The sequence below is a fragment of the Globicephala melas genome, chromosome 15 (genome assembly GCF_963455315.2).
Source record: "Globicephala melas chromosome 15, mGloMel1.2, whole genome shotgun sequence".
Lineage (NCBI taxonomy): Eukaryota > Metazoa > Chordata > Mammalia > Artiodactyla > Delphinidae > Globicephala > Globicephala melas.
The window spans coordinates 237032-377187 of record NC_083328.1 but is presented as its reverse complement, the minus strand read 5'-3'; the positions used below and the strand labels follow the sequence as shown (position 1 = coordinate 377187).

Sequence of the window (140156 nt, the reverse complement as noted above, 5' to 3'; positions counted from 1 at the left end):
AATAGATCAATGGAACAGAACAGAGAGACCAGAAATAGGCCCACATAAATACTGTCAACTGATCTTTGACAAAGAAATAAAGGCGATACAATGGAGCAAAGACAGTCTTTTCACAAATGGTGATAGAACAAATGGACATCCACATCCAAAGAACAAAAAACAACAAAAAAATCTAGACACAGACCTTACCTCTTTCATGACAATTAACTCAAAATTGATGATAGACATAAATATAAAACTCCTAGAATATAACATAGGAGAAAACCTAGGTGACCTTTGGGTATGGCAATAATTTTTTAGATAAACACCAAAAGTATAATCCATGAAAGAAATAATTGATAAGCTGGACTTCATTAAAATTAAAAACTTTTGCCACAGATTGAGAGAAAATATTTGCAGAAGATACATCTGATATATATGGAAACACAAAAGACCCCGAATAGCCAAAGCAATCCTGAGAAAGAAAAACGGAGCTGGAGGAATCAGATGCCCTGACTTCAGACTATACTACAAAGCTACAGTAATCAAAACAGTATGGTACTGGCACAAAAACAGAAATATAGATCAATGGAACAGGACAGAAAGCCCAGAGATAAACCCACGCACCTATGGTCAACTAATCTATGACAAACGAGGCAAGAGTATACAATGGAGAAAAGACAGTCTCTTCAATAAGTGGTGCTGGGAAAACTGGACAGCTGCATGTAAAAAAATGAAATTAGAACACTTCCTAACACTATACACAAAAATAAACTTGAAATGGATAAAAGACCTAAATGTAAGGCCGGACACTATAAAACTCTTAGAGAAAACATAGGCAAAACACTCTTTGACATAAATCACAGCAAGATCTTTCTTGATCCACTTCTTAGAATAATGAAAATAAAAACAAAAATAGACAAACGAGACCTAATTAAACTTAAAGCTTCTGCACAGCAAAGGAAACCATAAACTAAACGAAAAGACAACCCACATAGTGGGAGAAAATATTTGCAAATGAAGCGACCGACAAGGGACTAATCTCCAAAATATACAAACAGCTCATGCAGCTCTATGTCAAAAGAGAAAACAACCCAATCCAAAAATGGGCAGAAGATCTCAACAGACATTTCTCCAAAGAAGACATACAGATGGCTAACAGGCACATGAAAAGATGCTCAACATTGCTAATTATTAGAGAAATGCATATCAAAACTACAGTGAGGTATCACTTCACACCAGTCAGAATGGCCATCATCAAAAAGTCTACAAACAATAAATGTTGGAGAGGGTGTGGAAAAATGGAACCCTCCTACACTGTTGGTGGGAATGTAAATTGGTACAACCATTATGGAGAACAGAATGGAGGTTCCTCAAAAAACTAAAAGTAGAACTACCATATGATCCAGCAACCCCAATCCTAGGCATATATCTGGAAAAACCTCCAATTTGAAAAGATACATGCACCCCAATATTCATAGCAGCACTATTTACAATAGTCAAGACATGGAAGCAGCCTAAATGTCCATCGACAGATGAGTGGATAAGGAAGATGTGAGAATATTACTCAGCCATAAAAAAAGAATGAAATAATGCCGTTTGAAGTGACATGGATGGACCTAGAGATCGTCATACTAAGTGAAGCAAGTCAAAGAAAGACAAATATCATATGATATTGCTTATATGTGGAATCTAAGAATATTATACAAATGAACTTATTTACAAAACAGAAATAGAGTCAGAGATGTAGAAAACAAACTATGGTTACCAGCGGGGAAAAGAGGGGAGGGATAAATTGGGAGACCGGGATTGACACATACACACTACCATATATAAAATAGATAACTAATAAGGAACTACTGTATAGCAAAGGGAACTCCACTCAATACTCTGTAATGACCTATATGGGAAAAGAATCTAAAAAAGAGTAGATGTATGTATATGTATAACTGATTCACTTTGCTGTACAGCAGAAACTAACACAACATTGTAAATCAACTCTACTCCAATAAAAATTTAAAAAATAAAAAATTAAAGGGAAACAAAAAAATTAACAATGAAGTCTTAAGAAAGACAGATCTGATAAAGGACTATTATCTATAATACACAAATCTTAAAACTCAACAATATGAAAACAAACAACCCAATTTAAAAATGGGCCAGGGACTTCCCTGGTGGCGCAGTGGTTAAGAATCTGCCTGCCAATGCAGGGGACACGGGTTCGATCCGTGATCTGGGAAGATCCCACATGCCACGGAGCAACTAAGGCCGCATGCCTAGAGCCCTGTTCCACAACAAGAGAAGCCACCACAATGAGAAGCCCGCGCACCACAACGAAGAGTAGCCCCCAAACGCAGCCAAAAAAAAAAGGGGGGGCAAAGACCTTAACAGACACCTCATCAAAGAAGATATACAGATGTAAAATAAGCCTATGAAAAGATACTTCACATGATATGTCACCAGAGAAATGCAAATTAAAATGAGATATCGCTACACACCTATCAGAATGGCCAGAATCAGAACACCACATGCTGGCAGAATGGGGAATGACACGGACTCTCATCATTGCTGGTGGGAATGCAAAATAGTGTGTCCACGAAGACAGTTCGGTGATTTCTTACAAAAATAAGTATACTCTTACGATATGATCCAGCAATCACATTCCTTGGTATTTACCCAAAGGAGCTGAAAACTTACGTTGGCAAAAAACCTGCACACAGATGTTTAGAGAAGCTTTATTCATAATCGCCAAAATTTGGAAGCAACCAAGATGCCCCTCAGTAGGTGAATGTATAAATAAACAGGTTCATTCAGACAATGGAATATTAGTGCTAAAAAAAAAAAAAAAAAAGAGCTCTCAAGCCATGAGAAAACATAGAGGAATCTCAAATGCTCATTACTAAGTGAAAGAAGCAATTCGAAAAGGCTACAGACTATATGATTTCAAGTACGTGACGTTCTGGAAAAGGCAAAACTATGGAGACAGTGAAAGATCAGTGGTCGCTAAAGTTGGGAGGGCGGACAGACGGACAGACGGACAGGTGGGGCACAGAGGAATGTTAGGGCAGTGAAACTATTCTGTATGAGACTGTGAATGCAACGATGGATACATGTCATTATTGGGAGGGCGGACAGACGGACAGACGGACAGGTGGAGCACAGAGGAGTGTTAGGGCAGTGAAACTATTCTGTATGAGACTATGAATGCAACGAGGGATACGTGTCATTACATGCTTGTCCAAACCACACAATGTACGGCGCCCAGAGTGACCCCTAACGTAAACCATGGACTTGGGGTGACCGTGGCGTGTCTGTGAGGCTTACTGACTGGACCAGATGCAGCACCCGGGGGGGCTGCTGATCACGCGGGAGGCTGTGCATGGTGGGGCGCAGGTGTGAGGGAGTCTGTGTACCCGCTGCTCACCGTCTGTACGAACCGTGCGGTCTGTACGAACGGGGAGGGCGACGGCTGGCCAGGAACCCCAGTCGGGCACACGTGCCGACCCCTGGTGCAAAGCCAAGGCAGACAACCCGTCTGCTCTCAGCTGTTGCCGTTGTAAGCAGTTTCCATTGGTCTCGAATTCACAGTTTGTTTCCGTTCCCCGGAGAGCAGCGACGTGGTGCCCTACAACGGGGCACCTGAACCTGCGGGTGGCCTGGGCAGGGGCTCTCAAAGGGTGCCCCAGGGTTTTGGGGGGCCCTGAGACCCTTCAGAGGGTGTGAGTCAGAACTCCGTCCACAGTGACACGAAGGGCACGACCCCCGCCTCACGGGGCGCCCTCCGCACTGAGGGCTCAAGGCCAGGGCGGCACGAGCGCTGGCCGGGCTCTGGGGAGTGAGTCACTGCAGGAGTCAGTTATGTCCTCAGAGGAGCATAAAAATCATCTACTTCATGAAATCTCAACCCCTGAGCACCCAACTTTAGTAAACTCATTCCGATGAAGTCTGGATTTTCTAGGGACTGACAGCGTCTGCCCTCCACCGAGCGCCCAGCGCGGGTGGTCACAGATCACGCCGTGGCTGGATCTGCTCTCTGTCTGCTTCCTGGTCGTCCCTCCTCTGCATCCTTCTCGTTCTCCTTTCTTGACTTCTTTTGGGTTATCTGGACAGTTTTTAGAACTCCACTCTAAACTGAAGTCTGTTTATGGCCATCTCAGCCACGTGGCTTCGCTCACACGTCGGTGGTGGTTCAGGGGATACGACACGTGTCCTTCCTTTTTAGCTTTTCAGCACCCTGGGATGGAACGGGAGGCACACGCGTGTGCAATGGGGCCGAGGGCTGGGCAGCTCCCAGACACCACTTTTTACTTGAAAGAATGACCAGTGACAACTGCCTCTTGTTATTCAGACTTGGGGACTCAACAGGATGCTTTCTTGTAAGCGAATGAAGCGACAGTATTTGTGGCTGATGATAAAATTGAAGCTCTCAAGCAGTAATAAGAATTATAGAAACTTGTTTCTGCCACCAAAAGCCTGACAGCCTCCTGAAGCTGTTCTTCCCAAGACTCTTCTGAGCTTGACGCCAACAGTGACTTTTTGACACTGAGAACAGAGCGCGTCCAAGTTAATGAGCACGCGGGGCGGATAGATGGACTTGAGCGGAACGGGTGTGGTTCCACAGTGGCTCCAGGGTCTACACTCCAAGGAACCTTGAGGAGACTACCACCTGTCCAGTCAGGGTGCGGTAAGGGAGAGGACCGCTATCAAGATACTCTTCTCTTCCAACTGCATCTGTGTGGGCCGTTTGTTTTTCACATACTTTAACCAAACGACACGCATCACAACCGACGCAACGCAGAGATGTGCGTCTGGTTGTCTTCTATCAGCTCGACGTTAGAGAGATTCACAAAAATGTAAAATAATGCCACTGCTCTTGTTATTTTGTTTTACAAAACGCATCTTTCAAAACCACGTTATTTATGTTAAAATGTAATGGTTGTTATTTTAAAGAAATTAATCAGTACCTTAACATTTTCTCAAGTTTTAACTTCTACCACGGTGAACACCAGGGGCCGTAACCCACAGGACACAAGCTCGTTGGGACCCGCAGTAACTCGGAGGACACGGGTTGCAAGACTGCGGGCCCAAGGGAGTCCGGGCGCCCGGCCAGCTGCTCCCGTGCGGCTGGCCCGAGTATGGGGATGAAGCTCTTACCGAGAACTGCGTCCTGGATGGCGCTCTCAGGGTCGTCGAGGTACACGAGCAGCTCCCTGTACAGGTGCTGAATGTTGCTCTGGTAATAGCACTTGCCGGCCTCGTTCCCGACACGCTCCAACCAGGTGGCCAAGGAGGTGGTGGCCGCCAGCCTCACCTCATTGGAAACGTCATCCAGGCGTTTTAAGAGTTCTGCAAGGAGGGACCAGACAGGAGTGTGAGGAGAGGTTCCAGGGCAGGCGGCTCCCAGCTAAGCTCTCAGCACTTGTGGAGCACCGGCCCCTGGCCTGGGAAACCCACAGGCGGGTGCTGGGGAGGGGCTGGTGGTAGCGGGTGTTCCGGGACCCTCAGCCACTCTGGCCCAGGGGTGGACTCCGTGGACACGGAGTGAAGGTGTGCTTCACACCCGGCGTGGGCGTCTTCGCCCTCTGACCTGCAAGGCGGCCGGGGTCCCCCCGGCTCCCAGATGCTCAGACTCAGAGTCACACACAGGCCTCACACCCCATCCTCCCCAAGGAGCAGACGGCACAGGAAGGACGTCTGCTGACCCCGCTTTCTGCCCACCGTGGCTCTGGGGACAGAGCTGAGGGCCCGGTGACACGACGGCCACCAGCTACATCAGCTGTGTTTCTGCTGAGCCTCTGGGACCAGATGTCCCACTCCTGAAAGTGGACTAACAGTCCTTCCTGATCCGCAGAAACGCTTCCTGTGAACGGGTGAGACTTCTATCAATGCGTGCTGTTCTCACAGATCTACACGACGCGCCTGCGGGCCTCTCACTGCTGTGGCCTCTCCTGCTGCGGAGCACAGGCTCCGGACGTGCAGGCTCAGCGGCCATGGCTCACGGGCCCAGCCGCTCCGCGGCACGTGGGATCTTCCCAGACCGGGGCACGAACGCGCGTCCCCTGCATCGGCAGGCGGACTCTCAACCACTGCGCCCCCAGGGAAGCCCCAAACGTTTATTCTTACACATGCAATAGGTTCCAAGATAACACTTCATTCTAGCTGGAGGTGGCAACAGATGTTACGGCAGGGAATCCAGATGTTCCCACAGGAGGGGCTAAGGGTCGCCACTGCCTCAGGCGTGAGGAACCGCTTTCTGCCGCGTTTGTTAATCCCGCCTGTGGGCAGGGTCCTTCCCGCGGCCTCAGCTCTCAGCTCCTCCAGTTTCTTCGGCTCCTGTTTCTGCCGGCAAGCCTGGTCTTCCTCGTCTGCCTCCTGGGCTGCTTCAGGGGCTGCTTCTTGCCACCCTTGGGGCCAGACGTGGCCCCTGCCGCAGGAAGTGCTCAACTTGTTTGGAACGGCTGTTACCCTTGCAGATTTCCGCGATCCCAACCACACGTGGAAAAGATGGCACTGAGGGCCTGTACCTTCCACCTCCCCCCGCCACCCCCGGCGTGGGCACACCCACCAGCCCCTGAGCTTCTCGGCTGCAGGCCCACCTCCAGCGACGCTGCTCCGCTCGGGGCCGGGTTTCACTTCTGTGGCCGGGACTCATCGGTGCTCTCCGGCTCCAAGAGGCAATGACACGGGGGACGCGAGGCAGGGCTGCAGCCCTCACACCGGAGGCCACGGGGTGGTACCGCGGCCGCCGTGGGCGTCTATGCTCCCACCCAGCCCGCAATTCCAGTCCACAAGACGTCTGTCCTGTTTCTTGTGCTACGTTACTTATTCAGTGACATTCAGTGACGTCATACCTGTCACATCCACGTTTAGACTCATAGCACCGACCTGACCAGAAGTCAAAGCAGCGTTTTCTATTTTTCCTACCAAACAAACAGAGGCGTATGATTGGGAAAGAAGAATGTCCTACCAGGATAAATCATGATGAATTTGTCTGCATCTATCACACCATCAGAGGTCTTTAAAAACACGTTAATGATTCGGCATGAAATCAATCGAGTCATCTGAGAATCTTCTTCCAGGGTGGTTAGAATTTGAGGCATCAACATTTCCTGCACTTCCTGTATCTGCAATAAAAAAACCACACAAGCTGTGGGTCACGGCTGGTGCCACCCTGGTGACAGAGACTGCTACTCACACACTGTGTACTTTGCCCGTCACTGAAGAGACTTGGTTTTGATGCGAGTATGATTGAGTCTGGAAAGCTACTTTGAAATTTCTATGTAAGAAGCAGACCTGAATCTTGATTTTTAAAATCCAGATAATTTGAACATCGGTCAGTTGGTTTTTAAAAAATCTGTTATTCAGCACCGATCCTACACAGCCCACTACTTACTAGCAGGACTGGGTATCGTGTCCAGTAAAGTTTGGGGGGCATTTCAACTTAAGTAACAGCTGTTCAGGTACCACAATGTTTTCCCTACTTCTACTGTTTCCTCAATTCCTCATCTATCTGGAAATATGAATACAAACAACACTCTTGAGTCAGACTCCTGTGATGAAATTCTTTTCTTGTAAACGGTAACAATCACTTAAGAAAACCCCCAGGTGACCCAAGGAAACAACGGGCTTTCCCCCCAGACCTCTGCTCGCCCTCTGGCCCCATAGTCCCGTCCCCTCGGTCTGTCTGGGAGCATCTGCTGCCGCTATCAGCACAGGAGACTCAGGTGAGCGCTCTTCACCTGCGACAGGTGTGCCAGGCAGGCCCCGGAAGCCAGGGCACAGCCTGTTCCCCTCTTGGGTCCAGGATGCATGAGCCCTACCTGCTCATCTGACAGGACTCCGCTGCTGACAAGCGCCCAGAGGCAGGACACAGCCGTTGTACGGATGGCCGCAGCCGTCCTCCCCGCGTGCCACTGCAGATTGGGGACGAAGATGTCCTTGATCAGGGTGTCCAGGTAGCCATGGAACTGTCTGGAGCGGAAGCAGGAGAGAGTGGGTGAGAGGGGCACCCAGACTCCCCGAAGGAAGCACTTTCATTTGGGAAACGGACTGGGCGGAGGGAAACGGCCAAACAGACAAAACGAGCGGAAATCGAACACTGGACGTTGAACGAGAGCCCCCGCGCCCCGGGGTAGTGGCCAGGGAGGGGACGTGGGGCTCTCTCCCACGGCTATCACGGGGCAGGGCTGCACTCGGGCTCCTGCCGCCTCTCCTGGGACTGGACCCTGGGGCTGGGGGTGTTTTCCAGCCTCCCTCCCACTCTGTGGCCGAGGGGCTTCCCCAACACCCCTCCTGGATCTAAGAAAAGGGTGGCCGCGCCACCCCGAGCACCGATGGGGCGTCAAGTCACTCCCACAGGCGGCGACCTTACAGAGATGGGCCTCAAGGTCCCTGCAACCACGTGAGGTCCCTCTGACCACGCCCGCTACCTTGGCAAGAGGGCACTCTGGGGCTGCACGTATGGTCCCATGTGTCAAGACACGGGAGCGGGCGTTCACGGGAGACACGGATGTTCCCGCCAACACAGTCGGGGACCTTCCTCTCGACACGCCGTCAGGACAAACACAAAGCAAAACAAAATCCCAGCCCTGAGCTCCACTGGCTGGCCTGGCCACCCGGCAGCGGAGCCACACGTGAGGCCCCGTCCAAAAGCCCGGGGAAAAGCCTCAGCCCTCCGTATGACTCCTGTACCCCACGGGCCTCTGCTGATGGAGCAAGACGTATTCTGCTGAACAAAGGACTCATTGACTTGCTTCCCAGGGTCATTCCAGAGCACGCTTCACAGGGGGCTCCCGCCTCCAGCACCAGCTGCTTCGGGACCTGGACCAGCGTGAGGGCCTGTGAGCCCACGGCTGCGCCGTGCCCCCAGCAGGGGGCACTCCTGAGCCACCTGCGCTTCCGACAGTGGACCTGGTGGCAGGGCGACTCACACACATTCAAGGTTTTCTACGTGCTTTAGTTTTTTAGCAAGGAGCTGCTGTTCCCTGCAAAGGGATTCACCAGGGGACTCTGGAAAGCTCAGCCCTGTGTCCTGGCTGAGGCGGCCCAGGCGATGTGGCCACGAGGGCCTGAGGGCCGAGTGCTGACCATGAGGAGGGACGGGCAGTGGGACTCCAGTGATATGCTGGGAGCAGAAAAGGCACTGGACTCCCCAAGAATGAGTACCCTGCTTCCAGAGGACGCACACCTGTTCAAACGCAGCTGGGCCCCGAGACCAGGAAGCCCAGCCCGGGCAGGCCCACGGGCTCCTCCAGAGCCACCAGCGTCCGGGCCTTGCCCTACGGGAGAAGCTCCGTAACATCCTGCACGAGGGGACGGCACTGGGTGGTGTCTGGACGCCCAGAGAGGGGAGCAGGCCTCCTTCACTGGGGGATCGCACTCCAGCCAGGGTGCCCCTGCCCCCGCCGTCCTCTGGCTGGGAGCCCTGCACCACCGGGTGTGCCGGTGCCAGAGGCGCTTTTGGGGGTGGGGTGGGGTGAGGGAGGCCGCATTCCTTTGCTATCTCAGACTCTGCATTCTGTAACCCTGAGGTTCAAAACCAAGCAGGTGTTGCTTTCCAAAATCTTTCCTGCCTGTAAACAGTTAATCCTTGCACTAGACAACTGTAAACTGAACAACCTTCTTCTCCTGATAGCGGTTTCTTTCCACAAGAAGCCTTCAAGGGCAGCTTCTTGAGGGAACTCGGTTCAAGAGCGGGGGCTTCGCTCCCGGGGGCTGGCTGTCCTCAGGGGGACGCAGCGGAGCAGGGCCCCAAGGGGTAGTGACTGATCCGCCGGCTCTCTGCTCACAGGGCAGCTGCCAGGCCCAACTCAGTAACCTTTTTACAGTCTCTTCTAACCCTTGAAGTCTTTGCAGACAAGCAGGAAATAAAGTCTCCTGCAATACAATGGGCTGGCTAGAGGCCCAGGAGCAGAGATCAGAGTAACATCCAGAGAAGTGAAGTCGGAATAATGGCCCGTTATTCCCCTAGGAAAGTCCAGGACAGGCCGACGACCAAGATTTGCTCCCTCTCAGGGGATGGGTCCCGAAAGAGCAAACAGCATCTCACTGCCTGAAGCCCCACAGCCCATCCTGCCAGGACGCTGTGTCGCTTTGCAAAGGGAGAGGGTGGGGCCTGCTGATGGCTCTGCTCCGGGCCGCCTCACGTCCAGCCTGGGCCGCCCGCCTCCTTCCCTTCGGAGCCCCAAGCTGGAGGCCCGGGTGTTTATGCTGCCTCAAGTCCCTCCGGAGGAGAGGAGTTTCCTAAGTTCTAACCTTAACGGTCATTCAATCAATTCTCTGTGAGGCCTGAAAGGTACCAGAAGCCTTTTAAAGCTGAGAACAGCTAATGTATAAACCATTAGTAGTTAATGTTCCCTAAAACTTTTTCATTCAACGGAATTTTAAGGACCACAAGAACGCGACTGATTTAGTGTCTCTCTATGCGGTGCACTCGCTGCGGGGACTACGCCGTTTCCCTGGGGCGCTGGCTGTGTGGGGAGTCACACGACAGCAGGACCCAGAGCTCAGGGTCACCCCAGGTCCCACCTGAGACCTCAGTGCGGGGGCACGTGGGGACCACTCAGCCACAGCACAGCGTGGGGGGCAGCATGGGGGGACTGCGTGGTGGGCAGCATGGGGGACCGCGTGGGGGGCAGCATGGCGGGGACTGCGTGGGGGGCAGAATGGGGGGACCGCATGGGGGCAGAATGGGGGGACCGCGTGGGGGGCAGCATGGGGGACTGCGTGGGGGCAGCATGGGGGGACCGCGTGGGGGGCAGCATGGCAGACCACGTGTGGGTGGAGCCGACCTACCCCTGCGAGTCCACCGTCTCCCGGGCTCCCAGCAGCAGCCCCGACAGGGTGGAGAAGAGCTTCAGGCGCATGGGTGGGTCCCGGGCTGGCTGGAGGCAGCTCCTGAGGATGGGCACCAGCTGGGGCAAGGCTTCTCCGAGGGCAGGGCCTAGAGCACAGACAGGGGCCTCATTCCTATGTGGCAGGAGGATGGGAGGACGGAGCCCCGCAGCCACTCTGGCCGCGAGCGGAGGTGCATGCTGGGCACGGCCAGCAGACATGCACCCTCAGCTCTGGGAAGGATGCTCTCAGCACAGGATGCCAGGTTCCGCCTCTCCCTTTGACCCTCCCCCCACCATGGCTCTAATTGTTTGGTATGTAAGCTTTCTTTTTTTCCCTACATCTTACCAAATTCTTAAAAAAATTTAAAGTCAAGCAAACTTTTTTTTTTAATTTATTTTTAGAATTTATTTATTTTTGGCTGTGCTGGGTCTTTGTTGTGGTGCACGTGTTTCTCATTGTCGTGGCTCCTCTTGTTGTGGAGCACGGGCTCTAGGCGCGTGGGCTTCAGTAGTTGTGGTACGTGGGCTCAGTAGTTGTGGCTCGCGAGCGCAGGCTCACTAGCTATGGCGCACGGGCTTAGTTGCCCGCGGCACGTGGGATCTTCCTGGACCAGGGCTTGAACCTGTATCCCCTGCATCGGTAGGCAGATTCTTAACCACTGCGCCACCAGGTAAGTCCCCAAGCAATCTTTTAAAGGTCAACCAAAACCCAACATTCAGACCATGTAGGCTGCTTGATGTCTGACCCTGGGCTTGGCAGCCAGCATCCTTTCCCATGCCTGTTACTAGATGAACAAATTGTGCCACTGTCCCCGAGCCTGGAAGGATCCCAGATGCAGTGACGGTGCTCAGGACCCGGACCTGCACGTGATGGGGAGAACACAGTCTCTGGGGTCTAGACGTGAGCCGCAGCTCAGAAGAATCGGGTCACCAGTTGCCCTCCCCGCCAGGCCCTGTGCTGACCCGGGACATCGTGTGTCAGAAGTGAAGCCGTCACCCTCAGGCCCTCTGGTTTACTCTCAGTCTGCTACTTCTGTACTCAGTCAGGACTTCAGTCTTTTCAGAGGCATCACCTCAAAGCCCAGGGTCAAAGCAAAACAAGCGTGACTGGAGGGTCCACTGTAGCCCGAAGCTCTGCTGCTGCCAGGGTGCACTGTGGCCAGAAGCATGGCATGCAAGACCGTGAGCTCGGAGTCCTGCTGCCCTGCCGGTCCTACCCTAACCCCCGGGACGGGAGGCCAAGAGGGCACAGAGGGTAGGCAGCACCTGGGGGAAGAGCACGGGGACGCCACTGAAGAGTATGGGCCACACAGGACGCCACGCAAAGTCACGCTTTCAAGGTTTAATTAACATAGGGACTTCCCTGGTTGCTCAGTGGTTAAGAATCTGCCTTCCCGGGCTTCCCTGGTGGCGCAGTGGTTGAGAGTCTGCCTGCCAATGCAGGGCACGCGGGTTCGTGCCCCGGTCCAGGAAGATCCCACATGCCGTGGAACGGCTGGGCCCGTGAGCCATGGCCGCTGAGCCTGCACGTCCGGAGCCTGTGCTCCGCAACGGGAGAGGCCACAACAGTGAGAGGCCCGCGTACCGCAAAAATAACCCAAAAAACAAAAAACAATCTGACTTCCCATGCAGAGGACGCAGGTTCGATCCCTGGTCCAGGAATGAACATGCTTCAGGGCAACTAAGGTCACGCGCCACAACTACTGAGCTCGCGCGCTCTGCAGCCCATATGCCGCAACTACTGAGCCCATGCACCACAACTAGAGAGAAGCCCATGTGCCACAACCAGAGAAGCCTGTGTGCTGCAATGAAGAGCCCACGTGCTGCAACGAAAGATTCCGTGTGCTGCAACTAAGACCCGACACAGCCAAATAAATAAATAAACAAAATTAAAAACGTACATTGGTCCTATGTCACACTCCTGAACTAATTCTTCCAAAAAAAAAAAAAGGTTTAACATAAAAATGTGTGCCTGGGCAGACTTTAAAGACCCACGTTACAGCAAGTCTTCACTATAGAGTTCGCAGCATCTTTTAAATTAAGGTTTTGTTCCTTAAAACAGCTGTTCTCCGCAGGCTGAGAGTGACCGTGAGTGACTCTGAAGAACCAGGCCTTGGTGTGCCGCCTCCTGGGTGGTGCTGAGCAGCTGTGCCCGTCTGTGCCGGGGCTGCTGGGGCCACCACGGGACCAGCGCTCCGAACCCCACCCGGGGCGCCCGTCTGAGGCCCACCTGAGTGAGCAAGCACCACGTCAAACTGCAGGAACCCCGTGGAGTGGCCGGTCCAGTCCCGGTGCGAGGCAGCCAGCCGCTCCAGGAGGGCGCCCACGTGCGCTCGGAAGAGGTCCTGGCTGCCGTCCACGCTCTCCACCGCAGCCAGCTCGGCCAGCGCCTCCTGAACCTGGGGGAGCAAGTGACAGGCTGGGACAATCCGATCTTGGGACTCACAGACCCCACTGGAGACCCGTCCTCACCACCTGAGGGAGGGAGAGCCACTCGGGCACACGCCACGTGGCCCGGGGCTCCCGCGACGCCCCTCCTGTCTGTATGAGAAATAATGAAATGGACAAACAATGGACAGGCAGTTCAGGCACAGTCCCCCCACCCCCCATGAGGCACCACCCGGGGCAGGGCAGTCCCTGCAGGGTGGGAGGCTCACCCTGGAGTCCCAGCCAGGCTCCATCTATGGAGAAGTGGGAGCAGGCGGTTTCAGGGCCGGCACTGAACAGACTTAAACCACGGGTGCCAAAGATGGGCCCACGTCCTCGCTCTCAGAGTGCTTCACCTGACCAGACCTCCGGGGACAGGGTGTCTGCTGCTCTGCGGGCACAGAGGAGACGGAGGACCGGACCCTCCTCCCCCAGGGCTTCAGGAACAGGACGCCCCCAGCACGCTGTGCAGCTGTCCCGGGGCCCCAGTCTGGCCTGCAGACTCACCCGTAATGACAGACTCGGCTTTTCTAGTATTTACAGCCCTACAGTGATGACCTCCCTGATCGGACACGTGCCCTCCGGAAAGGGGTTTTTTTAAGAGAGAAAGAAAACACAGTTTACGAAGGCCGCGGGGAAGGGGAGGGCAGGCGGGGAGCCTCCTGGACACAGTGTGGATGGAGAGGGGGAGACAGAACCAGGGGGAGAAGTGGTCAGACAGCCGGGTCTCTGGATGGTCCTCGCAGCCGCAGGGAGCTGGATGTCAGAAGATTTTAAGTTAAATACAGAGCCCGGGGCGGGGGGCACCTCCCGGGAGGTCCAGTGGTTAAGACTCCGTGTTTCCAATGCAGGGGATGCAGGTTCGATCCCTGTTTGGTGAACTAAGATTCCACATGCCGTGCGGCACGGCCAAAACAATAAAGAAGCAAGGAAGTTCAATGGAGAAAAGAATTTGAAAAAAAAATACAGAGCCAGGGGAATGGAAACAATTGTGTAAAGCTGGGCTGCAACCAACTAGGACAATCATCATATTATTTTCTCTCCTGACCTCCGGTGCATGTGTGTATTCCTAACCTCACTCAAATGCACATTTAAGACGAGGGAGGCCTCGTTTCTTGCCTGTTTCTCCAAGATTAAGCAGCCGGCCTCACTCTGAGATCCTGAAGCCAATGGGCAGTTGGAGGGAATTTAAAATCCCCTGTACCCCTGAGGCCACCTAGAGAACGAATCACCCCGCATGTTCTAGACTCTTTCATCTTAGGTAGCCAGTTCGCTGGGCAAGCCCGAGGCTTGGAGTTTGACAGCAGAGACTGACAGATGGAAGCCTCCCGTCCAGGGGCTGAGGCAAAGCAGGAGGACCCCCTCACCTTGGCACCAAGCCCCGCGGGTCCCCACAGCGCCAGGACAGTCACCAGCACCTCCATGAGCGGCACGCCGGCCCCTCGGCAGTCCTCCCGGCTCACGGACACCATGGCCTGCACGCACTGCAGCAGGCGCTCCCCGTACAGTCGCTGTGGAGAGAGCAGGGCACCGTCAGCGACCCCTGCACCCGCTCGGCCGCCCAGACGAGGCCCTGCCGACCAGGGCCATGGAGCCATGGCGACCCCGCGAGTGGACTGGGCCAGGATTCTGGCACATCAGCCATAAAGAGGGCGTCCCTCTGCACAACAGGGAAACCGAATCCCTGAGAATCAAGGAATTCACGGCAACTCTGTTAAGTGCTTAATGGTATTTGAGTTACATTTTAAAAAAGTTTGCATGTGTTAGTGACACACACTGTAGTAGTGATAAGTGGAAGGACAGGGAATCTGGATTTGCTCTCAGTACCCCAGCTCTTCCCACCACACCCCCAAAGTCAGAGAGAAGCTGGACCGAGGGGGACGTGGCTGGAACCGGGCGGCAGGCACGAGGGGTGCACACTGCTCCCCTCCCCTTCTGTGCACTTCTGAGTGTTTCTATAATACTAAGTTAAGAAAAATAAAATTCTGTGATTCAAAGATGCTTCCAGACTGCCGGGGGTCAAGGTGACACCTCGGTTGGGTCGAGCCCTTCTCTCACCTCCCAGCCTCCAGCCTCATCCACTGTGAAATGGGGGCCAGGAGTGGGCACGGGGTGGGGGCCCCAGAGGAAGAACCGCCTAGAACACCCCTCCCACACGCCTGCTCTGCTATGTTTCATAAAGGACAGAGGGAACCAGGGCAAAATGCTTAAGGTTTTTTTTTTTTTTTTACTATTGGGGGTGTGAGCTCAAAAGTTTGGTGAAGATTTGGCTAGACAATGGATTGGTTCTAAATTCTGAATCAGCTCTAAAATCCTACGACTCATTCACAAATGATATAAATCATAGAAGTTTAAACAAAAAATTCACTGTGGCATGTCCCCAGCCACTCAGGGGTCCTAACTCCCCCGAGAAGCCACAATTGGTGTTTTATTCAAACACTCGCTTTTCCCGCAGCCCCATTTCTCTCAGACCTGGATTGACTGATGGATTGATTTTTCTGAGGGCATGACTTTGGCTAATTTCTAAATGACCTACAGTACATATTTAAGGAGCTACCATTCTTTCAATTAAAATAAACAGGGATTGGGACTTCCCTGGTGGCGCAGTGGTTAAGAATCCACCTGCCAGTGCAGGGTACACGGGTTCGAGCCCTGGTCCGGGAAGATCCCACATGCTAAGGAACAACTAACTCTGTGCGCCACAACTACTGAGCCTGCGCTCTAGAGCCCGTGAGCCACAACTACTGAGCCCGCGTGCCACAACTACTGAAGCCCACGCGCCACAACTACTGAAGCCCACACACCTAGAAACCGTGCTCCGCAACAAGAGAAGCCACCGCAATGAGAAGCTCGCATACCGCAATGAAGAGTAGCCCCTACTCGCTGCCCGTGCACAGCAATGAAGATGCGACGCAGACAACAATAAATAAATTTTAAAAATTAAAAAACAAACAAACAGGGAGTTGCTCTCAGCAGTGGCTGAGCCATCTCACGACACCTCCAGATGCTGGAACTAACCAAAGGTCTGTGTCCTTCACAAGCACTGCCCTCCTGCTGTGAACACGGCACCACCTCTGAGGAAACGGGGCCTAATGTTCACGGATTTCACGATATTTAACCAGAGGATTTTCAACACCTACCTACCTACACACACACACACACACACACACACACACACACACACACACACACACACACACACACACACACACACACACACACACAGAGAGAGAAAGAAAACAAGACACAGAGGGAACTGACACAGAGGGAGATGCCACAACTTCACCGGAGAAGGCGCCAGGCACTCCCATCCCAGACCCCACACCCAATTCCTGAGTAAACAGGAGGAAACGAGTTACTTCTGTTTTATCAACCGTTTCTGCATCTCAGTCCCCTGTCGATAAACAGCCAGATTTCAAAGCAGAGGCTCAGGTCCTGTCAGCTGAGCCCAGGCCCAGGCAGACGAGCAGAGCGTCTCTGGGGCCCTGTTGGCTCAAGCCGGGGCTTTACATTTAGTTTGGTCTTGAAGCATTTGAGGCCTGTCCTCACAGTCCCTGGAGAACGACTGTAGGAAACACTAGGACGACCCCTCCCTGTGCGGAGGCCGTGCATCCTGGCCACAGGCGTGCGAGGATGGGAGTGGGTCGCACGACTGGGGTCGCACGGCTGGTCCCTTGGCCAAAGGCTGGAGCGTGTCTAGAGAAACGTGTGTGCATGGAACTGTCAGGAAGGGGCCCCTCTGTTTGCAGGACCGAGTAAATCTTTCCTGGAAGGACTGGAGGAAGAGGAACCAAGTGTGCGCTCTGAACTAGATGGATCGAGGGACCAAGGTTTCCTGTAACAACACTCAGGTGTGAAAAGACGTTTCCTTTGCTGTACAGCTTGCCACACGTGTACTGAAACACCTACACAAACTTTCAAGCTGCACCTTCTAGAACAGAAATGCTTCTGGAATGAAAATCCTTGTTGGAACCAGTTGAGTAAAAATGTGGAACTTTTTTCCACATTTTTAGATAATCATAGTTTATCTTAAAAACGGGTTTTGGGAAAAGTTGAATTATGGTTGAAAACACCAGGAGCAGGTGAAAAAGCCCACGAACGTCCCCCCTCCAAGACCTCTGTTCCATCCCCCCCATCTGTGTTTCAGAAGCTGCCTTATAGGCTTAAGATGGTTCCCACACGACTGTGAACGTATGTCAGAGTTAAGGCCAGATGCAGGTGTGGAAGTGCATCTCCCGGCAGCTGAGCGGTAGCTGGGCACCCCTGTGGTCCAGCTCTGTGGCCAGGGCAGCCACTGTCAAGTGTCAGCTGTGCGGGGCCAGCTTCCCATGGCCCAGGGGGCCTGCAGTGCATGGGTCAGACGCCTGGCGAGGCAAACCCTCGTTGCTCTACAGAGAGATGGGAGGGTGACTGGCCAATCCAAAGACTCAGGGTTTAAGCCCATCACAGCCACATGAAAACAAGGTCGTTATTTTTCCTTCAACAGCAAACAATTGTAAATTATTCCAAATGACTAAGCCTAACTACCTACATTGTTTCAGCTTCAGATGTAATGGATTTACTGCTCAATTTAAGACAAAACAAATCTGTAACCACCAAGCAGAGCTCCCAATAACGGTTGCCAGATCAGGTTGCCTGTTGGAAGCCCCGTTAGAAGCCAAGTGACCGGGGTAAGAATAAGCTCGCCATGGAGACACCGCGTGCGACATGGACCAAGAGATGCGGCGTGGACTCACAGGTTCTCTGGGGGTGGGTGGGGTGGGGGTGGGGGTCTCCAGCTGAGACCACCCACAGCAGCGCCACCCATAGAGCGAACTGCCCTCGACGATGGACGCGCTCTATCTGACACCGCCCAGTGCTGGCCACACGGGCCACTGTGCACTCGACATGCGGCCAGCGTGACAGAGGAACTGCCTTTGCACTTTGTTTCATTTTACTTTAAACGGCCGCCATGGTGGATGGAGAAGAACGGGCCAGGAGACACGTGGGTCCAAACAGGAGGACATCAGGGCTGCATCCCAGCTACCACGCCGGTCAGATGTCCCCGAGAGGCCTGTGGGACAACTGCTATGTGTGGATGGTCCCACAGGGGACCGAGTCACCATGGAGATGGGTGGACTCTACGATCCCCCCAGCCCCACCCTCTCCCGCGCATGCTTACATTTTCAGACCCCTGGCAGATGTGAGCGTGGGCCAACTCCACGGCGATGACCTTCACGTGCGGCCGGAGGGCCTCCCTCGGGCAGCCTCGGATGATGGAGGCAAAGACCAGGAGGCCGGAGGGGGAGGGAGACTTCCTCAGCATCGACAAGATCAACTTCAGAAACACCTCCGGGCTGACGAAGGTCCCGATCAGCTCTGCAGATCTCGTGCACTGAGGGCAGATGGAGGAGGCCTGAGGCTGCCGCCCCTCTCAGCCCCTCGCTGCTCTGCGTCTGCCGTGCCCGCTTTCACCTGCCAGAAGCAGCCCTGCAGGCCCGTCTCTTCCTAACGTGCTCAAACACCCACGAAAACTGGTGAGTCCCCTCATGAGCTCAGAAGTGCCCGGGGAAGGAGTTCATGCCATTTGGCGTGGGCACGGCTGTCAGAGCGTCCTCTCTGAGGCCCGACTGCCTGAGCTGGACTCATGGGGGCGGCTCTGCACGTCTGTCCGAGCAGTGACCACTGCAGTGGCCTGCGGGTGGAGGATGTGTTTACCTTCAGACACAGGGCCGCTCACCTGCACATGCTTAATTTAAAGAGAACCGTTAAACGCCTTTTTTATGGGCACGAAGGCTGGATGCAGAAGGCTGGGGAGAGCCCGGGGGCCACGGAAACATCTACACCTTCACACAGGGGCGACTGCGTGACTGCTGATACGTGTCCAAGTACACACACTGCAGAACTAGGAAGGGTGCATGCAGCCCCTGAGGACAGTGGAATGCCACTCACACTGCGGACCACGGCCTTCTCCTCGTCGGCACAGGCGTGGAGCAGGGTGCGCAGGACGGGCTCCAGGTGCTGCGTGATGTGGCCTTCCGCGTGCAGCAGCAGTACCGCCAGCAGCTGTGCCGACTTCACCCTGGTCGCCACCACCCAGTCGGTGATGTCGTGACAGATGGCGGGAAGGATCTTGGAGAGGTTTCTGAAGACCAGCTCCCGGCAGCCCAGCCCCGGGCGGCTCCCTGTGGGTCATAAAGATGGATGGGAACCGGTGAAATTTACAAACAAGATCTCAACGATTCATGTACGAAGTCACTTACTACACATTCCTCACTTAAGGCACACCTACGGGTTTTATTTTGAGGTCTTAAAAAACTCAAACCAACTCTGAAGACAGAAATGACGCCACAAAGTGTCATAATTTACTTTAAGTCTTTACAGCGATCCTGAGGTGTGACTCACAGTAAACTACATGCTCGAAGGGCACAACCCTGAAGTTCCGACAGATGGATACCACTGTGAACCATCACGGCCATCAAGGTAACGCGCACCTGCCACCCAGAAGGTCCCCGTGCTCCCGACGATGCCCTCCCCTGCCCCCGGGCAGCCCCGGTCGGCTTCCTGTCGCTATGGGGAGCCGCAATTTCCCGATTTTCTGTGAGTGCAGCTGCGCAGCACACGCTCCTCTCTGCCTGGCTTCCTCCGCTCCGAGGCCCAGCAAGTGGTGGGGGGCGCCGGCCCGTGCTCACTGCTGAGCAGCGTTCCAGCACACGGACAGACCACAGTCTGTCTGTCTACCTGCCGATGGACGTCTGAGCAGTTCTGCCGTGGGCTGTCGCCGACGAGACTTCTCTCGGGTGGGCGCCCTGGAGCGCCACGGCTAAGCACATGGAAGGTGGGCACTATACGGATTAAGAAATGGCCGAGCGGTTTTCCAACGCTGCTGCACTGCTGTCTGCCCTCCCCAGCCGTGCACGAGGCCTGAAGCTCCTCCACACCTGGCACGGGCAGTCCTAGGTCAAGCCTCCAGGCAGGGAGGGGCATCTCCTTGTGGCTTTGATGTGCATTCTCCTCACGAGCAATGCCCTGGAGCACTGACTCATGGGCTTGTTTGACATCTGTGTGTCCTCAGTTAAGTGTCTTTCCAAACTTTTTTTGCCACTAAAAAACTGGATTGTGTTCTTGATATTGAGTTTGAGAGTTCTCTCTGTGCTCTGGACACAAATCCTTATGTAGACAATTTGCAAACGTCTCAGTCTGTGCCCTGTCGTTTCATTCTCTTAATGTCTTTCAAAGAGCAGAAGTTTTCATTTTGATGAAAAGCAATTTATCAGTCATTCTTTTGTGGAGTGTATTTAGGTCGTACTCTTAGATCCACATGGCATTTGGGGTTAATTTTCATTTATCAGGATGGTTGGATCCAAGCCCACTTTTTTTGCACATCCAGTGATTCCAGCACCATTGCTGAGACGTCTTTTCTCCCCTTGTCTTTGCAACTTGCCAAAATTCAGAGTCCACATGCCTGTGTCTGTTTCTGGACTCTGCTCTGTTCCACTGGTCTATCGGTCTGATTTTTTATTTTTTTAATTTATTTTTGGCTGTATTGGGTCTTCGTTGCTGCGCACAGGCTTTCTCTAGTTGTGGTGAGTGGGGGCTACTCTTCATTGCGGTGCATGGGCTTCTCATTGCAGTGGCTTCTCTTGTTGTGGAGCACGGGCTCTAGGCGCGTGGGATTCAGTAGTTGTGGCACACGGGTTCAGTAGCTGTGGCTCGCGGGCTCCAGAGCGCAGGCTCAGTAGTTGTGGCACACGGGCTTAGCTGCTCCGTGGCATGTGGGATCTTCCTGGACCAGGGATCGAACCCGTGCGCCCTGCATTGGCAGGCAGATTCTTAACCACTGCGCCACCACGGAAGTCCATGTCAGTCTGTTTTTATGTTCATAACCTCACCATCTTGATTACTGCGTTTTATGTCTTAAAACCAGACGTACTCATCTTTCAACCTGGGCCTTTGTCTTCAAAGTTTTGGCTGTGCTAGGTCCTTTATGTTTCCTTGTGAATTTCAGGATAAGTTTCTCAATTTCTATAAAAAAGCCTTCGAGGATTTTGATTACAAGATTTTGACCTTAAAGACTCAAAACAACTCTAGAGATAGAAATGAGACCGTGACATGTCAAAGTTTAAAGCGTGTTTTAGTAAAAAGAACAGCTTGTACCATGAGGCCTCACTTTGAATTTTTGTTCCTGTTACTTTTCTCTTTTTATGGTATATGAGAGAATTAGTTCTAAATGTTTCAGATTCTGCTGGCGGTTTAAGTGAGCTTGTTACAATTTTGTAAAAAACAAAAAGGAAAACAATAAATGCCCTTTTCTTCCTGACGACATGTCCCTTGTGGAAAGTTTGTGGGATGAGGGGACAGGTTAGGATCGTCTGGGGAGTGGTCCACTGACAGGCGGGCACACGGCCTGAGAGGCATTTCCAGAGATGCGCGCCTCACTCTGAAGATGGCTCTGAAGCCTCCTTTCCTGTACTTGATACGGCAGACGTGATAATTTAAAAGATGGTGCATTCTCAAACTTTACTAAATCAGAAAAAACCCTGCTGGCAACTAATTTTTGTACCTTTTCCAAAACATGCGTGATTTCCCCTCATAGCAGTTGTGCGGCATGGGAGGTGAAGCTGCATGAATAAACATGTGGACGAAAAAAAAAAAAACACGGGCCTCCCAGGTATGGGGGAGGAGCCGCCTTCTGGGTCTCACAGTGAACAGCAGCGGGTGCACACGAGGCATGAGCAGTTGTCTTCATGCTGCCCTTCGTGCAAGGCGTCCCCTCCAGGGTGGCCGTCCGAGCCTGACTTCACCTGACCAGGGCTGGAGGGGCCTGCGGGCCCAGGTCCCGGTCCCTCCCATGGTGCTGCCTGTCTGACCTGGTGCATGTATGCTAGGCTTTGTCCCTGCCAGCGGCACTCCACCATCACTCCACTGTAAGAAGACACCTGCAGACAGACTGCAGTGATACAGGCGTCCGATCAAGTTCAGTGGAAGGGACTTCGTTCCTAGACAGAAAGTGTTTCCAGAGCAGAAGAAACTAGACACATGTGGGGTTGAGGGGCAAAGAGGGGGGCCGCAGCCCGGCGGGCAGGGGGCTTCCTTGGAAATGCAGCCCGGATCTGACTCAAGAGCTAAGGGAACACATGGCATGCCCGCGCACACACACGCACACGCGGGCGCTCACGGTCTGGCAGAGAACCACGACGAGGGGCCGGACGGGAGGTCCAGCAACGGGAGGCTCTGTTCTGAGGGTAGCATCACGCAGAACGCGAGGACTGCATCTCACCGGCTACCTGTGTGTTTGCTTCTCCAGGTGAAGCTCACAGAGCAGCTTCGTGAGATGACAAAGCACCGCCCATTTCCAACGCTTCCCCATCAGGCTCACGCTCCTCGGATGGCCGCGCCCCTCACGTACCCAGGGAGGCCCGCCCAGGACCCCGAGGGAGGCCCTTCCCGCCGTCCGGCTCTACCTCCGGGACTCGCCCTGCTGCACCGCTGGCCTGGGCTGGCCGCGCTCACCTGGCGAGGGGTGGTGTGCGGGGGGCGGGCCAGCGAAGTCCAGCTTGTCCTTGAGGTCCTCCTCGTTCTCCATCTGCCAGCGCAGCCCGACCTGCTCCCAGAGGCCGGCTGCCTCGCACCTGCCGCACAACACAGACCCGGGTCAGGGGGCGCCCTCGGGGGGGCGGCCGGGTCTCTGCCCGAGGGAGCTCACCAGTGAGTCTGCCACGCCTCCATCACTAACCCAAGCAAAGTGCTAAAGATGCAAAACTGTACTGTCAAAGTCCCATGGCCTCCAAGCACGCGGGATGCGGGGACACGGTGGCTCCCACAAGACTGGACCAAAGGAAACAACCACCGCCGTAAACAACAGCTTAGGAAAAGCCAGCGCCTGGTGAGGCGAGCAGGAGGGAGGCGCGCGGCACGGCGGCTCTGGGGCGGGACGTGTTGCCCTGGCACCCAGAACCTCGGCCTGTCCGCCACGTTGCCACTTACGCGATCTCGGGGATCTCGTCGTCGAGGCTGCTCAGGAGAAGCGGGATGAGCTTGTGCAAGAATGAGTAGCGGTCCCGCAGGTGCAGCAGCCAGCCCCCGACCACACGCGCCACTGCCTGGCGCACCTGCAGGCAGAGGAGGGTGAGCGGCCTGCACGCGCGTGGGGCCCGCGGCAGCCCAGGCCCCCGTGCGGGCACACAGAGGCCCCAGAGCCCGCTCCGGTGCTCTGGCAGCTCTGCATCCCCATCTCGGGCCTGGAACGAGATGCTAGCACCCTAGGTCTCGCTGCTTCAACCCCTGTCCTCCGGGCTCAGGCCGGACCCTCCACTGGCCACGGCAGGTCCTGCAGCCCCGCCTCAGCCCTGTGGCATGTTTGCGGCCTCCTGTGTGGGAACCTCCTGGCTGGGCTGGGCACTGGCCGCCTATGTCCAAGAAGGTGACGTGCGTGCCTCTACCCACCTCACCCACTGCAGGGAAGAGGTGAGCTTCATGTCGCACGTGACCCGGGGAGCAGCAACAGGCCTCTGTTTTTATCATGTTCTGATTGGACCCAAGGATTCCGATGCCCGTTCCAGTTTAGTCGGGCAGGATCCCACCCACGGGGGCTCGGGTTACATCGCACCCCGCGGGCTCCCAAAGTAGCCAGCACTGGACGAGGAGCAGCCGCGCTGCCTCGGCTTCGGGTTCTCCTCTACGTCACTGGAACTCACCTGGGAGGTAAGTTTCATTCTTTCATCCGCCCCTCCCCTCCCCTTCCATCTACCCCCCTCCCCGGGGCCCCCCCTGTCATTCCTGAGCGCCAGTGAGGGGCTGGGGGCCAACCAGACCTGCTCCCTCTCCCTTCCACCAGGGTTCTGGCCCAGGGCAGGTGCGCACAAGCGCCCAGGGCCTGAGCTGATCGCCTGTGGGGCGCCAGCAGCGGGGCAGGTGGGGCTGTTCCCAGGCAGGCTCCTGGGCAAACACCTATACGGTCACATCCTTGGAGCCTCAACAGCAGGGTCAGTGCTTTATCCCAACTACACAAAGCACACAGAACTCCGTCTTCTAGATGAAACACCCACAATCAGAGACGAGCAATGTGCAGAGGGAGCGCCCGACGGTCAGGGCGAGCCTGGGGCAACCGAGGGCACGTGCCTGCTTATGGGCAGTGACTTAACCTGAGCTGGGTGCTCTCACCTGGATGGTGCACTCAGGGGACCGGGGCCTTTCTGGGCCTGGAGGAAGCTGTGACAGCCCTGCTGCACCGGGACACCACCCCTTCCCACCTCCTTGGACATATCCTGCAGACCTCAAGTGACCAGGCTCCCGAGGGAAAAGCAAGGCCATCCCTCTGGGGCCCCTGCTGAGAAAGTAGGGAGGGACGGGCCTCTCATCACTCCCTGGGTAAGTGATCGGAGCCTCTAATCTTCCTGTGTAATAGAACAGGCACCTGGAGCCATTCTGGCTGTCTGCACACACTCTAGCAAAACTGTCCTGACTCGTGCAAGTTCAATGTTTCATTGTATAAAGTAACTGTGACCAGCACAGAGAAAGGTGCTCAGCATCACTAATCACTAATCCTCAGGAAAATGCAAGTCAAAACCACAGGGAGATACCAGCTCACGGATGCAGAGGAACTGGATCCCTTGTACATTGCTGGTAGGAATGCAAAGCAGTGCAGCCACGTGGAACACAGTTTGGTGACTTCAACAAGCTGCACATGTGTTACTGTAGGACGGACACAGCAATTCCACTCCTGAGTGTTTACCTGAAAGAAGTGAAGCAGGACTCAAACGGATCCCTGCACACCATCGTCCTCAGCATCCCTATGCACAACAGCTAGAAGGTGGCAACAACCCAAGAGTCCGTGGACGGATGAATGGAGGAACGCAGTGTGGTCTGTCCACACGGTGGATGCTACTTAGCCTTAAAAGGAGCAAAGCACTGACACCTGCCACAGCTGGGTGGACCTCACCAACACAATGCTGAGTGAGAGAGGCCAGCCACAACAGACCCCATCCTGATTCCACTTACATGAAACAGCTAAATTGTCAGATCCAGAGAGACAGAAAGATTAGAGGTCATCAGGAGGGTGGGGGGGACGGGGAGTAATTGCTTAATGGTCACAGTTTCTGTTCGCGATGATAAAAAAAGTTTTGGATGGTGGTGATGGTTGCACAGCACTGTGAATGTACTTAATGTCACTGAACTGTGCACTTAAAAATGGCTAAAATGGCAAATTTTGTTACAAACATTTTACGAAAAAATTTAAAATTAATGATGTAATATATCAAAAACATTGAACGCTTTAAGTGAGGGAATTGTATGGTATGTAAATTATGGCTTGATAAAGGTGTTTTAAAAAATGAAACAGGGGCTTCCCTGGTGGCGCAGTGGTTGAGAGTCTGCCTGCCGATGCAGGGGACATGGGTTCGTGCCCCGGTCCGGGAAGATCCCACATGCCGCGGAGCGGCTGGGCCCGTGAGCCATGGCCACTGAGCCTGCGCATCCAGAGCCTGTGCTCCGCAACGGGAGAGGCCACAACAGTGAGAGGCCCGTGTGCCGGAAAAAAAAAAAAAAAAAAAAGAAACAAATCAAAATAAAGAGTTAATTATAAGGGAGCCCCCATAAGACGATCAGCTGATTACTCTACAGAAACGCTGCAGGCCTGAAAGGAGTGGCAAGATATATTCAAAGTCCTGAAAGGGAAAAATCTGCAACCCAGGATACTCTATCCAGCAAGATTACCATTTAGAATAGAAGGAGAGAAAAAGAATTTCTCAGACAAGCAAAAACTAGAAGAACACAGCAATACTAAACCTATCCTAAAAGAAATATTGAAAAGTCTTCTCTAGATAGAAAAGAAGCGAGAAGCTATAGGAAAGAGAAAAATCACAATTGGAAAGTAAATCACTTAAATAAGCCAGTATACAGGTTAAAAAAAAATGTAAAAAATTTTTGTGACAGCAACAATAGCCACAATGAATGACAAAAGGATAACTATGAAGATGTAAAAGAGGACATCAAAATCATAAAACGTGGGCGAGATGAAGATGTAAAAGAGGACATCAACATCATAAAACGTGGGCGAGAGGAGTAAGAAAATGTCGATTTTTTTTCTTTTAGAATGTGTTTGAGCCCCTAATGACTATCAGTCTAAAGCAAGCAGATATACCTATGGGTTAACATACTTGAAAAACAGGGTAACCACAAATCGAAAACATACAACAGATTCACAAAACCCAAAAAGAAGAGAACACAAGCATAATATAAAAGGAAATCATCAAATCTCTGGCTAGGCTCACCAAGAAGAAAAGAGAGAGGTCCCAAATAAATAAAATAAGAAATGAAAAAGGAAAAATAACAACTGATACTGCAGAAATACAAAAGACCATAAGAGAATACTATGAACAATTATATGTCAACAAATTTGACAACCTAGAAGAAATGGACAAGTGTCTAGAAACATACAGCTCACCAAAATTGAAACAAGAAGAAATAGAAAACTTAAACAGACCAATTACTAGAAGTTAAGTAGAATCTGTAATAAAAAAGCTCCCTGGGCTTCCCTGGTGGTGCAGTGGCTGAGAATCTGCCTGCCAATGCAGGGGACATGGCTTTGAGCCCTGGTCTGGGAAGATCCCACATGCCGCGGAGCAACTGGGCCCATGAGCCACAATTACTGAGCTTGCACGTCTGGAGCCTCTGCTCCGCAACAAGAGAGGCCGTGATAGTGAGAGGTCTGCACACCGCGATGAAGAGTGGCCCCCGCTTGCCACAACTAGAGAAAGCCCTCGCACAGAAATGAAGACCCAACACAGCCATAAATAAATAAATAAATTAAGTAATTAATTAAAAAAAAGAAAAAGCTCCTTGCAAGGAATTCCCTGGCGGTGCAGTGGTTAGGACTTGGCGCTTTCACTGCCAGGGCCCAGGTTCAATCCCTTCTTGGGGAACTAAGATCCCACAAGCTGCATGGTGTGGCAAAAAACAAACAAACAAAAACAAAAACAAAACAAAAACTCCCTGCAAACAAAAATCCAGGACTGGGTGGCTTCACTGAGGAATTCTACCAAGCATACAAAGAATGTACACCTATCCTCCTCAAACTCTTCCAAAAGACTGAAAAGGAGGTAACACTCCCAAAGACATTCTATGAAGCCACCATCACCCTGATACCAAAATCAGACAAAGACACCACCAAAAAAGAAAATTATAGGCCAATATCTTCCATGAATATAGATGCAAAAATTCTCAACCAAATATTACCAAACCCAATCCAAGAACACATAAAAAAGATCATACACCACGACCACGTTGGACTCATCCCAGGGTCACAAGGATGGTTCAACATACGCAAACCCATCAATGTGAAACACCACATCAACAAAAGACAAAAACCACATGCTCATCTCAAGAGATGCAGAAAAAGCATTTGATAAAATTCAACATCCATTCATGATAAAAACTCTTACCAAAGTGGGTATAGAAATAACATATCTCAACATAATAAAAGCTACTTGTGACAAACCCACAGCCAACACAATACTCAATGGTGAAAAGCTGAAAGTCTTCCTCCACTCTCACCACTTCTATTCAACATATATTGGAAGTCCTAGCCACAGCAATCAGATAAGAAAAAAGAATAAAAGGTATCCAAGTTGGAACAGAAGAGGTAAAATTCTCACTATATGCAGATGACATGATACTATATTTAGAAAACCATGAAGACTCCACACAAAAACTACTAGAACTGATGAACAAATTCAGCAAAGTAGCAGGATACAAGATTAACATAGAGAAATTGGTTGCATTTCTTTACACTAACAATGAAACATCATAAGGAAATTAAAACAAAAAAACTTTTAAAAATTGCAACCAAAAAATTAAAATACTTAGGCATAAATCTGACCAAGGAGGTAAAAGACTTACGTGCTGAAAGCTATAAAACATAAAGAAATCTATAGATTCAATGTGATACCTATCAAATTACCCATGACATTTTTCATAGAGTGAGAACAAATAATCCTAAAATTTACATGGAATCATAAAAGATCCAGAATTGCCAAGGCAAACCTGAGGAAAAAGAAAAAAGCAGAAGGCATAACCCTCCCAGACTTCAGACAATACTATGAAGCTACAGTAATCAAAAGAGCATGGTAGGGGCTTCCTTGGTGCAGTGGTTAAGAATCCGCCTGCCGGGCTTCCCTGGTGGCGCAGTGGTTGAGAGTCTGCCTGCAGATGCAGGGAACACGGGTTTGTGCCCCAGTCCGGGAAGATCCCACATGCCGTGGAGCGGCTGGGCCCGTGAGCCATGGCCGCTGAGCCTGCGCGTCCGGAGCCTGTGCTCCGTAACGGGAGAGGCCACCGCAGTGAGAGGCCTGCGTACCGAAAAAGAATCCGCCTGCCAATGCAGGGGACACGGGTTCAAGCCCTGGTCTGGGAAGATCCCATATGCCACAGAGCAACTAAGCCCATGCGCCACAAGAAGCCACTGCAATGAGAAGTCCGTGCACTGCAACAAAGAGCAGCCCTCGCTCGCCACAACTAGAGAAAGCCCATGTGCAGCAACGAAGACCCAACGCAGCCAAAAATAAATTTATTTAAAAAAAAAAAACCAGCATGGTATTGGCACAAAAACAAACATATGGATCAATGGACTAGAGAGCCCAGAAATAAACCCACACAACTATGGACAATTAATCTTTGACAAAGGAGGCAAGAATACACAATGGGGAAAAGACGGTCTCTTCAGCAAGTGGTGTTGGGACAGTTGGACAGGCGCATGTAAATCAATGAAGTTAGAACACACCCTCTCACCATACACAAAAATAAACTCAAAATGGCTTAAAAACTTAAACATAAGACATGACACCATAAAACTCCTAGAAAAGAACATAAGCAAAACATTCTCTGACATAAATCATACAAAGGGTCAGTCTCCAAAGCAACAGAAATAATAGCAAAAATAAACAAATGGGACCTAATCAAACTCACAATCTTTTGTACAGCCATGGAAACCATAAACAAAACGAAAAGATGACCTATGGACTGGGAGAAAATATTTTCAAATGATGTGACCGAGGGATTAATTCCCAAAATATACAAACAGCTCATACAGCTCAACAACAAAAAACCAAACAACCCAATCGAAAAATGGGCAGAAGACCTAAATAGACATTTCTCTAAAGAAGACATACAGATGGTCAACAGGCACATGAAAAGATGCTCAACATTGGTAATTATTTGAGAAATGCAAATCAAAACTACAGTGAGGTATCACCTCACACAGGTCAGAATGGCCATCATTAAAAAGTCTACAAATAACCAATGCTGGAGAGTGTGGAGAAAAGGGAACCCTCCTACAGTGTTGGTGGGAATGTAAGTTGGTGCAGACACTATGGAGAACAGTATGGAGGGTCCTCAAAAAACTAAAGCTATAGCTAACATATGATCCAGCAATCCCACTCCTGGGCATATATCCAGAGAAAGCCATAATTCGAAAAGATTCATGCACCCCTATGTTCACAGCAGCACTATTCACTATAGCCAAGACATGGAAACAACCTAAATGTCCACGGACAGATGAATGGATAAAGAAGATGTGGTGCATATATACAGTGGAATATTACTCAGCCGTAAAAAAAGAATGAAATAATGCCACTTGCAGCAACACGGATGAACCTAGAGATTGTCATACTAAGTGAAGTAAGTCAGAGAAAGACAAATACCATGTGATATCACTTATATGTGGAATCTAAAATATGACACAAATGAACCTATCTATGAAACAGAAATAGACTCAGACATAGAGAACACACTTGTGGTTGCCAAGGGGGAGGAGGGTGGGAGAGGGATGGAGGGGGAGTTTGGGAGTAGCAGATGCAAACTAGTTCATACAGGATGGGTAAACAACCAGGTCCTACTGTAGAGCAACATCCTGTCATAAACCATAATGGAAAAGCGTCTAAAAGACAACGTACATATACGTCTAACTGAATCACTTTGCTGCACAACAAATTAACACAACGTTGTAAATCAACTATACGCCAATAAAAAAAAAGAAGAAAGAAACAAATCAAGAACGTGTGGTTGGAGGCAGGGTGGGTTGCTGCGAGCGGCCTGGGGCCAGACCCAGGCCTGGAGCGGGAGGCCAGCTCCAGCTGGGGGCCCTGCGTACCTTACAGCAGCCCCAAGCCTCGGACGTGGAGGACTTCCGTGGGAAGGAATGAGATGATCTTTAATGTATGGATGGACAGGACACGAGGAGGCTGGCACTCCTGCTGTCGGGGCCACAGGGGCCACGGGCCGACCACCCTGCAAGTCCCCCACTGGCAACCACCGCTCCTCCCACCCCAAGGGACCGGAGCCCTTCACCCCATCCTCCCTTTGGGAGAGAGCCTGCCCTCACAGCCTTCACTCTGCTCCCCACGGCCTCAAATCCATGACACGCCCTCTGAGCTGGCTTCTGCCAACAAGAGCCGGTTCTCTCACCTCCACCTGCCTGCCTGTCTTGTCTGTCTGTCTCTCCTCAGGCCCCAAAGCCAATGGAAGGAATTACCCCAACACACCAACCCTGGCTCCATCCTCCTCCCAGGCCTCGTTTGCCAACCTCTGCGGCTTTTTGATTAAATCACCTTGATGGAGGAGGATGTTACAGATGCTTCTGCAAACCGTGGAAATACTCAGTTTAGAGTTTCTTCCTAAAAGGAAGCAGTCCTTAACAAATATATTAAGACAACTCAGGTCTCCCCCAGCTTCTCAAAGACGTGAAATAGGAACACCTGTGACCGCGAATGATGGAAGGACACTTAACGTCACATATAGTGGCTTTAAAAAAAGACAAAAGTGAGGGAGTGACAAATAGCACACTGGCACACTTCTGGTGGAGAAAAGCGACTGCCTGGAGGAGAAACTCTGGTTACCTGGGGGACATCATCAAAGAGCCGCTGAGCAAAGTGAGGAAGGACGTCGTCCACTGACTTCCCGCTGCCAAACTGGATCACCGTGCCCGTGGCCTCGATGACGGCCACCCGCACCTTCCAGTGCTGGTGGGAGATGGACTGCATCAGGGGGCCGATCAAGGACTCCGACTGCATGTGGAAGTGGTCTGTGGGACGGGGAGACCATCAGTCACCAGGGGAGCCTGTGAGCGTCAACCCTGGCCTAGTTCCCTTGGGCTGGCCACACACAGCTTTGTACCCCAGCACCAGAAGAGGTGCAGAGTTGGGCGTGTGACCCAAACAACACCTCTCCGACCCAGAGACTTGGGAGGACCAAAGGGAAAAGGCCGGGGCTGGACCCATCTCAGCTGAACACAAGAGCTGGGAGGGGAGAACCTGAAGCTGCAGATGGCTGCGACAGGCACTCCAGAGTACGCTGAGTGGGGAGACACTGTGTGTCCCCACCTCTGGATGAGTCTGCAGCCAGACACCCAGCACGACCGCAGGAAGCTGGATCAGCACCGCCTCAGGCAAAGCCACCCCACTTCCTAAAGGCCTCACAGGAAGTCACGACCAAGGGCTCTTCGTGACAGCCAAGCGAACCCTCAGGTTTAGCAGTTGTGCCGCTGCTTGAGACCTTTCTGTAAGATCGCTATTTCTGTGATACTTGGGGCGAGTTCTTTCAGCGTTCGGGTCCTGAGATCGAGGCAGGCTTCGGTCCACTACTGCCCAGTGTGCGGGGAGCCAGAGGAGAGACCCCGTGCGCACAACTGGGGGGTGGGGGACAGAGGGGACGGCGTTGAGACGGGGAGATGCTTCACTCGGCAACCAGCGAGCATCCACTGCGGGCAGGCACTGCGCTCCGGGCTGCGGGTGCAACAGGGTGCGGACGAGGGCGGGCTTGGGGAGGGGGCGACGTGGGAGGAGACAAGGGCGGGCACCTGGCGTGGCGCGCGCCAGGCCCGCGGCGCACTCGCAGCTCTCTCGGCGCACGGCGGCGAAGGGGTCAAGCAGCGTGCAGCGCAGCACGCGCACCGCGTCGTCCAGGTGGGGCGCGAGCGCAGCGCCGCTCAGGCGTACGGCCAGGTGGAGCAGCTGCACTAGCGCCAGGCGCAGCTCCTCGCAGACCTCGGGCGGTGGGCGGCGCGCGGGCTCGGGGCCGGCCAGGCGCGCGGCGAGAGCGGGCAGCAGGCGCGGGAGGGCGTCACGGGGCCGGGCGGCTCGCCGCAGGCCCAAGTCCAGCAGGTGTACGGCCAGCGCGCGGCAGCCCTCGGCCGGGTCGGCCAGGCAGCGCAGCAGGCGCGGCAGCAGCAAGCGCGCCCACGGGCCCTGAAAGGCGGCGGCTGCGGCGGCGGGGTCGCCGTCGGGCGCCTCGGGCCGCGCCGCCTCCAGGGTGCGCTGCAGCGCCTCCAGCGCGCGCCGCCGGCCCAGCTTGCTGTCGGCCTCCAGACCGGGCAGCATGCGGCTCAGTACGCGGCTTAGCTCCGCCGCCTCGGCCGTCTCGGCGGCTTCCGCCGGGTCCGGGGACGCCGCGGCCTCGGTCGCCACCAGCGCCGCCATCTCCCCCGCGTTGCTAGTCACCAGGGGAGACCGGCGCTTTTACGACGGTCGCGGCGCGGATTACGGCGCGTTTTCCGGTCGGCTCCGAGAGTAACTTTATTGGCAGCTCGGAACACTGACAGGACACGGCCGGGGGGCGGGGCCGGGGCGGGGAGTCGGAGGGCTGAGGGGACGCGGGCCAGGCCGGGGGTCCTGGGCAGGTCTGGAGCCCGATATGATGGCCGCTGCGGACTTGTGTACAGTCAGGCGTGGTGGTCGTGCCCTTTCGTGTCCTCAGGTGGCTACTGTGACCCTCACCTCTCCTGCATGCCCGGGTCGGACCAGTTCCGTCGGATACGGTGACGTGGAGAGGGCACCTGGTCTCTCCGGCTCGGGTCTTCGTCTAGTGGGTGACACGTTAATCAGCGTGCAGTTACCGTGGTCCTGAGGGATGAAGGCCAAGGAACTTGGCGTAGACTGGAAGGCTTCCTGGAGGAGGTGACAGCCCCAGCGTAATATAGTGGGTAATTAAGAGTTAACTAGGTGAAGGGGGGGTGAAAGCGTTGCAGAGGGAGAGGACAGCATGGGCAAAGGCCTATGGTGGGAGTGGGACTGCTCAGTTGTGCCCCCCAAAGTTCACGTAGTGGAGTCCTGACCCCCCCAGGACCTCAAAACATGACCTTACTTAGCAATAGGGCCATTTAGACTCATCAAGTTAAGAAGGATGGGCCGTAATCCATATGACTGTGTCCTTATAGAAAGGGGAAACTGGAGACAGACAAGCACACAGGGAGAACGATCATGAAACACGGATGGCCATCTGCAAGCTTAGGAGAGCGGCCTGGAGCAGACTCACTCCCTCAACGGCTCTGGGGGAAGCAGCCTCTGACACCGTGATCCTGGACTTCTGGATTCCAGAGCAGTGGGGAGATAAATTTGTGTTGTTTAAGCCGCCAGGTTTATTTATGGTACTTGTTTGGGCAGCCCCAGGAACAAATACGGGGAGGGGGCCTGACACTGTTCCGGGAAATGAAGAAAAGTGCCCTGTGGCTAGAGCCCAGGGGCCCAGGGGGAGCAGGGTCCTCTGGGTGGCTCCACTGGGTCCCAGTGGGGGATGCAAGGGAGGATTTAAGGTGGAAGAGTTTCGCGTAAGGTTTGTGTTTTTAGAAAACTGCTTTGGCTGTTGCAGAACAGGTTAGCAGGGAGCCAGGCAGTCGCCACATGAGGCCGTTGCGAAGGCCGTGCTCTGGCTGAGATGAGTGAGTAAACACTTAAATGGGGGTGGTGGACTTCCCGCCCCAGAAGGTGCTGCAGACTCACTTTCCCAGCTGCTCCCCACGAAGTACAACTAAGTACCTTGCAGCTAGTTCAGCAGACAATGGGGAAAGGCTCTGAGCTGGAAAGGAGACGGGCTGACTGGGGACTCCAGCACTGGAGGAACAGCCATGGGATGGGTCCCTGGAGTTTCTCTTTCTTGTTTACAGGTTCCTGGAATAGGCGCTAGAGGGGGCTGCAACCCAGACCTGCCGACAGGCCACTCACTGAGTACACGATCACTGCCTCAGCATCTGTTCTGTGTGGCCCGCTGCCTGCGGGGCCTTGAACTGACAGGAGCCCTCCCGCGAGTGCGTGACCTAGATGACAGCCCGCAGAGTCACCAGTAAACCGAAGTTCCTGATGTGACCCCCCCGCCCAACACCCTTGTGATAACCTCTCTCCCTGTGGGCCCCATAGATTAAACCCCTGTGAAGCTCACCAAAACCCTGCTCCCTCTGGTTTGAACTGACCTATCCAGCCTTAGCCCAGGAACCCCAAAGCACAGCCCTGTGGACCTAATACAGGTGTGCGCCCCGGGTCCCGACTCCTGGGCACTCTGCCTGTACCTCCTCCAGGACCTGTGAGTCGTAAGCTTCCCTGTTCCGCTGTTTCTTGAGGTCTTTGTTGAACCACCAGGCAGCCTGGCCACATGCCTTCTGACACTGCAGGCAGCACCCACAGGGATGGAGTGACAGCCGGGGCAGCACCGGGAGAATGGAGCAGACAGGAAGGGCATTGCAAGGGATGGGGAAATAAAACTATCATTGGAACCACAGGCCATAAAAGTAGGCTGGAATTTATACACTAAACCTAAATTGGATGACTTTCTGCTGAAATAGAAGATTAATTTTTTGTTTGATGTGGACCATTTTTTAAAGTTTTTATTGAATTTGTTACAATATTGCTTCTTCTTTTTTTTTTTTTTTAATATATTTTGGTGTTTTGGCCGCGAGGCATGCGGGATCCTAGATCCCTGGCCAGGGATAGAACCTGCACCCCTTGCATTGGAAGGCGAAGTCTGAACCACTGGACTGCCAGGGAAGTCTCTGAAATAGAAGATTTAAATAAAATCAGGATTCTTCTAACACAATAACCAAAATGTCCAGTATACAGTAAAAAACCACTGGCCATACCAAGAACCAAGGAAAACCATTATTTGAACATGAAAAGAAGTGAACTGACGTGAACACCAAGATAAATCTTGGAATTATCTGAAAAGGATTTTAAAGCAGTCATAAAAATGCTTTTAAAAATGTTTATGGGGCTTCCCGGGTGGCGCAGTGGTTGGGAGTCCGCCTGCCAATGCAGGGGACACGGGTTCGTGCCCCGGTCCGGGAGGATCCCACATGCCGCGGAGCGGCTGGGCCCGTGAGCCGTGGCCGCTGAGCCTGCGCGTCCGGAGCCTGTGCTCCGCAACGGGAGAGGCCACAACAGTGAGAGGCCCGCGTACCGCAAAAACAACAACAACAACAAAAAAGTGCACAGAGCCTCAGATCTGCAGGACAATCGTTTTTATCACCAGAGTCTCAGAACAGGAGGAGGGAGAATGTGGGCTGAAAAAGTGTTTGAAGAAATAATGGCTGAAAACTTCCCAAATTTGGTGAAAGACATAAACCCATAGGTACAAGAAGCTAAGGAACCCCTATGTAGGATAAGCCTTCTGAAAATCCATACTAAGAAACATCATAATTAAATCTGTGAGGACTAAAGACAGAAAAAAAAATGTAAAAACAGCCAGAGAGAAATGATGTGTTCCCTAGAGAGGAACACCAGTGTGAATGACAGATTTCTCATCTGAAATCACAGCAGCCAGAAGGAAGTGGCATATTTTTTTTATATATATTTTTTATATCTGATTGTTGAAGCAAAAACTATAATACTGGGACTTCCCTGGTGGCACAGTGGTTAAGAATCTGCCTGCCAATGCAGGGGACAAGGGTTCGATCTCTGGTCTGGGAAGATCCCACATGCTGCAGAGCAACTAAGCCCGTGCACCATAACTACTGAGCCTGCACTCTAGAGCCCATGTGCCACAACTACTGAATCCCAGGCGCCTAGAGCCTGTGCTCCGCAACAAGAGAAGCCACCGCTATGAGAAGCCCGTGCACCACAACGAAGAGTAGACCCTGCTCTCCGCACCTAGGGAAAAGCCAGCACGCAGCAACAAAGACCCAATGCAGCCAAAAATAAATCAATTTATATATAAAAATTATAATACCGATGAGCTCTGTGCACGTGGGGGAAATATTTACAATAATTATATTTGAAAAGTGAGGGTAAAGGGCGGTTTCTGCACTGCACTAGATGTGAAACATCGGTACCAGTAAACTGATAATTACATACGTGCACAGGAGTGTGTGGAACAGCCACTAAGAAAAGTAAACAGTGATATACTCAATACGTTACAAAGTGGAATTCTAAAGGATGTTCAAGTATCCCATAATATGGCACGAGGAAACAAACACAAATAATAAAATGGCAAACTTAGCCTCTATCAATAGTTCAAAATGTAAAGGGGCCAAACACACCAGTTAGAAGACAAAGATTTGCAGAGGGAATAAAAAACCACGACCCAACTATATGTCATTTACCGTATGCTAAAACTCACTTCAAACGTAATGATGTGGGTAGGTTGAAAGAAAAAGGAAAAAGACATCGTGTAAACATTCACTTATAAAAAGCACAATGACTAATATCAGCTAATTTCCCTTCAGAGCGAGGGAAATTTCTACAGAAAAGGAGGTGCATTGTATAAGAATAAAAGGATCCATCCACCAGGAGGACACATAGCAATCGCAAATGCTTATGACCCAAACAACAAACCTTCAAGATACACGAAGCAAACACTGGCAGAGCTGAAAGGAGAGAGACCAACCCCCAGTTCCAGGTGAGGACCTCAGCGCCCACTCCACAAGTGCTGGAACTACTAGACATTCCACAAGGACACAACACCATCAACCAAAGGGATCGGTGGACATTTTACAGACCCTCCACCCAACAGAGCAGGATGCCCGGTATTCACAGGTGCCCAGGGACATGCCAGGATAGACTATCCATAAAACAGACCTCAGCAAATGTAAAAGAAGTGAAGTCACAGAGAGCATTTTCTCTGACAAAAAATGGAATCAAACTAAAAATCAGTAACAGACAATCTTCAAACGTGGAAATTAACTCGGTTCTACTCAGAAATAAAGAGGAAGGAACTATCGATACATGCAAGAACTTGGATGCATCTCTAGGGGATTATGCTGAGTAAAAGAATACAATCATACCAGATACCAATAGTGTGATTCCGTGTGTATAACATGCATGAGATAATTACAGAGATGGGGGACACGTGAGTGGTCCCCAGCTGTTAGGGGTGGGGCTGGGTGCGACTACACGGGTGGCAGAAGGAGCTTGTATAGTGATGGTGCTTGAGTGTCCTGACTGTGGTGGTGGCTACATGAGTACTTAGGGGGTATCTGGCCTCTTGTCCCGTCCCCATTCTTCCAGACTGAATAGAATAAGCAGGGGCAGTAGAACAGGGGGACCAAGGAGAGAAAAGTCTTTATCTGAGCAACATGAAACAGGAACAAGAAGCTACATAAAAGAAGCTGCGTAAAAGGTGGATGATAGAAGCAGATAATGCTAATTTCTGGTTAGTACACGTCCTAGAAAAAGGGATAATCAAAATGGGGCAGAGAAGGTATTCAAAGGGATAACCGAGACATTTGCCAGAGTTAAAAGTGAAAGACCTTCAGATTGAAGGAACTACACAGCACCAGTGAGGCACACGTATTGACATGTTGTGAAACTTAGGAATACCAAAGAAAAACAGGAGTTTGTGGGAGACTGCCAGAGAGAGAACAGGGTGCCTTCAAAGGGACAAGAGTCAAACTGATGTCAGATGTTTTTCTTTAGTTCCACAAATACTTTTGTAATTGCTTCCAGGGGCCCGTTTAGGGTAAAAAAAAAAAAAATGTTGATTTGTTTTTCCCCAACAGGAAAATATACGGACAAATCTGAACACAGTAAAGGAAAGGAAATGATAAAGGTTAGAACAGAAATTAATGAAACAGTAAAACGAACATACATACAACACAGATTATTAAAACCAAGAGTTTATTCTTTTTAAGGGCTAATAAAATCGATAACCCACCTGTCAGGACTGACAAGGAAAAAAGAAGTTCAAAAGCACGAATACCAACATGAGGGTAAAAGTTTATCATGAAAGGTTCTAAACATTAAAAAGATACTAAAGTAATAATACTTTATGCCAAAAAAATATATGAAATAGAGGAAATCCTAGGAAAACATAATTTACTAAAATCTCCACTAGAAGAAATAGAAACTCAGAATAGTCTACTACCTATTAAAGAAGTTGAATTTATCATTTCAAAGCTTCCCACAATAAAGGCTATAATCACAGATGGCAGCAAACACTTCAGAACACTTAATAAGGAAATAACTCCAACCGCCAAGTTGTCTTCTAAAGTGCCTGTACCATTTTGCATTCCCAGACAGTAATGAATGAGAGCGACCATTGCGTCACATCCTTGCCGCAATTGGTATTGTCAAGTTTTTTTTGAATGTTAGCTATTCTAATGGGTCTGTAGTGGCGTCTTGTTGTTTTATTTGCAATTCCTTATGGCGTATGATGTGAATCTTTTCATATCCTTGTTTTCCATTTTATATCTTATTTAGTGAGATGTACGTTCAGATCTTTTGTCCATTTTTAATTGTATTTATTGTTGAGTTTTAAGATTTATATATTTTGATACGTCTTATCAGATATATGTTTTACTATTTTCTCTCACTCGGTGGCTTTTCATTTTCTTAACAGTAATTGGCAGAGCAGAAGTTTTAAATTTTAATAAAATTCAACTTAGTTTTTTTTTTAAAAAGGAAATAACTCCAATCTGAAAATAGGAAGAGAGAACATCTCCCAACTCATTTTGTGGAGCCGGTGTCACAGCCTTGATCCCAAAAAGTGAGAGGGAAATTACAGAAAGGAATATTAGAGATCAACTTTTTTCAACACAGATGCAAAAATCCTAAACAAAATCTTAACAAATTAAATCTGGAGATAGGCACTTTAGAAAGGATAATACATTGAGACCAGACTGAGTTTATTCCAGGAATGCAAGTTAATTTTTTAACATTAAAAATTAATGTGATTTACCACATTTTTAAAAACATAAATAAATTTATTTATTTATTTTTGGCTGAGTTGGGTCTTTGTTGCTGCACACAGGCTTCTCTAGTTGTGGCGAGCGGGGGCTACTCTTCGTTGTGGTGCACGGGCTTCTTACTGCGGTGGCTTCTCTTGTCGTGGAGCACGGGCTCTAGGCACGCGGGCTTCAGTAGTTGTGGCTCGTGGGCTCAGTAGCTGTGGCTCGTGGGCTCTAGGGCACAGGCTCAGTAGCTGTGGCGCACAGGCTTAGTTGCTCTCTGGCGTGTGGGATCTTCCAAGACCAGGGCTTGAACCCGTGTCCCCTGCATTGGCAGGCAGATTCTTAACCACTGCGCCACCAGGGAAGTCCAACCACATTTTTAAAAAAGGAGAAAAATGGTGTGATCATCTCAGCAGTTGCAGATAAAGCACTTGATGAGATTTGACGCCCATTTGTCATTTAAAATCTTAGCAAGTTACGACTAGAAGGGAGGTTCTCTGCGGCATGTCTGCCAAAATCCCACAGCCAAAAAACATGTTCAGTGCAGCTGCTTCCAAAGTAGCCCATCCCCCGCTCTGCACACATGGCCGGCCCTCTCCCAGTCAAGCGGAGCCCCGGCTGGCCTGGAACTCGCTGTGGCCGCCAGAGTGCGCCAGAGGAGGGCCCAGCTGCTTGTGCCTGTCCTGAAGGTCTGGCCACCACCTCACCTGCTAGGATGGTTCTTATAAAAAACAAGCAGAAACTGACAGACATTTGGGAGGAAGAATGTGGAGGAATTAGGACGCTGAGGCCCGCCGGCGGGAATGAAAAGTAGTGCAGCCACCGTGGAAACTGTGGTGGTTCCTGAAAAAATTCAACAGGATTAGCGAGTGATCCGGCAAGTCCCCATCTGGATGTACGGGTGAAAGAAGGGGAGGCAAGGACTCTCGGGTTTGACACCCTCCTTCGCAGCAGCATATTCACAGCAGCTGAAAGGCGGGAGCACCCCACCCGCCCGCGCTGGGCGGATGGATACACAATACACGAGGCATATAGCTGACTCTCAGCCTTCAACAGGAACGCGGAGCTGACACCTGCTACCGTGTGGATGAACCTCGACCACGTTAAGCACAGTGAGAGAAGCTAGCACGAAAGGCCACGTGTTGTGTGATCCCATGTCCATGAGGCACCTGGCTCAGTGGCCTGGGCTGGGAATTCCAGTTGCTAGAGGCTGTTCCAAGGTCAGGTTTGGGGCAGGTGGATGGTGAGGTAAGAGGGAAAAAGCAAAACTTCTCTGTCCTTTCCCGGCCCGCCTCCCGCCTCAGCCTCACCAGAGGAAGGAAAAGGCTTTAACTTTAAAGTCAGGCTGGAGTTATGATCATTTCATAGCTCTGGACACTTACAATGACCGAGTTGACCCTGGGTTTATATCTTAACATGACAGTAGAACTTTGAAATTCTCTACGTTTGAGCCAAAATGTATAGGCAGGAGCAGAGAAGGAAACTCCTTCTCCGAATACATTTTAAAGACCCGGCCAAGGGCTTCCCTGGTGGCGCAGTGGTTTGAGAGTCCGCCTGCCGATGCAAGGGACGCGGGTTCGTGCCCCGGTCTGGGAAGATCCCACGTGCCGCGGAGCGGCTGGGCCCGTGAGCCATGGCCGCTGAGCCTGCGCGTCCGGAGCCTGTGCTCCGCAACGGGAGAGGCCGCAACAGTGAGAGGCCCGCGTACCTCAAAAAAAAAAAAAAAAAAAAAAAAAAAAGACCCGGCCAAGGTAGGAAAAAGCAGCTTCAGGTCTGTTCCAGGACCCCCTCATTCAGTGTCCTGGTTACAAACGTGGTGAAGTGTGTCGTTTCGCCAGCATAATAAACTGATGTAAGCAGATGCGCTGGGTTGGTCCATTCACTCGCTGTCTCCTCCGGCCGGTTCTCATGAGGCGCTCGGGGTCCCCGGCATCCGCAGCAGCTCCTCCTCCTAGCGGAGCCCGTGCTCGGTGCTCGGCGCTCGGGGCGCGGGGCGGGGACAGTCAATCGAAGGACGTCCTGAGCAGGTGCGGGGAGGAACAGAGGGCAGGATGCCTGAGGACAACACGGATGGGGGAAGACACTCGTCAGGGACAGACGAAAGCATGATGGGGCCCTGGGGACGGGCAGCCCTCGCTGCCTGAGGTTGTCACCAGCTTTGTTTTCTGCAGACGTTGGGGGAGTCACCATAAACTCAGGACCTTACACCCCCTGATCACCTCAGGGTCTGTGGGTCAGGAGTCCAGGCAGGGCTCAGCTGTGTCCCCTGAAGGTGGCCCCGGGTCCACGCAGAGGGCTGGGTCCTCTGCTGGGAGTGCCTTGGGTGCGCCTGGGGCCCACCCGCCACACCCCCAAACCATCCCCGGGAGCAGTGTGTGGATTAGATGCACTGACTGGTTCCTGCTGCCTCTCAGGAGCCTGCGGCCGCGCCCCAAGGCCGTGTCCCTCCCCTTCATCCCCGCTCTGGGCTCCCTGCTCTCCTGACCCCAGCTCCTCTCCCACATCCCCCCAGGTTGGCTCTCTGCTCCCGGGAGGAATTAGCTCGCTCCCCCATGAGGGACGTGGCTGGTCATGGGACTTGACCCTGGGCCTCTTGCTCTGCTCCCACCCGCTGGTCCCTTCAGTCTCTGTCAGCTGGGGTTGAAAGTCACACCCACCTAGACGGGTGGGGAGATTCGATGGCTCTTCCAGGTAAAGCCCCCGGCCCCGCCCCACGGCCCCACGCGGGTCAGGTGGCAGGGCCCACGTCAGCGCTGGGCGGGCGGGTGAGAACCCTCCTTTCCTCACCCCAGCGGATATCTGTCTCCTTGCCCTGCAGGAGGGGGGGATGGGGGGACAGAAGTTCAGTAAATGGCCTCTGGCACACTTAGAATAGAGCTGCAGCTGCAGGGAGCCCTGGGCGGCACCCCAGGGCCCAACCTGGCCCTCAGGTGTGGGAGCCACAGGGAGGGCTCCCCGCAGAAGCAATGTCCCCGTTGAGTCTTGCTGGGTGAACTGGACTTGGCAGAGTCAGGAGTTTGGGGCGGGGGAGAGGGGGGGTTGGAAAATAATGTGGCTTTGAAGTTGGACCTTTGCAAGACTTGGTGATTCGGGTTCCAGGGCTGAGGTGAGGACCTCGGGGCTGGGGCACGTGAAGCCCTTCTGCTGGCTGTGCTGGGGTGGGTCCTTCCCTGTGGGTGGAGGGGACACACAGACCAGCACGACTTGCTGGGACTTCTGAATGATGACATGATCACCATTGCATGTTTTCAGGACACCCAATAAACCGGGACTTGTCACCATCCAGCGGTGGCGACATCGACCTAGCTGTGTGTGGCATCACTGGTCCACACGGTTTCCTGTCCCTGCTCCGTGAGGCGGATGCCTGCCGTCCTCACGTCAGGCCACTGGCTGCCGGTGGTCTGGTCAGTTTCCCTGACGGACCCTGTGCTCGCCGTCCCCCATCACGGAGGGAGGGGCCGGAGGGATCGTGTCGTTCAGGGTGGAGCCACTTGGATCAGCTGCAAACAACCGCTGTGCCGTCAGTGCAGACATTTGCTGGTTAACACAGCCTGGCCCAGACTCAGAGCGAGGCCAGGCTTTCTCGAGGGCCCCTGGCTCCCCTCCTTGAAGCAGTGAGTGCCTGGGTGTGTTGGAAGCATTGCCCTTCCACTCAGGCGACGCAGGGGGCAGGGGCACAGGAGAGATGGGGGGAGCTTGTCTGCAGGCTGGGCCACGGGTGGGGGACCTGGCCGCGCACTACTCCTTGAGGAAGGTGGGGAGGGAGTTCTTCGGGAGAGCCTGCTTGTAGCCCCCGGCTGGCAGGGCCTCTGAAACAGCTACCTGAGCGGCCTGGAAGGGTCTGCAGGGGACAGGCTGGTGGGAGCTGCCACCGTGGTGGTGTGAGGATGGGGCTCGTCCAGCCACAGCTGAGAGGGGTGGAGGAACCAAGTTTCTGGTGGGCTTGGTGCACTGAGCCGACCGCCAGGCCCTGAACCCGGAGAGCTCCTTGTCTTGCAAGACGTGGTCCAGGGGGCTCCCTGCCAGGAGGAGGCTATGTGTGTGGAGGGGGGGCTCGGGGTTAGAAGGCCATCCTCGGAGAGGGTCTCCCCCTCCCACGGAACCGTGCGAGGGGGGGGGAAGGTCCCTGCAGAGATCCCTGGAGCACCCCAGGAGATTCTGAGAACAAAAGCCAGCCCTGGAGCATATGCCCCCCCCCAAGTCCGTCAAGTGAAACCTGGCCCTAATTTTTTGTCATCCTCTTCACCAGGCCACCCTGAGGAGCCAGCAGTAACTGGGGGGCGGGGGGGAGGGGCAGCAAGCGGGGAGAGGAGGTCTGAGCAATCGGGCAGGTGGAGCGGAGACACAGCCAACAGTTTAAATTAGTTGTGGAATAAAGTTTTGATTCAGTTGAGACTGGACTTCAGTTCCTGAAAATGACTCTTGCAATAAGTGTGATGGGACAGGTGTGACTGTACCTGAGGTGGGGATGGGCCAGGAGGCACGCCGAGGGCAGGGGATGAAGAGGCAGGAAGGAGTTCCTAGTCTGACTACCTGAGCACATCCTCTTCCTTTCGCTTCAAGCCGTCAGAAAGAAGCTGGGTCAGCGTCAGCCCTGCTGGGGTGCGTGCGGGGCAGCCGGCCACCCTGCAATGTGTCTTTGTGGACGGGGCAGTATGGGTGGGAGAGCAGAGGTCTTCCCCTTTAAAGGCCTGAGATCCCTACCCCATCTCCTGGTATTCAGACTGCTCCAGGTAAAGCGTTGGGGACCCCCAACTGCCCGAGATGATGTTTCCACCACCACCCTGGCAGAATGGGAGCAAAACATGACTTTAGGCAACAGGAAAATAAGGGTGATTCCCTTTCCTGCAGGCCTGGGCTGGTGGATTAGGGGCTGTGATGGCCTCTGACCTCCTGGAAGCCCATGGGTGGTGGGAAGAATTTAGGATGACCCTGTGATTTCCCCCTGGGGCATCTGGGTGAAGCTGGTGCCCTTAACCAAGAAAAGGAGTAGCCTAGACCTGCCTGGCCACCAATGCAGGCCCTGTGACATGCAGATGTGACACCCCAGGTGTGAAGGTGGGGGAGGCCATCACCCCAAGGCAGCAGGTGGCTGCCACCAGCCAGGGCGGACAATCCGGGCAATCGCAGAGGCTCCAGTGGAGGGGGTGGAGGGGTGAGGAGGGAGCCTGCGGGGCGGTAGTAGTGGTCCTGGTCCAGCTGCGCAGCTTCACATGGATCTGTGGGTCTGTCTGTGCAGCACGAGGCCTGTCAGCCTGAATGCCGTGGGGGCGGGGGAGGGGCGAGGGGAGGGAAGAGGAGGAGAAAGAGAGGGAGGAGGGGGAAAGAGGGAGGGCACGGGGTAGGCTGCCGGTGAGGGGAAATCTAGGGGGGAGGGAGAGGTGGGTCCTGGGGATGTGGGAGATAGACAGGGTGGGGGGCGGGAGTGAGATGGGGCGGGGAGGGGCAAGCGGGGAGTCGGGGAAGGCCTGGAGCGCGGTCGGCGGGAAGGGGGCGGCGGGGCTGGGGGTGGATCGGCGCGGCGCGGGGGCGGGCGGAGGGCGGCGCCGCTGCAGTGCGGGACCCACTCGCCCGCCGTCCCCGCGCCCGCGCGTCCCCGCGCAGCCGCCTCCGGCCTCCGGCGCCGCGCATCCAGGTACGCGGGGCTGGGGAGGGGTCTGTTCCGGAAACCCCCGCCGGCCGGGATGCCCCAGGAAGTTTGGCCTTCGGGGAGCCCCCGCCCCCTTGGCCGGTCCGGGTCTGGAAGCCGTGGTCGGGGGGCTGGGGGGCTGGGGGGCCGGGGTCGCCGGTCTGCGTGCTCGGCGCTGGCGGGCTGGCCGGGTTCCGGGCCGTCACTGTGACCTGGCCGAGCGCGAGCCGAACGTGCGGCCCTGCCATTGTTCTCCGGGTTCATCTTCCCAGGAGGCCCGTCCGCGGAGCTTCGTTTGTTTTTGTTTCCCTTTCTTTTCCGGCGGAGCCTGTAAGAGCTCCCCCTGTCCCCCCGCCATCTCCCCGGGAGCTCGCGGAGGGCGCTCCAGGCACACACTGTCCTCCAAAGGGGGAGGGACGGACGCAAGTGAGACCCCATAACCGCCTGGGCTGCACACGCTGGGCCCCGCTTCTCCGTCGTCAGGTTTCTCAGCCGCGCCCGGAGCCCGCCGGATCCCCCTCCATCCCCGCGAGCATCTGTTTAGAGTTGAGCTTTGCCCCCCAGGGTGAGAGGCCTTTGACAGCAGCAGAATAAAACGCCTGGCGTGTCACCAGGTCACGTCGGTCACCAGATAAACCTTACGGTGCGTGTGAGACGCGTGTTCACAGGCCGCGGGAGTCCTGCCCCTCCGAGGTCGGCAGGACTCGCGTTTTCCTCCGCAGGAAGCGGGCAGCGGGTCGCCATGGCCTCGCCAGCGGCTCAGCAGCTGGAGGAGGACGACGGCCTGAGGGGCTGCGAGCTCTACGTGCAGAAGCACGGCGCCCAGCAGGTGCTCAAGGACTGCATCGTGCAGCTCTGCATCTCCAAGCCCGAGCGCCCCATGAGGTTCCTCCGGGAGCACTTCGAGAAGCTGGAGAAGGTTAGTGGCTCCGGCACCCGGTCCTCCCCCCGCCCACCCCCTAGCCGGTGCAGGGGTGTGTGTGTGGCGCCGAAGCCCCGTCGGGCCTCCCCTCCGCTGCCTGCGTGCTCAGGAGGGGGCGGGGCGCCCGCGGGACGGCCTCCTGCGACTCTTCGCGGGGAGGTGGGCAGGGAGGCCACGGTGGCTTCATTCCCGCCACAGAAATCCTCTCTTCTTCCAGTGGCTCAGGGTCTCAGGAGGCCTCCTGGAAGGTGGTGCGGACGTTTGGGAACTGCAGGCTGTGACTATAGCTTGTGGGGTCGCTGGCGGTTCTCAACTTCGGGGACTGGTTAGAGATGCCATTGGCACTGGGGTAAAAGGAAACAGCCCTGATAGAGAGTGTGGCGGGCCGTTGGAGGTCAGATTCCCTCGCTGGCCTGCCCCTCAGACATGTGGGGGGAGTACGTGCCACACCCACGCCCTCTCTCCTGAGGAGGGAATCGCCCAGCTCACTCCTGCATGGATGACAGCTCTCACCCCCTTCCTGGTTCATCCTGGGGGCTCGGGGCTAGGAAGCAGCAGGCTGGGGCAGGAGCCGCTTGTGGTCCCATCCGGCTTTCCCTCCCCGCCTCACGCCTCCTGCCTTCCTCCCTGGCCACCCAGATCTCTCTCTGGGGTGACCTCAGGTTCCTCCTCGTGGTCTTTGTATCACGACCTACCTGTCCCTGGGGACTGAACGGGACCCCAGCTGGGGCCCAGGTCTGTTTTAAGCACCTCTGTGTCCCCGAGCTCAGCGGTGTTTTACTTCTGATGGGCACTCCTGTGGACAGGTAGCTGTAACGCAAAGGAATGGATTTATTTCTTCCTTTTAGAACAGTCTGTTAAAACACATTTTAAAGTAATACATGCCTTTTAAAGAAAAATTGAAAAGTTCAAAAGTAGAAAGAAGAAGTAGAAATCACCTGGAGTCCTTTCCACCTGTTCCCCCCCAACCGTGCATTGTGGTTTTGAAACATAGTTGGAATCATGTTACGGATGCAATTTTATATTTTATGTTGTTCATTTGTTATACATTCTTCATGGTCCTCAGTGTAAGTGATTGTGTAATGTGTTGAGAAGATCCAGAAAAGTTTTCTCAATGTTTTCCTCATGATTAGACAGTTGAGTTGTTTCCAGTGTTTTAATATTAAAAATAACACCACCCATTTTTAATTGGGTTGTTGGTTTTTTGGATATTGAGCTCCATGAGCTGTTTGTATGTTTTGGAGATTAATCCTTTGTCTATTGTTTCATTTGCAAATACTTTCTCCCATTCTGAGGGTTGTTTTTTTATCTTGTTTATGGTTTCCTTTGCTGCGCAAAACATTTTAAGTTTACTTAGTTCCCATTTGTTTATTTATTTTTAAACTTTTCATTACTCTGGGGGAGGGTCAGAAAAGATCTTGCTGTGGTTTTATGTCAAAGAGTGTTTTTCTCTAAGAGTTTTATAGTGTCTGGTTTTACATTTAGGTCTTTAATCCATTTTGAGTTTATTTTTGTGTATTGTGTTAGGGAGTGTTCTAATTTCATTCTTTTACATGTAGCTGTCCAGTTTTCCCAGCACCATTTATTGAAGAGGCTGTCTTTTCTCCATTGTATGTTCTTGCCTCCTTCATTGTAAATTAGGTGACCATATGTGAGTGGGTTTATCTTTGGGCTTTCTATCCTGTACCACTGATCTATATTTCTGTTTTTGTGCCAGTACCATACTGTTTTGATTACTGTAGCTTTGTAGTATAGTTTGAAGTCAGGGAGCCTGATTACTGCAGCTCCATTTTTCTTTCTCAAGATTGCTTTGGCTATTTGGGATCTTTTGTGTTTCCATACAATTTTTTGTCCTAATTCTGTGAAGAATGCCATTGGTAGTTTAACAGGGATTGCATTGAATCTGTAGATTGCTTTAGGTAGTATAGTGATTTTCACAATATTGATTCTTCCAATCCAAGAACGTGGTATATTTCTCCATCTGTTTAAATAGACATTTCACCAAAGAAGACATACAGATGGCCAAGAGACACATGAAAAGATGCTCAACATCACTAACTATTAGAGAAATGGAAATCAAAACTGCAATGAGGTATCTCCTCACACTGGTCAGAATGGCCATTATCAAAAAATCTAGAAACAATAAATGCTGGAGAGGGTGTGGTGAAAAGGGAACCTTCCTGCACTGTTGGTGGGAATGTAAATTGATACAGCCACTATGGAGAACAGTATGGAGGTTCCTTAAAAAACTAAAAATAGAAGTACCATATGACCCAGCAATCCCACTACTGGGCATATACCCTGAGAAAACCATAATTCAAAAAGAGACATGTACCACAATGTTCATTGCAGCACTATTTACAATAGCCAGGACATGGAAGCAACCTAAATGCCCACTGACAGATGAATGGGTAAAGTAGATGTGGCACATATATGCAATAGAATATAACTCAGCCATAAAAAGAAACGAAATTGAGTTATTTGTAGTGAGGTGGATGGACCTAGAGTCTGTCATACAGAGCGAAGTAAGTTAGGAAGAGAAAAACCAATACTGTATGCTAACACATATACATGGAGTCTAAATAATATGGTACTGATGAACTTGGTGGCAGGGCAGGAATAAAGACGCAGACATAGAGAATGGGCTTGAGGACACAGGGTAGGGGGGAAGGGGAAGCTGGGGCAAAGTGATAGTACCACTGACATATGTACACTACCAAATGTAAAATAGCTAGTGAGAAGCAGCTGCATAGCACAGGGAGATCAGCTCGTGCTCTGTGACCACCTAGAGGGGTGGGATAGGGAGGGTGGGAGGGAGACGCAAGAGGGAGGGGATATGGGGACATATGTATGCATATGGCTGATTCACTTTGTTGTACAACAGAAACTAACACAGCTTTGTGAAGCAGTTATGCTCCAATAAACATGTATTAAAAAAAATAATGCCACAGGGACATATTTGTACACAGATTTTTTTTTCCTGTATGTAGTAGTGTTTAGTACAGCTTCTCGGAGATGGAATTATTGAAATCCCAGGTGGAATTACCAGGTCACAGAAGTCTTGCTGGTGTTGTCAAAGAGCTCTCCAAGCGCAGCGTTGATTCAAGCCCCACCAGACAGTGTGCTTGTAGCCACCCACCCTAGTCAGCTTTGGCTGTTTTAATTTAAAAGCCTGTTTTTCAGGGACTCCCCTGGCGGTCCAGTGGTTAGGACTCCACCCTTCCAACACAGAGGGTGTGGGTTCGATCCCTGGTTGGGGAACTAAGATCTCACGTGCTGTGCAGCCAATAAATAAATAAATAAATGAACCTTAAAAAAATAAATAAAAACCTGTTTCTTAGTTGATAGGTGAACATGGCGACCTGGCTTTAATCTTTGGTTACTTTCGAGGTCGCCATGTATGGGGGGAGTCCAGTCGCTGGCCTGTGCACAGAGGACAGGGGACTGGAGCGGGGGGGCGGGGGGGGGGCGGGTGCTTGTTTCCTGCACGTTTGAAGAGGGAGGGTCAGGTGGGTGACAGTACATCCTCATTTAACTCTACTTGTTCACAGATGACCCCAGCCAGGTGACATGTCTCACAGGACGGGACTTCTCCGCCGGACCAAGGCAGGGAGCCCATTAAGAGGCCAGAGGCAGGGTCCAGGCCAGACCTGAGCTGAGGCTGCAGAGTGAGGCTCTCAGCGGGGGACCTCTTGCCCCCAGGGGACATTTCAGTGGCCAAGATGCTTTTGGTTGTTAGACTTGGCAGGGGTGAGGGTGCTCCTGTCCCCTGGGGGTGGAGTGAGGGTGAGGCGGGCTGTTTTCCTTGGGGGGCCTTTCCGGTCTTGCTGGTGGATTGGGGGTGGGGTGAGGAAAGAGGCATGGGCCGTGACTCCTCGGGTTTGGTCCGAGGCCTGAGTGAAGTCCTGAGCCAAGGAGGGGCCAGTGGGAAGAGACGGAGACAGGGTTGGACAGGAAAAAATGAAGAGTAAGGCTTTGGATGTGCTCAAGTTGTCAAAGAGGCTATGAGTTTGGAGCTTGGGGGAGAGGCTGGGGCGAGCACAGGGGTTTAGGAAGATTCATTGATCATTCTTGCCTGGAGAGGCAGTTTACTACCTGCCTTTGACAGCTGAGGACCGAGGTCTGGAAGAGGTAGGGTGACTTGGAAGGCCTAGGTTCCAGGCTTCGGGGCTGATTTGGTGGATTCTCTGAAATCGTGTGCAGGCTTTTATAGGCGGGTGCATTTTACTGGGGAGAACGTCCCCAGTGTTTGCAGTGGATGTTCAAATGGACCTGGGATCCCCAAATGAAAAGTGCCTTAAGGTGTCCTGAGACCCCACGGGGGTCTCATTTCCTGCTGCGTCTGCTGAGCACGGTGACCAGGGAGCTGCTTCAGCCTGGGAGCAGGAAAGGCTCTGGTTTTGGGGCCGCGGTGTGCTGGGTCCCGGGCCCCTCTCTCTGCAGGAGGCTGGCCAGGCCGGAAGCCTGGGGAGGAGCAGTTTTCTCCACTTGTGTGGAGAGCAGGAAGCGTGTGTGTGAGGCCTTGATAAGCAGAGAGGCTGCAGCTGCCGGCACAGGTTGGTGGGGATGGCCCAGCTCTCGGGGTGCTGCCTGGGCCGGGGTGTGGCACCCAGTGCCCAGGCCTCCGTGAGTGAGCCGGTGAGGAGGTGGCCTTATTCCAGGGTGGAGGCTTGAGGGGGGAAGATAGTCCATACCCGCCGGCCAAACACAGCCTTGGAGCTTCTCCAGGATTCAGTCTTGTGGCGGATCGTGTGATGATAAAAGTCATCCAGCCCTTTAACAGTGGGTTTTAAATTGTGCGGGAAAGATTGCTTTATACGGACGCGCCCGTGACCCTGCACCACGTACCCGCCCTACATCCCGAGGACTTTTCTGGCCCCACAGGACACGCTTACGTACGGATGTGGATAATCGTGTATATGTGCAGTTTTTGTTGGCTTTTTTCTTCTTAGTAGCATTTTTTATTGTGCTAAACATACACGACATGGAATTAGCCATTTTGGCCTTTTCTTAGTGTGCATTTCAGTGGCGTGAAGGGCACTCATGTTGCCTTGCATCTTTAGTAGCATTTCTGTGGCCTCTGTGGCTGTAAAGTTTTCCATGACGTGGATGCGTCATCGTTTCTACTTTATTTCCATCGTTTTGTGTTTGATGGCTTTCAGGGTTTTTTGTTTTTTTCCGCTCCAGAAACCACCTTTATGCCAAGGAAATGATTTAAAAGAAAAAATGGGTAACTCTGCAGGTATTTCAGGAAGGGCTCTGGGGGCCGAGTGTCTGTCTGTGTTTACGGCTGTTGAATCTTGTCGCCCATCTGCTCCCCAAGGACCGGGTGAGCGTGTGGTCTTGCGACCCTGAGCCCCCACCCTTTCCCGAGTCCTCGCCGACGCCACTCTGCTCTCTTTTGTGGCCGTGGACGCGTCATCCAGCAGGCTCTCCTTCCTGGGGCAGCGGTGGCTTCCCTCTGGTCCGTTGGTCCGACAGCTGGTGACCCAGGCTCACTCTGTGCCTTTAATGAAACGAGCAAGTTACGCTGTGTTTCCCTTGGGGAGAACCGGCCCGCGGCTTCCCTGGAAGTGAATTCTGTCAGGGCCCACATGGCCCTTCCTGTGGCCCTTCCTGTGGCTGTGGTCTACACTGGGCATCAGATACGTCCGGTGACTGTACGGAGGACCAGCCTGTGTTTCCTGGTGACCAGCACTGCACGTGACATTCTGGTGGCGGACAGAGGCGTCCATTGGCGGAACTACGTTGAACTCCCGAGGGTCTTGGAGGGGCGGTCCGTCCCCCCGGCACGTTGACTGCCCCGGCCTTCCGGTGCTGGGGGGCCACTGGGGAAGCCAGGGTGGAGGGGGTGAGTCCGCTTTCAGCCTGGGGGCCGACAGGAGGCCGTGCCCTGCGGGTGGCGAGGGTTACCGTGGGGCCGTTTTCGGGGAGCACGCTCTCTGGACGAAGGCTTGTCCTCGGGACGATGGGCTTGGCGGCTAACGCCGGGGGGCAGCTCGTGCCACCCCGGAGCCGTGGAAGGCTGGAGCCGCGGAGGCGTTGCTGGAGCGTTGGGTGGGCCGGAGGCTGGGGTGGGCGGGAGGCCGTCTGGAGGTGGCAGGGCGCGGGGACCGGTGGTCCAGGCTGTAGTCTGGGCGTGTTCTGGTGGCTCCCGTTCTGCAGCGTAGAGAGGCCCCGGGGAGGGTGTGCGAGCGAGGGGACAAGAGGCATGTGGGAAGTCTCTGTGCCTCCCTGTGATGTTTGCTGTGAACCTATAACTACCTAGGGAAACCAAGTCTTTGAAATTAAAAAGGAAAAGAAAGTGGGTGCCCCCATGCCTTTGGGCCCGATGGTTTCTTCCCTGGTCGTCGGATGTCTGCTTCACTGAGGGGCGGGCGTCCGGGAGGCCGAGTGGGTGGGGCACTGGGAAGGTGGAATGAGGAGGGTTTGCAGAGCAGCTGGGGTGCGGGGGCTGGGGTTCCCAGGGTTCTGAGTGCGGGTGGGAGGGTCCTGGGCGCTCTTAGACCGGGCAGCCGGTCCCAAGGTCTGCTGGAGGGTGGTGGAGGCAGCGAGCTTTGCGGGAGGCTGAGGCTGGGGGTGCAGGGGTGGCTGGAGACACTGGTGGCCGGGGTCCTCCCCAGGCTCAGATGGGCCTCAGAGCACCAACCAGCGCTTCGAGGGAATGACAGCCACCACTGATACGCTACTATTGACTGAAGTCCGCGGCGCCCCTGAGGGTTCGCTCTTGTTGTACGTTCTGTGGGTTTGGACAAACCTATGACATGTTCCATCATCATAGCGTCATGCAGAGTAGCCACTGCCCTAAAAATCCCCTTTGCTCCACCTGTTCGCCCCTCCCCCCCGCCCCCCCCAGCCCCCAGCAACCCCTGATCCTTTCACTGTCTCCATAGTTTTCGCCTTTTCTAGCTACAGCGTTTAGCCTTTTCAGACTGGCTTCTTTCAGTTAGTGATACATACTTAAGCTTCCTCCAAGTCTTCTCATGACTTAATAATAGCTCATTTATTTTTATTGCTGAATAATGTTCCATTGTCTGGATGGACCCCAGTTTATTTATCGATCATCTGCTGAACGACGTCTTGGTTGTTGCCAAGTTTTAGCAATTGTGAATAAAGCTGCTATACAGGTCCGTGTGTAGGTTTTTATGTGATGTAAGTTTTAACTCATTTTGATAAATACCAGGAGTGCAATTGCTGGGTTGCATGAAGACAGACACGAGATTGTCTTCCAGAGTGGCTGCACCAGGAGTTCCCCGGTCGTCCAGAGGTCAGGACTCCACGCTGTCCCCGCCGAGGGCCCGGGTTCAATCCTTTGTTGGGGAACTCGGATCCCACGAGCCGTGTGGCACGGCAAAAAAAACAAGACAAAATAAGACAAAAACAAACAAACAAAAAACAAAGTGGCGGTGCCATTGTGCATCCCCACCAGCCACGGATGAGGTTCCTGCCCCTCCACACCCTCGCCAGCCTTTGGTGTCGTCACCGTCTGGATTTTGGCTGTCCCGATAGGTGTGTAGTGGTGCCTCATTGCTGTTTTTTTTGTTTTTTTTTTTTGTTTTTTTTTTGCAGTACGCGGGCCTCTCGCTGTTGTGGCGTCTCCAGCTGCGGAGCACAGGCTCCGGACACGCAGGCTCAGTGGCCATGGCTCACGGGCCCAGCCGCTCCACGGCATGTGGGATCTTCCCGGACCGGGGCACGAACCCGTGTCCCCTGCATCGGCAGGCGGACTCCCAACCACTGCGCCACTGGGGAAGCCCTAAGCAATCTCTTATTGTTGCTTGTTGGATTAAAAAATTTTTTTAAGCACTGCAAGGGCCATTCTGGTACAGATATATTTTTGATGTCTCTCATTGTTTCCTTAGGTTGTATTTTAAGAAATAGGATTATGAAGCTCAGAGCACCCACTGATAGTTATACCAGTTCTCCCAAAAGGTTTCATTCATTCATTCATTCATCTCACCAATACTTACTGAACACTTGCTCTGTGCCGGGCGCTGTTCCAGGTGCTGAGGACGTGGTGGTGAGCTCCCTGGGAAGCACAGCGTTTCCCATCCGAGCTTGTGTGACAGCGGGGCCGTGACTGGGGAGGACACGGCATCTGCCTTGTGTTCATCCGGTCACATCGGAGATCCTGGGAAGGTGTGTGTAAATCAGAACTTTAGAATTTGAGAATGAAGTACCCAGTGCAACATGTTATTTCAAGGGGTCCCAGGATGAGTTTAAGTCTTTTTTTCACTCAGAAACCGAATCCTTTGACTATAACCCAATGAAGTTACAAATTATTAATAAAAAGGTAGCCAGAAAAATCCAGAAAGAGCCAGAAGCCTCTGCATACATTTGGAAATCAATAGTGAGCTTTTGCTCGGCTTATCAGTTAAAGATTGTCACGATAAAAAATGAGGAAATATTTAGGCTGAGTGACAATAAGAGCATTGCATGTCAAAACATGTGGAATGCAGCAAAATTGGTACTTAGGGAAAATTTATAGCTTCATTAGAAAATCAGATGATAAATGAACGAGCCGTGTGTCGTAGTTTCCTCGGGTGCCATACAGTTCTGGAAGCCGGAAGCCCCAGATCAACGCTTTGTCAGGGGTGGTCGCTTCTGGGGGCTCTGACGGGGGGCGGGGTCCGCCGCAGCCCCCCTCCAGCTTCTGGGGGCTGCCCTTTACTGGCAGACGCATCACCAGACTGCCCCTGTGTTCGGCCCTGTGTGTCTGTGTCCAAACTTCCTCTTTTTATAAGGACACCCATCGTTGGATTAGGGCCACTCTAATCCAGGATGACCTTGTCTTAACTTGATTGTATCTGTGAAGAGTTATTTCCAAATAAAACCACTCTCTGAGGTTCTGGGTGGACATGAATTTTTGAGGGACCCCTTTCAACCTACTGCGCAGGTGCCACCTGAGAAGCCAGGAATAGAGGAAGAAAGCAAGACAGAAACGAGGAAAAATTATAAGGGTAAAAGCAGAAGTTAATGAAGCAGAAATCGAAGAAATAGCAGACAATAAAATCAGAGTCTGACTCCGAAGAGATGGATGAAACAAACATTGGAGAGGGCTGCCACGTCCTGAAGAGACACACAAACTGTAATTTGCCACAGGTTGGGGAGGAGGGGGGCAAGGGGTGAGCTCAGAACTGCCCACGTCCCCTGGTTCAGCTCTTCTCATCTGGGTGGACTCAGGAGGCATCTCTTCCAGGAAGCCCTCTTGGACTCCTCCTTGCTGAGGATGGTCTAAGAGCCTGCCACTGCTGGTGCAGCCCCTTGTACCTGGTCCTTTGGTGGTGCTCACCCGTTGTCTTGCTGTGACCACCATCTCTGTCCTGTTTGAGCTCTAACAGTAACCTCCTTCATGAAAGAACTATGCCTTTTTCCCTGTTGCATTTTCTGTCTGAGGCCTGGTATACAGAAGGTGCTCAATAAATGATCGAAGCTCTGTGTTTCTCTTCTTGCCTTGCCGCTGGGTGGCTGGGTGCCCTGGACACGTCCCTTACCCTAGGTATCCCCTACGCGGGACGTCCCTCACCCTAGGAATCCCCTACGAGGGATGGGGCAGCCGGTGTCCTTGCCCAGCCAGACAGGGAGGGGAGCAGAGGGGAGGGATTCCACTGTCCCAGGCTCCCAGGCGTGTGTGCTGTTGTGTGGGGGGGTCAGCTCAGTTCTGGAAAGTCTCCCTAGACCCCCCTCCGTGTTGTCTCTTCTCAGGCTGGAAGCCTGCATTTCACCCCTCGCGTAGTAGAACATGGTCAGAAGGTGATGAAGCACGTCGTTCATGGCCCAGGAGCTCTGGGTCCCGAGGGCAGGACGGGGACGGTCCCTGGAGCTGCCTTACGCGTTTCGGGGCAGATTCTGGCCGCGGAGCTTTCTGGAAACACTGTTCCCACACTCTTGTTATGAAGATTCCTTTGGCCTGATCGCCTGTCCTGACCCCGTGCCCTCTACCATTCACAGCCAAGACAACTCAGCAGCATGAAAACAGGAGGCAGGAAAGGGGAGCTCTGAGAATTAGAGGTTTTCCCGGAATCTCCCGGGGCGGGAGAGGGATGCCATCCAGAAATAACGGTCTGGCGTGGTCGAGGCAGAGCCTGGGGGCGGTCATCCCACTGCGCCCTGGGGGGCCCTGGCTCCCGGCCCCCCCCCCCGTGTCCTCTCAAAATCCCCTGAAGTGGCTTCGTGTTTTGAACCACCTGTATCCTGCCTCATTTGACCCTTTGCTGCCAGAGACGGAAAATCATCTCCGTGCCAGGACAGGGCTGCTTACTGGTCCAAGAAAACAAGGCCTGGGCCGCGGCTTTCTTGAAGACAAATGGCTTCTGGTGGCTGCACAGGGAGCCTGGGGTCCTCACCGTGACTGCGGACCCTGGGTCAGCCACTGTCTGTAGGGTCTGTGGGCCATTCCCAAGGCTAGGTCGCTCCGTTATCTCGAAGTCAGTGTGTCCAGAACCCAATTCAACGTCAGCCAGATCAAAACCAAATCAATACACAGAAAGTGGCAAAGGGTGTTGGGGGATGGCACTGCTGCTGGGAGCGGCTGGTGGAGAGTGCTGGGAGGTTCTTCACTGAGCTGAGCACGAGCCCCCGTGGGACCCAGCATTCCTGCCCCAGGGGTATCCCCAAGAATTGAACACGGCACCGAGACGCACACGTGCACCCTCACGTCCATGGCAGCGCTACTCACAGCAGCCAAAGGATGGAGCCAGCCCATGTCCACCAGCTCACTAATGGAGCATCGAGATGTGACACCGCGGAGTACGATTCAGCCACCAAAAGGAGAGACGTGCTGACACCTGCCACAACGTGGGTGCTCCTTGAAGACAGTGTGCCGAGTGGGAGAAGTCTGACACGGGAGGGCACGTACCGTATGATTCTGTCCATGGCCATGTCCAGAATGGGCGGATCCACGGAGGCAGAAGGTAGGTTAGTGGGTGCTAGGCCTGGGTGGAGGGCATGGAGGGGCTGCCAGTGGGGTACCCGGGTATTTTGGGGTGATGAAACGTTTGGATCTAGCTGTTAGAGAGGTTTGCGTAACATTGTGGATGTACCGAATGCCACAGGCTTGCATGCTTTAAAACGGCTGATTGTTAATTTTATGTTGTGCGAATTTTACCTCAACTTAAGAGAAGTTCCCTCGTTTGCTGAGACAAGCGCCTGTCGGCTCCCTCGCTTCTACGGGAAGCCTGGGGTCGTTTCCTCCCGACCTCACCTTCATCACTGCCCACGTCTCTGCCCCGTGTCACCGTCACCTCCGAGCCTGGGCACTCCCACATGGCCTGACCTTCCGGACGTCCTTTGGTGGCCCGGGGCCTCTGCTGGTTCCTCTCTCCTGCGCGCTGGCAGAGCCCCGGTGTCACTATAAACAGTTTACGCTGCAGTGCAGGGGCCTTTCCCACTCATGTCTCCCAAATCCCGCTTTAAGACCCCACTGACTCATTTTTGTGTATATTACTGTTCTTTTTTTTTTTTTTTCTGGCCACACGGCTTGTGGGATCTTAGTTCCCCCAACCAGGGGTTGAACCCGAGCCCTCGGCAGTGAGAGCTCGGAGTCCTAATCACTGGACCACCAGGGAATTCCCTTACTGTTCTTATTTTTAATAATTTCTAAGAGCAAAGGCCCAGAGTCTCTCACTTGAGATGCAACTGACATTTCTATTGATAGTGAAAATTCGTGGTTTACAAGAACAGTCAGTGACGTTTGTAATGATTTCCATAAAAGTGGGAGTCTTACTGACAGTCTTAACTTTGAGTAGAATTAACGTACAATGTAAATAACACATTTCCGGCGTGTCACCCAGTAATTCACAAAGGGTGGGAAATAACCCAGTGACTCCTGGCTCCAGGAAGATGTTGGCGCTGGTCTCAGAAAGGATGAGATGACTGTTGTCAGGGTAACAGAGGAGTGGCAAGGTGAGTACTTGGAAGGCAGTTCTGGAGCGATCGGTGGTTGCTGGTGTGTCCAGAGCTGACCCTCAGGGAAACCCCTCCTTCCTGCCCACGAGGCACCTGGGGCTGTTCCTCAGCCTTGGAAGCGTTGGGTGTTGGATGAAGACCCTGTGTATGTTGGCGTGAGTCGGAGCTGCTCTCCTGGCTTTGGCTGTTGTGTAGGGTCGTGTGTAGGTGCAAGAGCTCATAGAGCTGGTTCCTCCTGTGACCATCCGGGGCCGTGTGCTGGGAAGCCCGGTCCCATCCAGGGACCAGCTGGTCGCCAGGTTGCTCTGGGGAACTGGAGCTGGAGGGTCGGCTGTGGGAGACCCCGTCACTCCATGTACCTTTGCACTTTTTGGGTTTTGTGCCCTCTGTGTGTAAACAGAGTTTTTAAAAAGCAGTAATGAAAAGCGCGGGAAGAAGACGAGAGGTTTGCTTCCCTGTTCCGCGCCCACCTCCTGTTTCCTGCACGTTGGTGAGCAGAGCGGGGGCACTTCCTGCCCTCGGGTGAACCGCTGGGGCTGGGGGGCCTCAGAGGCTCGCCGGGGCCTTGGACCCTGTGGGCTGAGCTCTGGGGTCTGGTAGCAACTTTGACACGTTGCTCAAAGTGTGAAGGAACAGAAAGCCTTCTGGAGCCAGGGCTCTGTGGCCGGCAGGGCTGTGGGCTGGGAAGAGGTGGGCTTGGAGGTAGCCTTGAAGTCCAGGGAGGCGGGTCGGGCGGGCCCGGCTGGGACGCGCTGGGTCCCCGGCCTTCCTGGGACCCCGTGACCTCCCGGGACAGACTCTGGGGTTCTGCCGAGATGGCCTCTCTTCTCACCCGCTCTGCGTTGTCCCCCCTCCAGGAAGAAAACCGACAGATCCTGGCACAGCAGAAGTCAGCCTCCCAGTCGGACTCGCACGATGAGGAAGTGTCCCCGTCGCCGCCCAACCCGGTGGTGCAAGCCCGGCACCGGCGTGGGGGAGTGAGCGCCGAAGTGTACACAGAGGAGGATGCCGTGTCCTACGTGCGGAAGGTGGGCCTCGACCCCCCCCCCCCCCGCCCTGCATCCCAGCCCGCATCCCAGGCGTCGGGGCCTTGGCCTCCCTTCTTCTTCCAGAAGGTCGTTGTGGTCCCTGCTGGCCTGAGCCCGGTGCGCACCTGCCTGAGGCTCTCTTGGGACCACCCCACCCCCATGGTTCTGTGACCCCAGTAGGCTGGGGACAGGGCGGGATGGCCAGGTCGTGGGGTGTGGGAGGAGGAGCCCCGTGTCCAGGGCCTCGTGGGTCCTGTTCTGGCTTCACCCTCGAGGCTGGACCCCAGCCTCAGAGCCGCCTGGGGGTAGCCCGCCCCCGCCCTGGACGTCACCCTCCCTCTCTCTCCGGCCCTCCTGCTGAGCAGGGCACCCCTTTGTCAGGGGCCTCCCCGACGTGAGAGCACTGGTGGCTGCGTGTGCCCCTGAGCCCTGCCTTGGGCGTGCCTGCCATTCCATCTTACGCATTTCTACAGCCAGCTTTACTCTTTAAAAAGATTCTTTTTATTTTTACTTTTTGACCTATTACAAACATTTATTTTATAATATGGCAAAATGTGCGTAGTAGAATTGACGTCTGTGTCGGCTCAAGCTGCCGTAACAAAAGACTTAAACAACTGACATTTACCCTCTCACAGTCTCTAGGCTGGGAGCCCAAGATCCAGGTGCCGGCAGGGTGGGTTTCTGGTGAGAACCCTCTTCTCTTCCTGGCCCCCAGGCGGCCGCCTTCTCGCCTGTTCTCACGTGGCGGGGGGGTGGGGAGCGCAAGATCTTTAGGTCTCGACTTACGAGGGTGCGGATCCTGTCTTGGGGGCCCACCTAACACCAGTCACCTCCCGAGGCCCCATCACTAAACACCTTACCATGGGGGCTAGGGCTTCGACACGTGAATTTGGGGACAGTTGGGCAACAGCACCTCTTTAACCATGTTTAGCATCCAGGTCACATTCTCACCATTGTGCCACGGTCACCGCCGTCATCTCCAGAATGTTTTCATCTTGCAAATCTGAACCTCTGTCCCCATGAAACAACCATGCCCAGTCCCTCCCTGGTACTGAGTCCTTTTATAATCAGGGAATAAAACCAGTAAGAGTGCAGCTTAAAAGCCCACCGTCCAGCCCGGAGGAGATCCCCAGACAAACCCAGACGAAGGGACGTTCTGCAAAATCACTGCCAGTCGTCCTCTGAGAAACTGTCACAGACCAGAGGGGCTGAAGGGCCACGGCGACTGCATGTGGCCTGGGTGGGATCTGGGTAAAACCAAGGAAACAGGACAGACATGTGGGTTTAGTTGCTAGGATGGCGCCCAGCTGGTTCCCTAAGTGTGACGTGTCACCACAATAACCCAGGGTGTTACAGGAGGGGAGGGGTGCAGCGTGTAGGAAGAGACCTTCCTCTCGAGGCCTGCACGTCCGAGCTGTTACACAGTTGCTGGAGCTGGAGTGTCACCACAGTAACCCAGGGTGTTGCAGGAGGGGAGGGGGTGCAGCGTGTAGGAAGAGACCTTCCTCTCGAGGCCTGCACGTCCGAGCTGTTACACAGTTGCTGGAGCTGGAGTGGCTTTTCAGGGGCTCCATCCTGCCCCTCAGGGATCCCTTTGTAAAGGGTTCCATGGTTTTAGATGCGGCGTAACCACATGCGGGGTCCCGACGTCACCACCCGCCCCCAGCCTGGAAGAGATTTCGGGGCAGCTGAGCACGAGGTGGGGGTCACGTGCCGGTGCAGACAGCCTCCCCTCGGTGTCTTTTGAGGGAGGAATCTTGGCGTTGGAAATACCAGTGCTGGTCGTCAGCTGGGCGTTGATTCACCGGACACACCTCGAGCTTTCCAGGCTGGTCTCAGCGGGCGTGGGGATGACTTTTTACCCACATTTTAGCCAACAAGGTCCAGGCCCTTACCCACCCCTTCCATAACCACCTGAAAGGGTGGAGCCAGCCTTGGGTCAAGGTATCTTTTTTTTTTCCAGTTTTCAAATATTTCAACAAGTATTTGTTACCTAAAAAAAGCCAGTGGAGTAAAGAAATAAAAACAAAAGACATAATAATCCAAGGGCCTGGAGGCCTTGTAGCATCTTTTTTTTTTTTTTTTTTTTTTTGCGGTACGCAGGCCCCTCACTGTTGTGGCCTCTCCCGTTGCGGAGCACAGGCTCCGGACGCGCAGGCTCAGCGGCCATGGCTCACGGGCCCAGCCGCTCTGCGGCATGTGGGATCCTCCCGGACTGGGGCACAAACCCGCGTCCCCTGCATCGGCAGGCGGACTCCCAACCACTGTGCCACCAGGGAAGCCCCCTTGTAGCATCTTTTACAGGCTCTGAAGCCCACCGGCATCTGTCTACCAAGACCCCGAGTTCTGGACGATACGCCAATTCTCAGGTCACTCTGGGCCCCTTGTCTCTTCTTTATTTTTCAGATTTCCAAAAATTGTGACATGCAGCTAGCATTTCAAGATTTCTGTCTACCTTCACTGGTAATAACACCTTGAAGGCTGAGTGGCCCGATTTCTCGGGGTCAAGGAAGGGCCCAAGGGGCTAGCTGGGTCCAGGCCCTGGTCCAGGGTGCCCACAGGTCTGACTCTCCTGGGCTTCCCCGCAGGTCATCCCCAAGGACTACAAGACTATGACGGCACTGGCCAAAGCCATCTCCAAGAACGTGCTCTTTGCTCACCTGGACGACAACGAGAGAAGGTAGGTGTGGGAATGGGGCTGGTGGGATGTCCAACTCCAGGGGACACGGGTCAGTTTTGGAAGCACGGGCTCATGGGGCAGGGGTGGCCTCTAGAAATTTAGCGCTGTGTACACTTGGGCTGCCGCCTCAAATCTGGGTTGGGATCCAAAGTGCCCGCAGGCCAACCTTGTCACGGCAAGACTTCTCTTCTGCTTGCAGAGGGCCTGCCGTGCCCGAGCTGAACTCACTGCCTCGTGGGCTTACGGGTGAAATGCACGTCTGTCCGCGGAGCACGGGGTCCTGAGGGAGGGTGACTGAGCTGGGGTGGCGCGCAGCACGGGCTGGAAGGGCCTCGGGTGGATGTGGGGTGGGGGCGAGAGTTACTCCAGGGAGGGGCCTGGGGGCAGTGAAGGGGCTGGCATGCTCTGCTTGGCGATGGCGAGCATGTAAATAATTGGGAAAACTGGAAAACGTTAAGCCACAAAGCAAAAATAATCACTGGGAATGTTTTGGGGGCAGTCCTTCAGGATTTAATCTATGCACATACCGTAACCCTGTATTCACAAAACGGAATGACGTTCTCCGTAGTTTGTCGCACTTGAGAGGTGGTGAGCGTCTCTCTTTGTCAGTAGAGGCTTTCGTGGTCTGTGGTCCCCATTTCTATAGGGTTGTGTGATGTGGCTGCTCTCCTGCCGTGGCTGTTTGCGTTTTTTATGATAAACAGCATTTTGATGACATGCCCATACTCGTATGCTCGTCGGGAGTATTTGTCTGTTTCTTTAAGATAAACTCCTCGACGTGGATCAAAGGGTAAATGATGTTTGAAAAAAATTTTTTTTTTCCGTTCTTGGCAAACGGTGATTCTTCATTAGAATAACCGAGCACATTTTGAGAACAGTCCATGCGAGATGTGCAGATGACATACAGATACGCGGAGTGAAGGGAGAAGAGGCCACTTTGCGTCCCCCTCCCCACAGTGACCACCAGCCGTGGCCTGGACTGGCCCCTCCAGGCCGTTCTCCGCGTGCGTATCATGTGGAAACAGGTGGGACACACACACCTTCCGTGGCGCGGGCCGGGGGCCTCCCGTGTGGCCACTGTGCGGTGGCTGTGGACGTGCAGCTCCACCAAGGGACGGGTCGGTTTGTCCACCGCTCCCCTTGCCCAAGTCCCTGTGGACGTTTCTAGTTTCCCATGGTGCGGGGTCTCAGTGAAGAGCGAGGAATGGTGCTTCTGCAGGATAGGGTGGCTGGCATGCCAGTGTGGGTTTTTAGGCTTTTGATACGTTGTGTTGGCTGGTCCCAGGAGGGCCGCAGGGACATCCAGAGGACCTGCAATTGGGGGTGGTCCCTCCTCGCCCGCAGCGTACTTCCCAGGCGGGGTGGCTGTGATCCAGGCTGAGGTGGAGATGCCCTGTCTGCAGAAGCCCGTGGCACGGGGCAGGGGCGGGGCTGGCCGGTCCTCCGTCTTGGACCCATCCGTCCGTGCCCGCTCCCTGGGGGAGTCAGCCTCACCACGCCCTCTGCTCTCCAGCACTTGCCGGCTCCTGGTGGATCCACGGAAGGTGGACACGTGTGAGACACCTCGCGGTCGCCCTCCCCCATCTCCCTCTGCTGAGTTGGCTTCCCCTGCCCCGGACACACCGGGTACGATCGCCTTATTTCACGTTTGAGGAGAGAGGGTGTCGTTTCTCTGATTACTGGTGACACTTTGCTCAGTTCATGGCCTTGGAAGCTGCTCAGTGGTTCACTGGCCTGGACTCTTCTGCCCAGAACAAAAGGGTTTGGACTCAGAATCACAATGCTTTTCAGCAGGTCACACCCTTTCATGGCCCCTTCCAGCTCCCAGGTAGCAGCAGGTTCAGAAAGTCTTAGCTTAGGGCCAGCCTGGCCGAGGCAGCTGAGCTGGACTCCCTCTCTGGGCCGTTCCGGGTGTGTGTGTCCAGGAAACGTATGCTGGAGTCCTGCGCCCTCGGCCCTAAGTTCCCAGAGCCACACGGCTCCCTCTGCCTCAGACTTTACTGCATCCGAGAGCCAGGTGGACAAGAAGTGGAGGAAGCAGATGGTTGGATTAAGATTCCTCTTTTCCAGGCTGGATTGGAAAGAAAGCTTTCACACGGGAAGCGTCTGCTTTAGATCTTTTGTTTTGCACAGAGGAAAACTCACTTTCCAGATCGAAGCCCGCACAGGCTCCCGTTTCTGGCTACGGCTTCTAAAGAGACGGGCTGACGGTTCAGGAAGCGGGTTCCAGAGGCCATGGGCAGGGAGACGCTGTCCCCTGACCTTCCACGTGACATCTCCCGGTGCAGCATCCAGGGCCTTTGCTTCTCTCAGTGCGCTGGACGCTGGGCTTCGCAGCTTTGTCTCTGCTCAGTTGCGGTCTGGCGCGTGCCGCCCAGTTCTTTCCAAGTTTGCAGGGCGCCTGGTGAGCCTCGCTGTGGGTGCTGCCTGCTGCTCCCTCTGCTTCCCGGCATGAGTAGGGTACTAGAATATCCATGTGGGTGAATCTGTGCGGGAGAAGCCACGTGCTGCTCTATGATCCCTCCTGCTAAATGCAGGATTGGGACAAAAAGACCCCACGGTCTAGGGCTGGGTGCTTTCGCTCTTGTCAGTGCTTTCAGCTTGCGTGGAGCCGCATCCGCGGGGAGACAAGGCGAAGACTGTGTTCCAGCCCTTTGCTTTAAGAGAAGGTAACGCAGCGTGGCTGAGGGACAGAGCCCCTACCCCAGACTGCCGGGCCTCCTTCTGGGTGGGGCGGCGTTTCTAGTCGGCGTTTCTCGAAGGCTTTCTCTGGGTCTGTGCGGATACTTTGGAGCCTCAGTTTCCACTCCCTAAATAAGAAGAGTGTCTCTTGGCCAAACCACAGCACCTGGCAGAGCCTCAGTTTTCTCAAGTGTCAAATGAGGGTAATAAAACCTACTTTGAGGCTTGCAGTGAGGGTAGAGTGAGATACTGTCCGTGGGCGTATCATTACCATCATTATAATCACCTCCATCATCACCACCATCACCATCATCACCACCATCACCATCATCATCACCACCGTCATTACCATCATCACCATCATCATCACCATCATCACCATCACCACCATCATCACCACCATCACCATCACCACCATCACCTCCATCATCACCACCATCACCATCATCACCATCACGACCATCATCATCACCATCATCACCACCATCACCATCATCACCATCACCACCATCACCACCATCATCACCACCACCACCATCACCATCACCACCATCATCACCATCATCACCACCATCATCACCACCATCATCACCATCACCACCATCATCACCACCACCATCATCACCACCACCATCACCATCATCACCACCATCACCATCACCACCATCACCACCATCACCATCACCACCATCACCATCATCACCATCATCACCACCACCATCACCACCACCATCACCACCATCATCATCACCATCATCATCATCATCATCACCATCACCACCATCGTCACCATCATCACCATTATCACCATCATCATCACCGTCATCATCACCATCATCACTATCATCACCACCATCGTCACCACCACCATCATCACCACCACCATCACCATCATCACCACCATCACCATCACCACCATCACCACCATCATCATCACCACCATCACCATCACCACCATCACCATCATCACCATCATCACCACCACCATCACCACCACCATCACCACCATCATCATCACCATCATCATCATCATCATCACCATCACCACCATCGTCACCATCATCACCATTATCACCATCATCATCACCGTCATCATCACCATCATCACTATCATCACCACCATCGTCACCATCACCACCATCGTCATCACCATCACCATCGTCACCATCATCACCATCATCATCACCATCACCACCATCACCATCATCACATCACCACCATCACCACCATCACCACCACTACCATCACCACCACCATCACCATCACCACCATCATCACCATCATCATCACCACCATCACCGTCAACATCACCATCATCATCACCACCATCATCATCACCACCATCATCACCACCATCATCACCATCATCATCACCATCACCACCATCATCATCACCATCACCACCGTCACCATCATAACCATCACCATCATCATCATCACCATCATCATCCCCATCATCACCATCATCACCACCATCACCACCATCATCACCACCATCATCACCATCACCACCATCATCATCACCATCACCACCGTCACCATCACAACCATCACCATCATCATCATCACCATCATCATCCCCATCATCACCATCATCACCACCATCACCACCATCATCACCACCATCACCATCACCACCATCACCACCATCATCATCACCACCATCACCATCACCATCATCACCATCATCACCACCATCACCACCACCATCACCACCATCATCATCATCACCATCACCATCACCACCACCATCACCATCACCACCATCATCACCATCATCATCACCGTCAACATCACCATCATCATCACCACCATCATCATCACCACCATCATCACCACCATCATCACCATCATCACCATCATCATCACCATCACCACCGTCACCATCATCACCATCACCATCATCATCATCACCATCATCATCCCCATCATCACCATCACCATCATCACCATCATCACCACCGTCACCATCATCACCATCATCACCATCACCATCATCACCATCGTCACCATCATCACCACCGTCACCATCATCACCATCGTCATCACCGTCATCACCATCACCATCTTCATCACCATCACCATCGTCACCATCATCACCATCATCACCATCATCATCACCATCGTCACTATCATCACCATCACCATCGTCGTCATCACCATCACCACCATCTTCATCACCATCACCATCATTACCATCATCATCACCATCACCATCATCATCATCACCATCATCACCATTGTCACCACCATCACCATCATCATCTTTCTGGCCCTTCGACTTGTGGGTAGGGCTAAGTTAGTGGGCATCTCTCTGGATGCAGCTTTGCCCCTCTGAGGTTGGCTTGGCCATCAGATGGAGCCCATAGCCAGACCCCTCCGCCCTTCAGTGCTTAGTCTGAGGAAGGGGCTGGTTTGGCCCTGAGACCACTCCACAGTCATTCTTTGCTCCATCCTGGGCCTGAGGTAGGTAAATGGGCTACTCTGGGCCTCAGGACACAGCAGGAAGGACTCTGGGAGGCTGGCTTGTCGCCCCGTCTCAGTGAACAGTGAGGGGAGGGCCCTTGCCCCTTGCTCCAGGCCAAGCAGCACATGTCCGAGTTGGGGCTGGAGCGGGATGTCCTCGTGCCCTGGGCGGGCCCCTCCAGAGCCCTGCTGAAGAGTTGAGTAGTCCTGGGGAGGGTCCAGGTTGGGGGGCTGGCAGGTGCAGCCTCTTCACTTGGCTTCTGCTCTTGTGAGCAATGGCAGAGACTTTGTCCTTCCTGGGGACGCAGGGGCCCAAGCAGGCTCAGAAGGAAGCCACAGGATGCTCCAGAGCCCTGGCAGGTGCTGTGGATCCCAGCCTGTCCCCCGAGGGTGCACCAGGCCCGGGGGAGGGAGGTGGGGACCCTTGGGTTCCATCAGGTCCCTTCCCGGCTTGCCCGCCCACTCAGGGTGCCTGGAGACGGAGCGCCCATGGAAGCCAGAAACGTGATGATTAGGAGGCCCTGCGTGTGTGCGTCAGGGGCAGGGTCCAGGCAGTCGCACTGCATTTCGGGCCCACGGCCGGGGCCTCGTTCCCGGAGCCGCCAGACGGCCGGGCGGACGGGCGGCAGTGAAGGAATCTCACCCTGGGGCGGCCTTGCTGGCAGCGGTTCGTGCTCCCTGCAGCTCTGATTAAGACAGGCCTCTGGCTGCACCCCTGGCCGCACAGCTGTCTGTCTCCGCCCACCCGCATGTCTCTGCAGTCTGTTATTCCACAAATTGGCTCGGGCCCCCGGGTGATGGGAAAAGCACACCCGTCTGCTGAATTCACAGTCAATTCAGGGAACAGACTCTGTTTCTCTGAGCCACTTCAGCCCCTCTTGCAGCCTGGCTCCAGCTTCGGGGTTTGCTGCCGACCTTTCAGGCAATACTAAAAACCAAGATTAGCATTTTGGAAAATGCAGGGCCTCATCCGAGGAGATGCTTAATGGGTTGGACTGGCAAAAAGTTTGATTTTCGTTTTGCACAAAGCCAGGCTCACTCTGGGCAGAGGAGACCTCCAGGTTCGCATGTCGTGGGCCGTGTGACCCTGCGGGGTCGGAGTCGTGTTCGGTGTGAGGCTGAGACCTGGGACCCTGGAGCCTGCGTCATGGCGAGCTCTGAGCCAGAGCCCGATCGCAGGCCTTGTCTGCATCTCGTTAGAACGGTGCTGGCCTCGTTGTGGCGGCTTTGGGCAGATGAAGCATGGAGGCACACGGAGCTCAAGCGAGCTGCCACGGCCACCCAGCTGGGCCCGGGGGAAGCTGGGATGTGAGCCTCGGCGGGGACGGGGCCGCCCTGGGCTGCCCTGCCTCCTGCCGTGCTTGCATCACCCAGCTCCCTAATCTGTTAACCTCGCCCACGATCTCGCTTATTTGGTACTATAATGTTTTAAAACTTGTAGAGTTCGGTGGTGAGAGGTCTCCAGGGCGCTGCAGACACGTCTTCTCACACCAGCCGGTTCACTGTTGATGTCACCTGACAATCACCCCGTAACGTGATTGGAGACGCCCGCAGGCAGTGGGGTAACTGAGGCCAGGGAGGCGCGAAGAGGGGCCATTTCTCTAGAAAGGTGGGGCCCTCGAGATGGCCTTGCTGGTGAGCTGGCCCCCACCCCTCACAGTGCTGGCCCAGCCCCAGGATGGAGGACACCCGGGGCCCTGGCTTGGGTCCACGCTGGAGCCCTGGTCACTACAAGTAGGAAGTTGCCTGCCAGCCGGGTGTGGGGAATTCACCAGCTGGCCGGGGCCCAGCCAGCCTCTCCGCAGACACAGGTGCCCCCGCATGTATCAGATGGGGAAACTGAGGCTCAGAGAAGGCAGGTAATGGGCCAAGGTCACACAGGTTCTGGGGGGCAGCGACTGGTTTTCCTGAGGCAAAGTCCCGCGCCGCTCATGGCTCCGTTGGGTGAGCGCGCTAGTCACACAGACTTTGCTCTGTACTGCCAGAGCTGGGGTCCCTCCCAGCCCTACAGCAGCCCTGAGAGAGGGACGCGGCCGCCCCTCGTCCTGCAGAACGGGGGCCCTGGTTGAAGCGTCGTGCTGTCTCGTCGCTTCGGGACCCTGGACGCAGCCCCCCTCCCGTCGAGAGTCCTCCCGCGGGGGACCCACGTTTAAAAAGTGAGTCATCCTTTCCTGGGACGTGGGTGGTCCCCGGCATCTGGTGGATGCTGGGGGTCCACAGAGGAGGAAAGGGTCTCGTGTCCCTTGGGGTCGGGGTGCTTGCTTCTTTGAACCAGGTCTTGAAGGACAGGCAGGAGAGGGGTGGGGCAGGCGTTCGAGCGGCGGGGGCAGCACAGGCAAAGGACAGCGGGGCGAGAGGAGGCACAGAAAACAAGCTGGGCTGTGGCTGGTGGAGCGAGAGAGTGAGGCCGGTGAGCTGAATCTGGGTTGGGCCACGAACTCAGTGGAGAGCTGCCGCTTCATTAAACAGAAGTCCAAGAAGAAGCCAGGAAGGTGCGTGGTGTCTTCCCTGTGTGGACAGTTCCTGGGGCGTGTTCCCGGATGTGGTCTCACAGCGGCCCCGCAGCCCGGCCTGTTCCTCCTGGACCTCAGAGGGGCCGGCTTCACGTTCTGGAAGGGGTGGCAGGGAGGTGACCCTGCCTTCTGCTGGAGGGGTGTGTGTGTGTTCGTGGTGTGTGTATGTGGTGTGGTGTGTGTGTGTTCGTGGTATGTGTGTGTGTATGTGGTGTGTGTGTGTGTGTTCGTGGTATGTGTGTGTGTATGTGGTGTGTGTGTGGTGTGTGTGTGTGTGTGTGTTCGTGGTGTGTGTGTAGCGCATGTGTGTATGTGGTATGGGGTGTGTGTGTGTGTGTTTCTTACTACGAAGGAGCTTTTTTTGTCTGGTGTCATGAAAAGCATTTCGGTGATTCTCAGGTTAAAAATGACCATTGTTTAGCGTCTGGTGCCGGGTGGGGGCGGGTATGTCCTTGGCTGCAACAGCAGCGGGAATGGTGTGACGAGCCACGGCTTCGGGACGTCAGTCATGGCCAGTCTGGTTTCTCCCTCCCTCCCGCCCCTGCCCCCGCCCTGGACCACTGGAGAGAAAGTTCAGCCGTCAGCTGGTTCCACCTGTAAATGTTTCAGTGCGAGACGCTCCTTTTTGTCTTGGCTTCCTGCCGTCACGGCCACCTCACATCCTGTAGGCGCGTGGGGGCGGCTTTCTCGCTAGGTCGTGTGCGGGCTGCTGTCTGCGGCTCTGTTTCTGCAATGGGTCCTGCCTGGGGGTCCGCATTCCCATCTGCTGAGGTGGGTCCCCTTCTTGGCACTTGAGGACACGGGTGGGAACAGCCAGGACCCCCCCCCCCGCCCCCTGACGGTCAGTGTTTTCTCGTTTCGCTGAGGATCCAGCCCACCCCACGTTGCATCTTGTGAGATGACAGCTGGTTCACGCGTGTCCTTCAGGAAATGCAACAGTTGCTAAGAGTCGGGCAAACAAAGATGCGCTTTGATTCCGGGAACAGCTGTGGGGAGGACACACCGTCTCTGTCAGCTGCTCCATCCTAATTCTCAGGCCGTCGGAAACGGAGCTCTTTAACCCTTTGGCTCCCTGGGCTCTTCCCACCCTGTAACTTCCTAGGTTTCTTGCCCCTCGACTGTGGACACAAGTCCTGGGATGTGGCGAGGCTGAGCCTGGCCGTCGGGGCCAGTGCTGCGGAGCAGGTGGGGAGATGCATACTGCTCTTCCGTCAGAGGAGACACAGCTCTGGGGACGCTGCTCCTGGGGGCAGGTGGACGTGGCCTCCACGGCCCTCGTGTGCTCGGAGGGGACCCTCGTCTCTCAGAGGCACATGGGCCAGTTCCTGCTGCAGATCCCGCCACTCCTGTCCGCGTGGCCTTTGGCCCTGTGAGCAGCCATTCGCCCCATCTCGTGGCACCCAGTGGACCTGTGAGGTAGGGTTGTCCTCACCCCCAGTGCGAGGAGGAGGGACCCTTGCCCAGGGGGGCTCTCGTATGCCCAGAGGTGTCTCTGGACTCTGCGTCATAGGTGGCCGTTGGAGACGTGCCCCGTGGCGGAGGCCGTGCTTAGCCGTGCATCTCACAGGTGTGGCGTCTCCTTCACGGCACATCCTGCTCCAGGGGCCAGAGGTGTGCTATGAACAGAGGTACCCTCCCCACCGTGGAGCTCCTTTCTCGGGGGAGAGATGAAGAGCCGACAAGTAAACAGCTGGAGGACACGGTGCGTGAGGTGGAGCAGGTTCTAGGGAGGAGTGGGGGATGGGGTGGCCTGGGAGGCCTTGTTCGGAAGGAGGTTCGAGGAGAAACCCGAGGGAAAGAGGAAGTAGACCAGGCAGGCAATTGGGAAAAGAGCATTCATGCAGCAGGGGTGCAGGTGCAAAGGCCCTGTGGTCAGGGGCATGCCTGGAATGTTCAAGAATCAGCAAAGAGGTCAGTGAGGCTAGAGCAGAGCCAGGAAAGAGGCCAGGAGTAGGCAGTGCGGACACAGACACAATGAGGCTGAACACATGGGGCCTTCTGGTTCACTGTGAGGGCTTCAGCTTCTGCTCTGAGATGGGAGCCTCTGGAAGGCTTGAGCGTATACCTAGCCTGTCAGGACTTCCACCTGAGTAGGGTCAGTCTAACCCTGTGTTCAGAGTAGAAGGTGTAGGGGACCAAGGAGAAGTAGAAAAACCAGTTGAGAGGTTGTTTTGCTAACCCAGGTGAGGTGATGGTGTCTTTAACCGGGGTGGTACCATTGGAGGTGGTCAGTGTTAGTAAGTCCTGAATACGTAAAGGAAGGGGCTGCGTCTAGCCTGGGATGGCTCAGTCCTGACGTTTGCCTGCAGTGCTGGGTCCCTGTCTTGGTTATGGGATTCCTTTTAGGCAACAGCAGTGACGATGGTGATGATGGTGATGGTGGTGATGGTGATGATGGTGATGGTGGTGATGGTGACGATGGTGATGGTGATGATGAAGGTGGTGGGGGTGGGCACACCACGTTAGGTGTGTGTAGCTCATCTAACCTTTCAGCTGGCCTTCCTAGGAACCACCTGTGATGGGTGTTGTGGACTCTCCGGCACTCCTGCCCCGCCCCAGCTGTGTCGCACCACATGGTTTGGGCAGGGATGGAGTCCACTGTGGGCCTTAGGAGTGGACCTTGTTTTAACCCAGTCTGACTGAGTCTGTTAAGTCACTGTGGCTGGACCCTGTAACCCAAGTCTAAGCAGGAGGCTGAGGGCAGTCCAGCCCTGCACCACTGACCAAAGAGCCTGGTTTCGACGTGACCCTGGGACCCTCCCCACTTTACAGGTGGGGTCAGGCGGGCGGCTCTGCCTCCTGGCTTGGCGGGGGGTGGGGGGACCAGGGCTGGAACCTCCATGTGGCGGGGAGCTGCCTCCCAAGAGGGCTCTCGTGGGTTCTCCCGTGGGAGCGTTTGTGGGACACGTGAGGCTGCATGACGTGTAGCCTGGGGCCCTGGGAGCCAAGGGCAGTTTTCTTCCGGAAGCGTTTGGTGTCTCAGGTCCTTCCAAGGAGGACGAGGCTGGTGTTGATTCTGCATCTATTGCAGCTTCATCCGCGCCGCCCCACGGGCACCTGACATACCTGATTCCATCCATCTCTCACGGTGACCCCTCAGGTGTCTTAATCTCCGTCCGTTTTATGGGTGAGGAGGTGGGAACTCGGGGGTGAAGCAACCCGTGTATGGTCCCCGCTCAGCCCGTCCTCAGCGCTCTTCCCTGCTCCCCATTTGGGAAAGGTGACTCCCTCTGCGGGCCCCTTACTTGGCTGCGTGCACGTCCAGGCGGGGCACTGTGGGGAGGAGCCCAGGGAAGCTTCTGGAAGGCAGCAGGGCCTACATGGCTGATGGCCCCCGGGCTTCTGAGCTTCTGGCCCTGAGAGGTGGTGATGTTAGGGGCTGCTTTATTATTATTACTTTTTGGTACGCGGGCCTCTCACTGTTGCGGCCTCTCCCATTGCGGAGCACAGGCTCCGGACGCGCAGGCTCAGCGGCCATGGGTCACGGGCCCAGCCGCTCCGCGGCATGTGGGATCTTCCCGGACCGGGGCACGAACCCGTGTCCCCTGCATCGGCAGGCGGACTCTCGACCACTGCGCCACCAGGGAAGCCCTAGGGGCTGCTTTGCTATTAGGAGGAGGCTAAGACCTCCGGAAGCTGGGGTTGGGAGCGTGGCTGGCACTAGACGACCTTGGACTTGTCCTGGCCTTGCTGTTTGCTGGCTGCATGACCTTGGCAAGTGATGTAACCTCTGAGAGCTTCAGGAAAGGCAGGAAAGCCACGGTCCCCAGGCAGGAGCCACTCCCTCTCACCTGTCTGTCCAGCGGGTGTCTGGCGCTATCCTAGGTCAGTGAGCAGGTGGGCAGGGGAGGGGGCGTGCAGGAGATGCACCTGAGCGGGGATGGGCGAGGTCTCTGCTGGGCAGAGCAGCCAGGGAGCTCCTCTTGAAGGAGGGGGTGTTTCAACCTGAAACCTGGCAAGCATGAGGGGCAGGGGAAGCGAGTTTCTGGCAGAGGGACAGTCTGAGGGCTGGAAAGCCCCTGGGGGTCAGAACTGGCCAGGCCGGGAGGGCCAGCAGCAGATCCTGCCGCTGCTGAGGGCCATGGTCCCGGGCTGGCCGTGGAGACCCTGGCGTGAGCTTCCAGGGGCTGCGCAGACAGGCTCCGAGTCCCAGGTCTTGGCCTCTGACTTCGAGCTCTGGACTGACCTGCCAGGGACGGTGTCTGCAGCCGAGGCCAGCCTTTCCCCATCTTTCTCAAGATAAGCCTCCTCCCATTCAAAGGGGACCCCCAGCTCTCACCCTGGGTCTTCCCTGGGTAGACTGCCCCCGGGTGCCTCGGGCCACCAAACATTGGGACAACCATATTGCTTTCTATAAGGCGCTACGAATCAGCATCACATAAGTACTCTAAATGATGTGTTTCCAAAACAGTTTTACTTTTTCAATTTAATATTTATTTATCAAAATTTAATGTATTTACTTTTAGTCAGCTCTGTGCCAATAATTTTTTAAAAAATTTATTTATTTTTGGCTGTGTTGGGTCTTCATTGCTGCACGCAGGCTTTCTCTAGCTGCGGCGAGCGGGGGCTACTCTTCGTTGCGGTGCGCGGGCTTCTCACTGCGGTGGCTTCTCCTGTTGAGGAGCACAGGCTCCAGGCGTGTGGGCTTCAGTAGTTGGGGTTCACGGGGCTTAGTTGCTGCGCGGCATGTGGGATCTTCCCGGACCAGGGCTCGAACCCGTGTCCCCTGCATTGGTAGGCAGATTCTTAACCACTGCGCCACCAGGGAAGTCCCTGCCAATAATTTAAAAAACTCAGTCTTGAAGGAAAATTTTAATACTTATAGTCTTCTAGTCATAGGAAAAAATTGCAAAGATTCACACATCTCTTACAGAGCAGCATGGCAGGGTGATTGATAAAATACTTTTAAGCATAAATGTTTTTACATTAGGATAAGTTCTGTGAGAAAACATTAGAAATATCTGTTCAAGGAGAGAAGGAACAAGGCAAAAATCCCAGCTAAGAGGGTTTTTACACCCCCTGTTTCTTGGTTAAAGAGCTGGTGGGTGTCCAGTCCCCGTGGTGAATCAGGGTTCTCCAGAGAAACAGAACCCAGAGGATAGAGACATGTCTGAGGACGTTTAACGTAGGGCTGGCTCTGGGGGTCGTGGAGGCCGCGAAGCCCCACCAGGTGCCGCCTGTGAGCCGGATGCCCAGGGCCCGGTGGGGCTGTGCAGCGAGTCCAGAGGCTCGAGAACTCGCAGGTGGATGCTCGAGGGTGGGGAGGGTGGGCGTCCAGCTCAGGTGGAGAGCGGATCTCCTGTCATCTGCGTTTCTGTTCTGTTGGGCCCACAAGGGATGGGGTTGTGCCGCCCACCATGGGGAGAGCCGTCTTCACGTGGTCTGAGCTCAAAGGCTGATCTCTTCCCAGACACCAGCCCAGACACACCTAGAAATCACGTCTCACCAGTTAAGTGGGCGTCCCTCGGCCCAGGCGAGATGACACCTAAAGTGAACCGCGACGCTATGGATTTTTATTTCATGGTCTATGTTTAAAAGAGTAATACAAGCAATTTCAGCAGTGAAAACGTCAGCACTTACAGTAGCCCAGAAATTCCTCCCTTTTGCAACTGTGTAAACGTTCAATGAAACGTTTTAGATGTTTAAGGACAGAGCGTGTGACCATATTAAACGACCCTGGTCAGTCGAGGACCAAGTTGGGGACTGGGGATCTAGTTCACATGCATTGGGGCTGCTGGGGTCCCTGATCACGGGGGCCACAGGTGGAGGACGGATGGAGGGCGGGCTGTGGGGCGGGGGGAGCAGTCGACAGACTGGTGACAGTGCCAGGTTGGGCCCTGGCTTTGGCTGGTGGACTGGATGGAGGGTGGAGCCTGCAAGCTCGGGGGTTGATGCGGCCTGGAGGGCGGAGGTGGCAGGTGGAGAGATGGGATCTGGCCACACAAGCCTGAGCAGCCTGGCCTGCTGGGTGTCCAGAGGGAGGTGTCAGGTGGCCGGGGGTGGCCCTTTGGCCCCAAACTCGTTTTCTGCCCTCGTGCCGTGGCCCCTCACCTCTAGTCCTTGTTGGCCTTGTCTCTTGGGGAAGCCTGGCCTCCTGGCCCTGCCAGGCCTCTCTGCTCCTCTCACTGTGGAGCCGTGAGCTCAGCTAATGCACCTTTTGGATTCGAACCTCTTCCTTTTATGATCGGGCTGATGGCCACTTTAAGCATTTAAATCTTGGTGGGGTTTTTTTGCGGTACGTGGGCCTCTCACTGTTGTGGCCTCTCCCATTGTGGAGCACAGGCTCCGGACGCGCAGGCCTAGTGGCCATGGCTCATGGGCCCAGCCGCTCCGCGGCATGTGGGATCTTCCCGGACCAGGGCACGAACCTGTGTCCCCTGCATCGGCAGGCGGACTCTCAACCACTGCGCCACCAGGGAAGCCCTAAATCTCGGTTTTAGTTTAGTTTGTTTAATGTGGCTTCCTGTTAGTTACCTGTGCTGCAGTGTGGAGCTTGGCTCCCGTCCGAGCAGTTTCCTCGTCGTGTGATTTTGTGTGGCTTGTCACGAGTTCAGGGGTCTGGACCCAGAACAGGGCCATTTCCAAGTGATGCTTTCACGGAAGACAAGGCTTAATTGGGTGGAAATAACGATGATTCTGAGAGCAGCTCTGTGAGGAACAGCGTTTTTGCTCTTCTTTTCAGTGGTTTAATAGCTGCCGTTCATTAGCCGGGACCCTGGGAGGAAGAGGCTGCGTCCTCTGTGTCCCCGTCTTGCTACTCGGTGCTCAGAATTGCAGGACCGGGAAAGCTCACGAGTCTAAACTTCCCCACGTCTGTCCAGAAGCGCTGAAATTGTTCCTTAAAAGTCCCTGAGGGCTTCCCTGGTGGCGCAGTGGTTAAGATCTGCCTGCCAATTCAGGCGACAGGGGTTTGAGCCCTGGGCCGGGAAGATCCCACATGCCGCGGAGCAACTAAGCCCATGCGCCACAACTACTGAGCCTGCGCTCTAGAGCCCCTGAGCCACATCTACTGAGCCCACGTGCCACAACTACTGAAGCCTGCGTGCCTAGAGCCCGTGCTCCGCAATAAGAGAAGCCACCGCAATGAGAAGCCCACACACCACAACGAAGAGTAGCCCCTGCTCGCCATAACTAGAGAAAACCCACGCACAGCAACGAAGACCCAACACAGCCAAAAATAAATAAATAAATGAATAAATTAGTTAATTAAAAAGAAAAAAAATCCCCGAGAGGCTGGGCTTGTGGTGCTGAAGCTCCCTAGAGCTGGGCCTCGGGTCCTGGCCTCGTCCACCCAGTGAGAACTGGGACTTCACTGTCCTGCTTCTGTCCTCTCCCAGACGTGCGTCTGCACACAGATGATTTACCTGGCCTGGTTCCCACCCTTGGGGTGGGGGCGTCAGGAGCCTGGAGTGGGTGAGGCAGGCAGGATTTAGATGGGTCTTCCTTGACGGTTCAGGGCTGCTCCGGACACGGGAGCTGTCATCTCCGTCAGGTAGAGCATCTCTGCACCCTGGTCCCCCCTCCTGCCTCCCCCTGCTCGGCCCTGTGCACACCTGAGGCTCAGTGCGCTGGGTGGGGTGATGACAGCTCCAGGCCTGGCAGAGTCGCTCAGGGGCTCGCGGTCCTGTGAACACGCTTGTGCAAGTCTTCGTGTGGACCCACGTTTCCGTTTCTCTTGGGTGGGTTCCTAACGGTGGGATTGCTGGGTTGGAGGCTACCTTTACGTCTAACTTTTTAGGAAACCACCTGTTTTTCAAAGTGGCTGCGCGTTTCCAGGCCCACCTGCAGTGATGAGGTTCCCATCTCTCTGATCCTGCTGAGGTTCCGGGCCGTCTGTCTTCCAAGTCTAGTCACTCTAATGGCTGTGGCGTCTCGTGGTGGGTTTGATTTGCGTTTCCTTGTTGGCTAAGTAGATTGGGTGTCTTCTCCTATACTTTTCCTCTACAACTTCTTTGGCAAAATGTCTCTTCAAATCTTTTGCTCATTTTTTGAGTTCTTGGTCTTCTTACTGTTGAGTTATAAGAGCGCCTCCTATGTTCTGGATACAAGCCCTTAATGAGATACGTGGTTTACAGTTATTTTCTCCCAGTCTGTGTTTCGGTCTTTTCATCTTCTTCACGTCTTTTAAAGTTCAGTTTATCAATTTTTTTCTTTCAAGAATCATGCTTCTGTTGTTTTATCTAAGAACTCTTTGCCTAACCCACGTTAATGAAGCCTTTACCATGTTTGCTTCTAGAAGTTTTATCATTTTAGCTCTCCCATGAGGTCTGTGATCCACTCTGAGTCACTGTGTGTGCTGTGAGGCGGGGGTCTAAGGCCGTGGTGTTCTCAGTGGACGTCTGGGTGCCTGGCACCATTTGTGGAAGAGACTGTTATTTCCTCGTTGACATGTCTCGGCATCTCATCAATAATCAACTGAGGATAAACGTGAGAGTTTATTTCTGGGCGCTTTGTTCTGTCCCGCTGATCTGTGTGCCGTATCATCACACCAACACCACACAGTCTTGTTGGCTGTGGCTTTACAGTGAGTTTGGAAATTAGGTCGTGTAAACCCTGGCACTTGGTTCTTCTTTTTCAGAATCGTCTGGACCGTTTTAGGGCCTTTGCATTTCCATATGAATTTTAGATAACTTTCTATTTAAAAAGCTTGCACTGAATTTATAGATGGATTTGATACAGAACTGGCGTCTTGTCAGTACTGAGGCTTCTAAGTGATGGACAGGAATGTCTTTCCGTTTATCTAGATCTTTAGTTTCTCAGAAATCCTCTGTCGTTTTCAGTGGACAAGTTTTGCACTTTTTTTGGCAAATAAATCCTGCAGTGTTGCGTTCTTTTCAATGCTCTCGTGAAGGAGACAAGGTTCGCAGCAGGGTGGGCTGGCTGTGGAAGCTCTGGGGGGCTCTGGTGGGCAGGAGTGGAGGTGGGTGGGCAGCAGGGCGGGAGTGGCGGAGCCTGGTGAAGAGGGAGCCTCGTCCCTACACCAGGACACCCCCGAGGCAGAGGGTCCGAGCCCAGAGGGCTCTGGGCTTTGGGGCGGGGGCTTCGCTCATCCTGAGCCCCTGGGGGACAACCTGTCAGTCACAGCTAAGTGTGTTATCTCCACGTGGGGAGTAGGGTGAGATCTGCAGATGGGTTTTTGATTATGTGAGGCATGTTCTCCAACTTCTGCTGATGGCTCTGGGACTAGTTAGGGGGAAAGTTACTCTGCGGCCAAGCGTGCACGGCACTGTTTATCTGGGCGTGGGACTGAAATTTAAATGACAGTGTGCCAAATTGAGGAACTCAGGGTTTTCTAGGGATGCTCGTTCCGCGGCACTTATTATGTGCCTGCTGGGTGCCACACGCACTCGGGTGCTGCCAGGGTCGCAAGGCTGGCGGATACAAGGTGTTTGCAGTGACCTTCTCCTCCAGGGAGGGCAGCGTGAGACACGTGGAACGTGGGTTGAAGACAAGCTGAGGACTCACATCTGAACGAGGACTGGTATCTAGAACATATTAAGATCTCTCATGATTCAACAATACAAAACCAAGTAGTCCGGTTAGAAACTGGGCAAAGACATGAAGAGACGCTCGACCAGAGAGGACACTCGGATGGAAAACAGACCCGCGAGGAGGTGTTCAGCTCCTCAGGCAGCGGGAAATGCACATCTCTCTACACCCATCAGGATGGTTGAAGTGCAAACCACTGGCGGGCATGAGGCGGAGATGGAGCTCTCGGCTGTTGCCGGTGGGAACGGCAGCTGTTACAGCCGGGAAGACATTTTAGTAGGTTCTTAGAAAACTAAACACGTAACTGCCATGTGATCCAGAAATTGCACTCTTGGGCGTTTATCCCAGAGCAGTGGAAAATTATGTTCACGTGAAAACCTGTATGTTAATTTTGCTCATAGCAGCTTTATCTGTAATAGTGCCAGACTGGAAACAACCCAGGTGTCCTCCGTGGGTGAGTGGATACCATGGAACGGCAGTCAGCCAAAAAAGGGAACACGTTACTGCCACACACGACAGCCTGGGTGAGTCTCTAGGGGAGTGTGCGAGTGAGGCCGATCCCCAAAGGCTACGTCCTGCGTGACACCGTTTAAATAACATTCTCAGCGTGGCAGAGTTATAGAAACGGAGGACAGATGGGTGGCGAGCAGGGGTTAGGGACTGGGGTGGGGTCCTGGTGCATCTGGATGGCATCAGTGCTGGCACCCTGGGTGCTGTGCTGTGGTCTCCCAAGATGTTACCTCCGGGGAGATGGTGACCGCCACATGGGCTGCCCCCGTGTTATTTCTTACAGCTGGTGGCCATTGGCTGGGAGGTGTCGGCCACCTGGGGTCACTGTGCTCCAGCTGTCAGAGAGGGAGGGGCCGTTCTGGTGGGGCAGGAGGGGCCCTGGGATCAGGCCTCCTTGGCCGGGGCTGGCAGCAGACCCCAAGCCCCTGTTGGAGGAGCCCGGCATCGAGTGAGTGTAGTGCCGCGTGGTGGCAGGGACACAGTGGTCGTAGCCGTTGGTGCACGTGCCACGTGCCGGGCGTGGCACTGATGCTTCTGCGGCTCTGTCAGTCGCTCCACTTTGCAGATGACGGACTGAGGCCCAGCGGTTGGCCTGCCAGGCCCCAGCTGGTCCGGGAGCTGCAATTTGGGCCCTCTTCCTGGCTGCCGAGCCCCTCAGCCTCATGCCTCACCTCGCTGCGCCCCAGAAGACCGAGGGTCCCGTCTATCTGCTTTTCCCTCTGTCCGCCTGTCCACAGGCCCCCCTGCGGCCTTCACAGGGTGGGGGGAGAGGGCGTTTCTCTGAAGCTGTTTGCAGGATAGGGTCCCAGGGGATCTTGGAGGCGGTTGACACGTCCCCAGCCTTCCGGGCTCCAGGCCTGCGTCCCAGTGTCCCAGGGAGCGGCTTGACCGTGTGCACCGCTGGTCAGGTCCTCAGACTCTGTGGCCGGCCCCTCTCGGGTCCCCGTTCTCAGAGGGAAGCGAGGCCTGGGCATCAGCGTGCTTCTGACCCAGAGTCCAGGACACTCGGGGGCCTGCGGGGAAGCTGACCAGGTGGCGGGGCCTACAGCAAGCAGGACCCCAGCGTGGCGGCCTCTGCCCTGGGGAGTGGGCCCGGGTGGCCAGGTACCAGATTTTTCCAGAGGAGCTTGAAAGTCCAGATTTTTGTGAAATCTATTTTTTTGCCTTTTTTTTTTTTCTTGCGGCACGCGGGCCTCTCACTGCCGTGGCCTCTCCCATTGTGGAGCACAGGCTCCGGACGCGCAGGCCCAGCGGCCATGGCTCACGGGCCCAGCCGCTCTGCGGCGTGTGGGATCTTCCCGGACCGGGGCACGAACCCGTGTCCCCTGCATCGGCAGGCGGACTCTCAACCACTGCGCCACCAGGGAAGCCCCTATTTGTCTTTTGATTAAATTTTAAACTTTTATTTTGAAAATATTTCAGAGAAAAGTTTCAAGGAGGGTAGCCCCGCCCCCTGCGCTCGCTGGCTGGCGCTCTGGGACGCGCGCGCGTCTGCTTCATGTCCCCGGCGTCTGAGCGTAGTGAGGACCCTGACGCTGATGCTCGCTCTTACTATCCTTGCCTCGTATGGGAGGACGTGACCCGTCCCTTAGACCCCTCAGCACATCTCAGGGCTGTCGGGACGGTTGTCACACTGGGATCTTGCAGGAACACGACATTCCTAGCTAACCCACAGCCCGGATTCGAAGTCTGTCCTGGTTTCTGGCGTGCCCAGAGCAGTGGCTAGAGAGTTTGGCTATGGGGTTCGCGCCTCATTAAGCTCGACTGTTTCAAAGGTGGGCGAGCGGCTTAAGCATTTGAGGACACGGGGAGACCCCGCCGGGTGGCCTCGTTTGTGCCCTCACCCTGGGCTGACCTCGGGCGGCAGGAGGTCGAGCTGGGCCCGTGACTTGGGCTCCTGCCTGACCCAGTAAGAAAGCCGCAGAGCCTTCTGGGTTGGGTCTGGAGTGCAGCTCCACCGGGGTCTCGCTGGGAACCTTGGCCAGATACACAGTTCCTCTGAGGATCCGCTTCCAGATTTTAGCCTGTCAAGAAGCCCAGTGAAAAGTGAGAAACTACACGCCAGATCTCCTAGGATGGTGCTGGGCCCGGAGAGGGGGACCCAGACTCTTGAGGGAGTGCCGTCCCCCCACCCCACCCCTGCCCCTCTTCCCTCCTTCCTTCATTCCTTCATCCGTCCACCCAGCGTCCTCTGTGCCGAGCCTATCCTGGGGGTGGGATGCAGAGGCTGCTTCTGGTTTGGAGGAGTTCAGGGTTATCGGGGTGGGAGGGAGCGTGGGGAGCTCCCTTGCCCAGGGAGCAGGGCGTCTGGGCGGGGGGCCGTGTGGGGAGAGCCCAGTGCCCTTAGGTACTGCAGCCCCTGTGGTTGGGCGCAAGGACGTCGGGAGGGGGTCTTTGAAATAGAAGACGGACGCCAGAGGCTGGCCTGCCCTGCACACGCCCACGTTTACGGCCTTGGAGGGTGGCCAGGGCATGGGTGGAAACGGCCAGGCTTTGAATGGGGTGACTCTGGTGTGGCCACCCCCGGAGCGGAGGGAGGGAGAGAGCCAGGGGGCCTGGGAGGGGTGGTCCAGGGCTCAGCTTCCGCACTGGCTGGGGTGTCCTGTCCCTGCCCTGGGGTGCCTGCCTCGGGCTCCCCCGTCACCTGCAGCCAGCGGGAGGCCACGTGGACTTGTGAACAAAGCTCACTTAGGAGGACCGGCCCCACAGTGCCAGGGCCCAGCACACCACGCGACGTCCATTGGATTAGGAAAGACCGTGAATTTGGGGCTCACAGCAGCTTAGGAGGTGCCTTGGAACGTGGACCAAGGAACCCAGAGCATCTGCAGACCCAGAGCCACGGCCAAAAGGGCCGATGCAGGGCAGGTGGGCGCGGGAGGGGGAGGGGAGGCGTGCCAGACTGCAGGGCTGGGTAAACGGCACACCTCGACCACCCCCCTTACGGATCTTCATTAGTTGTGGTTTTCCCCAGCCCCCGACTTCAGTCCACTTTGTTGTTTCATCCACTGAGGCTATTATCCGAGTGGCGCCCAGGCTGCCCGTCTCTGGCTGGTGGAGCCTCTTCGTGGGACGCCCGCGCCCTCTGACCCGAGCCTCACCTTTTCTGTCATTTTCCTTGCTTTCTGTCATTTTCCTTGCTTTCTGCTGTTTCAAGAGGCTGCCGGCTCATCTTGTATGTTTTCTGCCCCAGACCTGGAGTCAGTTTTTTCTCTAAAGACTCTAGGTTCCTTTTGGTGGGAAATTGTATTTAGAGACCATGTTCTGGGCACTGGGGGTGCTCACTGCTTCAGTCTGTCATCGTGGCTGGGCTTTTTCTGCACACAGAACTAGGACTTTTTTTTAAGATAAAATATTTCATGAGTTCATATTGGTTCTTCCAGTTCCAATTCAGGGCTACAGGTTGGCTGGCTTGGCTTCCTTCCTTCCTTCCTTGTAATGGAACGTGATTAATTTGATGTCTTTATCTCTTTTCTCCCATGCTGAAGATGCCAGCTCTAAATGACACCAACAAAAGAATTCTTTGCTTTACTGCACCACACTTGCGAGCACACACATGCACACATCCGACCTTAGAATAACAAGACTGTTACTAGTGCCACCGATGTGATCAGCAAAAACTGTTTAAGATTTATTCTGGCTTGTTTTGCCCTGAAGCGTCTGCGTTTTGGGAGGCGACGCTGTCCATTGGATACACATTTCAGTCCATTTGCTGCCTTTTACTTACGATTTGTAAGTATCATTTTTCAAATCGCAGCCTTGTTTTTATAATTGTGTAAAATATTAACATGGTTCTAAAGCCGTGCCCACCAACAAGGTGTGTCCACAGGATCGTTGATTTACCCCGTGTCCCCGCCGGTCACTCAGCTTCCTTCCTAAGGCCTGTGGGGACCCTTTTACTCACAGGATTTGCCTGTGTGTTGAAGTAGCAGATTGGTAAGTAAGCTGGTGAGTCAGCGGATGTGCACGGAGATTCACACCCCCTCCCCTCTTTCTTAGACACATGCCTTTTCCACCTGGCCTGCATCCTGGACCGCACGCCTTGGCAGTTTATAGAGGGTTTTGACAGCACTGGGTCTTTGGGGCTATTCCAGAGCTGGAGCTGTAGGTGATAGGAGTAGGTAAATCCCCACACGTGTCTCCTTGGTCACATCTCTGCCCGTTTCACGGAGGAGGAAGCTGCTCGCCAGGCCCGCTGGCCAGTGAGCATCAGGGTAGGACTGGAACAGGGTGTCGATCCCCTGGCAGCGCCAGGCCCACTGCCGTGCCTTGGGGTGGCGCATGGGGTTGAGTTTGGGGTCTGCCTGTGGCCGTGCTCGGCGGCTCCCAGGCCTGAAAGGGTGGCCATGGGCCCCTCTAGCTGCCTGGGTTCACAAGGCACCGCCAGGCGTGTCAAGCCACGGTGGCTGGGCCCGGAGAGGCAGCAGAAGAATACAGCCCCGGCGCTTTCATGGGAGAACCAGCCGGCGTGAAGCGGCCGTGCCCTTGGTCTTATTGCCTCAAAGGGGAAAAACAAATACAGCCGGCATATAATGAGATCCTTACCAGTGAAGAAAGGCCCCGGCGCGTCCTGAAGCCTGAAGCCTCCATGGACCGAGGCGGCTTCACCTCGTGTGCCCTGTGACCACTGGCCTACCCCGCCCTCGGAGCCCAGTGCCGCCACCCAATGGGGGCCCAGGGCTGCTGGCTGGGGACGGACACGGATGGCTGCGTGGGACCTGAGCCCGGGGCACGGAATGGCCTCCCAAGGCGGGGCTGGGTGCGGGCGTGGGGCAGCTGTCGGGCTGGGCAGCAGCGGGAGGCATTGTCCCCGAGCCAGTGTGTGCTCTCTGTGTGAGCTGTTGCTGTCCACGTGCGTATGGGGGTCTCAAGCAGCCCCTCAAAGGAAAGGAGGGGGGTGGGCTTTCCAGACGTGGTGCTCCGTGCACGTCTAAAATGATGGTTTTGGGGCTTCCCTGGTGGCGCAGTGGTTAAGAATCCGCCTGCCAGTGCAGGGGACACCGGTTTGAGCCCTGGTCCAGGAAGATCCCACATGCCGCGGAGCAACTAAGCCCATGCGCCACAACTATTGAGCCTGCGAGCCACAACTACTGAAGCCCGTGCGCCTAGAGCCCGTGCTCTGCAGCAGGAGAAGCCACCGCAACGAGAAGCCCACGCACCGCAATGAAGAGTAGCCCCCGCTCACAGCAGCTAGAGAAAGGCCGTGTGCAGCGACGAAGACCCAATGCAGCCAAAGATAAATAAATAAATTTATTTAAAAAAATACATAGAATGGTGATTTTTAAAGAAGTCACAGGTGGTGGGGTCCGTGCTGGCCTGGTCGGGGTGGTACAAAGGCTGCTGCCACTTGCAGGCCACTCCGGGGCTCCGTCCTGTCCTGGCACGTGGGCTCCCGTAGTGTCCTGCATGCTCTGTCCCACACATGGCGCTCACTTTGCACTTGTCCTTGAGACTGTCCACGTTGGTGACACAGCCTCCCTGACCTTTTGGTGACTGTGCTGGGCCCAGGGGCATGTGCGGAGGGCACCCCAGCGACGGGCAGGCACGTTGGTTTGTGGCTGCCGCGGGTGGCGCTCTCACGGGCGTCCTCTGGGGTGTGGCCAGCTGCGTTTTCCTCCCTCTCAGCCCTCCAGACCCCCAGCCCCGCAGGCTGCTGGTACTTCTCAGCCGCCCACCTGTGATCGCCAGCATCCCCCTCACCTGACCGGACCCTGTTTGCGCCCTTCCCCCTCCCAGCCTAGGCCAGGTCTCCGGCCCTGGTGGGTGCATCCGCCGCCCCCTCTGCAGGCCTGCGTCCAGCCCTTTGAAGCAGCCTCTGATTGGTTTAGCAGTCGTGGGAAGAACACACATCCCCAGCCCCCCGAGCCCTGGGTGTGGGTGTTTCCAGAGATCTGGCAGACGCGCTGTGGCATCTCCCGCCCACGTACTCAGCGGGTCTGGCAGCCCTGATCGCACCGCTGCCTGGACCTTGTGATTGACCCTTGGGCCCACTGGGTTTAAAATAAGCTAGAAGCCTTTTATCCTGGAAAACGTTTCCTATCCCGGGAAGTGATGAGAAGGAAGGAGGGAGCCAGGCTGGGAAGGCCTCCAGGACCCCGTGTTTTCCACTCCTGACCTTGGCCGTGGCCTGCACGGGGTGGAGGCATTGGGGAAGGGGGCTCCCACGCTGTCAGCTTTCACATGGGGGTCACACCCGCCCAGTGACGATGGCGTCCTGTAGTGCACAGTGGCCTGGGGTTCCCAAGATGTGGCATCCGTGTAGGACTAGTGCTGGTCCCTTAGGGGTCGGCCCGAGCTGGGTCGGGGCATCACCTGCTGTGCAGACGAGCCTGGGGAACAAGGACCCTCATTGGAGGTGATGGACGAGCTGAGGACTTCCTGGAGGTTCGCGCAGGCCGTGCAGCGGGAGAGGTGGGCGGGGACGGGGAGCTCTGGGAGCCCCTGTGCTGGTCGGCGAGGACGCCCCGTTTTACAGCCAGTGAGTCTAGGTCCGCAGAGTGGACATGCTTGCTCCCCTCCAGCCAGCTGGGGGGCCACGCTGACCCAGACCTTGTGGGTCTCAGGACCCAGCTCCCTCCTGCGCTGTTCCCCTTACCCGAGCCTGGGAGCCGCCGCTGGCCTGGCTGCCCAGACACCTCCCGGGTGGCCCCGCTGGACGGCCCGCAGCTGCGTCTCTTCCGCCAGGAATGAAATCCTTGAAGAAGGATCCAGAACCCAAGTGTCGTGATTCCCGACGTGGCAGGGTAGGCTTTGTGGCCGGCGGTGTTGCATGCGGGGGCTTTTCCCCTCAGCTCCCGGGCCCTGTTTCTGAACCATCGATGCAGAGGTGGTGATGAGGTTTCCAGCCCCAAGCTCGGTTACAGCGTGGGATGCGGGGCCTACCTGGGAGCCTTTGCAGCCCATCCATCCGTCAGAACTGTTTGCTCTGACTGCCGGCCTGGGGCCCACAGAAGCCACCATGTCACTGCTGGTGGCTGTCCACCAAGAGGCATAGGCCCCTTCTGCAGGGTCTTTGCAAGGTGTCGAGGGAGGGCAGTGTCTCCCTCTGGCTCTGGCCACAGCAGTTACCCTGTGACAGGGCGAGGTGGGGAGAGCGGGCTGGCCCAGCATGTATTTAGTTTGGAAATTTTGTCCATCACTTTGGTAGTTTTCCTCACACAGATCTTGTGCATACTTTGTTAGGTTTGCACCTAAGTATTTTATTTTGGGGGTGCTAATGTAAATGGTATTGTAGTTTTAATTTTAAATTCCGCTTGTTCATTGCTAACGTATTGGAGAGTGATTGACTTTTGCATGTTACCCTTGTACCCTGCAGCCTTGCTATAATCACTTATTAGTTCCAATGGGTTTTGCTTTTGTTGTTGATTCTTCAGGATTTTTTACATAGACAGTCATGTCATCTGCAAACAGACAGTTTTATTTCTTCCTTGTAGTCTGTATATATGTATATTTTTGGCCACACCGCACGGCTTTCAGGATATTAGTTCCCCAACCAGGGATCAAACCTGGGCCCCTGGCAGTGGAAGCGTGGGGTCCTAACCACTGGCCCACCAGGGAATTCCCTCCAGTCTGTATACCTTTCATTCCCTTTTCTTGTCTTATTGCAGTAGCTAGGGCTTTTCCAGTATGACGTTGAAAAAGAGTGGTGCGGGGGATATATTTGGCTTGAATCCCCATCTTAGGGGGAAAGCATCTAGTTTTTCACCACGAGGTATGATGTTAACTGTAGGGTTTCCAGAGCTCTTCTTTATCAACTTGAGGAAATTCTCCGTATTCTTATTTTTCTGATGAATGGGAATTCAGTTTTGTCAGATGCTTCTTATGCATCTGTTGATACGATCTTTCTTCTTCAGCCCTTCGATGTGATGCATTAATTTTTGAATGTTGAACCAGCCTTGCATACCTGGAATGAATTCCACTTATTTGTGGAATCTTTTAATACAGAGTTGGATTTGATTTGCCTATATTTTGTTGAGGATTTTGACATGCATGTTCATGAGATAGTGGTGTGTAATTTTCCTTTCTTGTAATATCTTGGTCTGGTTTTGGTGTTAGAGTAATTCTGGCCTCAGAGAATGAGTTAGAAAGTGTTCCCTCGGCTTCTAAACCCTTCTGGAAGAGCTTGTAGAGAATTGGTATGATTTCTTACTTCAGTGTTTGGTAGAGTTCGCTAGTGAACCCGTCTGGGCCTGTGCTTTCTGTTTGGTAGTTGAGTGTTTATTGATTCAGTCTCTTTAATAGGTTGTATCATCTGATTCAGTCTCTTTAATAGGTTGTATCATCTGCTTCTTCTTGTGTGTTTTGGCAGATTGCGTCTTTCAAAGAGCTGGTCCCTTTCATCTGCGTTTGCAGATCTGTGGTCACAGAGTTGTTCATGGTCTCCCTTTATTCGTCCCATGTCCATGGCATCTGCAGTGATGTCTTTTCTCTCATTTGGGGCGCTCATTATCTGTGTATTCTCTCTCTCCCTCTCAATCGCTCCTCCCCACCCCACCCCTCCCCTTTTTTTGTTACCGTGGCGAGGGGTTTATAGGTTTTTAGTGATCTTTTCAAAGAACCAGCTTTGGTTTCATTGATTTTTCTCTGTTAATTTCCTGTTTTATTTATTTATTTATTTAAATCTCCTATTTTAAATTCTCTAATTTTTATTCTTTTCTTTTGCCTGCTTTAGGTTTACTTTGCTTTTCTTTTTCTAGTTTCCTTAGGTTATTGATTTTAGATCTTCCTCCTTTTCAAGTGTATGCTTTCAGTGCTGTAAGTTTTCCTCTAAGCATTGCTTTTGCTGCATCCCACAAATTTTGGTAAGTTGCGTTCTCATTTTCATTCAGTTAAACATTTTCAGTTTCTCTGGAGCTTTCTTCTTCCACCCATGTGTTATTTAGAAGCGTGTTGCTTAATCTCCAGATCCTTTGGGATTTTGAGTTACGTTTCTGTTATTGATTTCTAGTTTAACTCCGTTGTGGTCTGAGGGCTGATGCTGTGTGAGTCACGTGTATTAATTTGTTCAGGTGTGACACTCAGCTGGCACACCTGGGACCATGGATGTGCTCCCTGTGGAACCCCAGGCGTTCGTGTGCTTTTCCCCAGGGCCAGGCATCGGGGTTGAGGAACCAGCCACAGAAGAGTTGGCTCCGGGCTGCCTGAGGCAGAGGCTCCTGGGATTTATAAACACTGTGCTTTCAATGCCCCAGCAGGGAGTGGGCCGCCCCACGTCCACTGCAGTGAACAGCTACGCTTGAGTTATTGCTGTTTAGAGAGAACTATTTGGAAACTTGCAGTCAGTTTCACCCAAACACTGGAAAAGCCTAAACATAAGCCAGGCGCCCTGTCGGGGCGCTGGCTCCCAGCAGACGGAAGCCCCCCTGTTACCCGGGCTGTGACTTGCAGCAGAAAACAGGGTGTCCCCGTGGTGCTCAGGCACCAGAGCTTTGCCTGCGGGTCCAGGCTGGTTCCTGGAACGTGAATAACATTGACTGTGAGCCCAGGCCAGCAAAGGAAAGAAGTTCTCCCAGGGCAAAGGCAGCGGGCGTAGGGCTTTGAGAACAGTTTCCAATGTCAGGTGCACTTTTTCCCTTGGTGGCATCATTTTGAAGTCAGAAAACGCACTTGTACGCACTCGAACACGTTCTCTGCATTCAGTGGGGCCTTTTTATTAATGTTGTCCACATCGCTCGTGATTCCCTCCGGGCCCTTGTCACCACACGCGTGCATTCTGCTCAGACCCGCTGCTGGAGCGTCTGCACTGTGTTATGAGCTGGTCTCGCGACATCACCAGCCGGGGGTATAAACACGCATCCTGGCTCTGACATCCCCCACTCCCGTGCTTCTGAAAGTTTGACGTTTTTCAAAATAAAACGTTTAAAGAAATAAAGACACAGAAATACTGGAAATGCTAATGCAGTTTTTTCCTTATGACTGGAGGTGTTCCTGGGGTCATTGTCACAGCGCTTTTGCTTAAAATCACAAGAATTCTACCCCCATTCCCGTATTTACATAATGCAGAGGGGCAGATTGTTGGAGTCGGGAAGGGCGGGGGGAGTCGCAGGTTTTCTGTGCGGCTGGGCTGCAGGGATCCTCACTCCCCCCTTGGAAGGGGGGCAGGGGCTTGGGGCAGGCGCAGCTCTGATTGGCTGTGGGCGCCTCTCTCCCCGTCCTCTGTCCTCTGCTGCACTTGGGTGGCCTCACTCTGAGAACTGGTCCAACTTGTTTGCTTCTGCGGGTTTCTTTGCAGGGCTTGGGGCAGGGGGTGTTTACCTGTCAGGCCACCTGCAGCAGCAGTTCGGCTGTATATTAGAAATGTCAGCCAATAAAAGGGAATAAAAGAGCCGTGACTGGATCACGAGACTGGCTGAGCTCAGGGGCGCCGAGCGCTCCTTTGGCGCCGTTCCCAGGGTTGGGAGACGGGGCTCGGAGCTGCTGTGTGCATAGGGTTTGGAGCCGGCAGAAATGATCATGGTGGCTCCTGATCGGGAGGGTTCCGGGAGCAGGGTCCTCTTGGTTCATCTCCCATCATGCTGTGAGCTGTGCCCATTCTACAGGTGGGTTCACTCCTGGGCGACTCAGCCCCTGGGCCCCTCCAGGCAACTTTTGGGGTGGCACCAGGTCTCTGGGTTGCCATCAAGGGAGCGTTTGTCACGGGGATGACCACACCCCTCGTGATGAAGGCCCACGTGTACATCTGTCCCCCCACTGGACAGTGAGCCGCTTAGGCAGGGGCTGTAAACGGAGGCTGGGGGTCAGGGGTCAGGTGATGCAGGGATTGTGGCAGACAGAGCATGTGCTCCCACCGGGGTGGGAAGGGGGCTGAGTTCTTGCTTCATGAGAGCAAAGGCCCCACGTTGCCAGATCTTCCTTTTTTTCCCCAAAGAAAAGCCAAAAATTTGGATATTTATTACTCTCTCAATTTTTAAATGTTGGGGCTAACTTTGAAAATGGGGCCAAAATTGGCCCGTGAAGAATCAGTAAAGCACTAAAGAAAATTCAGTGGTGACCGAAGACCTTCCCTTCCAAAGAGACCCAGGTCCCAAAGGTTTTAGGGGTGAATTCTGTCAGACGTCAACAAACTGTCCATCCTTTTACGAGTTGCTCCAGAAAATAAAACACAAGAGAAAGCTGCTCAGCATATCGTATGAATTTCATATGAATTTGGAGGGACACACAAATCAGCCCATAACAGACACACAGAGTGTGTGCTGTGTGAGTGTGATACCAGGATGGAGCCATTATGGGTGTTGTTGGGAAAACTGGCTAACCGTCTGGGGAAGAACAAACCAGATCCCCTTCCTCACGGACAAAAGGCCTAAATATGAATCCAAATACTATTTGGCAGAAGGTAATTGCTGTGGACTGAACCATGTCCCCGAGATTTACTTACTGAAGCCCTAAGCCCCAGTGTGATGGCATTTGGAGGCAGGCCTTTGGGAGGTGATTGGGTTCAGGTGAGGTCAGGAGGTTGGGCCCCCAATGGTGGGATTAGTGCCCTTATAAGAAGACATCAGAGAGCCTCGCGTGCTCGCTCTTTGCCACATGAGGGCACAGCGAGAAGGCAGTCTGAGTAAAGCCGAGATGTGCTCCTGAAAAAAGGGAAGAAACAGGGTGGGATCTGTAGCACGATGCCGTTTGGGGGTAAATTTAAAGTACATGCATGTAGCTCAAGATTCCATGTTGTGAGAGAAAGCATACAATGAAAAGGAAATCCCTCAAATTTCAGAACAAGCACCATTGCGAGGGGGACGGGGGAAGCGGGTAGAAGGGGGAGAAATTGTCAACAAGAGCAGATCACCAGTGTCATGAACTCAGGGGCACAAATCTGCATCTGAGGTTTACGATGCTAGTAGGTCCCGCTAAATGCTGGCGTGGCCAGATGCAGTCTGTGGTTCCGTCGGGAACATTGGGGTCTGCTGCTGAGCGGGTGGCCGCGCCGGAGGCTGATGGGGGATGAGGGAGAGGTCCAGGTCTGTCCCCCCGACTGTGCCCACTGTTAGAGAGGGGGGCGGAGGTGGGGTGTCCCAGGAGGAGGACGGGGAGAGTGGGAAGGGCTCTGCTTCCCTAGAACCCGGAGCACAGCGGGCCGCCTGGTCTCTCCCACCAGCCCTGTCGTCCAGAAGGAGGCTGGTGCTCTCTGGCCGGCTGAGCGCCGGGCTGGTCCCAGAACTGGGGTCTACGTCCGTGCGGCCCTGCCGAGTGACCGTGGACAGGCCTGCCCGTGCTATGTGCTGGAAGGGTCTGCGGCGGCCCTGTGAGCTGCAGAGTCGGTATCTGAGGCTCAGCGTGGAGGGTGGGCCGCCAGGGCTTCGCAGCACTTTGGCGAGTGAGTCCTTCCCGGGCGATCTTCTTGGTCGCTTGGGGGCACAGTGGCATTTTGTAAGACACGCCCCCATGGGCAAGCTTCCAGGGCCTTTACCCCAAGACCCTGGGACCCCTGGGGCACCTGCCTCCTGCAGGGGAGAGGGGTATGGCTGGTGAGTGCGGTGGGACATCGGCACAGCCTGGGCTGGTCTGAGCCACCGCAAGGCCAGTCTGCTGGGCTGTGGGCTTTGGGGCCACACGAGGCTGCCCATCCCACACCGTCCCCTGGTCCCCAGCCCCACGCAGTCTAATCTGGGAGGCCACCCGCCCTTAGAGCAGGTTTGAGGTCAGACCACGGAAGCCGGAAGGAGTTGGCTGGTATTTCACCCCAGGAGTGGGTGTTCTCCGACCATCAGAGAACATTCTTCACCCTCATTCTGAAGAGATGGCCTGTGGGAGAAGGCCCGGTTTCCATGGCAATGTGTTCATTGCCCCCTGAGGCCCCGAGGCCTCAGGGCCAGGGTCTGGCTTCTGCTAGGGTGGGGACAGCAGGTGACACCCAGAACTGATCACACCCCGGAAGGTGTTGGGGGCCACGTGGCCCTCCCGGGGGGTGGATGCCACCAGGAGCTGGGAACCAGGCACGCCCAGCGCCCACCCCCAGGGCTCGGATGCATCTCAGGGTCGAGGGAGGCACACCGCCCCCCGCCCCGGCTGGTGGCTTCCCTTCTTGCCTTAGAATTGTTTTCAGAGGCACTTTGCTGCTTAGCTAAGGTCAGCGTGAAGTGAAGGCTTCGGTGGCCTTGGCTGCTGGCTTGACTGTAGCTTCGAAGGTCTTGTTTCCAAGGTCAAAATAAGTAACTTACCAGCAAGATGTGTTCTAAACATTTACTTGCAAGTCAAGAATTAGCTTTATTTTATTTTATTTTTTTAACATCTTTATTGGAGTATAATTGCTTTACAATGGTGTGTTAGTTTCTGCTGTATCACAGAGTGAATCAGCTATACGTATACATACATCCCCACATCTCCCTCTTGCGTCCCCCTCCCACCCTCCCTATCCCACCCCTCTAGGTGGTCACAGAGCACCGAGCTGATCTCCCTGTGCTGTGCGGCTGCTTCCCACTAGCTATCTATTTTACATTTGGTAGTGTATAGATGTCCATGCCACTCTCTCATTTCATCCCAGCTTACCCTTCCCCCCGCCGTGTCCTCAAGTCCATTCTCTACGTCTGCATCTTTATTCCTGTCCTGTCCTGTCCCTAGGTTCATTAGAACCTTTTTTTTTTTAGATTCCACATACGTGGGTTAGCATACGGTATCTGTATGGCAGACTAGGTCCATCCACCTCACTGCAAATAGCTCAATTTCGTTTCTTTTTATTAGCCGTATTTTAAAATGGCGCTTGGGCAGTGGGGTTTGGATTTAAAATAAACAAAGCCCAAAATGTCTGTGTTGTTGGAATTAGCTGTGATGAACATTTAAACTACTTCTGGGCTGAAAATAGCAAGCCCAGAATGGAACAGCTCTGTCTGCATGATTTTTTCAGAAATATATCAAGTTGGGATTCATCAGTGGGTTTTCTTTCTTTTACCGAGGTATTGTTGATTAACAGTATTGCATGTTTCAGGTGTGTGACACAGTGATTCACGATTTTTCATTGTTATGTTCCACTTATAGTTACTACGAAACACTGGCTGTATTCCCTGGAACTTATTTACTTTATACACAGTAGTTTGTACGTCTTACTCCCCGACCCTGTCTTGCCCCTCCCCCCCACTGGTGACCACTGGTTTGTTCTCTACATCTGCGAGTCGGCTGCTTTTTTGTTATAGTCGCTCGTTTGCTGTATTTTTAAGATTTCATATATAAGTGAGATCATATAGTATTTGTCTGTCTGACTTACTTCACTTAGCATAATATCGTCCCACTACATCCGTGTTGCTGCAAATGGCATCTTTCATTCTTTTTTATGGCTGAGTAATATTCCATCGTATATATGTGCCACATCTTCTTTATCCATTCGTCTGTTGATGGGCACTTAGGTTGCTTCCATGTCTTGGCTATCGTAAACAGTGCTGCTGTGAACATTGGGGTGCGCGTATCTTTTCGAATTAGTGTTTTCATTTTTTTCAGGTATGTACTCAGGAGTCGAATTTCTGGATCGTATGGCAACTCTGTTTTTAGTTTTTTTCAGGAACCTCCATACTGTCCTCCACAGTGGCTGCACCAGTTTACATTCCCACCAACAGTGCAGGAGGATTCCCTTTTCTCCACATCCTTCCCAACATTTGTTATTTGTGTTCTTTTTGCTGATGGCCATTCTGACAGGTGTGAGGTGTTATCTCATCGTGATTTTGATTTGCATTTCCCTTCGTCTGTGGTGTTTTGACCTCAAGGGTCAGACCTCATCTTGAATGTAAATTTGAAAACGTCAGTTCCACGTGGACGATCGGAGGCCACACCCTGGTGTGAAGGGGAAAGTTCTAGGCTTGGGAGTGGACCCCCGTCTTCGGGAGGCCAAGGCAGCAGGAGGACTGCCTGTCTGAGGACCCCGGCCCTTGTAGCAAGACGAGGGAGGGTGCTGCTCAAACAGAGGCCTTGGGCCCAGGCCACGCATCTCAGGACAGACAGCGGCTCGTTTTCCCTCCTGATCAGGAGACCAAGGGATCGGGGCAGCAGGCGGGGCTCAGGTGGGGCTCAGGTGTGCCTGGAGGTGGAAGCGTGACTTAGCCATGCACGGAAGGACGGCGTCCACGTGGAACAGGCCTGAGAGCCGAGCTCTGACCTGACGTGCACCTGCACCCTCTCCCCCCGCCTCCCCGAAGCCTCCGGTCACCTGCCAGACCCCTGGGGTGCTGCCCTCCTCCTCCTCCAGAGGGAGAAAGAGATGTTTAAATAGAGGGGAAGGACCTGCCTTAAGACTTACTCCTGTCTTCTGGGCCCTGGGAGCGGGCGAGCACAGGGCTGTGTGGATCTCTGGTCCTGCCTTTGCCTCCCCGGGGCCCGGCACCTGGGGCCCCTCTGAGGCTCCTGCACTGACCGGTTTCCAAAAATCCGCTTTTTAAACAGGCAGGCGGGCAGCCAGCAGGCGTCCTGACTGCCAGGTGCATTTCCTGCCTGAGGGCCCAGCTTCATGCTCCTCTTTTGGGGAAACGTGTGCCTGGGGGTGGGTCACATCCCTGAGCGTGGTCATTGCACTTTGGGTCCAGACCCTGACCTCCGACTCTGCATCCGGTTGCCATCCCGAGGATATAAAGCGTCCTGGACCAACATGCACACGTGCCCTGGGTGATGGGCGTCCCCTCCTGGCCCGCAGCCCACGCCTCCCAGCCTGCCTGTGGGCCTGTCTCACACGAAACTCGGGCGATGGAACGGCCGGGCTGCCTGGCGGGCACAGCCCGAGCCAGCCTCGTCGGCCTCTGTGCCCCTCGAGTGAGCAGTTACGGAGCCTGGTTTCTTCCCATTTCTGCATCTGGTGTCTCAGCACCCTCAGATGCAAAGTGCTCACCTGGGAAGAAGCAGAAAACAGGTCGGGACTGGTTGCCGTGTCCCCGTGGAAACAGTCACGATCTGTTTTACATTTTGCAAGTGGGGTCTGCTGAGTGTGAGCCCATTTTTGTGAAACCCCGATACGTGCAGATCAGGAGGTCATGACCAAAGGACAGCGGGTCCCAGGGGTCGTCGTCTCCCCTGGGCAGGAGCCGTGGGAAGCCCCGTGAGGGGCAGGTCGCCTGGTGCCCCTGCAGCACCCCCATGCTGTGCTTTCTTTTCCAGTGACATATTCGATGCCATGTTCCCCGTCATGCACATCGCTGGGGAGACCGTCATACAGCAAGGTATGCCCCCTTCTGCTCCTCCCCGGGGCCAGAGCCCTCTGGGAAGAATCGGTTATTCACTTAAAAAGCGTATTTAGGGCTTCCCTGGTGGCGCAGTGGTTAAGAATCCGCCTGCCGATGCAGCGGACACGGGTTTGAGCCCTGGTCCGGGAAGATCCCACATGCCGCGGAGCAACTAAGCCTGTGTGCCACGACTACTGAGCCTGCGCTCTAGAGCCCACGAGCCACAACTACTGAGTCCGTGCGCCACAACTGCTGAGCCTGTGCTCTAGGGCCCGTGCACCACAACTACTGAGCCTGCGCCCTAGAGCCCGTGCTCTGCAACAAGTGAAGCCATGACAATGAGAAGCCCGTGCACCAAAACGAAGAGTAGCCCCTGCTTGCCTCAACTAGAGCAAGCCCATACACAGCAACGAGGACCCAACACAGCCAAAACTAAAAACAAATAAATAAGTAAATTCATTTAAAAAAATGTACATTATACAAAACTCTCATTGTCTTGAGAAAAGCCACCAATGACACTTCAGAACAGTCCACTTAACAAGTTAACATGTGTTAATATGTTTCGATAACCTCCTTGTCATTAAAAACATGGTGGAGCTGTGCTGAGTCCTGGCAACATGCTGGGAGTGGATTTCAGATGGTGGTGTCAGGAGAGGACGTGCCTGTCGGCCTGACTGCAGTAACCGTTCCCGTACGTGTGTGAAATAGGCCATCGTGTTCTGCACCTCCCATACATACAGCTTTTATTTAAAGATTTTTTTAAAATTGATGAGACCTGGTACTGCCTAGCAGAGGTCTATGAAGCAATGCCGAAAGGTGGTTTATTACAAGAAAAACAAAACTTCGCATTCTTGCATCACGTGTCCTGTTTCCCTTTTCTTGTAGGGGACGAAGGGGATAACTTCTATGTAATCGACCAAGGGGAAGTGGACGTAAGTATCTTGAACTGTTTTTGGAAAATAACTCCTGTCTCTGCGCACAAGCTCAGGGCTAGAAGACGTCTTTCTGAGTGATGTGTTTCCGGTTTTTCAATCCAGAAGTGATAGAGTTCACTTAAAAGATACTGTAAGCATATCGGAGCACAGAGTGAAATAAGAAGGGCGGCTGCCGTCTGCTTCCTGCACAAGCCGACCGCGGTCCCGGGGCCCCGACTGACCAGCCCTGCCCCAGCCAGGAGCCCACGGCCCAGCAGGCTCACTCGGCCGTGCTGGGTGCTGACGCTTTATAAACGTCTGCAGGCCCTGTGGCTCTGGCTTTACGATGGAACCAGGCTCCGTCCGTCCCAGGGATGTGATGCTCCCTGATTTCGTTCAGCTTCCTCCCCCTACTTCCTGCCTTCAGGAGTGAGGGACCCAGGCTCCGACCTGGAGGGAGGTGCACCTCTGTCAGTCGCCTGCCCCCACAGGCTGAGCCCACCCTGCTTGGATGGCGGTGTCCTTGCCTGGGGCCCCCGCGTGGGCTTCTCCAAATGCGGGGCTGGGCCTGTGCTGCCCTCCCCCCCACCCCTCCCCCTCCTCCCTCGGCCTCCATGAGTGTCATCCTCTCCGCTGGGCGTTAGCAGTGCATCTACCCGCAACGTTTCCTCTGTGGCCCTGATTCGGTCCAGCTTGTGCACCTGTTCCCAGGAGCGTCTGGTCAAGGCCGGCCCCCGCGGCAGACTGGTCCCCACGCCCCGGGCTCGGGACTGAGCCTGTTCTGGGGTTCTGGACTCCACAGTCCCGGCACTATCGGGGCACATCCAAGGAGCCCCCGAGCCAGCTCCGGGCCCAGGATGCCAGTGCTGGGGACGGGGCAGGGATGGGCCACTGACGGTCCACACGCCACCCCCACAATCCGAGCCCCCATGAGGTGGGGTTCCCGCTGCTGTCTGGCAGTGCCGCCCTGGTGCACTGACCCAGCCCAGTTCTCAGGGCTCGGCTTCTGGAACTGCCAGGCCATTGTGGAGGGGCTGGGGGGGCATTCGATCACTTGTTCCGCCAGCAGTACGTCTGCGTCCATGTGGTCGCGTGTTCTGGGAACCGGCGGGCGGCCCTCGGCTTCCGGAGCTGGTGGCACAGGAAGTGACTCACCACCAGGACCTCGGGGCGAGCGGCACACGGAGTCGGAGTTTCTGTCCGTCCTGAGCGGGGGGGCCTGGACCAGGCCTCTGGGGTCGAGGGCTGTTCTGTCTCACACCACAGGCGGAAACTGAGGCAGGAGCCGCGGGCCTGGGGCGGCCACGGCCGCAGAGCGGGTGGCAGATGGAGGGTGAGCGCGGGCTGCGGCTCCAACCCGGGCTCAGGCTGCCAGCAGAGCCACCTCCTGTGGGCTTCGCGTTGTGTTAAAACAACACCAGCCCAGGAAGCAGAGGAGACCGACGAGGCTGCCGCGTCCCGGTGTCTCCAGAGCTGCCCCCTTCAGAGGGGCTGAGGGGTCGGCTGGCTCCAGGCTCAGGTCCGGGTCCTTCCTCGGGCCCTGACCCCTGTGTGGGCTTCTTCTGCACCTCGGTCCCTCTGCTGTCACCACTCTCCATCCTGTCCCCCGTCCTCCGTCCCTTTCTTGTTTTCTTTCCTTTTTTAATAAATTTATTTATTTAGTTTTGGCTGCGTTGCGTCTTCATTGCTCTAGTTGTGGCGAGCAGGGGCTACTCTTTGTTGTGGTGCGCGGGTTTCCCATTGCGGTGGCTTCTCTTATTGCGGAGCATGGGCTTCAGTAGTTGTGGCACGTGGGCTCAGTAGTTGTGGCTCGCGGGCTCTAGAGTGCAGGCTCAGTAGTTGTGGCGCACGGGCTCAGTAGTTGTGGCTCGCGGGCTCTAGAGCGCAGGCTCAGTAGTTGTGGCGCACAGGCTTAGTTGCTCCGTGGCATGTGGGATCTTCCCGGACCAGGGCTGGAACCCGCGTGCCCTGCGTTGGCAGGCGGACTCTCAACCATCTGCGCCAGCAGGGAAGCCCCCCCTTCTTGTTTTCTTGCTCAAATGTCGATTGGGCACTCGTGTGCTGGACGCTTACAAAGCCCTGAGGATACACCTTTGGGGACGCGGCCCCTGCCCTTGGGGTTCATGGTCGTCGGGGAGACACCCTGGAAGGACATTCCCAGTGTGCATCTTGCCTCTGAGCCTCTACCCGTCCTTTCCCTCTGTTCTTATTCCTGCTCTGACTTGCAAACTTCTATGCATCCTTTGAGACCCCACCCAGGCAGAGCCACTGGGCTGACGACCGAGATCGGGGCTCTCGCTCGTGCACAGGGTCCCACAAAGATTGGGTCCTGCTTTCCAGCCCCCGGAATGTCCTCCGTCTTCTGCTTTCCTTGGAGTCACACGACTCCTCTAGTTCAATCCCGAAGATGTTGCCGAAGTGCCGACTCATGTCACCAGAGCATGTGGCTAAGTGAGAGTTGAAACGACCCTGGGGTTGGCACGTCGGAGGCTGGGTTCTCCCCAGTGAGCAGATGCAGGGGCGGCTGACCTTGGGCCCAGAGCCCTGTCCTTGTCTTTCGAGGAGCCTCGAGGGCCCACCGTCGGGGTCCCGTGAGATGCGCCTCCCTGGCTGGTGTGCTCCACGCAGATGCGAGGCCCAAGCCTTGAGGTTACCTGGCTGCTGCCTGGGCCTGGGCCCTCCTGCCCGGAGTGGCAGCATCTCTGTGTTACTCCACACGCGGGGGCGGGTGGAGGCCCTGTGGGTGCCCCCAGTACGTCTGCCCTGCCCTCTGTCCCCATTAATCCACCTGCCACCACCGTCCTCGGCAGACCCCGTGCACAGTGAAGATGCCCTCTCCCTTGCAAGGAGGAATGGCCCCAGGTGCTGGCGGCCACCTCCCCTCTGAAGGTGTGAGCACACAGGAGGGTGTGAGAGGCGGGCGCCCACTGGACCCACCACTGCCCGAGCGGAGATGCTGGAACCGGCCACAGGGCTGAGCACTGGCGGGAACCCTACCTGATGGGTAGTGGGCCCGGGGGGGTGGGGCGGGGGCTGTCCCCCGAGACAGGCCCCTTGGCCCCAACCGCTCAGCCCTGGGTGTCATTGTCCACTCGCCCCATCCGGACTCAGGACCCCTGTCCCAGCAAACTGTAGAGTGCCAGGTGCTCTCACCTGCTGGCCCGCACCTCCATCTGTGAGTGAGGGGAGGGGCTGGCTTGGCCCACTTGTCTGGGCAGGACCCCTCCCGGCCCCCAGGGGTGTCAGTCACCGAGCCAGGTCTCTCCAGGCGGGGGACATGGGGAGGCGACCGTGTGACAGGGAAGTGGGCTCACTTGCTGTAACTGGGGTTACAGGCAGGTCCAGCCCTCCCCGCAGCGGCTCAGGTACGAAGGCAGCTGTGAGATGCCTGAGCCCGGATGCCTGGGCACTGTGGGTGGATGCCACTTTCTGGCTGACTCTCCAATTCGGGACAGTCAGCCTGGATGGGACAAGGCGGTGACTTGGGGGCCGCCCCTCCGTCAGTCTCATCAGAGTTTCCAGCTGCTGGTGGGCGTGGGAGGGCCGGGCGGGGCGAGGGAGCTGCAGAGGGAGCTCCTGTGATGTGGGCGTGAGCGCACGATAAACATGCAGGGCCTGGGCCTTGTGGGTGAGGCCACGTTTAAAGGAATCAGAAGATGCTCAATCAGGAGCCTGGGGTGAGAAAGTGGGCTGCTGGCTGCCAGCACGCATTCTGCTGACTGTTGGCGCCGCTCTGGGCGCGGAGCTGCAGCTTCTCCCAGGCCTGGAGCCGTGTTTTGTTTGCTCCTTTCTGGGGAGCAGGGGAGTGACCCTGACCAGGGACTGGCCGCTTGTGAGGGTTCCGAGGGTGGCTTTGAAGGCTTGAGTGAGGCCCATCCTGTGAGGGTGGCGGGACTGGAGACTGTGTCCGTCACATTGTTGCCCTGAAGCCCCCAGCACGTGGGCTCCCCTCGGAGGCCCCATCCTGGCCTTTAAACAGGCATGGTTTGGGGGTGGTCATCCAGAGCCCCCCTTCTGCCCTCTGACCAACGGCGCCCTGGGGGGGGGGGCGACGGCCAGGTGACCGGATGCCAAAAACACCAGCTTGGTTTAAATTACGGTTTTCCAGAGAGACGCGGAGAGTGCTGGCTGCGGTGTGTGTGTCGCTGAGAGCTATAATCCGTTTTCCTAAGTATAAAAATATCTCCCAATTTGTTTTATTCGTGGAACGTAGCATTTCCCCTTGGAAGGACACTCCTCGGCTGACCTTACAGGCTCAGGAGCATGGTTCCTCCCCGATGCTTCCAGGCCTCTGGTGCTTCAGGGCCTCTTTGGGGGGGTGGTCTACCCCACCCCAGGCTCCAGCACCCCCCGCCCAGGGCTCCCCCCGTTTCACGAGACGTCTGTGAGGAGACGTCTCCAGAGGTGGGAGGGGCACCCAGGCTGTCCGGCTCCGCGGGTCACGGCCCGCCAGTCTGCTTGCCCGGTGGTCTGTGTTTTGTTTTACTTGGTAAAGTACACGTAACGTAACAGTTGCCGTCCTAACCATTTTCAGTGTCTGGTTCGGGGGCATTAAGCACATCACGCTGTTGCAGCGTCACCACCGTCATCTCCAGAACTTCCTCATCTTCCCAAACTGAGACTCTGTCCCCATTGAACACTAACCCCCAGCCCCGGGCCCCCACCCTCTCTTGCCGTCTCTGCGACCCTGACGCCTCCAGGGACCTCAGAAGTGGAAGCGCACAGGGTCTGTCCTCCTGGCCTGGCTCATCTCACTGACCGTCACGTCCTCAGGGTTCATCCATGTTGTAGCAAGTGTCAGTTTCCTCCCTTTTTAAGGCTGAGCCCCATTCCACTGCATGGATGGCCACGTCTCGTTTATCCGTTTACCTGTCGTGCCCGCCTTTGTGGCTGCCACCCTGAGCCGTGCTGCTGTGGACGACGGGCTGTGCAGGGACCTGGGCGTCCTCTCAGGCGCTCTCTGCTGACCGGCCACTCCTGGGCGCTGGGTGGCCATGGCCCCGAGCCGGCTGTGAAGCTTTCCTGCAGCATCTCACCCACAGGGTGTGTCTGGGGGCCCAGCACCCCTCTTGGTTCCCTGCAGAGGTCCTGGCGGCCCTACTGTGGCCAGAGCCTGCTCTGGAATCACGGACAGGTGACCCGCCCCCTGTGTGGTGGTGGTAATGTGATGACAGCTCGGGGAGGGGACCGATCCTCGTGCACACCCCACAGCGGGCCCTTGACGGGGCGCGTGGTCACCCCGGAAGTGGGATCCTGATGGGACCCTGCCTTGTGGGACCTCGGAGAGCGTGATGTCTGTGAGCGGAGGGCGGGAGGAGGCCCAGGTGTGGCGGGTTCCGAGGAGGGAACCTGGCTGGCGGCTGGCCACCCCTGAGGAGTGGCTGCTGACCCCGTGGGGCTGGTCCACGTGACCCGGGCCCCACAGACAGGGAGCTGGGAGGGAGTCTCTGGGAGGAGTTGCCTCTCAAGCAAAACCAGACAGTCGACTTTCCCCAGGTGTTTTGGGCTAAAGAGGGTTGAGGCTCGGAACCGGGTTGACCTGAGAAGCGCCGCCGACATACCTGGACTCACCTGCACAGGCTCACCTGCTTGGACGCCCCATCTCTCTGTGGCCGGAGCCTGGGAGCTGGGCCATTAGCTTTTTCTCACCATCTGTGAAACCAAAAACAACAGCGGCTGCCACGCCCTACTCGCTTCCTTGCCCGGGCGGCTCTGGGTTGCGTGGGAAGTGGCTGCGGGGGGCAGGGGGGCTGAGGCCGCAGGACCCCCCCACCCAGTGTAGTGGATAAGTCAGTGAGTGATTCTGTCTCCGCTCACCCAACAGTTATTTCAATTGAATTTCTGTTTTCTGTGGAGCGAGTGTTGGACCGAAGTGTCCCGGGTTTGGGGGCAGGCGGGGAGGCGGCCCCCCTGGCGTTCCCAGCTGCTCGTCTGCTTTGGCGGGGCCGAGGTCCCCATCTCAGGTCTCCCTTGACGGGAACGCAGTGCTACCTGTGATGCTGCTTCTGGGGTCTCGCTAAGCAGATTCTTGTGCTTTCGACCCAATCAGTCACCGTCTCCACCTCCGTCCAAAGTCGAATCAGAGCTGATCCATCGTGGGCAGGCGTCAGCATCACCTGCTGAGGTCCTGGCCTCTGGGCTGCACCCCTGGGGGTCTGATCCAGTCGGTCGTTGTCGGGGGTTGGGCGGGGAGGGGGGCGTGCACCTGGGTTTCCGCAGGTTCCCAGGTGGTGCTGTGCACCTGGTCCGCACACCACCTGTTGAGTAACGTGGTCGAAGGCTGTGTTTCTGGGACGCCCCTCGCTCCTCCCTGCTCCCCTCCCGCCGCCCTGAGCCGGGCTCCAGCTGCAGCAGGGGGAGCCTCCCAGATGTGAACCTGGCCTCAGCCGTGCTGGAACCTTCTGGTCCTGAGACGAACATCTCCCTGTGTGGCCTTGCTGTACCCAGTGCCCTCCGAGTTCAGTCCTGCCTCAGGGCCTTGGCTCGTCCTGTTCCCCCGCCTCAGAGCTCTTCCCCCTGGTCTCTTCAGGGGGCCCCTCATGCTGGGCTCGAAGTCACCTCTTCAGAAGCCCTCTCTGCACGGTCTGGACTACGGCTCTGCCTTCCCTTCTCTTCAGGGCCTGCGCTTGTTTCCATGACATAACGCTAGTGTGGTGAGCACCAACCGGCCGGCCGGTGAGTCCCGGTGAACAGGAATCCGCACGCTGCAAACCGCTGAACCCAGCAGGTAGAGCGTGCAGGACACCCAGGTTGCTGGGGGTGACACGGGGGTGACAGCGAGTGAGCGAATGAACGAAGATCAGCGGGGCGGGAGCTCTGGGCTCAGCCGGAGGAGCCGAGGCAGCGGCGGGAGCACAGACGTGGCCCAGTAGGGCCTCCCACCACTTCTCTTTAAAAGAAGGAAAAACAAAAAGGAAACAAAGCATGAAGTAGCCCCTTTGCGTGCCAGCTGGGGTGGGGCCGGGCACTGTGCGGCCGTGGTGACAGAGGCCAGTGTCCGAGAAGGATGGCCCTTTGTGCTCCGAGGGGCGGCCCTGCCCGGCCTCGGCTCTGCACAATGCTCTTCTCTGACGCCTCTGAGGACGCTGTCGGGACCTCGGTGAGGAAGGGTCCTCATGGCCCCCGGTGGCGCGCTCCGGCCCAGGTGCCCTCGGTCCCGTGTGCCCTGCAGTGGCAGCTGCCCACGTGCTCTTTGGGGCCACACCCTGGGAAGTGGAGGTGCAGCCGCTGCTGGCGCCTCTCCTAAGCCACCTACCCTGTTCCCTGGGGGACCCTGTGCTATTTGGCGGGCGATGGGGGTGGCCTGCCCCCCGGCAGCCATCCGAGGTGGTGGTCCCTTCTCCCCCTGAGGTGGGAGCCGGGAGGCTGCACCGAGGGAGCAGGCGCGGGCGCCAGGGGAGGGCCGGCTGGTGCAGCCTGGGGAGACGGTGTTCAGCAGATCGCGCGGATACCCCCGTGACGCCACCAGTGCCACCCCCACCCCCTGCATCACCCACGAGAGTGAGCGCGTTTAGTCACACGCGAGAAGGTTCGAGGCCCCCTTCGGAATCAGAGCTGAGACTAGACGGCGTCCGTCACCCACAGCCTGGGGAGTGGCGGTGCGGCAGTGAGAACAGACGGATTGGACCCAGCGCTCAGACTCGCCTGGCACAGAAGGACGTGCTGGGGTTCCTTTCAGCCGCACCGCGGTCATCTGAAGGCACCTGAGCCCTCGAGGGGCCCCGGGAGTTCCTGGCACCCGGAAACGTCCCACGCCCTGACCTGAGTGGTGGGGAGACTCCCTGCGCTGCACGCTTAGGGTCGTACAGGTTAAGGTTTGAGAGTTGTATCCACGCAGAGAGGATTTTACAAACATACAAGCCCCGTGAACGGAGGACCAGCCGCGAGGGGAGCTGGGGCCAGCCCGGCCGAGCCTGGGTCGCCGTGACTGCCCCTCCACAGACTCTGGTCCCCTTTGAGAAAACCACAGGTGGCCTCTCTGGGGGTGCTCTCTGTGGGGGGGAGCATCTCGGGGCACAGCCGGGCAGACACACTCCTGCCTCGTGGGAAGGAAGGGCGTCGCCCTGATTCCTCGAGGGCCTTGCTGCGTGGAAGCTGGCGTCTCTTCTCCCCGACACCCGGCAGGGGCGTCGTGCAGGCTCGCTGGGCGGGCAGGGGCTCGCGGGGACAGAGGCGCAGGTCCCGGGTTGCTCTGTAAACTGTCATCTCCATTCCCCTGACACCTTGTGGGCAGGCTGGCCACTGCTCCCCAGGCTTGCTCACACCGGACTCCGTTATCACCTGCGTGGTGCCCCGCAGGCTGGCAATTCTGTGCCTCGGTTATTATCAGGATAATGAGTCATTGATTCCATAAGAATTGCTCCCATGATTCATCGCAATCCATTCTTTCCCGACATGCATGCTTTCTGCCAATGGGAACCATTCTTTAAGCTCATTGACATCGAGGGAATGAACAGTGGTTGTGTTAATTTATAGTAAGCGAATCTGCATAATGAACAATCCGGGCCATTCTTGCAGGATGCGGACGTGCGGTCCCTGGATAGTAGGGACACTGTGCGGCGGACGCCGCCCTCCCAGGCTGAAAGGGAATCTTGTCCGCCTTCTGGGCTCGGCCCTCGGCGCCAGCCTCCGCTCCCATTGACCGCAGGCCCGGGCATTGGGTGCTGCCCGCGGGGAGCGGAGGCCCTGGGGAGGCCCGGGGAGCCTGGCTTCTTCCCGGCCGTGGGGCCTGCCGGTGGAGGTGGGCCCGGGGCCGGGCTGCTCCCCGGAGCCTCAGGCAGCAGGAACGGCAGGGAGGGCTGCCTGTGAACGAAGTGGAGGGGCCCGCACGGGTGGGGCGAGAGCGCCATGGCAGGGGTGACTCGCTGGTGTGCAGTCAGGGAGCCCGAGGCCCAGGTGCACAGCTCACCTCTAGTCTGTGAGGAGCTGAGTCGCAGGCCGACCTGGGAGGTGGTGGGACTCGCTCTCCTGCGGACCGGGAGCCGCAGCAGTGCGTCCAGCTGGGGCCTGGCCAGTCTCGTCTGCACTGACCGCTGAGGGCCCCCGCCTTTGTGCCCGTCCAGCCTCGGCTCTGGGTGGGGCTGGGCGTGAGGCAGGCGCCTTGGCCGGTCCTGGACCTGGGCAGGGCAGTGCCGATCTCTGCCCGCCTGCAAGGGGTCTGGGGCTGCAGCAGCCTTGTGCCTTCCCGGGGGATGGAACGGAGGGCTCCCTGCGCAGGAAGCAGCAGTGTGACCCCAGGCCCCCGTGACGCTGTCCCTCTGTCCCCCGGAGGTGTATGTGGACGGAGGGGGGGTGGCCCCAGCCCCCGTGACGCTGTCCCCCTGTTCCCCGAAGGTGTATGTGAGCGGAGAGTGGGTGACCAACATCAGTGAAGGCGGCAGCTTCGGGGAGCTGGCCCTCATCTACGGCACCCCCAGGGCGGCGACTGTGAAGGCCAAGACGGACCTCAAGCTCTGGGGCATCGACCGGGACAGCTACCGGCGCATCCTCATGGTGAGCGAGCGGTGCCTGCGTGGAGGCTTCGCCAGGGCTGGGAGGGCAGCCAGCCGAGTCTGATGCCCACCAGGCATCTCGCGGGAACCCTGGTTGTGTCCAGGTGGGGCCATAAGTAGGGATGCGGTGGGTGGCGAGTGTCGGGAGGGGGTTCAGGAAAGTTACCCAAAGGCTGGCAGACAGCTGGGGAAGCCCGTTTCGCTTTCCTCCCCCATTCTCCTTGCAACTGTCTGGAATGTGGTTGTGATGGCTGGAGTTCCAACTGCCATTCTTGACCATGAGGTGACGTTCCCCAAGGTGGTGGAGCGAATCACTGAGAGGAGCCTGGCCTCTGGGGGCACAGTGGGACCGCAGTACCGGGCAGGCTGCTGGCCTCTAGGATTCCTTACTTGGGGACTGTCATTTTAGGTTTTCTCACACGCAGCCAGCTCCTCTCTTAGTTGGCATGGTGTGGGTGTAGGTGCGCACACCTGTGGAGGCTCGCCATGGGGCTCTCGGGAGCAACGGGGCAGGTGTTCACGGAAGGCTCCGGAGATGAGCCTGCGCGCCGAGAAGGCCCCTCCCAGGCAGAAGAGGCGGGATCTTCCCGTGCCCGCTGAGTGTCCGTCCTGCACACGCACTGCCGGGTTCTCGGTGCTGGGACCCGCCAGGGGACTGGGAGGCTGACACGCTGGAGGAGATGACGGAGCAAACATACACCTCCTGTTGACAGTTTCCACGGAGAATGATAGAGCAGAGAGGGGCAGAGGTGGGGGCGGGGGGATGATGTTTTAAAGAAAGCCCTGAGGCCCCCCTCCCTGAGACCCCTTTTGTGACGAGGTGGTGTCGAGCAGAGGCCCGGAGCAGGGAGCCCTTGGCTGTCCAGGGGGAGAGTGTTCGGGCAGTAGAAACAGCCAGTGCAAGGGCCCTGGGGTGCAGGCCTGGCTGGCCTGTTCGTGGACCAGTGGGGAGACAGTGAGGATGCTGGGATCCTGTGGTGGGTGGGGCGGGGGCCTGGACTCGGACTCTGAGTGCACCGGGAGCCCTGGCAGGATTGTGGGCAGAGAAGTGGCAGGAGCCGCCCAGGTGATGCCCTGGCACTTGGGGGCCTTCTGGGTGAGAGTGGAGAGAGTCCCGATTCGGGAGGGGTGGAGGGAGGTCCTGGCTGGCCACTCTGGTCTGGCCGCAGGTCTCCGGGCAGAGGCCCCTGGGAGCTGAGTGCCCCGTCCTCGCGGAAGTCACACTCCTTGGCTGTCTGTGCTCGCCGGTGGTGACTGCTGGGCCAGGTGCTTTTCTGCTGGTTGGGGTGGTGCTGGAGGACCTGCGCGGGGGTGGGCTCAATCCTGAGGGCAGCCCCCAGGGGCTGGCGATGGTGTTTGCTCAAAGGCTGCCCCTGTGGGCCTGGGATCCGAGGAGTTCCGATGGCCTGGAGGGAGGTGACCCAGGTGAGCACATTGCTGGGAGACCCCGGGGCTGGACGTGCCGCTGCCAGGTGCCCTTTGGGCCTTGGTTGTCGCCTGAAGGCCAGCCTGGGCGGTGCAGTTTCTGGGGTGCGGGCTGTGGTTTGGGATGCTCTGGGGGAGGCCTGGGGAAGGTTTGGGATGTTTAGGACAGGCTCTGTGAGCTCAGTTCCAGCTGAGCCTGGAGAGCCGGTCCTGCCCCGGGGGCCTCTCCAAAGGGGAACGAGGGAGAAAGGGTTGCCGGCTGCCGTCCTGGCTCCGCTGTAGCTCCTGGTCCTTCGTGATGCAGGGAGGGGCCAGTTCAGTCCTGGGGGCATCTGTCTCGTGGGGCTCGTCGTCTGCGCCCTCGGGGTCATCCACTGGGGGAGGCGCTGCCCTGCCCTGCGAGGTGAGTCCTCGTGGAATGTGGCTCCCGCTCTTTGGTCTTAAACCTGCCCATTCCTGTTTTCCCGGGAGAGATCACTGTCTGTGGGGGAGGCGCCCCAGGCACCCTCCCCGTCCCTGTCTCCTCCGGATGCACCTGGCCCCTGTCTCCTCCGGATGCACCTGGCCCGTTGCATAAGCCGTTGTTTCTCCGCCATGGTCCGCGCTGAGTCGGAGTCGTCCTTGGCTGTGGGACTTTCGTGGCTGGAACAGTACCTTCAGGGAAGTCCCCAACCACCGAGCAGCTGGCGCGTCCTCTGTTTTAATTCTGGATCCCCGCGCACTAAGAATAGCCGCGGCTGCGCTGGGAGCCTACAGAGCCCCTGCGTCTTGGGAAGAAAATGACAGTGTGGCCCACTCGGAAGGGAGTGTCCGTGGACGGCGTCCATCGCTGCATCAGCCCGTGGCTTGGGCGGACTCGGATGCGCCATTGTGCGACGACTGGACCCTGAGCTGGACACGCGTGGGGGACGCGGGATGGAGGCTGGTAGTGTCTCCGGGGAGAGGGCCACCCACCTCTGAATCCCAGAACATCGGACCCGAGAGGCTCCGCTGCTCCACGTGCTACAGACAGACAGACAGACGGATGGATGGATGGAGCTTGGCGAGGCCAGCCGCGTGCACCACCTCTGAGCAGGACGGGGGCTCGACCCCCTCCGGGCCCCCAGGCAGGGGCCAGCGACCCCGGACTTCATTCTTTCAAGCTTCAGTACCTTTCGTTCACCCTGAATCTTACGTGAGACCCCAAGTGGGGATTGATGAGTGCAAAATCCTGTTGTGGAGTCTGGGCTGGGGTCTCCAGAGCCCCACTTGTCTGGGGGTCCCGAGACCCCCGGAACCAGGTCCTGAGCCGCAGCGCTGAGCTCCCACCCCACCTGCTTGGGCCCCTGGCTCCCATCCATGAAGTGGAGCAGCAGGAGCCTGGAACCCCCTTCTCGTGGGAGCTGGGGCGGGGTGTGTGTGTGTGCACGTGTGTGCTTCAATCCATGGCTGCAGGGCCGGTCAGGATTGAACACGTAAGGGGAAAGGGCGTTTGGAGTGGTCGGTCCAGGTCGAAGGGTCATCTTACCCGACATAGACTCCTCCTCCGCCTGGCGGGTTCGCACCCTCCCCCGAGCTGAGGCCCGGGCGCAGGCCCGCTGTGAACACTCTATACCCAGGGGTGTGTGTGCTATGGCCAGAGCCCTGCTGTCTGCTGGGACCCAGGTCCCCAACCCGTCCTTGGGGCCGGCTCAGTCCACGCAGGTGGGGCCTGGGGGGCGGTGGGGGCCTGGATTTCGCAGACGTGTTAGGTTCCAGTCCTAGGACAGAACGCTTCCCCGGGGACAGCGGGGTGCAGTGGAAGGGGCAACAGAAGGAGCCTCACGTTGGGCATCGGGGTTCCGGGCTGGCCTCACGCCGCGCCAGTGGGGCGGGGCTGGGGGCGGGGCCGTGTCTCCAGCTGCAAGCGCCCGAAGTGAGGTTCCAGGCCCCGCTGCTGGCGGTGAGGCGGGACGTCAGGAAGTACTGTCTTCCCCTCCCTGCCCTGCCCACGCATCCCCATCCATCTGTCCCGGGTCAGGTGAGGGCGCGTCAGGTGAGGGCGCCGCTCTACTGCCCTGCGGGGGGGGGGAGGGGCACGTGAGGAGTGGCCAGTGCTGTGGTGGGACGTAGATGGTCTTTCTCTGCGGTCTCTGTTCCTCAAAGTCGGCCCGACGGGACCCCAGCACAGAGCTGTGGAAACCGAGGCTGCGGGAACCAGGGAGATGGGCGGAGCTGAGCCGGACCAGGCCCCGTGCCCCCCGCCACCAGCGTGGGTCCTCTGCAAGCATCCATGGGGACGAGGGTTCCAGGCCCCGCTGGCTCCTTCCCTCAGTGTGGCCTTGGGCAGGCCCCATACCTGTGACGGGAGTTGTACGTAGGGCCAGCCTCACCAGGCACAAAGCCCACCTTGGGGCTGCCGGCAGATGCGCTGCAAAGCCCCCCAGGTGAGGGTCCTGGCAGCCCCCAAGGTGACGGGCCGGCGCCCCGGACACCTGCGTGATGCGTGAGCCGACAGCAGGGGCTCCCGGCCCTGCCTCCCCGTCCGTCTCATCCCAGGAGGAAAGCCTCCAGCGGGAGGCGCCTTGGTCAGCCTTGGAGGCGGATCTCCTTGCCCGAGGGTCCCGGGTGGCCGCCTCCAGCTGTCATCCTGCGGCGGGAGACGGATGGGCCAGTTGTGCCGAGCTTTAATGTCTAGGGTTCCTGGGCAAACACGCCTGCATTCCAGCGGGTGGGCGTAGCTGCTGGGAGGTCAGCGGGAATATAAATTATCTTTCAAACGAAACGCCTTTCTCGAGGCCGGCGGGGCCTGAGACGGCTCGGCTCGGGCTGGGGGCCGAGCTGAGCTGAGCTTGCTGCCACCGCAGGCGTCTAGACCCGCCGCAAGCGGACACACAGGGCCCCGAGACTCCTAGGTTCTGCCACTGACCGCCAGGACGCCGTGTCCCCTCCGTGGCCGCCAGCCGCGGTGCAGGAGCTCTGTCTACGCCCTGTGGGGCCAGTTACCATGTGGTCTTGGGTCCCAGCCCCGTGGGGCTCTTTGCCGGATGGAGGGGCCCTGGGGTGTCTGCGCTTCTGTGAGGGAGGCAGGGAGAACCTCCAGGATTCCAGATTCGAGACTCGCAGCCTCTTTAACGCTGGTCTGGCCCTGAGCCACGCAGAGCCGACGGGGAGTCTGAGGCCGGGTCGGGGGGCGGTGCCGAGGTCCTCACACCATGTCAGCTGACCGATGTCTGCTCGCGTAACTTTCACAGAATCCTGTGGGACAGGAATTAAGATACCCCATCGTCCAGATGAGGAAACTGAGGCTCAGAGAGGGGGAGCTGGCTCGGGGCGTGCGGATACGGAGTGTGGGATTTGAACCCGGGGCTTCTGAACCCGCTTGAGGTTCAGGCCTCCTGGCTCCCCCCATCCCGTGGGTCTGGATGAGGCCCAACCTCACATATGCGATTAGGACGGAGACCCCAGAGGGGGAGGTGCGGGGAGGTCTGGGCCGTGAACGGGGGCCGTCACTCAGGCCCTTGCTTGTTCGAGGGGCTTCCGGGGTCTCCTTTTAGGAGTTCAGAGTCACTTGGGGAATTTGGGAATGTGGAAGGGGTTGGGGCGGGAAGCCCTTCTGAACACCTGCTTCTCTGTGTCTTCCCCTCCCACAGGGCAGCACGCTGAGGAAGCGCAGGATGTACGAGGAGTTTCTCAGCAAGGTCTCCATCCTGGGTGCGTGCCCCCGACCTGGCCGCCCGGGGCTGCGGCCCAGCCGTTTCCACATGCCCTGCAAGTTTGGGACACACATGCGTGCTCACACCTGTGCAGTGCCCCCACATACACACACACATGTACACACAGATGCATCGTGTATGCAAGCATGTACGTGCCCACGAACACACACACACACACAGTGTCTGCCCTCCATCCATCCGTGCTTTGCATGTCTGTCTCTCTACCATCAACGCCATTCTCTCCACGTTGATCCATTTGGAGCTGTGTTGAGCGTCTTTCCTGACCTGTTTGGGTTTTCCTCCATGGGGGTTCTCGTGTGCCCCCCGCTTTTCTCGTCCTGGGATCTGAGAGACACGTCGGCCACATTTCCATTGACCGTTGGGAGTGTCAACAGGTTCTCTCCTGCAGAAGATTTTCAGCGTTTTGAAGTTGCTTTGACATACACGACAACGACGTATCATTCTGGACCAGCCTTCCCAGTAGAACTTTTGGCAGCGATGCAGGTGTTCCGTATCCGTGTGGAACACTTGAGAATTTTAATTTTATGTCATTTTAATCAGTTGGAATATGAATCAGTGTGTGTCTAGCAGCTCCCCTTAAGGACAGGGAGTGGACCCGCTTGGGAGGGTGAGTGACGTCTAAGCGCTAACGCCCTGGGAACGGCGGGAAATAACCGTCCAGCAGGAGTTCCTGCGGGAACATCACAGCCTTAAAAACCCCAGACTGGACTTCTGGGTGCAGGTGGTGCGTGAGGCTTAGCCTCCTTTTCTAAGAACCTTTGGAGTGAGAAGGAGAAGAAGCAGGTGCACTTTTGTGGGTGCAGAGGCGTCAAGGAGACAATATACAATGGAGAAAAGACAGCCTCTTCCATAAGTGATGCCGGGAAAGCTGGACGGCTGCATGGAAAAGAATGGAGTTAGAACACTCCCTAACATCACACACAAAAACCCTCCAAATGGATTAACGACCTAGATGTAAGACCAGACAGTATAAAACTCCTAGAGGAAAACATAGGCAGGACACTCTTTGACGTAAATCACAGCAAGATCTTTGTGGCTCTGTCTCCTAGAGTAAGGGAAATAAAAAACAAGAATAAACAAATGGGACCTAATTAAACTTAAAAGCTTCTGCACAGCAAAGGAAACCATAAACAAAACGGAAAGACGACCTACGGACTGGGAGAAAATATTTGGAAGTGATCCTACTGACGAGGGATTAATTTCCAAAATAAACAAACTGCTTATACAGCTCAATATCAAAAAAACAACCCATTCAAAAAATGGACAGAAGACCTAAATAGACATTTCTCCAACGAAGATATACAGATGGCCAACAGGCACATGGAAAGACGCTCAACATTGCTAATTATTAGAGAAATGCAAATCAAAATTACAATGAGGTACCACCTCACACTGGTCAGGATGGCCATCATCAAAAAGTCTACAAATAACAAATGCTGGAGAGGGTGTGGAGAAAAGGGAACCTTCCTACACTGTTGCTGGGAACGTAAGTTGGTGCAGCTACTAGGGAAAACGGTATGGAGGTTCCTCGAAAAACTAAAAATAGAGTTACCATATGATCCAGCAATCCCACTCCTGGGCACATATCCAGAAAAAAACTATGATTCAAGAAGATACATGCACCCCAGTGTTCACAGCAGCACTATTCACTATAGCCAAGACATGGAAACAACCTAAATGTCCATGGACAGATGAATGGATAAGGAAGAGGTGGTACATATATACAATGGAATGCTACTCAGCCATAAAAAGGAATGAAATAATGCCATTTGCAGCAACACGGATGGACCTAGAGATTATCCTACTAAGCAAGTAAGTCAGAAAGAAAAATACCATATGGTATCACTTATGTGTGGAATCTAAGAAAAATGGTGCAAATGAACTTACTTACGAAACAGAAAGAGACTCACAGACACAGAAAACAAACTTATGGTCACCAAAGGGGGGGGGGATAGATTAGGAGTTTGGGGTTAGCAGATACACACCATTGTATATAAAATAGATAAGCAGCAAGGTCCTACTGTAAAGCGCAGGGAGCTGTATTCAGTATCTCGTAATAACCTATAAGGGAAAAGAATCTGAAAAAGGATATATATATATATGTATATATGTAGAAATAATATGTGTGCATATATACACACATTGTATATATACACATATATATAATATGTGTGTGTGTATATATATATAAAACTGAATCAATTTGCTATACACCTGAAACTATCACAACTGTACTTCAATTAAAAACATGTTAATAAAAAAAGAGACGCGGACACGGATGGTCATTTCAGCAATTCCTACAATGACAAGAAAGTAGAAACAACCTAGAATCCGTCATCGCAGGAAGGTCCTCGCGCCCGGGTGTGTGTGTGGTACGGGTTTATACTCCAGTAAAGCGCATGGACTAGGTCTCCGCGTGTCAACACGTTTCAACTGGATCTCGGACACAGAAGATGGTGCAGATGACGGTGCGTCTCTGCACAATTTTGGCAACGCTGGGTCATGTTTACGAAGCTATGTTACAGTAAAGGTGTAAGACCACCTATGGGGTGGAAACTCACCAAACCCTTTAAGATTTAAAAAAAATATATCCACCAAATCCTTAATAGTCACAGCCTCTGCGGAAGGAGAGAGAACTCGAATTGAGACCAAGGGACGCGGTTTTATCAGTAACATGATGTGTCTGTAGGAGCAGCTCTGAAGCAAACATGACCAAGTAGTCCTGTGACTTCATTCAGGACAGATGCTGGCTGTGTTGTTCATTCTACTTTTCTGATTATTTTTTTTCCAAATTACAAAAAGAAGGACACGACTGCTTGGAGTTGCCGACATGGGGGTGGTGGGAGGGGGTGGGGGGAAGGTGGGGGGCAGCCGGGCAGCAGCGGGTCAGGTCCCCCGGCAGAGGACGCGGCGCAGGCCTGGGGGACGGATGTGGAGATGCACTTGCCGCAGGACGGCTGCCCACCCGGCGCGTCCCTCCCGGCCCCCCTGCGCCAGGGAGGTAGTCGAGGCAGCTCAGGGGGCCTGCCCTGACCCTATTGCAAGGGGAAAAGCAGGCTTCAGGCCTCCAGGCAGGAAAAGGGGGTCTCCTGGGAGGGGAGCCGGGGTCAGGCTCAGGGCTGGGCGGCAGCGGCCGTGAGGCAGGGCCCGAGGGTCCGCATTCTCCCGAAGCGTCGGCCCCGAGGCCAGTCTGTTCCGGGTGGGTGTGCCTGCCCCTTGGCCGCCGCTGACTGAGGGCTGCCTTCTGTGTCTCTTCTGCGGGGTGTCCGCCACTTTCCCTGGCAGCGTTGAGACCCCCCTCCAGAAGGGCAGCACTGGGAGTGGCCCCACCCGGCCAGTCACCGATTTCCCACCTGAGCTGACCGTCCACACCTGGGACCCAGGGATCTGAACGCAGTAAAAATGCCCCCAAAGCTTCCGCTTCAGAAATCAGGGCCAAGGAATCGCCCCGATCTCCGTCTCTTCCAGCAGTTCTGTCCTGGGATTTACGCTGCTGAGGGTGGAAGCGCTGACTCTCCGACCTCGGGACTGGGGTTCCAGGTCTCAAATCCAATAGGAAAACCCACCGCTCACACAGGAGGACGAGAACTTCCTAAGCCCAAGGCTGTGAAATCAAACGCCTCTCATCGCCCTGGAAGGAAACCAAGCCGCAGTCACACGTTTACCGGCACCGGCTTCCACCTCGGCACCAACCGTGACCCTCCAAAGTCACGGGCGTCTTCGCCGCCGTGCCGGCCTCCTGAGGGTGCCGGGGTCTGCGTCACGGGGCAGCTCCCGTCCGGTGCGGAGGCTGCTGGACCAGCGTGCTGGCAGCGGCTCCAGAATCTGCTGCAGCCCCGGGCTTGGTCAAAAGCGTGTCCTTTTCAGCGTGTGGCCCTGGCAGGAGTTTTCAAGCAGAGAAATCCCCCTCCTACTCGAGATCTAAAATAAATGCTTTGCTTTGTATTTTTAGCGGCTGACCTACATAGTGCAGCTGATAAGTGTAGGCCAGAAAAGTTTCTTTGGCCGAAAGAGAAACAGTTAATCAGGCAACCATTAAGTTCTTACAAAAGGAGCACGCTGGTATTTTTTTCCTTCCTGAGGGCTAGGGGTGGATAGTGACGGGGAAGGGAAGGCGTGAGAAGGGGTGGAAAGATAGACAGAATTTGCAAGTATCAAAGGAGACTTGCCATTGGAATGAAGTATTTTGACCCCAAATAATGGAAGGTATATACTACACCTCTAGCCACGTAAATACAGTTGTATGCTCTTTGAATGGCACTGAATGGTGTCTTATGAACAGGAAATTGCTTCGACCTCTGAATTATTTAAACCCCTTGGTAGCCCTAGTGCTGAGCTGTGATTATACTGTTTGCAAAAATATAGGCAGCTCTGTTCTTCTGAAGATAGCAAAGGCATTTCATCCTGAGTTAACTTGGACTCAACGTCCAGTGCCTGTCATCTACGTTAAACCTTTGATGTAGGTTAGAATCGCTCCCAGTTCTGAAGCCCTGTCCACCTGCTGAGCCGTGTACACCCTGGGCCCAACTCACTTGTGAAAATACCCGGGCCTCCTGCACAGAAATTTGCTTTCTGTTTTGTTCATCCTGTGATGGAGCAAAGCCTCATCACCCTGGGGCTGGCCATGTGGGTGTTTTCTTAGATTGTCTGGGGTGGGGAGCTGACCCCCCGACCCTCCCTGGCCCCCGTGACCCCCACGCCCCCGTGTCCCCTGCTGCAGAGTCCCTGGAGAAGTGGGAGCGTCTGACTGTGGCTGACGCACTGGAGCCCGTCCAGTTTGAGGACGGAGAGAAGATCGTGGTCCAGGGGGAGCCTGGGGACGACTTCTTCATCATCACAGAGGTGAGTCCGGCTTGGGCGTGGGGAGGGCTCTGCGTGGTCCCCAGCCGAGGAGGGCCGCCCGGGAGTGGGGGACGCCCAGTCTGCACGTGCCCCTCCCCTGGGGACCAGCATCCCTGATCCCTGTGCTCCGTTCCCCCACCACCTTCATCCTGCATGCGGACAGGCCTCCCACTGGGTATCCTCGCCCTTGAGAATCGCGGGGTCTCCTCTGAGGAAGTGGGTCGGGTGCCCGAGCCCACACGCGTGCAGAAATTGCACGGACTGAGCGCACCAGGTGTGAAGGTGAACGTGGGGATTGGGAAACGGCCGGGGTGTGGGGGGCGCCCTGAGCCGGAACCCGGCGTGACGAGTGCATCCTCTTGGGGGAGATGTGTGAGTAGGGCACGTGGGATCTCTCTGTGCTGCTTCTTACAACTGCGTGTGAATATCAGTGGTCTCCAGTTAAAAGTTTAATTTGGAAGATTGGCGCCAGATTTCTCCACCTGGACCCGCGTGAGTCACTGTTCCCTCCTCCATCCCCCACCACCGCGACAGCTGGCTCTGGGCCGTAATCCGAAGCCGCCACGCTCAGCCTGTCACTGATGGGGGTGAGCAGCTGCATGACCGCTGTGTCCCCCCCGCCTGGGGCTGCGCCTAGGCTACGGTCCCCGGGGCCGCCTCGCCATGGGACCCTCCCCATGACACAGACCCAAAGCTATGTGAGTTTGGCTCACTTCCTACTTCCCTGGCCCTCCTGGCGGGAAGAATTTATGTCGCCTTCCCGGGAAAACACACGCTCCAGCTGCACGTTTTGCCATCGGAGAAGAGGAGCCTTCAGCGCGGCAGAGGCTGGGGCGGCTCGAGTCTGAAAGCCCGCTCTGGTCGCGGCCGCAGCCGCAGAGGGGGTCACTGTGCCGTCCAGAGAGAGTGGTACCAACCTTGGGGTTGGTGCACAGAAAGGAAGTGACAAAGGCTCAGCCCCTGGTGGCATTTGGCCGACATCGCCGGACTTGGAGCCACTTTCTTGGTTTAAAACAACAGAAGTGACTTCCCAGGCTGCTGCTGTCGGCGAGGATGCTCCAGGTCCTGCTGGCTGGCGCCTGCCCGCCTCTGTGCCTCAGTCCACAAGCAAAGTCCCGCCCTGTGACCCGCGAGTTCCGTGGGGACTTTATCTGGGCTCCCGCAGCAGCCCCTCCTGGGAGGGCGTGCCTGTGGTTCTTCTCGCCACCTGCCTGCTGATCACGCAGGAAAGATCTGGAAGGCTGTGCGGTCAGCAGGAGAACCACCTCAGGAGGGTCCTGGTGGCTGCAGCACAGAGCTTTACAGTGTGCGTTTGGGAACCGGGACCTTTGTTACCTACCGGTCCACGTCTCGGCACTGAGCCTGGGGTGGGAGGGCCCTTGGGGTTGCAGCTGAATGATGGACGTGGTTCCCACCTGAGACCCAGGGCTGGGGGTGCTTCTGCAGGAACCCTGCTGAGGGATCCACCCACAGGCAGCATTCCTGTCCTGGGGTGGGTGACTCGTAACAATGTTTCTTGAAAGAAAGGGGAAACACCACAGACAGAACAAATTATGATTCCTGCCAGCCAGGTCTCCGCTCCGTAGACCTGAGAGGCCGCAAACCCTGCGTTTCAGCTCCCGCCCCGGCCGTGACCTCAGAGAGGTCATCTCAAAGGCTCACGCCTGCTCTCCCCAGAAGCAAGCCCCCGGGGTGAAAGTTACGGCTTGACTCCGAACTTTCCGGGGCTCTACTCTCAGGACTTTGAGGGAACTGTGGTCCCTCGAGGTCTGTGCTTTTTATCTCAGATCCTCCTGCGAAGGTAGCCAGTGTCTGGCTCGTGGTTTCTGGAGGACGTTCCAGCAGAAAGTTGCTCACACTCTCCAAATGCAGCTGAGCCTGCCGTCGGACACAAGGGGTGCTGGGGTTTGCACTGGCCTGCACCGTGTTTTTTTTTTAAAAAAAATTTGAATTAATTGTCACTATTTAAAAATCAGGGGACTTCCCTAGTGGCACAGTGGTTAAGAATATGCCTGCCCAGATGCAGACCTACTAGAGAATGGACTTGAGGACACGGGGAGGGGGAAGGGTAAGCTGTGACAAAGTGAGAGAGTGGCAAGGACATATATACACTACCAAATGTAAAACAGATAGCTAGTGGGAAGCAGCCGCACAGCACAGGGAGATCAGCTCGGTGCTTTGTGACCACCTGGAGGGGTGGGATAGGGAGGGTGGGAGGGAGGGCATATGAGGATATATGTATACGTATAGCTGATTCACTTTGTTATAGAGCAGAAACTAACACACCATTGTAAAGCAGTTATACTTCAATAAAGATGCTAAAAAAAAAAAAAAAAAGAATCCGCCTGCCGATGCAGGGGACACGGGTTTGAGCTCCAGTCCGGGAAGATCCCACATGCTGCGCAGCAACGAAGCCCGTGCGCCACAACTCCTGAGCCTGTGCTCTAGAGCCCGCAAGCCACAACTACTGAGCCCGTATGCCACAACTACTGAAACCCGCGCGCCTAAAGCCCGTGCTCCGCAACAAGAGAAGCCACCGCAATGAGAAGCCCGCGCACCGCAACGATGAGTAGCCCCCGCTCGCTGCAACTAGAGAGAGCCCGTGCCCAGCAACCAAGACCCAATGCAGCCAAAAAATAAATAAAATAAAATAAAAATCAGGTATTTTCCACGAAAACCTGGATCTCTTCTTCTTGAACGTCTGGATCTGGCCACTTTGGATCTGCATCCCTGCCTGGCTGCAGCCGGCTGGACCCAAGAGGCGGCTGCCCCGGGTGTGACACGCTCCCCACTTTGCCCCAGTCCTCACCCTGCACCCTTGCATCCCCGGCGGGCTCTGCACACACTTGCAGGCCACTGAGTTTGCAGCCTCGGTTTTGAGGCCCAGGGAGTGAGCAGCTCTGGCCAACACAGACAGTCGTCCGTTATTCTCTGGGGCCAAGGCCACGGGTAGAAAAATTGTGAAGCCGTGTGAAAGACGGGCCAGCGGGGTTCCTCACAGAGCTTACAGGGACTGTGGCAATGGGAGCTTTGAATGTGAGCCCCACGGCTGTGCAGTCTGGCCGCACCTGTGGGGCCCTTGCCCAGGGACACGCCGATGCCAGGTAGTGGGTCCCAGACGCGGCCGTGTCTTACCCCTGCATCCCTGCTCTGGACCCGCCCCTCTGCCCTGGGGGCGCTGGGCCCTCAGTGCGGGCGCGAGCGTGCGTGTGCGCGTGTGTGTCCGAGCGTCCTGCACTTCTCTAGAGCAGTGTGAGTGGTGTGCCCGTTGCTTCCTGTGTTTCCTGCGTGGCCCTGCCTCCTCGCCCTTCCACTGACGCCCTTTGGGCCGGGGGTGTCTGTCTGCGTCTCCTCTGCTGCTCTGGGGCTGGACGTTGCTCTAGCTCATCCATTAAAGGCCGTCAGAGCCGAGTTCCGTGATTGTCGTTGGGGGCGAACCTGGCGCCACGACCGTGTGGTTTGTGTTATGGGCGGCGTGTTCCTTGTGGAATCACCAGGAGATGGTGACGGGTGGGGTGGGGACCCTCTCCAGGGGCTCCTGACGCCTCCTGCCACAAAAGCTGTCTGAGGAGGGCCTTGGGAGAGCGATTCGGGGACGGGGACACTGCTGGTTCTGTTGAGGGAGCTCGGCTTTGTGGCCGAGTGTCCCCCCAGCGCTGACCGAGGGGGTGGCAGTGGGGGCAGAGTCACAGTAACAGCGATAGTACGGCCCGGAGTGTAACCCAGCCCCCTTGGAAGGTACGGTTTTCACAACATCGTAAAATGTATTCAAAGTGGTTTCCTGGCAACTTGGATGTTTTTCCCTTTTCCTCTGTGGTCCACCAAATTGGGTAAGTCACGGTGGTGCCTCAGGGTTCACAGGCATCGCACACTCAGAGCTGAAATGCAGCCGCAGAGACCTCTGCAGCCTCAAGCCACTGTTTCCCATGGGGCCAGAAGTGGTCACCGGCCGCATCTGAGAGGGGTGTGGTGTCCGCCCCACAGCCGTGTTCTCTCCCAAGACTACCAAGGGATGAGCCGACGTGGCCTTTAGAGGACGTGGCGGGAAGAGCTGAGTAGATTCCCTCGAACAGGCTGCTCGCACGTGTATGTGTTTCAGCACATCGTCCGCCCCATGTTCTCGTGACACCCACGAAGCCGACAGCTGGACAGGAAAGGACGTTTCCACTGCGGATGCGCCGGGAAGGGGCCCAGGCCCCAGGCCCCGCTGTGAGGGCTGGTTTCACGGGTCGACTCGGCCAGGCCTCAGGACGCAGATGTTTGGTCCAACGCGGGTCTCCAGGTGTTTCTGTGAAGGTGCTTCTCAAATGCGGTTGACACCGATGTCAGTTGACCTTGGGTGGAGCCCCTGACCTCTGTGGTGAGCGTGGGCCTCCTCCAATCAGTTGAAGGCCTCCTTAAGAAGAAGAGGGCCGAGGTCCCCCAGGAAGGGGGATTCCCCGCAGCTGGCCTTGGCCTTTGGACCGAGTCCCGGCACCCACTCTTCCCTGCCGGCCTGCCTGCAGAGTTTGCACGTCAGCCCCACGGTCGTGTGAGCAGATTCCCTAACGTAAATCTTTGCCCAAGTGCACAGGCCGTCGGTCCTCTTTCTCCGGAGAGCCCTGACCAGTACCACTGCCTTCCGACCCTTCTGGAACGCTCAGGCCTCTGCTCAGGTGGGTGTAGGGGCCCGGCTGCTCCGAGGCCCCAGAGCTGCAGGGGGCGGGGCCCGGGGCTCCTGCCGCGCGTGCTGGCCCTGCGAGCGGAGCGGGGCTGCGGGACCCTGGCTCGCGGCTTCCCGTGGCTGGCAGGCCTGGTGCTGCCCTTCCTCTCTGTGGAAGCAACACCTGTGGAGGCCACGCTGGCCTTGGCGCCGGGCCCCTGGCTCCCTGCGCGTGGACCGGCCGGGTCCCGCTCCCCCGCTGTGGACCTCAGGCCACGCCAAGGCCTCATCCAGGGGAGTGGGAGCGCGGGCTGCCCCGGGCCCCCGCCCTTGGCTGGACCTCAGTCCATCCCTCTGCTCTCCTGGGTGGATGCGGGTGAGCACAGCCTGGGGCCAGTGACAGGCTGCTCTGGGAGCTGTTTCCCCAGGTGTGGAGGCGCTGGCAGAGACCCGCACCTGCACAGACGTGAGAAACGGCTCCTGCAGACGCCTGATGGGTCCCTAACAGCACGTGCTGGCCTCTGGGAGCCAGGCGGGGCTGGCAGAGCTGGGCTTGCGTGACCCCAGGGTCTCCGTGCCAAGCCTCCTGGCAGGGGGCTCCTTGTCTCTGAGCTCCGTGTGCGCACACCAGCTGTCTCTGAAGCTGTGGGCGCTGCCAGCCCCTCGGACGCCTGACCCCCAAAGCTCGTGGAGCGGGTTCTCAGCCGACCAGGGCAGACCTGCGGTTGTCAACCTGGGGCCTCACAGACGTGAGAACAGAAGGCACCAGTGGGTCTTCCCAGGGGCCCAAGCGCCCCTGGCCCCTCAGGACCCGACCTGCCGCGGCCCGGGGGGCCGTGCGTGGCCTGGCTGTTCTCGGGACCTCTTCTAGTTACCGAAGCCTGGAACGCCCTGTAGCCCGAGGAGCTCCCGGCCGCCAGCAGTGGGACCTGCGGGCGTTCCCGGCTGCGTCTGGCAGAACAGACCCTGGTGGGCCTCCCCCAGGGAGAGAGGGCATGTGGGGCTGGCAGGGAGGGGCCAGACGCGTCGAGAACGTGCCAAGTCCTGTGAGGCTTGCAGACTCAGGTTACTTCCTGGACCTCCTCTCCCTCCAGGAAGACCCTGGGAAGAGGACGTGGGTGGGGCCAGGCCTGGGTCTCAGGTCCCCTCTGCTGCAACCCTCCCCGTGGCCAGATTCCACACCTGGCAGAACCTCCAGGGCCTGGGGGCAGCTGGACAAGAGCGGGTTCCCTCCCCGCCAGCTCCCAGGCAGGCTGCACAGCTGGAGGCATTGCCATGGAAACGTGAGCTTGGATATATCATCTCCTCTCTTTGCAAATCACTTCTATGAATGTCCACAATGTTGAAGCGACTGCAAAGCAACCCCTTCGACGCTGCCATTGCCCCGGGGGCTTTCCTAGCTGATGCTGCGCCACTCACATCTCAAGGGTGTTCCGAGTTCGCCGTCGTCTCGGGAACTTTTACGGAGACCGCTGCAGGCCACAGTGCACGGATCCGAGGTCACAGCCATCTGTGACTCAGCCCGTCCGTGCCCCCACCGTGCACCAGGCCGAGGCTCAGTGTACTGGGGGAGGGGGGTGGGGGGGCGACGGCCGCCGCTGGGCAGTTTGCTGTGACTTTGCAGGGGAGGGAGAGCATGGGTCCCACATGGAGAAGGGAAGGCCAGGGAGGTGGAGCAGTGACCCCGGGTGGCAGTGGGTTGGGTATTGACGTATGAGTAGGAGTCCTCCAAATGGAGAAGGTCGGGGAAGGGCATCCAGAGGAACACTGGGCACGAGGCCAGAGGCGCCAGCTGTGGTGGGGGGCAGGGTGCTGGGGGCTGAGTGGGGGTGGGGGGTGGTGCCAACTTCGGGGCAGCAGGACCACACACACCCTCCGCTCCGGACAAGGAGTTTGGACGTCCACCCTGTGTCCCCTGCAAGGTCAGGGACATCTTGTCCAGCTGCCCAAGCTTCCCTGTGAGCCAGACGCCCACAGCCATCCCGCCCTGAGGCTCCGGCTCCCGAGGGGCCTCCCACGGGCCTGGTGGGTTTGCTCCTGTCCTGGGACCCTCCCTCGCTCGAGAACCTGTCTGAGGGGCTCACCCTGGCCCTCCGCCCGACGGGCGGCAGCCCTCACGGCTCAGCCTCGGGGGCCCCGCCAGGAGGTGCTGAGTCTGGTCGGCACCTGCGCAGGGTGGGTGCGGTCTCTGTCTCCGTTAGTTGCTGTTGGGTTTCCGTGGTCGGTGCCAGACCCTCCCCGTCCAGGGAGTGAGAGCAGTGCCCCTGGCCACGGTCAACATCAAAGGACGGCAGTCTTGGTCCAGAAAGTAGCAGGAAGATAAACTTTCCTTCTGGACTGAACCAGAAGGAACGCTTCTCCAGAAGTCAGGCTGGGCTGGGAGCCACACTGCACCTGTGTCCACTGGTCCCAGCCGACTCGGACCTCTGTCCTCCATGCCAGCGGGGTCACCAGTAATGAGAGGTATCCGGATCTCAGAGGAGTTCTTTTTATTTAGAGACTGTATTTTTTAAGGGCAGTTTTGGGTCATAACAAAGTGGATGGGAAGGTGCCGAGATCTCCCACCAGCCCCTCCCCCTACCACCACGGGCACAGCCTCCCGTACTACCAACACCCCCGCCAGGTGGTGCATCTCTCACGATCGATGAACCTGCATGGACATTTCACAGTCACCCAAGGTCCACCGTGGTAGGGTTCACTCTGGGTGCTGTGCGTTCTGTGGGTTTGGACAAACGCCGTATCACACAGTAGTTTCCCTGCTGTCAAAGCCCCCTCTGCTCACCTGGCCGCCCCCTCCACGCCCCAACGCTCAGTCTTTTCACTGTCTCCCTAGTTTTGCCTTTTCCGGAATGCCATGTCGTTGGAAGCACACAGCCCGAAGCCTTTCCTCACTGGCGCCTGTCACTCAGGGGTGCGCATGTAAGTTTCCTCCGTGGCTTTTCAGGGCCTGACGGCTCACTTCTTTTTAGTGCTGGTCTGGATGGACCAGTTTGTTTATCCGTCACCTGCTGGAGGACACCTTGGTGGCTTCCAGTTTTGACAGCTCTGAATAAAGCTGCTGTAAGCACCCTCGTGCAGGCTTTCGTGTGGACGTGAGCTTCCGACCTGACCCTGTGGGTAAATACCAAGGAGCACAATTGCTGAATCTTAGAGGAGCTGGAGGTGACCCCCGACCTGGTGTCTGCTTGGTGTTCGACAGCACCTCTCCTGATCCCACGGGGTGCTCTCACACCTGGGATCGCCCAGGCCCTGTCTTGGGCGGCTCTGAGGTCCACCGAGAGGGTCAGAGGAGTCCAGGGGGCTCCCAGGTCCTGATGCATCTCCTTCCTCGTCACCTTGTCATCTGGGGGCCGGGGCTGGGGACCCACCCTCTTGGAGCCCCCCCCCTTTTGTAGGCCCCAGCCCGTGCACCTCAGTCACCCTTGCCCTGGTGAGGATGGCTCCCAGGACCGGCCAGGCGGGCACTCCTGGGCTTTGCAATGACCTGACCACATCCCCTGTGGGCGGACGCACTGAGCCCACACGCGGTGCCCCCAGGTTGACACGCTGTCGTGTGCCTCGGGCCTCCTCGGCCGCGTGTCCCCAGGAGCATCCCCTATGTGAAGATTCCGGTGAGGCTGCCAAGGTCCGCTTCTAGGTGCCAAGGCCTGGAGCTCAGAGCTTCTGAGTTCAGGGATGAGAGCCTTTCCTAAAATGAATTTTAAAAAATTATGCCCGTAAAATGTCACTTGCTGGGATAAGACCAGTGACACAGAGGCATCTTCAGAAAAGGGTGACACCACCTCCTCTGCCCCCGTGACCGTTTGTGTGGGTCCCTCCTACAGTCCTTCTCATTGACTTGGCTCCTTCCTGATTTTTTTTTTTTTAATTAACGTAAGAAACAGTTTTAAAAGTTGGGGATGCACCCCCCCAAAAAGTCTAAAAGCACCATCTTCCATCTTCCTCCCTCCCCTCGGCCCCCCTCAGGAGGCCGGAGGAACCCTGAGGGCCTGTGTTTCCCATCCTCAGCCGTTCCCAGCTCTGGTTTCCCTGGTATCCGCACACAGCATGAGGCGTTCCCAGACAGACAGATGTGGAACTCATTTGCTGGATTCCGAGGTCCTGCTTTACCCCGGACGGGATTCCTGGCACCAGGGGAGGAGAGATAAGCAGCGTGCAAAGACCGTTGCCATAAACACGCCTGATTTGTCCGTGGAAAGTCCAACAGATGCGCTGTCCTGGACGAATCCCCGTGCGGGGGTGTCGACTCCCTCACCCACCGCTGCCCACTGGCCGGGAGCTGGGTGGCCCGAGGGCGGCTTCTGGCCCCACCACGGCCGTGCTGCTGCAGGCCTGCGCGCGCTGGTTGCCTGAGTCTGCGGTGGCCGGCGTCGTATCTCTTCTGCAGATCAGGAAACCGAGGCTCGGGCTGTGCCTTGCCTTCCCCTGACCGCGGCCAGCACGTCGTGGAGCCAGGCTTGGACCGCGGGGAGCCGCCCAGGGCGCGGGGCTCAGGCCGCGTCGAGGGCGCCTTCCCATACCTGCCTCCTGTGTTCTTCTTTCAGTTGTCCTTTAGCTTACGGGAGGTGATGCTGGTGCCTGCTTATGGCTGTGATACTGTTTCTTTTAAGATAGATATTTATTCAAATAAAATAGTGTTTGCTTTCCCTGAACTTGGTGTCAGTGGGATCTGAGAGTGACTGCTCACTGCACGGCTGGCCTTCGCACTGACACGCTCGCGTGTCCCCTGCCCTGCTGGGCCGGATGCGCACGAGCTCCAGTCTCTGCCCGGCGCGGCTGCGGGTCCCTGGTGGGGGCTCCTCTCTCACCAGATGCCGTCCCTACTGAGCCGCTGACCCTGACGTCCCCCAGCCCCACCCCGGGCCGCACCGTGGCGCGGGGCCAGCGGCCCACAGCCCTGACCTGTCTGCTCTGACCCCACCAGGGTGTGGGTCCTGGGGTGCCCGTGCCTGCCGTTCTCCACTGCGTAGGCTTCCCCACCCTCGAGCGGAGTCCGGCTCACAGGCAGGAGGAGTGGGTGACGGCCCGAAGGCTGGAGGAGACGGAGGTGGGCCATGTCCCTGGGGAGGGCGAGGCCCGCGCGGGCGGGACCGCGGCTCCCGGCTGTGCCAGCGCCGGACCGGTCAGGGGGGCTCTATGCCGGGCTGGAGGGGCTGCTTCAGGGAGCGGGAAGCCCGAGGCCCTGCTTCAGCGAGTGTGTTCTCCTCGACCTTGGCTGCTTTCTGTCTCATAAAGGTCACGCGTGCCCGTTGTCGAAACCAAAGAGTTGATGTGGGTTTCGACTTTGTAGAAAAATTTAAAAACTGAAAAGCGTTGAAAGGCAAACGGGCCTTTCGTAACCCCTTCTCCTCCAGACTCCAGCAGTGACGTTTTCCTTGTGCTCCTCCCTGGCTGATTCCTATGTGACCTGATTTATTTTTAGAGTTGGGTTAGAATCAATGAGAAATTTGGGGAGTATGATCTAGAGTTCTGGCAAGTGTGTTTCTCCAGCCCCCAGAATTCCGGCTCTCAACTCTCTGAGGATGTCTATGCTGCCTTCACGCCCGTCTGGGAAACGAGCTCGGACAGGACGGCTGTTCCAGGGCTGCGGTGATTTCGCTGGGATGGGAAGGCCCGGGCGTGTGCTGGTCACGCCTGTGGCCCGTGTCGTGGGAACGCCGGGCCCTGCTGGTTGGAGGTCCCACCCCATCGAGTTCGTCCGCCCGTTTCCCTCGCTCCCCGCCCTTGGGCTTGGCGGCTCTGCCTTCCCAGGACAGGAACGTCCTGCCGTTGCGTCAGGCTCGGGGGTGGCGGCCTGTCAGCCTCAGCTGCTGCAGCAAAGAGCCCCCGAACCACTGCGGTGAAGAATGAGGAAGTGTCTGTCTTGTGAAGTGGTGACCCCACGGTCATCACAGGCACCCCTGGGGGGCGTGGCTCTGTCCCTCGTGGCCCTTCCTCTCGCGGCCCCACTGCCCCTTGCCAGACCTCCCCCCGTGGAGACTGGGCTGTCAGCAGCGGGAAGACAGTGTGGTGCAGTGCACACCCTGTTGGGGACAACATGGTCCCGTGGCCATGTGCTCCTGCAGCCCTGGGACGTGTGAGGACCGAGCGGAGCGGCCGCCTGTTCCCTGTTGGTCCTGCTTATTCAGGGCTCCCCCTGAGGACCTTTCATCTTCATGCCGTCCAGCCTGGAGGGTCTGTTATTACATCTTAACGGGTGCGCGTACATCCTCTGTGTCAAGGTCCCGAGTGGGAAAGCTCCGTGCGTCCCAGTGGAAACAGATTTCATCTCGTCAACCTGCCGTCGATCGTAAGATGGGCCGGTCCACACGTGACCAGGAGAGAAATGCTTCCAGTGACCATGGGGGATGCGGTTGGTTCCAGAGGAGGCAGAGGGCAGGGAGGTGTCTGCATGGGGCGGGGGACAAGTGAGAAACAGAACAGTGGCCCACCCGAGCCCATCCCTGCTCTCCTGTGCCCACTGAGCCCTAATCCTCACCGCTGTCCCAAGCGGGCAGGGCAGAGCCTGAGGAGTGGCAGCCAGTCGCATCGCTTGCACGTGACCTGCTCTGGCCAGTGAGCTGTGAGGGGAGGTTGCCGGGAGCTTCCAGAAGGTTTCCCTGCTGATGGCATGGGGGAGGCGTTGGGTGACCCCTGGAACTGTGGCAGCCACGGTGCCAGCACAGGGACTCGACTGAGGCCACCAGAGCAGGAGGCACGGACAAGCCTGGGTCCAGACACGTCTGTGGGCCGCTGAACTAGCCAGCCCTGAAAGCCCTGTCTCAGTCTTCTGGTTCTGCGGGAGAGCAGTTACCCTTAGTAGCCTTTAGACACCTTGAGTTGGGTTTCCTGTTGTTTGGAGCTTGAAGCATCTCATCAGATGCTTTAAGCCTGGAGTTTCACTGAGTAATTCTATCAGCTGGAACTTCAGCTCCGTCCCTGGGGTCCTGAAGAGGAAAATGATCCAGTTGTAAAATGGAAAATTGTCTAAAATGGGAATGAAAGGCATGTAAGTTATATAAGTGAAAAGGCTGCATGTAAACGATAGTTAGCTTAATGCAACGTTGTCTCAAGAAAAGCGCCGCGGTGCCGTCATCCCTGGATCTGACTGCCCTCCACTCCAGGGGCAGTTGGGAGCAGGATCCCACTCCTCTCTGTGGAGGCAGCACGGGACCACGTGTCCCGCAGGCCCTGTCCCTCGGCCGGGGTCTGTGGGCACACGGCCCAGGGAGCACTCCTGGAGTGCCCGGGCCGGGTGGAGATGGCCTGCTGCTTCCAGGTCCGGCTCCCTCTGTCAGCCAGCTTCGTAAGCACCCCAGACGCCTGCGAGCCGAGCGGCCCTGTGGCTGGAGTGGGGCCGGCGTGGGTCCGCCCAGGGCGTCCGGAGGTCCCAGTCACGGCAGGCACTGGTGGGGTCTTTTGACCGAGTCTCTTGCGGCCCGGGCGGAGGGGGTACCAGTTAACCCGGGCGCAGCCAGGCTAGCGCTGCGAGGCCGGGTCTGGGTGAGCCAGGGTGAGCGGAGCCCACCGCGAGACAGCCCAGGCTCCTCTGTGCGTCCGGGGCATCGGCAGCGGCCGGTGAGGCCAGTGGGGCTGGCGGGGTGATTCATAAGACCTTGCTGCTACTCCTTGGGCGTGTGGGGAAGATGCCGGGTTCCGACGAGGCTCCGGCCCCAGGGCCCCCAGACGGCAGGCCAGGGGGCTCTGCGCGCGGAAGCCACCGGTGCCGGCTCGTTGCTGCCGGGCTGCGGCCCCCGAAGGCCGAGTCTCTGGTGTGGAATGCGGCCTCGCCAAGCTGCCTAGGCTGGCGTTAATCATTGAGCCCCAGTGTCGCGGACACCCCGCCTGGAGGCCAGGGGGCCGCATCGCTTAGCGGGGCGGCGTGACCACGAGGCCACGCGCCTCCCGTCCTTGAAACTTAAGCCAAGGTCAGCTCGGAGCAGCGCTGCCCTCGGAGGCACCTCCAGATTCTGCCCGTGCCCCGCCCGCGGGCAGACAGCTTGGGGCAGGAGCCAGGCCGGCGAGGATGGTGGTGCCCGGGAGGTGCCCTGGGCCAGAGCACGGCCGCAGCTCCCAGACCCCACGCCTCACTTTTAGGTGGGGGGCGTGGAGCCAGTGGGAGGGGGATGCAGGCGGTGCCCCTCGGGGGTGGCCTTGGGCACCCCCGCCTTTGCCCACCCGACCCCAGCTGGCCAACCCTCACGTGTCCCCTTGGCATTTGCAGGGCACAGCCTCCGTCCTCCAGCGCCGGTCCCCCGGTGAGGAGTATGTGGAGGTGGGGCGCCTCGGGCCCTCCGACTACTTCGGTGAGTTGTGGGGTCCGCTCCCTCCTGGGGTGGCGGCCGTCGCACAGGGCCCCAGGAGGGCCTGAGGTGAGGTCCGCAGGGGCCGTGGGAGGACCTGGCCGAGGCCTGGGCACCCTGGCGGCCTGTCCTGGGTGCCGGCGGTCCCGGGAGGGCAGGACGCGGGTCAGGACCAGGCCCGGCGCCATCTGAGTTCCAGGCGATGGTGTAAGTGTATCCCAGCGCTTTGTGGGCCGCGCTCGCGCAGACGTTCACTCAGGTGCGGCCTCGCGTCCTGAGGTTTCGCTTTTCCCCTAAATCCGCAGCCCTGACGCTCTCTCTCGCCCCCAGGGGAGATCGCGCTGCTGCTGAACCGGCCCCGGGCGGCCACCGTGGTGGCCCGGGGGCCCCTCAAGTGCGTGAAGCTGGACCGGCCCCGCTTCGAGCGCGTGCTGGGCCCCTGCTCCGAGATCCTCAAGAGGAACATCCAGCGCTACAACAGCTTCATCTCCCTCACCGTCTGAGCCGCGCTCCTGCTGCTGTGCGCGCGCACGTCCAGGCGAGGCTGGCAGCTGGCACCGCCCCTCCCTCGGGCTCACGCCTCCAGAGGTGGCGGCCCCCTCCCCGTCTCCCTTCCCCGCCCCCCACTGGCTCCTCTTAAGGGACCCGCCTTCCTCCCCACGTCTTCTGGGGTGAGGGGCCAGCTCTGGGAGGCTCTCCTCTCCTAGCAGGCTGGGCAGCTCCCGGCGGCCGACCCCTGTGATATGAGGCCACCCGGTCTGTGGCCAGGGTGTGGGGCGATGACATCCCGGGGGTCCCCACAGGCACTCCTGGGCTTGGAGTGAGAAGCTGAGGCTGAAGAGAGAGAGCGTCCAGCCCCCCCCCTCAAATGCCCGCCCCCACAGAGGGTCCTCCCAAGATGCCAGGGGCGGGGAGGCTCTGGCGGCTTAAGCTAGCTCCAGCCTCAGAGGGGGGTGGCCCCCCGGAGCCCACGGCATGTTTAGGGGAGTGGGCGTGACCCTCCCCTCTCCTGGAAAGCTGGGCGCACTGACCAGTTTGCCTGACCGTCAGAGGCAGGGGTCATCCTCACTGGGCTGAGACGCCCAGGAGAGGAAGGGCACGCCATGTGAGCCTGGGGCTTTCCGAGGTGTGGTGAGCATTGCTCTCGGGGCCGGGGGAGGCCCCACTGCCTTCCACGTCTTCGCAAAGCAGCTTCTTGGAGACTTGGGAGGAAGTGGAGGGATTTTCTAAAACACTTTCTGGATGAAGTTGTCAGGAACAGAGTCCCCTGTGAGTCATTCTCCAGCAGACAAGCCTCCCGTTAACCAGGAGTCTCGCCCTGGTGGGAAAGCCCGTTATCCGAGCCTCTCCCCTCCCCATGTAGGAAGAATGTGAGTCAGACCAGCCCTGGGCCCACACACCTAAGTCATCAGTCAATCGATTCCCCCTCGGAAGTGTCGTCAGGCCAACTCTCACGTGAGCTGGAGGGGCCTGGGGCCCGTGCCTCATGGGACTCCTGGTGACCTGAAGGACAAACGAAATAGTGCAGTTACCCCGATTTGCTGCTGCCCGTGCAGCCCGGGGAGGCTGCCTAGTCCGGGGTGACCCCTGCCGTTGCCTGTGGGTGTTTCTGTGGTGTGTAAGCCCTGCCCTCTTTATTGTGATGTTCTGAATGCTGCATGTGCTATTAAATGTGCAATGACGTACATCTTCCCGACTCCATGTTTTGGTCTGAAATCTTTCATAGAAGATTTCATTCCTTTTGTTTTGTTTCTGTTGTGATAAAACAGCCGTAACATAAAACTTACCCTCTTCACCGCGTTTCAGTGTCCAGTTCAGGGGCATCAGGTACATTCACGCTGTTGTGTAACCATCCCCACCATCATCTCCAGAACTTTCTCGTCTTCCCAAACTGAGACTCTGCCCCCGCTACACACTAACCCCCCTCCCCTCCCCCAGGCCCTGGCCCCCACCCCCTACTTTCTGTCTCTGTGACCCTGACTCCCCCAGGCACCTCTCCCCAGGGACCTCACAGAAGTGGAACCACACTGTCCTTCTGCGTCTGGCTCATTTCACTGTTCTGTCCTCAAGTTTCATTAGCCTGTGTCAGTGTTTCCTTCCTCATTAAGGCTGAATCATATCCCGTGTGTGGATGGACCACATCTTCTTTCTCCGTTCACCCGTCGATGGTGATGGACCCTTGGGCTTTAAGCCCTCTCTCGTGGTCCTGATGTGACGAGCTGGCCACGGTTCCCGGGGGCCGGGGGGTGGCAGCAGGGCTGAGCTCTGTGTGGCAGGAAGCAGGCCCCGGGCCCACCCCAGGTGACCACGGTCTGATGGCCTCGGGAGTTTCCAAGCAGTGACTCGGGAAGGGCGTGAAGCTGGGGAGCGTGTGCCGTCCGACCCTCGTGTCCGGACTCCGGGAGCAGCGGGGCTCTGGGCTGAGCCTCTCCCGGCCTCTCCTAAGAAGGCCGCCTCGAGGCCGCCATCCACCCCAAAGCCAAGCAAGGGCGCGTCAGCCGCCCTGTTGCCCAGAGAGCTTTCAGGCCAGTGTCCGGGCTCTGGCCTTTCCGTGGAGGCAGGGAAGGGCCCATGGGAGTTGGGGGGCAGCCTACCACGCGGCTCCCCGCAATGGCTGGACAGAGCAGGCTCCCTGGGAAAGCCGAACGGGGGCTCCGGAATAAAGACCGACCCGGAGAGGGGCTTGACCCACAGAAAGTCGCTGCCGCTGGGCCGGGCGGCAGCAGCTCCGGGGCCCACGACGGGTGCGAGCCCTGCGGGCACCTGCCCTGGGCCTTGTCTCGTGGGCTGTGAGGGGTGGTCCGTGGAGCTGGGGTGGGAGCTGCAGCTCCGCGGGCCTTGGGGGGGCTGTCGTGAGCAGTGCCTGTCCATCACTCTGGGGGCAGATGGCCCACTGCGGGGGGGGCAGAGATGGCCCTGCATGCCAAGAGCTGGGACAGGGCCCTGCTCCACACTCTCCCAGAAGCGCTCCCGGCCCCCCCGGTGCCCCCGGGCTGGGCTGGCTGTCCTGCTCTGGGGTCCCGCTGTCCCCACGTGCTTCCCGAAAACAGAAAGCAGCCACGTTAGGACCCCCGCTCCTCCCGAGGGCTCGGGCCGCGTGGCCCAGGACGCAGGGCGGGCCGAGGCCACAGGAGAGTCAGGAGGCCAACGCACACGTCCTTCAGTTTTCTTGATAAAACATCTGAATGATCAAAGCGAATCTGCACACTGCAAAGCACTGCACGGTATAAATATAAACGTGATACGACAGGAGCCACGTGTACAAAATGCAAGTAGATCAAGTGAGATTCATCTTTCCGTGTCACCAGTCCTACGCTGCCCGTGCCGGCGCGGGGGGCAGTGTCATCACGAGGGCCCTAAGAGGAAGGAGGTGGGAGGGCCAGGGCCAGAGAGAGGGCGTGGGGAGGAGGGACAGAAGCTACCGGCTTGGAGCTGGAGGAAGAGACGGACCCTCCCGAACCCCAGCAGGAAGCAGCTCACGGGAGCCTTTGGACTTGTGGCCTGCAGGCTGGAAGGCTGAGTGGCAGGTCGGCCTGTGGCCTGAGGCTGGAAGGCTGAGTAGCAGGTCGGCCTGTGGCCTGCAGGCTGGAAGGCTGAGTAGCAGGTCGGCCTGTGGCCTGCAGGCTGGAAGGCTGAGTAGCAGGTCGGCCTGTGGCCTGCAGGCTGGAAGGCTGAGTGGCAGGTCGGCCTGTGGCCTGCAGGCTGGAAGGCTGAGTGGCAGGTCGGCCTGTGGCCTGCAGGCTGGAAGGCTGAGTGGCAGGTCGGCCTGTGGCCTGCAGGCTGGAAGGCTGAGTGGCAGGTCGGCCTGTGGCCTGCAGGCTGGAAGGCTGAGTAGCAGGTTGGCCTGTGGCCTGCAGGCTGGAAGGCTGAGTGGCAGGTCGGCCTGTGGCCTGAGGCTGGAAGGCTGAGTAGTAGGTCGGCCTGTGGCCTGCAGGCTGGAAGGCTGAGTGGCAGGTCGGCCTGTGGCCTGAGGCTGGAAGGCTGAGTGGCAGGTCGGCCTGCTCTGAGGCGCTGAGTTTGGGGCGTTTTACACGGCAGCCACAGGACACTCATACGGCGGCCCCGCTGGGATTGGACCGGAGCTCTGCCAACCTTGAGTGTGTGCTCGACCCCACCCCCACCCCGTGCTGCTTGAACTTGGGGTCCCTCCCCGAAGCCCAGGGTCTTCCTGGGCTGGGATGCGGTGGGGCGTGGCAGGCACCCCTCCTTGGAGGGCAGGTCTGGCCCCGGCTGCCTGCTCGGCTGGGGCACGGGGACCCAGGCTGGAGGCTGCGGGAAGCCTCTGCCTGCTGCCCACTGGGGGTGTGGCCAGAGCAGCATCTTCCCCAGCTGGGCACTGGGCCTGCTCCCTTTGGCGCCAGGCGGCACAGACCCAGTCTTGTGGGCTCGTGAAAGCGTGCTTGTGTCCGCCTGAGACTACAAGCCGGGCAATTGTTCCTGCCCCATCGCGGCCCCCAGGGCGGTGCCAGGGGCGCTGTGTGGAAGGGGACGGCGGGATGGGGTCCATGCAGACAGTCCCCGGGTGGCTCGCTCCCCTCGGCTGCCCTGGGGGGCCTGACATGGACACCCCCGTCTGATCCCCAGGCAGCTTCTGGGAGGGTCAGGGCGTGGCCAGTCGAGGCCTGACAGTGAGCCCCAGAGGGCAGGCGTGGGTCTTACACACTCGACCTGTGGGCCCCAGGACCGGCACCAAGAAATATTTGAATAATAAAGAAAAGCGGAGAAACTCTGGGTCACTGGAGGGAAATCTGGGGAAATGCAGGCTCTGGCTTCCACAGGCCAAAAAATAAGAAACTGATGAAAGTCCCATACCTTCTACAAAAATGAATTCCAAATTGCTCACAGACTTACCCACAAAGATAAAATCATGAAACGTTTAGAAGAACACAGAGGAGGAAAATCCTTGGGCTCTGGGGCTGGGCCCATTGTTCTGAGACTTGACACCCATAGCACAAGGCATGAAAGGAGAACTGGACGAATTGGAATTCCTGAAAATGAAAAACGTTGCCGGCGAAGGATCCCGTGAGGAAGATGAAAGGGGAAAAAATGATCGTCGATCTGCCCTTCCCCCAGAGGCCTCCCACCGGGATGTGTGACCAGCTCTGGGAACTCGGCAGTGACACTCACTGTACTTGCGCAGACAGCAGATACGCACAGGAAAGATGGTCGCTCGGCAGCACCGGGGACGAGACGCTCCACGCCCGTAGGAAAGGCTGAGGTGAGAAACGGCGACCACAGGCGGTGCCGGCGAGGAAGCAGGGCGAGGGGGTCGCTCACATGTGGCTGGTGGGGACACAGACCCGTGCAGCCACTCTGGCAAACAGAGGCTTCCGTCAAAAACAAAAACCAAAACCCAACATACAGCTACCACAGGACGCAGCCGGGGCAGCTTGGACGCTTATCCCAGAGAATCGCAGACCTACTCACACAGAGACCTGCACAGGGAGCCTCACGAGGCCTCGTCCGCGGAAGTGGAAACACCCAGACGTCCTCCGTGAGGCCGTCCTGAGGGTGAGGCCCTCACACCACGGATGTGACTCAGTGTGCAAAGGAGCCAGCTGTTGGTACAGGTCTCCGGGGAATTATGCCGAGAGGAAATGCCGACCCCAAAGGATTACCCGCTGTATGACGGCATGTACATGACAGCCTTGAAGTGACAAAGTCACAGGAACGGAGCTCAGGTTGAGGTGGGAGGGACACAAGGGTCCTCGCCTTGATGGGACGCCCTGCGTCTCCACTGGACCCACGTCCAGATCCTGGTCGAGGTTTGCACTGGAGTTCCGCAAGATGTCACCATTGGAGGAGACTGGGTACGGGGTACCCCGATCCCTCTGTGTGTTTCTATTAGAAGGGAAAGAGCCTGCGTGTGTGAGGGAGCTGGAGCATGGGGAAGGCGGGCAGGTGGGATGTGGGGAGGGGTCTGCATTCCACTAGAAGGGCAGGGAGGAGCCGCTGGAGAGCTTGGGACTCTGGGGCGAGTCTGATTTACGCTGTGGAAGGTCCTGGGTAGTGAGTGGCCAGGGTGATCCTGCAGCTTCCCTAAGCTGGTGGCGTTCCCAGGACAGGACAGGCGGGGGCAGAGGGGACACCCAGGCATCAGCAAGCCCTTAACACCTGAACGGCCCCTTCCCTTCCCTACCCCAGCCCCTGTCCCTGCACAGAGCTCTGCCACTTGCTGTGTGGCCTTGGGCAAGTCCCTCGACATCTCTGGGCCCCACCCATCCCTCTCTGAAGTAGCCTAGGAATGCAGCCCACAGTATATCTGGAAGAACGTAGTGGTCCCCAAGTCCCTCCCTGAGCTGAGTGGACTCGGGTGGGGCTCAGGCAGGGCCGGGGCTGGAGCGGGTGACTTGGGGGTCTTGCGGGCCACAGGGGCTCAGACCAGATGGGTCCCTGGGGTCTGCCTTTTCCCATCCGAGTGTGGCTTGTCCCACATCCTGCCAGGAAGACTGTCCTGATGCCACCAACCGCGCTGACCTCTCTCTCCCCTCTGGACCTCTCTCGCCTCCTGGGTTGTGACCAATTTAGGAAGTCAGTGACTCACTGCTCTGCTCCAGCCCCATCTCCCGTTGGGTTGAACATCTCCCCTCTTCCAGGGGTCATCTAGTCTGGCTCTAACTTGAACTCCACGAGCAGGAAGGCTTTCTTCGTCTCTTGATCTGGGCCTGGAGACCCAACACCCATGGTGTGCTTGGGGGCCACCAAGGCCCTCGGAACCTTTTCATGGGTATTGCTTAACAAAGGTAGACCTAACATGTTTACAGTGGATTTTGAATCCCACATGTGGGACTTTTATTCAGCCACGTAGAAGGTCGTTGGGTTCGTCTCTGCTGGTCCCAGCAGGGGCCCATTCTAGCTTGATATCGGGTCTGCCTCTAGGACAGAGCCCTGCGGCGTTCCACTGGAGAGCTCCCTTCCAGTTTAGACTGTGAGCCCCTGACAAACCTCACTGGTCAAACATTCCTTTTTCTGGCGGTTGGAAAAATAAATCAGGCTGGTGCATTTCAGAAATGCACTGGACCACCAGCCGGACAGTCCCTGACCCCTGTGCCGTGACGCACCAGGGCCAGCGTACGGCGTGCTGGGCCTATTTCGTATGAGCTCTGTGGTATCAGGGAAGTTCCCTCACTTCCCTGGGCCTCAGCCATCTCGTCTATAAAGTAGAAATACTCGTTTCCCGGGTCAGCTGTGCCCGAGAGATGGGATCGTACGTGTAAAGCACTTACCGTGGGGTCTGGTGCCGAGAAAACACGCACAGACTTGGAGCTGCTGTTACGTAGACTATCGAACCATGTCACACACATTCACGGTGATAGCCAGGCCCCTGGCTTTACCCGGACGCGTGGTCCTCACGCCCGGCCTTGGTATCCTCTGGCTCCGGCTGGCTTCCCCTCTCAGGCCGCCTGTGGCCTGGCAGGCTCCTCCACCCCCGCCCTGGCCGCCCTTCAAGGCAGCTGCAGTGCCCCCTCCCCGATACGCCAGGCGGTGGTGTGTCCCCCCGATCTTTCCTCCTGCTCCTGGGGCCGGGCTTCGAGGATGAGGGGACCCCAGTTTTGTGGAGGTGACAAACATGTCCCCAGCACACGCTGCTTGCCCTTGGCCCTGTTTGCAATCGCTGTGCCATGTCACCCGGAAGCCTGGAGCATGAGACCCACTCAGGCCTCTGCAGGTGGAGATTTGGGGCCGGGCCGGTGAGTCGGGCTCCTCCCAGCTCCCTGGGGCCAGGACCCCGGCTGCGAAGACCCCAGCGATGGGGGCGACTCGGTGGCTGACACTCTCCATTCCCCGGACGCACGCTGGGCCCTCGAGCGGAACCCGAGGCACTCGCAGGCGGCTGGGCTTCCGCGCAGCGTGGTGGCCTCGGCGGTCAGGCGCCCACACAGCCCTGAAGCCTCCGGGAGCGGCTCCTCGAGCAGGAGCCGGCCACCGCCTCCTGGGACATGGTGTTCTGAGTTACGCAGTGTCACCTCCACCGGCCCCCTGGACTCAGGGAGGGGACATGGACCCCACCTCTGGATGGGAGAAGCGTCAGAGGATTTGCAGTCTTTTTGGAACTCTCTGCTGTCTCCTGCCTTCCGCAGCTCGGTCCTGACCTGAACGGGCTTTGGTCAGGGTCGGCCGAGCACTTGTTGCTGTACCTTGTGCCTCTACGTCCTGGGGATGGAGACCCCTCCTACCGTTCCAGGGTCCCGCTGTGGGGGCAGGCCAGCTCCTCCAGGAGGTGTGTCTCCCGCCGTGGTCCTGGTCCACGGTGTCCCCAGCCCCACGCACACATCAGGCACACAAACGTCTTTTGAATGAACGTGTGATTACCTCTAAACCCAAACAAAAGCCCTTGCAAGGATCGGAATGAGCTGAATTGCTCACTCGGGAGTTCCAGGAACCTTAGATGGGCGCGAATACTGACAGCCAGAGGCGGAGCCGGGGGCCAGAGCCCAGGTTGGAGCACGCCCCCACCCGCCGCGCCCCCCAGACCCCCACGCAGCCCTCCAAGCTGCCCGAGTCCGAAGAAAACTCGTAGTTTTGCTCTTGGTAGGATTATCGTTGTTTCCAAACACACTTCAGCTGACTTTTCATGCTTCAGAAGGAAAAGCCCCGAGCGAGTGGGCATACGTGGGAACTTCTAGGAACTCCTGCTTCGTTTTTTCTGTAGACTAAATAAACCATGACAGGAAAACGTCACTAATTTAGATAATCCCGGCGTAAATGCTCCAAGTTAGCCAGTGTCCGTGGAGTTCCCACACCAGGCGTTCTTCCTGGAGGGGTGAGGGTGGCCGGATGCTGTCCAAGGCCGTGGCCGCACCCTGGGGCTTCGGCCGGAGGGCTGGTTGGGAGGGGGGCAGTGGCCAGAGCCTGGCCAGCCCCCTCTGAGCTCGAGAGGTCATGCCCTCTGGCCCTGGGGGGCGGCTGCCGCTGCCTCACTTGTCTCCAGCTCCGTGGCCACCCGCAAGGTCCAGGCCCTGTGCTCATCTTGCCGCCGGCCTCCTGCTGGCTCCCGCTCCCCCTCTACCGCCACAGAGCCCAGCCCCAGATGCGCCCCACCCTGACTCACCCGTCCCGTTGCATCCGCCCTCGTCCTGGACCCCCAGTTCCTCCTCAGAGCCCGATTCTTCTGCTGTGCTCCCACCCCTCGCTGCCCCCACCTGCCCGGGGCCTGGCACGCAGCGGCCCGGCCAGAGGATGCTGTGGCGTGAAAAGAACCAAAGGGGGAGTCTCGGGCCTTCGAGGCGGGTGTGAGTCCAGGACCACCGGCGTGAGTAGGGAGCAGGTTTCGAGCTTCTGTGGCCCTGATGCCCCAGCCGCCTGGGGGGCAGGAGGGAGCTTCAGGGCTTCAGACTCCAGGACAGAGCTCTGGGAGGCCCAGAACCTTCCGGAATGGAATGCCCCGCCCGTGGGCGTTGACACCTTCCTGTGCGGGACCCTCAGTTAGCGTGTCCGACCCCACACGGTCGTGCTCAGGACATAGGGTGTGAACTCTGGGAGCCCCGAAGCATCCTCGGTGCCGGGAGGGGGATGGGGTCAGCAGCTCTGGTCCTGGCCAAGGGTGGCCTGGACCACACACTGTCCCCGCGACCCGGGGGGCAGGTGCGAGGGCGGGGGACCCTGTGTCTGGGCCCCCTCCTTTCAGCATGGAGCAGGAGGGTGTGATCACCACCCACGGGGAGCGGGTGCTCTAGCACTGGGGCCCCAGGCCCTTCTGGGACCCTTGGGTGTGTGTGTCTGTTTCTGCGTCCTGGCAGGGGCGCCTTCGGACCCGGGCTGAGGGGCCCAGTGGACCCAGCAGAACCCGCCTCACAGGTGGCCACCAGGAGGGGAGCCTGGTGCCTTCACTGCTCGCTGCACTCACTGATTCACTCAGCCCTCAGTGAGCGCCCCCGGGGCCTGGCCAGGGCTCAGAGGGTTTCCGGGGTGGGCCCCTCCCCGTTCCCACTGTCCTGCTCTCGCCCCACTGGCGCTGGGGGCCCAGTGACATCCCAGAAGTGCCCTTGATTTCAGGGGGATCCGGCCTTGAGCAGGCAACACCTTGACACAGAATGGCCACCCGAACAGAGCAGCTGGGCTGTGCGGAGGACGGGGCTGTGCCTGGCCCCACTGAGCCCCTCAGGTCCGCTGCCCTGGGCCTGCCCAGCAGCCCCGCGGGGCCGTTCCCAGGCGGGGAAACGAGCTCAGAGAAGCGAAGTACGGATGGCCGCCCAGTGGCGAGAGTCGACCTGCCGGGGACCGGCTAGGGGGCCGGGTAAGGCCTGGAGGGGTCAGGCTGGGCTGGGGGGCCGGGCTCACGGCCCCTCCATCTCCACGGCCGCTGGTCACCAACCCTCCTGTTCTGGTCTGGCCCCCACCCAGGAGAGCCGGCCGGGCCCCTCCTCAGGCGTCCCCTCACCACCATGCGGGGTACATGCCCAGCCGCGCACGGAGGCCGGGCGGGGCGGTGCAGCGCGGCATGCGGTGACCTCCTGGGCCCCTGGGCCCTCCTCCCTGCCGTCCAGGTGCTGCGCTGGGAGGCCTGGGTGAACCAGGCCTATCCTTGTCTGGGCCTCCAGGGCACAGCAGGGGCCACGGACCCGTCCACTCCCACGTCCAGCCTGAGAATCTGGGAGTGCGTGGGGCCGAGGGGGGCCTGGCACGTTCCACTGAAAAGACACACAGGTCATTCCCACAACTCTGCAAATGCTCGCTGTTGGGGCCGGGGTCCCAGCGGCCAATGGGCAGACGGGCCCTGCCCAGAGTTCTGATGGGCATGTTCTCTGGCTGGGCTCTGGCCACCCCAGGACAGCTCCTCAGAAGCAGAAACACAGAACCCACTCTGGGAGCAGCGGGGGAGGGGCGTGGGGAAGGAGGGGTTCCTGGGGAAGCAGGTGGAAGGGCACGGCTGCATGCAGGGCTGCACGGGAGGAAGGAGGCTGGCGCATGTGGACTCTGTCCTGCTCCCAGCACCTGGGGGCCACACCCCGTCCAGCCCCCTGTTGGGGCCACGGCCAGGGGAGGGAGACCATGGAAGCAGCCGGAGCTGGAGGCCGGAGGGGCCGCCCAGGTGAGGGGTGAGAATGTGGCCCCAGGGAATCCCCACCACAGGCAGAGGCGCCCCTCCTCCAGGGAGGCCACCAGGAAAGCCCTTGCTCAGTCGCTTCCTGAAGCTGGAACACCTGCGAAGGGAGAGGACAGGAGGTGCAGGGGAGGTGGGGTCCTCTGCCGGGTTGACGTTGACCCCGTCACGGTCGGACCTGAGCGAGACTGCCCTGTGCTGGGCCCTGGCTAAGAGGGGATGCTGGGAGGTGCTGCTTCCCTTCAGGCCGGGAGGGAGGTCCATGGGGAAACCCCTCCCCTGGCTGAGAAGGTGCCCCCTCCCTCCCTGCCCAGACTCCTGGGTGGCGGGGAGTCTGCAGATTCCCAGACCCAGTCTCTGGGGCCAGGTGGAGGTGATGGGGGGCGGTGGTGTTGGGGGGGAGGGAAAGGGGGGACCGGAGAAGGCAGCGAGGGGGGACGGGGAGCGGAGGGGGAGGCAGGGTGAGGAGAGGAAGCCAGAGGAGGGGGGGGAGGCGGCAGAGGGGGAGGGGAGGCAGAGGAATTGAAAGTACATTCCAGACGGGTGACACACAGCTCTGCAGTGCAGGGCAGGGAGGGGGGCTGGCGGAGCTGCCCTTCACAGGAAGGTCCCTGCGATCCAGCTCCCCTGAGAGAGAGATAAGATGGGTGGGGCCAGGCTGGAGGAAAATTCCTGGCCTGGGGAGCCCTGCTACTGGCTGCCATCCTTCAAGGCTCTGCTCGAATGC

The 140156-nt window shown here is 56.5% G+C and overlaps 2 protein-coding genes and 1 long non-coding RNA gene across 12 annotated transcripts in view; 2 read left to right on the top strand and 1 right to left on the bottom strand.

Moving 5' to 3' along the window:
* Nucleotides 1-32709, bottom strand: part of DNAAF5 (dynein axonemal assembly factor 5) — a 36386-nt gene extending 3677 nt beyond the window's left edge. The window contains exons 1-12 of the mRNA XM_030851069.2: nt 32071-32709; nt 31112-31296; nt 23208-23332; nt 22734-22852; nt 19173-19405; nt 18403-18615; nt 14609-14752; nt 13045-13213; nt 10774-10921; nt 7800-7950; nt 6947-7103; nt 5134-5325 (exon numbers count right to left, since the gene is read on the bottom strand). Of these exons, the coding sequence (XP_030706929.2) occupies nt 5134-5325; nt 6947-7103; nt 7800-7950; nt 10774-10921; nt 13045-13213; nt 14609-14752; nt 18403-18615; nt 19173-19405; nt 22734-22852; nt 23208-23332; nt 31112-31296; nt 32071-32689 (2455 nt within the window). The 5' untranslated portion in view covers nt 32690-32709. The remainder of the gene's footprint in view (nt 1-5133; nt 5326-6946; nt 7104-7799; nt 7951-10773; nt 10922-13044; nt 13214-14608; nt 14753-18402; nt 18616-19172; nt 19406-22733; nt 22853-23207; nt 23333-31111; nt 31297-32070) is intronic.
* On the top strand, nt 32060-39264 carry LOC115849604 (uncharacterized). 3 transcript variants are annotated; one of them, XR_011376742.1, is made up of 4 exons: nt 32060-32176; nt 32967-33166; nt 33427-33636; nt 34153-39264. It is a non-coding gene; the product is annotated as an uncharacterized lncRNA (long non-coding RNA). The 3 variants fall into 3 exon arrangements; XR_009559067.1 differs by lacking the exon at nt 32060-32176 and having other exon boundaries at nt 32863-33166; XR_009559068.1 differs by lacking the exon at nt 32060-32176 and having other exon boundaries at nt 32863-33192.
* Nucleotides 39265-44344: 5080 nt separating this feature from the next.
* On the top strand, nt 44345-130072 carry PRKAR1B (protein kinase cAMP-dependent type I regulatory subunit beta). 8 transcript variants are annotated; one of them, XM_060284194.1, is made up of 11 exons: nt 44345-44366; nt 45493-45689; nt 58457-58627; nt 61216-61307; nt 95030-95091; nt 95980-96026; nt 105342-105500; nt 110536-110596; nt 115340-115461; nt 128307-128388; nt 128716-130072. In XM_060284194.1, exons 2-11 carry the CDS (start codon nt 45513-45515, stop codon nt 128886-128888), a joined length of 1146 nt encoding a protein of 381 aa, XP_060140177.1. In that variant the 5' UTR covers nt 44345-44366; nt 45493-45512; the 3' UTR covers nt 128889-130072. The 8 variants fall into 8 exon arrangements, with proteins under 8 accessions (XP_060140177.1, XP_060140176.1, XP_030706934.1 ...); XM_060284193.1 differs by lacking the exon at nt 44345-44366 and adding an exon at nt 44479-44522; XM_030851074.3 differs by lacking the exon at nt 44345-44366 and adding an exon at nt 44655-44776.
* The last annotated feature ends 10084 nt before the right edge of the window (nt 130073-140156 follow it).

What these genes read in the sequence shown, in the direction of transcription:
- PRKAR1B (XM_060284194.1), top strand. Translation starts at nt 45,513, where the DNA reads ATGGCCTCGCCAGCGGCTCAGCAGCTGGAGGAGGACGACGGCCTGAGG. An exon ending in GGAGACCGTCATACAGCAAG is followed by an intron (nt 95,092 to 95,979) that starts GTATGCCCCCTT and finishes CTTTTCTTGTAG; the next exon opens with GGGACGAAGGGGATAACTTC. An exon ending in CGGGCCCTCCGACTACTTCG is followed by an intron (nt 128,389 to 128,715) that starts GTGAGTTGTGGG and finishes TCTCGCCCCCAG; the next exon opens with GGGAGATCGCGCTGCTGCTG.